At 42.2% G+C, this 144,179-nt stretch overlaps 3 protein-coding genes across 4 annotated transcripts in view; 2 read left to right on the top strand and 1 right to left on the bottom strand.

The window, feature by feature from the left end:
* Window positions 1–4,823, bottom strand: part of notum1b (notum, palmitoleoyl-protein carboxylesterase b) — a 34,036-nt gene extending 29,213 nt beyond the window's left edge. Inside the window, exon 1 of the mRNA XM_060941007.1 lies at window positions 4,107–4,823. Coding sequence (XP_060796990.1) covers window positions 4,107–4,429 — 323 coding nt within the window. The 5' untranslated portion in view covers window positions 4,430–4,823. The remainder of the gene's footprint in view (window positions 1–4,106) is intronic.
* A 26,416-nt stretch (window positions 4,824–31,239) lies between these two features.
* aspscr1 (ASPSCR1 tether for SLC2A4, UBX domain containing) lies at window positions 31,240–119,897 on the top strand. 2 transcript variants are annotated; one of them, XM_060941005.1, is made up of 17 exons: window positions 31,240–31,340; window positions 31,676–31,731; window positions 32,028–32,142; window positions 63,464–63,564; window positions 71,205–71,262; window positions 71,347–71,420; window positions 72,511–73,054; window positions 74,014–74,073; window positions 74,460–74,599; window positions 81,253–81,334; window positions 83,072–83,138; window positions 89,963–90,025; window positions 90,170–90,222; window positions 109,716–109,767; window positions 110,059–110,128; window positions 115,631–115,821; window positions 119,686–119,897. In XM_060941005.1, the coding sequence occupies exons 1-17, from the start codon at window positions 31,251–31,253 to the stop codon at window positions 119,694–119,696; spliced, it is 1,827 nt and encodes a 608-aa protein (XP_060796988.1). In that variant the 5' UTR covers window positions 31,240–31,250; the 3' UTR covers window positions 119,697–119,897. The 2 variants fall into 2 exon arrangements, with proteins under 2 accessions (XP_060796988.1, XP_060796989.1); XM_060941006.1 differs by lacking the exon at window positions 115,631–115,821.
* Window positions 119,898–138,717: 18,820 nt separating this feature from the next.
* LOC132898789 (myeloid-associated differentiation marker-like protein 2) lies at window positions 138,718–139,632 on the top strand. Its single transcript, XM_060940455.1, has one exon. It carries the CDS (start codon window positions 138,718–138,720, stop codon window positions 139,630–139,632), a length of 915 nt encoding a protein of 304 aa, XP_060796438.1.
* The last annotated feature ends 4,547 nt before the right edge of the window (window positions 139,633–144,179 follow it).

The raw sequence follows: 144,179 nt of genomic DNA, 5'->3' as shown, positions 1-144,179 counted from the left end.
AACTGGAAGTTCTTGAAGGGCTTTCAGTGTTGTTGTATTATGGTATTGGATTACAGAAACATATTCCTGACTTAGTGATCTAGCTCACCATGTCTGTGTGATGCCATGAACATCTTTGTATTTCAAAATTTGCATGCGTACTGATTTACATGCAGCTCATCACTTCACTAACAGGTTATGGGAGGTTGTTCTTCTGAATTCGATATTGAATTAAAAGATGTTGGGCTTCTTAAAGGAGTCAGATTACCCACAGTGTAACTGGGCGATGAAAATGAGGACGCACGTTTTTGTCCACACGTGCACACAAACAACCATAGCACATCTCTTACTGTCTCTATTAAAGGGCGAGTCCATGTGTTCCGTGTTAAAGGAGGGGAAAGTCCACCTTGGTGCCCAACAGCTGCTAAGGAACCACACTTGTTCACTCACTCAGTGTTCTCTCGCTCTCTTTCGTCCTCCCTTTCAACTGCTTTATCATGGAGATCAAGCAGAAGCGGAAAACCCACCAGAATAAAGCCATCAGACACACATTGCGCCAAAGATGAGAGAGTTGCGAATCGTTTCATCATGGGGATGAGAGAGATGGAGATGGATGGAGGGAGTGAAAGGCAAGGGAGGAGGGTGGGAGAAAGTGACCGTCTGTGTGCAAGGTTCAAACGCTGTGAACCTACATCCTTAGATATCCTCATGTATACACGCTCTGTCTTTGGGCGTGTGTGCGTGCGCGCACACACACACACACACCCGAAAGCCCTCTTTGATCACTGATTATGCTCAGCAGACAGCTGCGAGTGGGTGTGCGAGTGTGTGTTTAAGGAAATGAATGTAGATGTGGACAGAAAAAATGTGTTTGTATTTGTGTATGGGTGTGCGTGTTACACTCGCAGTATGGCAGCCAGATAGCACTGGATCTGGACTGCCGTGTTTCTGTGCGTGGAATCCCTTTGATGTGTCTCTGACCTTGGTGAATAAACTGTTGTGCTTTAACATGTAAGGGAGCAGTGTGCCTCGTGTTGTAGACCCTGGTCTTGATCAGTGTCGACGTTTGGGCTAATAACAGAAAACAGAGCCACTCTCCAAGAAGTGGAGCAATTTACACAAACCTCACACACTATTCCTTACTCAGAGATGCCCCGAATCAGGTGCATCCAACTACCATTCTCCTGGGAGAAAATACTGTACACACCGATCATTTAAGACTCAATACAATTACCTAAATAATACAAACAATGTGTAAATGGTATCCTATAAGTAAATAGATTGGAATGACTTTGCTTCTCTATGCAAAGCAGATTTTCCCCCCAGAACAAACCAATCTGATTACCTCTGCTGAAATACATTCGTAGAAAGAATCTCAACTCCCCCCGATCATGACTATGCTCCCAGAACACAAAGAGTCACACACAGTGAGGTGCCGCCATTAAGTGCAACACGTGCCATAGACACGTACAACCTGCTGTTTTAAATGCAGAGTGGGAAAACATGAACTATTTTTGTAAGGCCACAAATTGGCTCTGGCGTTTCCCAGTCAAACCGCAACCCAACGATCCTCTCTTGATGGCCTGCCAGGCATCTGCACGTTTAAGACGAGCATGGAGTTTTTTCTTTTCAGTGTTCACAGGGTGCTTATTAAACAAGTTTGTCTGGGAATGCAGGGAATTCTCCCCTGAATTTTATTCTTGAATTGAGAACCGATTCCTCAAGCCTTTTGTTAATAGTGTTTACGAGGTAAAGGAATAGATCTGGAGGGTCCTCAGGCATAGTGCGTTTTGGTAAACTGGGATGTATGGATGCTGTCAGTCCCCCACTCACTTGCTCACTCGAGTTTGTTGACAGTGTAGTGGCTGTCTGCTTTATGTCCCGGGACGCCCTCATGCTTGTGTTACCTTCTGGCTCTCCCCTTTTAGTTATGCTGTCATAGTTAGTTTTCCCAGAGTCCCTGCTTGCACTCAGTGCAAAATGTATACTGTTCCTACTCAAGGGACATTGGGCATACCTAACCTGTGTTTTCTTTTTTTTCTCTCAGAGTTACATGTCAATCCTGAGATCAAGATGCTGACCTCCTCTAGTCCTCGGACCTACCTGATCCATCCTGGTGCCCTATGTCTGGCTGGAGTCTCATCACATCGCTCCTGTGGAGGACGGCCCCATAAGGACAGTTGAAAGTCACACTTGGAAGACGCTCTGGACTCTTACAGTAATACTTTTATGGCTGAGGACTACAGGTGACTTGCGAACTTTAGGACTGCAGTTGTCATGAACAGTTTTGCACTCAAGTCTCCATCAATGAAGCGTTATACATCAACGAAACTGACTTCATGTTAAAACTGTTATATCACGTTGTCTGTTATCACCCAAATGAGGATGGGTTCCCTTTTGAATCTGGTTCTTCTCAAGGTTTCTTCCTCATGTTGTCTGGGGGAGTTTTTCCTTGCCACTGTCGCCACAGGCTTGCTCATTGGGGATAGATTAGGGATAAAATTAGCTTATATTTAAAGTCATTAAAATTCTGTGAAGTTGCTTTGCAACAATGTCTATTGTTAAAAACACGATAAAAAGAAACTTGACTTTGATTTGCTGTTGCCATATAATCAAGTGATTCACCTTTTCCTTCACCTTGGTATTTTAAATGTGCCTGTCAAGGTCTAGCCCTCGTGCAATAACAAACCAGACAGGAATGGGATTTAAGACAGCTTGGCATTACATGCTGGTAAATGCTCATGTGATGATTCTGAGGATTGTTTAACATAATCACGTATCATTTGGACAGTTTGCCACATACTTCATGCTGTCCTGTTTACCTTTATACTGTGATGTTCCTCTACGACATGTACACTGTGCATTTATTTAGACTGCTCTCTATGTTTATTGTGCTGTCCTGCACATATCCTGTTTATTCAAACTCTAGCATGTAGTCATGTTATATACACAGTGCGCACAGCCACTATCTTGTCTGGCATGCATGCCATTTCCTCATGCTGTATTCAGGGATATGGATGGAATTAATACCATTAATTAACCGAGAAAAAAAAAAGAAAAATCATAGTTTTGTGATTCAGTGTTACTTAGTAAAAAAGTTTTTACTAAACACACACATTACATGTGTATATATGTGTGTGTATATTATACATACACGCATTTTATATATGTGTGTGTGTATATGTGTATCTATTATACACACACTAATATATATGTGTGTGTGTGTAATATACACGTGTGGGTGTGTGTATTACACACACACAATATGTGTATTATACACACACACTATATTATACACACACAAACATACATTGTGTTTTATATATATATATATATATATATATATATATATATATATATATATATATATATATATAAAATACACACTGTGTGTGCGTATGTATATGTGTATATTACACACACACACACAATGTGTATTATACACACACACTGTGTATATTATATACACAAACATACATTATATATGTATATTATACACACATTATGTGTGTATTATATACATATATCACACATACAGAGTAATGAGAATGAGGATTATTACATGGCATCTTTGGCAATATCCCAAACCATGTGCGTTAAATAGTTTATAAATAATAAAACTAATAAAAACAGTTTGCTGGACTGTGTAATTGTGCCTGGTTAGTGTTGGCATGAGTGATGGTATTAGGACTTAATTTACCTCACTGATTCTTTTCAGTGAATCACATCAACCGATTCACATCCACATTAACTGAGCTTTGATTCATTTGACTCAGAATTGATTCAGCATACTCAATAAGCGAAAAGTATGAAATTCACACTCGTTTTGCCGACATAAAGATCTGTTTTATCTGCAAGAAATACTGTCTTTATTCACAGCCCACAGACTTACACGTTACAATTCAGGTTTGTTTGCAAACACCCGAACACCACATGGCTTAAACTCGAACTGCACCTATAGTGACACTTTTTTTAAATGCAAACTTGCAGAAAAATCATTGGGTTATTTACGAGTCGTTTCGTCAGATCCGACTCACTTAAAAGACTCGTTCTAGGAACCGAAGCATTCGGGACGAGCCCGTTCGCTGGGAGTTTAGGGTTCGGGGCCATCAGGGAGGGGAACCTACCCGGCAGGTGTTCCGTCGTTGCAGGTCACTGAGGAGTTCTCCAAAAAGTGAAGCTTCATGTCATCTTCCAGCTTTTGAGCCGAGCACGGGTACAGGGACTGAGCCAGGTTCTTCACCTGCTCCATGAACGTGTCCACGTTACCGTCCTGCACGGCTGTGAAGTCCAGCGGGAAGCTCTCGGTCGTCTCTGTCCGCTCCCGCTGGGGCTGGCGGCTCTGAGTCCGGCCACCGCGGCCCTTTCTGCCCTCGGAGCTCTCAGGGACAAGCTGAAGGACCATCACCATCACCAACACCAGGAACATTACCGGAGTCCGGCTTCCCATCTCCACACCCAACACTGCTGAAATGTTTGTTTGTTTGTTTGTTTGTTTGTTTATCCTGTAGCAACCCCAAGAGCTTCTTGCTGGGTAAGAGCCTGAGTGACAGCTGACTGTTGGCAGGAACTGTATAGTTTAATCACTTCATGAGTTTTCGTACCAATTCCAGTATAAACTACTTCTTGACTAGAAGTTGTCAAAGGTTCGAACTATCAAAGCTCAGACATCCTCACTTCTCCTGAAACACGCCTGATGGAGCGGCCATGCAGAATACTTTCCAATAATAATAATAATAATAATAATAATAATAAATAAATAAATGACCAAAACAACTGATTAATCTCGCTGGTTGTAATTGAAGCCCTTGAGAGAAAGACATCCCTTTCCACCGTCCAGGTCAGTTTGTGGATTCATAATTTCCACGCGACAAGCGGTGTGGGGATTTTATTCAAATATTTCGCCCTGCTCTCTCCTCTCAGCCAATCAGAGCGGTGGGCTGGTCGAGAGGGCGTGGCTCATCGGCACGCGCGTTTTCTCGTTGGTCGGATGCCCGAGTGGCTTGTTCCTCCCCCGCGTGTGAGTGAATGGAATGGGATTAGAAAGTCCTCCATTCTGGGCTGAAGGAAGCGCGTTATGTATCGAGCTGAGAGCGGTTTGGGATTCAGTCATGAGGTTTATTGAAAAAAAAAAGCGTTTTGTTGTTTTTTTTTCTGAAGATCCATGCAGATTCTAAAACGTTTAGAAAGATTAAAATGATCTTGACCAGTTTATACAAATTCTTGCACACGTTTGGGGGGAAAAAAGAGAACAAGTGGAATTTAAAGGTACTATATCAGGTGTGAAAACATATCTCATCTCATCTCATTATCTCTAGCCGCTTTATCCTGTTCTACAGGGTCGCAGGCAAACTGGAGCCTATCCCAGCTGACTACGGGCGAAAGGCGGGGTACACCCTGGACAAGTCGCCAGGTCATCACAGGGCTGACACATAGACACAGACAACCATTCACACTCACATTCACACCTACGGTCAATTTAGAGTCACCAGTTAACCTAACCTGCATGTCTTTGGACTGTGGGGGAAACCGGAGCACCCGGAGGAAACCCACGCGGACACGGAGTGAACATGCAAACTCCGCACAGAAAGGCCCTCACCGGCCCCGGGGCTCGAACCCGGACCTTCTTGCTGTGAGGCAACAGCGCTAACCACTACACCACCATGCTGTCCCTATATATATATATATATATATATATATATATATATATATATATATATATATATATATACACAGAGTATAGTACACTACTTTATTCTGACTGCATAGTACACAAATTTATTCTGATAGTACAGTACATTTTTCTGACAGTATAGTACACAAGTTTATTCTGATAATACAATACATTTTTCTTGCAGTATAGTACAGTAATTTATTTTTTCAGTATAGTACACTATCTTATTCTGACAGTATTATACACCAGCCTATTCTAATAGTAATATACAGTTCTTGCAGTATAGTACAACAGCCTATTTTAATAGTATAGTAAGTACACTTCCTTATTCTGACAGTAAAGTACACGAGTTTATTCTGATAGTACAGTACATTTTTCTGACAGTATAGTACACTAATTATATATGTGTGTGTCTATATATATATATATATATATATATATATATATATATATACATACACAGACATTTTTTTCAAGGCATACTGTGTGATTCTAGGTAGAACATTAATGTTTACAGTGTGTTAAAGGAGAACTGAAAAAAAAAATTAGCACCCTGGTATAATGATGACACTCGCACTTTAAAACAGACCACTCAAAAATTGGAACGTAAATGGCGTCAAACAAAATTGGTAGCGTTCAAATTAGCGTGGAAGGAGAGCTTCCTGAAGTATAGAAAAGCTCTTAGTGCTGCTAGATCAACATATCTCTCCTCCCTAATAGAAGATAACAAAAATAATCCTAGATTCCTTTTTAATACTGTAGCGAAATTAACCAGGAATAAGTCCACTAAAGATACATGCACACCTGTAGTATGTAGTAGCAACGACTTCATGAATTTTTTTAATAACAAAATTGAGAATATCCGACAAAAAATTCAAACTACTAATTTAGGGTCAGACAATGTAAGTGACCCTGTAGTTAACAATATAACTATCAGATCATCAACTAGAATGTTTTACTCCCCTTAGGGAAACTGAATTACTTTCATTAATCTCCGCATCAAAAGCCTCAACTTGTGTACTAGATCCCTTACCTACACGTCTATTCAAACAGATAATACCTGAAGTAATTGAACCGCTTCTAAAAATAATAAATTTTTCTCTTACGATTGGTTACGTACCCAAATCCTTTAAACTAGCAGTTATCAAACCCCTGATTAAAAAACCTGACCTTGATCCCTGTCAGCTGTCCAATTATCAGCCAATATCAAACCTCCCCTTTATCTCCAAGATCCTTGAAAAAGCTGTTGCACAGCAGTTATGCTCATATTTACATAGGAATAACATCCATGAAATGTATCAGTCAGGATTTAGACCTCATCATAGCACAGAGACAGCACTGGTTAAAGTAGTAAACGACCTACTGTTGGCGTCTGATCAGGGCTGTGTCTCGCTGCTTGTGTTGCTTGACCTTAGTGCAGCATTTGATACCATTGATCATTCAATTCTTCTGGATAGACTAGAAAATGTTGTGGGAGTTAAGGGAACAGCCCTCTCCTGGCTCAGCTCTTATTTATCTGATCGCTATCAGTATGTTGATGTAAATGGTGATTTTTCTAGACATACTGAGGTAACGTTTGGTGTTCCACAAGGTTCTGTCTTGGGTCCACTGCTTTTTTCTTTATATATGTTACCTCTGGGTGATATTATTCGTAAACATTGTATTAGTTTCCACTGTTATGCTGATGACACACAGTTGTATGTTTCTGCAAAACCTGATGAGAGACACCAGCTTAATAGAATTGAGGAATGTGTGAAGGACATTAGACACTGGATGCTTATTAACTTCCTTCTGCGTAACTCTGACAAGACTGAAGTACTTGTACTACGACCACATGCAGCTAGAAGTATAAGTTTTCTGATTACACAATAACTCTGGATGGCCTTTCTGTTTCTTCATGTGCAGCAGTAAAAGACCTCGGAGTGATTATTGACCCCAGTCTCTCATTCGAAACTCACATTGATAACATCACCCGGATAGCTTTCTTTCATCTCAGAAATATTGCTAAGATGAGAAATTTCTGGTCCTCTATGACCCGCCACGCCTACTTAGATCAAAAGGTGCAGGCTATCTGCTGGTACCTCGTATAGTGAAGGCTACATCAGGGGGCAGAGCCTTTTCTTACAAAGCCCCACAGTTATGGAACAGCCTTCCAAGTAATGTTCAGGAGTCAGACACAGTTTCAGTGTTTAAGTCTAGGCTGAAAACATATCTGTTTAGTCGAGCCTTTCGTTAATGGTGTTTATGAGGTAAAGGTGTAGATCTGGAGGGTCCTCAGACATCGAGTGTTTTGGTAAACTGGGATGTATGGATTCTGTCAGTCCCCACTCGCTTGCTCACTCGAGTTTGTTGACGGTGTAGTGGCTGGCTGCTTTATGTCCCGGGGCTCCCTCATGCCTGTGATACCTTCTGGCTCTCTCTTTTTAGTTATGCTGTCATAGTTAGTTGCCGGAGTCCCTGCTTGTACTCAGTGCAATATGTATACTGTTCCTACTTATTCAGGTGACATTGGGCATACCTAACAACCTGTGTTTTCTCTCTCTTCCCTTCCCCCCCCAGATCTGTCCCTCTGAGTTACATGTCGGTCCTGGGATCGAGATGCTGACCTCTTCTGCTCCTCGGACCTGCCTGATCCATCCTGGTTCCCTGTGTCTGGTTGGAGTCTCATCGCATCGCTCCTGTGGAGGACGGCCCCATTTGGACAGTTGAAAGTCACACCTGGAGGACGCTCTGGACACTTACAGTAATGCTTTTATGGCTGAGGACTGCAGTTGACTTGCTAACTTTAGGACTGCAGTTGTCATGAACAGTTTTGCACTCAAGTTTCCATCAATGAAGAGTTTATAACATCAACGAAACTGACTTCATGTTAAAACTGTTAATGTTATAGTCATGTTGTCTGTTGTTGCCCAAATGAGGATGGGTTCCCTTTTGGGTCTGGTTCCTCTTGAGATTTCTTCCTCATGTCGTTTGAGGGAGTTTTTCCTTGCCACCGTCACCACAGGCTTGCTCATTGGGGATAGATTAGGGATAAAATTAGCTCATGTTTTAAGTCGTTCAAATTCTGTAAAGCTGTTTTGTGACAATGTTTATTGTTAAAAGTGCTATACAAATAAACTTGACTTGCTTTATTTCTTAATTAACATGTTATTCAATTACATTTTCGGTTTTAGTAACCTTATATCGTGACTCATATTGGCAACCAATTGCAATTAAATATTATACTTATTGGCCTATACAGTTTTTAGCCATGTTGAATTTAGTTAGTTTGGTCCACGGCAGGCGTCGCTTATCCGCGCGATCTTAACGGGACTTGTGTGAGACTTCAAAACGTGAAGTGTCAGCCAGGTGTCAGTGCCGCCATTTTGAAAACTTTTTCCAAACGAAATATTGCACAAAAACGAATTTAAAATGACGATTACTGCCTACTTTTTTCAAACTTTCCTGATTGCTATAAAAAAAAAAACTTCCGGCTTGATTACATCAGCATTCGAAAGAGCGCGTCTTTTGACAACGTTGGCAGATGTCAGTCACTTTGATTTCCGCTGCGCATTTTACTTCCATCCTACGATGTCTTGCACAGGTCTCAACGAATCTCGTTTACAGCCATTGCTTTGACATATGGACTGATATATTACATGGCATATTTCAAACTCTCATATATTTGCTATAGCAGTGACAAAATAGCTGTCAGAAATGCATTCCTATATTTAATAAAATGAGAAATAGAATTTTGATAATAAAAAATTTGCCTTTAGTTCTCCTTTAATGTGTCACCTTTTTTCTGAGAGTTGAAGTGAAGGCAGTGGCTCTTAACATCTGTCCAGGGACCCCCAGGGGTTCATGAAGAATAGCCAGGGGGGTCAATGACTACTCATTATTATTATTAGTAGTAGTAGTAGTGGTGGAAATCACAACCCAATTTATCAACGTTACTATATATAGAGGTCCAAGGACCAAAGTCAACTCAGACCAGAAGTAACAGTATTGGTGGAAAGTTCAGGAATTGAAAGGTCTATGGTGCCGAAAAAATAATATTTAAAACATTTACATAATGTTCATGAAATAGCTAAATTCATACTGAGGGTGCCCATGGAGTTTATTTTACAAGTTTACAGTTAAAGAGGAACAACAAGACACTATTCCCATTGGATATTAGATTTCGTGTTTTAAGTGTACTGAGAAAGCTAAACATAGACAGTCTTAAAGGTTTAAATAATAACAAAATGTTTCCCATGTCAAAAGGGCAAAAAATGTGAGTGGTCTCTTCTGTAATAATTGCATTTATTTTTTTCGTGGTCCGGTTTCCATCAAATCGTGTGCTCTAATTGGCTCGCGAGCGGTCCGGTATCTTACGATACAGACCCCGGTTACGGACCTTTGGCGACTCGCTTGTTCACAACAACAACAAGCATAGTAGCAATTTTTTGTCAACATTTATTTTCGCATTTGTCAGTATAATAGCATTAATTTTACAGCATGGATAGCGATAACGACAGTGTTCACAGCGAAAGCAAGTTTTACTACCCTGATGAAGGCGAAAGAAAATAAAACATTTCAGGAGAAAGCTGAAAACAAGCTTGTAGCAGGTTTGTTCTAAATATGGTTTCCCTTTCAGGCGCTCTCATTTTCTGTTAGAATTTGGTAAAAAAAAAACATATTATTTACCAGCTTAAGGTCGGTCCGTATTGTGAAATACCGTGACCGAGGTCTTGAAAACAGTATTTTCAAGACCTCGGTCATGGTATTTCACGATACGGACCAACCTTAAGCTGGTAAATTATATATATATATATATATTTTTTTTTTTTTTTTTTTTGCGGTCCGGTTTCCATCAAATCGTGTGCTCTGATTGGCTTGCGAGCGGTCCGGTATCCTACGATACGGACCCCGGTTACGGACCTTTGGCAACTCGTTCGTTCACAACAACAACAACAAACATAGTAACAATTTTTGTCAACATTTATTTTCACAGGCGGCACGGTGGTGTAGTGGTTAGCGCTGTCGCCTCACAGCAAGAAGGTCCTGGGTTCGAGCCCCGGGGCCGGCGAGGGCCTTTCTGTGTGGAGTTTGCATGTTCTCCCCGTGTCCGCGTGGGTTTCCTCTGGGTGCTCCGGTTTCCCCCACAGTCCAAAGACATGCAGGTTAGGTTAACTGGTGACTCTAAATTGACCGTAGGTGTGAACGTGAGTGTGAATGGTTGTCTGTGTCTATGTGTCGGCCCTGTGATGACCTGGCGACTTGTCCAGGGTGTACCCCGCCTTTCGCCCGTAGTCAGCTGGGATAGGCTCCAGCTTGCCTGCGACCCTGTAGAACAGGATAAAGCGGCTAGAGATAATGAGATGAGATGAGATTTATTTTCACATTTCTCAGTATAATAGCATTAATAGTGATAATGACAGTGTTCACAGCGAAAACGAGTTTTACTACCCTGATGAAGACGAAATAAAAGAAAACATTCCAGGAGAAAGCCAAAAACCTGTAACTGTTGCTAATGCCGAGCAAAAACATGGCTGAATCCTGAATGACTCAATTTTGTATAAATAGAGGATTACATAGGCGGCAAAATGTAGTTTTTTTCCTGCCATGGAAGTGCACTTGTATACCGAGGAGGAAACCATTTGCATTACAGCCGTGAATGAGGATTCAAAATGCCGACTCGCCTTGGCTTTGTTTTCCCTTTCGGGCGCTCTCGTTTTCTGTTAGAATTTGGTAAAGAAAAAAATATATATATTACTTACCAGCTTAAGGTCGGTCCGCATCGTGAAATACCGTGACCTTGGCCTTAAATACTGACCTCGGTCCAGAGGCCTCGGTCAGTATTTTCAAGACCTCGGTCACAGTATTTCCCGATATGGACCTCCCAGCTGGTAAATAATATATATTTATTTACCTAGGGGAAAAGTACTGAATTAGCGCACTCTGAGGAAGAAAAAAAAAGGTATTAAATTTTACAATTGAAAGTTGTAACTTGGGTGATTCCTACTTTTTTTGGGGGGGGGATTGGGGGGGGATTGGGGTGGTTGGGGGCACTGTTGTACTTTTAAAGAACCACTGTTTTTGACTCTTAAGCCAGTATCTCACTGGGCTGCGACAGCTTGCGACAAATTGTGAACGTCATTCGCGGGAGAGTTTCAAAAGTGTCTTGAAACATTCGCGGGGCTTCTCAATTTCCTTGCATGAGTCGCAAAGTGTCGCTCCTTCGTCGCTGAAATTTTGAACATGTTCAAAAAATCGGTGCGACAAAATTTCTCTCAAAATAGCCGCAAATGCATCGCTGGTGTCGCAAAGCTGTCGCGAACCCTTCTCAAGTCAGTTTCCGTGAGGCTTCCTCTACTTCCCTGCCTGCCGAGGGAAAGCCGGGCTGCGACACCCTGCGACTAGTTGGAGACACAACAATTACGGTAAAATATGCGAATATCAATTGAGTGTGATTCCAAGTGAAAATTGTCACTAATTCGCATATTTTATCACAATTGTTGTGTCTCCAACTAGTCGCGGGCTGTCGCAGCCCAGTGAGATACTACCCTTAAGCCAGCATCTCACTGGGCTGCGACAGCTTGCGAACGTCATTCGCGAGAGAGTTTCAAAAGTGTCTTGAAACATTCGCGGGGCTTCTCAATTTCCTCGCATGAGTCGCAAAGTGTCGCTCCTTTGTCGCTGAAATTTTGAACATGTTCAAAAAATTCGTGCAACAAAATTTCTCTCAAAATAGCCGCAAATGCGTCGCTGGTGTCGCAAAGCCGTTGCGAACCCTTCTCAAGTCAGTTTCCGTGAGACAGGAAGTGCAAGTGTATCTCACTGGGCTGCGACAGCCTGCGACTAGTTGGAGACACAACAATTGCGATAAAATATGCGAATATCAATCCAAGTGAAAATTGTCGCTAATTTGCATATTTTATCGCAATTATTGTCTCCAACTAGTCGCAGCCCAGTGAGATACTACCCTTAGAAAAAGTGGCAAACATTTAACATGTATTTTCTACCTAGAATGATGCAGTGTGCCTTTAAAATATTACATTAAAATTTCTTTGTCATTTGAAGGAACACTATCCACATTTCCAGGTGAAAGATACATAACAAAGGAACAAAAGATGCAACACTGAGGGCTTTATCCCTGTCATGAGGTGCAGTTTAGTCCTGTTTTCTCTGAGAGTGTGAAGTTATAAACGTTTCAGTGAACTGCTGGAGACATGAGCACTGTAAATTAAAGACAGACAGAGCACCAGGGACATTAATTAAGGGTTGTTTTACAATCAGGGTACAAAGTTCAAATTGATTCAGACTGGTTCTTGTACCAGTTTTTAAGTGAAGGACAAGTTAAAGAACAGATTTCAGGTAATTTTTTGACATAATGTGTATGGTAGTTTTGTGTAATCTGCTATAAGATAAAGAAGATTAAGTGTAGCTTTAAGCAGGGCTGGGAGAAACAAATGACGTGATTCTCGGAGAGGACTTTTTTTTTGACAATTCAGAATCCACTCCTTCCATAGTGCTTTTAAATATAAGGCTGTAAGCTTTGTGTTAGTTGTCTCTAATGTTTATGTCCCAATATCTTGACCACATTTTAGGATGAAAATAATCATTTTAGATATGTTATTTTATATTGAAAAATTAGCTGTCTCGGAGAGGACATTTTTTTGACACAATTACATACTAATTTGATCAAAATAGTCTGAAAACTTACTGGCATTCAACATTAAAACTTAACTATGTTTCCAATGATATGGAACCAAATATGTGTTTTATGATATAAAGAATGATTTAAGTGCATCCCTTTTGGAGCTACCTGTGGTCAAAAAAGCACTTTTTCTAAATGACACGAGTAATTTTGCTAAATATGACATATATTGCCATACATTCACCAAAAATAACGTTATCACCAAATTTTTTTTGCATGGTAAATAGAGCTATCACAGGGCTACAATAAACAACCAAGTTTATTTAGTCAAGCCTTTTGATATTGAAGATAATAAGTGTTAAATGTGATTTTTTAGCTTGCGTACCCTGACTGTAAAACAACCCTTAAAGTGCCATTCCACCATTGGATGTATTCTCATCTCATCTCATTATCTCTAGCCGCTTTATCCTTCTACAGGGTCGCAGGCAAGCTGGAGCCTATCCCAGCTGACTACGGGCGAAAGGCGGGGTACACCCTGGACAAGTCGCCAGGTCATCACAGGGCTGACACATAGACACAGACAACCATTCACACTCACATTCACACCTACGGTCAATTTAGAGTCACCAGTTAACCTAACCTGCATGTCTTTGGACTGTGGGGGAAACCGGAGCACCCGGAGGAAACCCACGCGGACACGGGGAGAACATGCAAACTCCACACAGAAAGGCCCTCGCCGGCCCCGGGGCTCGAACCCAGGACCTTCTTGCTGTGAGGCGACAGCGCTAACCACTACACTACCGTGCCGCCCTGGATGTATTCTTTGGCATAAAATACAATATATTTTATGACAACATGACTAGACAGAGAAATCTTTTAGCTTCAAAATGATATATCAAACATAATTTTTTGACAACGACAAGTATATTAATTTTGCGACCAAAGTCACCTACCCTTTTAATTTCCGCGCGGTAGTGAAACGTGATGTCATCGGCAGGTTCCCCTTCTTGTGTACCACGTGTCAGTCTATTTTTAGACCAGGAAACCCCCAAAGTGAGAGAGTCATTTCTCCTCGTATATGGGGGCCAAAAAAATTGCGAAAAATTTTGAGTTAATCTTTCAGTTAGCTAGATTTATTGGTATTAGCTAGATTTATTGGTATTATTTTTATCGCGGGGCGGCACGGTGGTGTAGTGGTTAGCGCTGTCGCCTCACAGCAAGAAGGTCCTGGGTTCGAGCCCCGGGGCCGGCGAGGGCCTTTCTGTGTGGAGTTTGCATGTTCTCCTCGTGTCCGCGTGGGTTTCCTCCGGGTGCTCCGGTTTCCCCCACAGTCCAAAGACATGCAGGTTAGGTTAACTGGTGACTCTAAATTGACCGTAGGTGTGAATGTGAGTGTGAATGGTTGTCTGTGTCTATGTGTCAGCCCTGTGATGACCTGGCGACTTGTCCAGGGTGTACCCCGCCTTTCACCCGTAGTCAGCTGGGATAGGCTCCAGCTTGCCTGCGACCCTGTAGAAGGATAAAGCGGCTAGAGATGATGAGATGAGATGAGATGAGATTTTTATCGCATTCTATCCGCCATTGCTGATAATATGTGCCACGTCACGTGGTACACAAGAAGGGGAACCTGCCGATGACATCACGCGCGGAAATTAAAAGGGTAGGTGACTTTGGTCGCAAAATTAATATACTTGTCGTTGTCAAAAAATTATGTTTGATATATCATTTTGAAGCTAAAAGATTTCTCTATCTAGTGATACCATTTATATATGTTGTCAAAATATATTGTATTTTATGCCAAAGAATACATCCAATGGTGGAATGGCACTTTAAGTCACTCAGATCATTGCGTCAGACCTGACAGAAGTGTCTGGGTGAAAACGTGTGGTAATAGCTTCCGTTTTTAAATCAGCAGGGCTAATCAAACAAATCAAAACAAACTGAGATGGTTTAAATTGACTGGAAAAACCATGCCGACGTTCAAACGAGAGCTCGTTTCCCTTTTGCAGCACACTTCCTCTGCTCTCGGAGGTAGAGAGGCAAACCCCGGGCCTGAAGGCCGTTTAAGGGGAGCGTTTGAAGTTTTATTTCCTCACTGATCGTTTAGACGGATAAGAACGGCGCTGTTTGTTTATTCAGACGGCAGCCATTTCCCCCCCGGGGGGCTAAACCAGCCTGTCTGTCACCTGAATGCCCTTCAGTAAACATAATTATTACTTTACTATGAGTATCAACAGTAAACACGAAACATACACCGTTATACGACACTGTTCCATTTCCTTAGCAACACAAATCTAGCTAGCTTTCTCACAACAACGCTTTTCTCCTCAAGCTACTGAAGCAGCCTCCGTCCCTGAGGAAGCCGCAACGGTTAAGGAATGGTATGGCCCGCCGCGGGGGGGCTCGGAAGTCTACTGTTTTTCAGACTTGACAGAGGAAAATATTTTAGTGTTTATTGAAATTATCAGGTTAAAATATTTATTAAATTGTCATTTTAATTCCCCCGACTGTGGTGTTTACTTATGTGAACTTTATTACTTTCACTCTTAGTCTTAATCCGCACCCCTTAAAACCGGATGAAATAATCCTCTCGGCTGCCTCTTCCTCTGTCGCGCGCTTTCTGCCAAATCCACACCTGTTCGAGCGCGTGCGGCTCCAGTTAACAGTGCAGAACGCGCACGAGCCGCTCAGAGTCCTTCGGCTGAAGGTGTGATTTATAATGAGGCTATTTACACTATTTTTAGCCACCATGGAGGCCATTACACATATTCTGAGAGTATAGTGTTGATTTAACACAGTACCTTATTCTTACAGCATAGTACACCAGTTTACTCTAGTAGTGATATACAGTACCTGATTCTTACAGCATAGTACACCAGTTTACTCTAGTAGTGATATACAGTACCTTATTCTTACAGCATAGTACACCAGTTTACTCTAGTAGTGATATACAGTACCTTATTTTTACAGCATAGTACACTGATTTAACACAGTACCTTATTCTTACAGCATAGTACACCAGTTTACTCTAGTAGTGATATACAGTACCTTATTCTTACAGCATAGTACACCAGTTTACTCTAGTAGTGATATACAGTACCTTATTTTTACAGCATAGTACACTGATTTAACACAGTACCTTATTCTTACAGCATAGTACACCAGTTTACTCTAGTAGTGATATACAGTACCTTATTCTTACAGCATAGTACACCAGTTTACTCTAGTAGTGATATACAGCACCTTATTCTTACAGCATAGTACACCAGTTTACTCTAGTAGTGATATACAGTACCTTATTTTTACAGCATAGTACACTGATTTAACACAGTACGTTATTCTTACAGCATAGTACACCAGTTTACTCTAGTAGTGATATACAGTACCTTATTTTTACAGCATAGTACACTGATTTAACACAGTACCTTATTCTTACAGCATAGTACACCAGTTTACTCTAGTAGTGATATACAGTACCTTATTCTTACAGCATAGTACACCAGTTTACTCTAGTAGTGATATACAGTACCTTATTCTTACAGCATAGTACACCAGTTTACTCTAGTAGTGATATACAGTACCTTATTCTTACAGCATAGTACACCAGTTTACTCTTGTAGTGATATACAGTACCTTATTCTTACAGCATAGTACACTGATTTAACACAGTACCTTATTCTTACAGCATAGTACACCAGTTTACTCTAGTAGTGATATACAGTACCTTATTCTTACAGCATAGTACACCAGTTTACTCTAGTAGTGATATACAGTACCTTATTCTTACAGCATAGTACACCAGTTTACTCTTGTAGTGATATACAGTACCTTATTCTTACAGCATAGTACACTGATTTAACACAGTACCTTATTCTTACAGCATAGTACACCAGTTTACTCTAGTAGTGATATACAGTACCTTATTCTTACAGCATAGTACACCAGTTTACTCTTGTAGTGATATACAGTACCTTATTCTTACAGCATAGTACACTGATTTAACACAGTACCTTATTCTTACAGCATAGTACACCAGTTTACTCTAGTAGTGATATACAGTACCTTATTTTTACAGCATAGTACACTGATTTAACACAGTACCTTATTCTTACAGCATAGTACACCAGTTTACTCTAGTAGTGATATACAGTACCTTATTCTTACAGCATAGTACACTGATTTAACACAGTACCTTATTCTTACAGCATAGTACACCAGCTTACTCTAGTAGTGATATACAGTACCTTATTCTTACAGCATAGTACACCAGTTTACTCTAGTAGTGACAGTACCTTATTCTTACAACATAGTACACCAGTTTACTCTAGTAGTGATATACAGTACCTTATTCTTACAGCATAGTACACTGATTTAACACAGTACCTTATTCTTACAGCATAGTACACCAGCTTACTCTAGTAGTGATATACAGCACCTTATTCTTACAGCATAATACACTGATTTAACACAGTACCTTATTCTTACAGCATAGTACACCAGTTTACTCTAAGTGATATACAGTACCTTATTCTTACAGCATAGTACACCAGTTTACTCTAGTAGTGATATACAGTACCTTATTCTTACAGCATAGTACACTGATTTAACACAGTACCTTATTCTTACAGCATAGTACACCAGTTTACTCTAGTAGTGATATACAGTACCTTACTCTTACAGCATAGTACACTGATTTAACACAGTACCTTATTCTTACAGCATAGTACACCAGTTTACTCTAGTAGTGATATACAGTACCTTATTCTTACAGCATAGTACACCAGTTTACTCTTGTAGTGATATACAGTACCTTATTTTTACAGCATAGTACACTGATTTAACACAGTACCTTATTCTTACAGCATAGTACACCAGTTTACTCTAAGTGATATACAGTACCTTATTCTTACAGCATAGTACACCAGTTTACTCTTGTAGTGATATACAGTACCTTATTTTTACAGCATAGTACACTGATTTAACACAGTACCTTATTCTTACAGCATAGTACACCAGTTTACTCTAAGTGATATACAGTACCTTATTCTTACAGCATAGTACACCAGTTTACTCTAGTAGTGATATACAGTACCTTATTCTTACAGCATAGTACACTGATTTAACACAGTACCTTATTCTTACAGCATAGTACACCAGTTTACTCTAGTAGTGATATACAGCACCTTATTCTTACAGCATAGTACACTGATTTAACATGGTACCTTATTCTTACAGCATATTACACCAGTTTACTCTAGTAGTGATATACAGTACCTTATTCTTACAGCATAGTACACTGATTTAACATGGTACCTTATTCTTACACCATAGTACACCAGTTTACTCTAGTAGTGATATACAGCACCTTATTCTTACAGCATAGTACACTGATTTAACACGGTACCTTATTCTTACAGCATAGTACACCAGTATACTCTAGTAGTAATATACAGTACCTTATTCTTACAGCAAAGTACACCAGTTTACTCTAGTAGTGATATACAGTACCTTATTCTTACAGCATAGTTCACTGATTTAACACAGTACCTTATTCTTACAACATAGTACACCAGTTTACTCTAGTGGTGATATACAGTACCTTATTCTTACAGTATAGTACACCAGTTTATTCTAGTAGTAATATACAATACCTTTTTCTTACAGTATAGTACACAGATTTAACATGGTATATTATTCTGACAGTATAGTACACCAGTTTACTCGAGTAGTAATATACAGTACCTTATTCTTACAGTATAGTACACTTATTTAACACGTTATATTATTCTTACAGTATAGTACACTGATTTAACATGGTATATTATTCTGACAGTATAGTACACCAGTTTACTCTAGTAGTAATATGCAGCACCTTATTCTTACAGCATAGTACACTGATTTAACACGGTATATTATTCTGACAGTATAGTACACCAGTTTACTCTAGTAGTAATATATAGCATCTTATTCTTACAGTATTGTACACCAGTTTATTCTAGTAGTAATACACAGTACTTTATTCTTACAGTATAGTACACTGATTTTACATGGTACATTATTCTGACCATATAGTACACCAGTTTACTCTAGTAGTAATATACAGTACCTTATTCTTACAGTATAGTACACGGTATATTATTCTTACAGTATAGTGTGCCAGTTTATTCTAGTAGTAATATACAGTACCTTATTCTTACAGTATAGTACACTACCTTAAGCAACCTTAAGAAAGAAAACTTTATTTATTTGTCACATGCACACTCAAGCTCAGTGACATTCATCCTCTGCATTTAACCCATCTGAAGCAGTCAACAAATGCACACACAGATCCAGAGCAGTGGGCAGCCATACCACAGCGCCTGGGGGGCAGTTAGGGGTTAGGTGACTTGCTCAAGGACACCTCAGCCCAAGGCCGCCCCATGTTAACCGAACTGCATGTCTTTGAACTGTGGGGGAAACCGGAGCACCTGGAGGAAACCCATACAGACACGAGGGGGAACATGCAAACTCCACACACAAAAGCCCCTGTTGGCCGCTTATCTCGAACCCAGAACCTTCTTGCTGTGAGGCGACAGTGCTAACCACTACACCACCGTGCTGCCCATATTCTGACAGTATAGTACATTTCTAATAGTAATATACAGTACAGTACATTTTTCTTACAGTATAGTACAGTACCTTATTCTGACAGTACTTACACTAGTCTATTCTAGTAGTAATATACAGTACCTTATTTTTACAGGATAGTGCACCAGTCTATTCTAATAGTTATATACAGTACATTTTCTTACAGTATAGCACAGTACCTTGTTCTGACTGCATAGTACAGTACCTTATTCTGCCAGTATAGTACACCACCGTATTCTGACAATATAGTATACCAGACTATTCTAATAGTAATATACAGTACATTTTTGTTACAGTATAGTACAGTACATTATTTTGCAGTATAGTACAGTACCTTTTCCCAACAGTATAGAACACAGCCTATTCTAATAGTATAGTAAGTACAGTTCCTTATTCTGACAGTATAGTACACAAGTTTAGTCTGATAGTACAGTACATTCTTCTGACAGTATAGTACACCAGTATATTCTAATAGTGTAGTAAGTACACTTCCTTATTCTGATAATACAATACATTTTTCTTGCAGTATAGTACAGTAGTTTATTCTTACAGTATAGTACACTACCTTATTCTGACAGTATAGTACACCAGCCTATTCTAATAGTAATATACAGTTCTTGCAGTATAGTACAGCACCTTATTCTAACAGTGAAGTACACCAGCCTATTCTAATAGTATAGTAAGCACACTTCCTTATTCTGACAGTATAGTACACAAGTTTATTCTGATAATGCAGTACAGTACATTTTTGACAGTATAATACACCACTTTATTCTGACTACATAGTACACCAGCCTATTCTGATATTAATATACAGTTCTTACAGTATAGTACAGAACCTTATTCTTACAGTACTACCTTATTCTAACAGTACAGTGCACCAGCCTATTCTAATAGTATAGTAAGTACACAACCTTATTCTGACAGTATAGTACAAAAGTTTATTCTGATAATACATTTTTCTTGCAGCATAGTACAGTACCTTATTCTTACAGTATAGTACAATACCTTATTCTAACAGTGTAGTGCACCAGCCTATTCTAATTGTATAGTAAGTCCACTACCTTATTCTGACAGTATAGTACACAAGTTTATTCTGATAGTACAATACATTTTCTTGCAGTATAGTACAGTACTTTATTGTTACAGTATAATACACTACCTTATTCTGACAATATAGTACACTATCTTATTCTAACAGTATAGTACACCAGCCTATTCTAATAGTACAGTACCTTATTCTGACAACATAGTACACAAGTTTATTCTGATAGTATAAGACAGTACCTTATTCTAAGAGTAATATTTTTGATAGTACTGTGTAGTGTTTGTTTAACACCAGCAGCATTGGATTAACTTGTACAGTTTTTACGTTTGTGTCCAGCTGTTCTCTAACAGAGCTCTGTCTTCTTCACAACCAGGAATTCTGGGACATGCAGCTGAGCGAGCCTGTATGCCCACTATGTTGTGTTCCAGCTATATGTTTTGGAATAGCCTTGTGATCAAGGAATTCATTCCAGAGCTCTTCAAAGTCATGCCTGTGCTTGGGTGTGTGCATACTGTATGTGTTTGTAGCCCCCTTAACTCTCCCCAACACACACAAAACCCCTCCTGCCCTCATGGCAGAGAAATGGATCTGTCACTGATATCCACCCAGCCTCTTTGATTTATGCCTTTCTTTCTGTCACAATTCTTTTAGTTAAAGGGGAAAACATGCCATTTAAATCACTCGCATATGGAGCCACAGCAGCGCGACACAAGACGAAAAACATCAGGGGACTGAATCCAAAAACAAAGCTAGCCTATATTATAGCCTTCAACTTCAAGAGTTCTATTTAGTTGAAATCTCAGACCTGTGGGAGCTTCACCGAGTGGATACAAAAAGGTCTTCTCAGAGATGGGGTATGAGCTGGTGAAATCATGAGAGTCCATGAACCTTGTAGACTAATGGTGTGTGATACGGGTATCTCACAGTCAAATATTTTTCACTATGACTTGCTCATTAGGGATTACATTAAATTTTAAGTTTAGAACATGATCTCGATGTTTGATTTTTATGTTGTGTGTCCTAATTGTATCAGTGTTTTCACCCGTTCTGTTTACACTCTTTGTTGAAAACCTAATTTTCCGCTATGGGGCAATAAAGTTTGATTGATGTGCCATACTTGTCAGCAATTAATAGCTGGGCTTTGGCACAGTTGATGGCAAGATCCCCTTGCATTTCCCTTCATCCCCCTCTGTGTTCCTTTTGATTAGTGCACGCTCACAATCCACTTATCTGGAGCCTTTTGATCTCGTCACATCAAAGAGATTTAGTAAAGGATCACTTTCACCAAAGAGACAGGGAAGCAATGATCCAATCATTAGAAACAGGCAAAGGACCCGAGCCGATGACCTATGATCAGTCAGAGGGTTAAAACAATTAGCCAACTTAGATGCTTTTTAAAAACATCTGTCAAAGTAGCATCACCATCTTCTCAGCCAGTCAGGGTGAAAGGAGGAAGTGGATTTCCCTTTTATCCAGTCAACAATTCTTGTGTGAAATGACCACAGGAAGAAAAGAAAAACAAAACAAAAAACACAATTCCAGCTGCCTCAGTGTGTGACACGACACTCCATATTTCCTGCAATCTACAAAAGGTATTATAGTTGCTTGGCATCTGCTCTAATACATTGTTTGGATACTAATATACATGACTGCATTGTGGTATTTAACAAATGGGTTTACGATCTGCTTTCCCACGTGGTTATACATTGGCAAAACTCAGTAAATACTTCACTATGCAGGCCTAGAAATTCACATATTTTTTCACCAGCCAGCCGGACTAGTTACCTTCCAAAGTAACTCGCCAAACAGAAAATCAACTAGCCAAAATTTGTTCATGTATGAATTTTACTTCTGTCAAAAATAACACAAAAGAGAGTAGTTACCATTGTTTATGACTAATGTGCACTTATTTCAAGACCCGAGTATTTTGATACTGTTGTTAAATACATAAATGAGAACGACACAGAGCACCATAATATAATATCAACAAATAATAATATATTGGAAAACTTGGCAACTTGGTGTATGAGTATTGAAAACAAATATACTTACTATCATGACTATAGCACCCAAAATATGGCCAACATGCTTTCTGTATTTAACCATTTATGAGAGAGAAAGCATTAGGAGCTTCATATTGACTAGGAACCAACTTGAAAAAAAAAATTATTCCATAAAAATCGTATTGCAGCCAAGGCCTACCCTGCTCCCACGTTTGCTTATAAGTCCTTTGTCGTTTCTCCTTCTCGTACGCTTTATCGGCAGCCTTTTTTTTATTTTCAACTAGCCAGCCGGGCTGGCTAGTGACAGGAATTACCCGCCAAATGACAAATTAAGTCGTCTCAGGCAACTGGACCACTGCGAATTTCGAGCCGTGCTATGGTTCTGATACGCAACAAGAGTCAGGTTCATAAATATTGGACATTAACAAAGTTATTCTTATTTTAGCTGTCTAGTACAATATATTGGAGTTGAAATTAAATTAAATGATACATGTCTAGTGAGGGGAAATTAATATTCAGACACATTTGTTATTGTTGTTTAGGCATACAGTGGGGCAAAAAAGTATTTAGTCAGCCACCAATTGTGCAAGTTCTCCTACTTAAAAAGATGACAGAGGCCTGTAATTTTCATCATAGGTACACTTCAACTATGAGAGACAGAATGGGGAGAAAAAATCCAGGAAATCACATTGTAGGATTTTTAATGAATTAATTGGTAAATTCCTCGGTAAAATAAGTATTTGGTCACCTACAAACAAGCAAGATTTCTGGCTCTCACAGACCTGTAACAACTTCTTTAAGAGGCTCCTCTGTCCTCCACTCGTTACCTGCATTAATGGCACCTGTTTGAACTCGTTATCAGTATAAAAGACACCTGTCCACAACCTCAAACAGTCACACTCCAAACTCCACTATGGCCAAGACCAAAGAGCTGTCAAAGGACGCCAGAAACAAAATTGTCGACCTGCACCAGGCTGGGAAGACTGAATCTGCAATAGGTAAGCAGCTTGGTGTGAAGAAATCAACTGTGGGAGCAATTATTAGAAAATGGAAGACATACAAGACCACTGATAATCTCCCTCAATGTGGGGCTCCACGCAAGATCTCACCCCGTGGGGTCAAAATGATCACAAGAACGGTGAGCAAAAATCCCAGAACCACACGGGGGGACCTAGTGAATGACCTGCAGAGAGCTGGGACCAAAGTAACAAAGGCTACCATCAGTAACACACTACGCCGCCAGGGACTCAAATCCTGCAGTGCCAGACGTGTCCCCCTGCTTAAGCCAGTACATGTCCAGGCCTGTCTGAAGTTTGCTAGAGAGCATTTGGATGATCCAGAAGAGGATTGGGAGAATGTCATATGGTCAGATGAAACCAAAATAGAACTTTTTGGTAAAAACTCAACTTGTCGTGTTTGGAGGAGAAAGAATGCTGAGTTGCATCCAAAGAACACCATACCTACTGTGAAGCATGGGGGTGGAAACATCATGCTTTGGGGCTGTTTTTCTGGAAAGGGACCAGGACGACTGATCCGTGTAAAGGAAAGAATGAATGGGGCCATGTATCGTGAGATTTTGAGTGAAAACCTCCTTCCATCAGCAAGGGCATTGAAGATGAAACGTGGCTGGGTCTTTCAGCATGACAATGATCCCAAACACACCGCCCGGGCAACGAAGGAGTGGCTTCGTAAGAAGCATTTCAAGGTCCTGGAGTGGCCTAGCCAGTCTCCAGATCTCAACCCCATAGAAAATCTTTGGAGGGAGTTGAAAGTCCGTGTTGCCCAGCGACAGCCCCAAAACATCACTGCTCTAGAGGAGATCTGCATGGAGGAATGGGCCAAAATACCAGCAACAGTGTGTGAAAACCTCGTGAAGACTTACAGAAAACGTTTGACCTCTGTCATTGCCAACAAAGGTATAGTATTGAGATGAACTTTTGTTATTGACCAAATACTTATTTTCCACCATAATTTGCAAATAAATTATTTAAAAATCAGACAATGTGATTTTCTGGATTTTTTTTTCTCATTTTGTCTCTCATAGTTGAGGTATACCTATGATGAAAATTACAGGCTTCTCTCATCTTTTTAAGTGGGAGAACTTGCACAATTGGTGACTGACTAAATACTTTTTTGCCCCACTGTATATCCACTTCAAACTTACACAATGTATTATGACCTTGGGCTTATAATTATGAACAAAATATATATATATTCATAAGTATAAACAAATATATATTTAAAATGAAATTGATGGGGGGGAAATATTCAGACACCACAAATTGCCAACATTAGTACTATTGTGCACAGCCATCTTGGCAATTACAGCTTTGAATCATTCACAATAAGAAGTACTTAGCTTTTTGCAGAATTGCCTAGTTTTGGCCCATTCTTCTTGGCAACTCATGTTCAGTTCCTCCAAAGTTACACGGATCCCTCTGATGGACTTGCAATTTGAAAATCCTTCATAAATTTTCAATAGGATTCAAGTCAGGAGACTGGTTAGGCCATGCAAGGCCTTCTTGAGTTTATTTTGGCTGCATGTTTGGCGTCGTTGTCTTATTGAAACGTCCATCTTCTCCCCAGATTCAGTTTCTTGGCCCATGAGATTAAATTCTCCTCAGTATGTCCTAGGACATTCCTCTATTCATGTTTCCTTTGATAATGTATAATTCCCCAGTACCATTCACAGAGAAGCAGCCCCATATCCTGATGCTCCCACCTCTGTACTTCACTGTGGGTATAGTGTTCTCTGGATCATAAGTGCAATCTTTATTTCTTCAAATGTGATGAGCTGAATTATTTCCAAAGAGTTCTATTTTAGTTCTAAGTCATCTAAATGTTTGCACCACTGTGCTTCTTTTTTAATGGATGAGTTTTGTGTGGGGTGTAGAAATAGAGCTGATTGGAGAGTTCAGTTAATTGTTTATTGTTATCTGTGTAACGGTTGTTCCTGCGGCTTTCAGGTTGTCCTGCAACTCTCAGGGGCGGCACGGTGGCATAGTGGTTAGCACTGTCGCCTCACAGCAAGAAGGTTCTGGGTTCTCGGACAGGGGCCTTTCTGTGTGGAGTTTGCATGTTCTCCCCTTGTCTGCCTGGGTTTCCTCTGGGTGCTCCGGTTTCCCCCACAGTTCAAAGACATGCGGTTAGGTTAACATGGGACGGCCTTGGGCTGAGGTGCCCTTGAGCAAGGCACCTAACCCCCAACTGCTCCCCGGGTGCTGGAGCATAGCTGCCCACTGCTCTGTGTGTGTGTGTATATGTGTGTTCACTGCTTCAGATGGGTTAAATGCAGAGGAAAAATTTCACTGTGCTTGAGTGTGCATGTGACAAATAAAGGCTTCTTCTTCTTTTCATGTGACTGCTGATTTTTGTCATATTGTCCTTATCGTTATCATCTGAGAGTGTGTTCTCAGTAAAATCCTGCATGGCGCACATGTCCGAAGATGATTAGTTGTGGTTCCAAAAACTTTCTACCTGCATATTATCGAACCAATTATACAGACAGGGATGTTTTGTTTTTTCCATTTGAGTGTTGTTTACTAATGTTGTCTCTGAGAACTTCAGGAAGCTCCTTCACCTTTGCCATGATTGTTACTTTTTTGTGCAAAGTCTTCCCAACCAATGGCAACATGGGGGAAGCCATGGCCTAATGGTTAGAAAAGCAGCTTTGGGACCAAAAGGTCTATGGTTCAATTCCCTCAATCAGCAGGAATGGCTGAAGTGCCCTTGAGCAAGGTACCTAACCCCCAACTGCTCTCCAGGCTGCTCTGGGTATGCTGTACATTGCTTTGAATAAATGCCATTAATGTAATGTAACATCTTTTAGAGCTCAATGCTCTCAAGACACGGGGGCGGCATGGTGGTGTTGTGGTTAGCACTGTCGCCTCACAGCAAGAAGGTCTGGGTTCGAGCCCAGCAGCCGGCGAGGGCCTTTCTGTGTGGAGTTTGCATGTTCTCCCCGTGTCTGCGTGGGCTTCCTCCGGGTGCTCCGGTTTCCCCCACAGTCCAAAGACATCCAGGTTAGTTAATTGGTGGCTCTAAATTGACCGTATATGTGAATGTGAATGGTTGTTTGTCTCTGTGTCAGCCCTTGGCAGCTTGTCCAGGGTGTACCCTGCCTCTCGCCCATAGTCAGCTGGGCTAGGCTCCAACTTGCCTGCGACCTATAATATAAGGTTGAGATAAGCGGCTACAGATAATGGATGGATGGAAGGGCTCTCAAGACAGTGGAGATGATTGTAGACTTCAGGAGGAGCTCTGCCACACCCTCCCCCATCACTGTTTAATTCGCCAGTAATCACTGTGGAGTATTTCCACTTCCTGGGCACTATAATCGCAGGACCTTAAGTGGGAGACGTATACCTGCTCCCTCACCAAGAAAGCACAGCAGAGGATATACTTCCTGCGGCAGTTGAAGAAGTTTGATCTGCCAAAGACAATGATGGTGCACTTTTACACCACCGTCACTGAATCCATCCTCACCTTCTCCATCACCATTTGGTATGCTGCTGCCACTGCCAGGGACAAGGGCAGACTGCAGTGCATCATTCGTTCTGCTGAGAGGACCATTGGTTGCAACCTTCTGTCTCTTCAGGACCTGTACAAGTCCAAGACCCTGAAGAGAGCAGAATGGATTGTGACCAACCCCTCTCACCCTGGGCACAAACTTTTTGAACCACTCCCCTCTGGTAGGAGGTTGCAGTCCATTAGAACCAAAACCTCATGCCATAAGGCCAGGTTTTTCCCCACTCATCAATAAGATCAGAGATCCCACTGACTCAAAACTCTAACCTCACTCTCACTGCACAACTGAGAGACACAGGAAATCATTCCTACCTGTTGCAGTCAAGCTGTACAATGCCACTGTATAACTGTAGTACACTGTCTTACCATGTATACTGTATCCTTAACTCAGATGCAATATATGGATATAGGAATCATTGTATATAAAATCACTTCATTTTGCTTTTACCTAAGTTATTCATCTCATCTCATCATCTCTAGCCGCTTTATCCTTCTACAGGGTCGCAGGCAAGCTGGAGCCTATCCCAGCTGACTACGGGCGAAAGGCGGGGTACACCCTGGACAAGTCGCCAGGTCATCACAGGGCTGACACATAGACACAGACAACCATTCACACTCACATTCACACCTACGGTCAATTTAGAGTCACCAATTAACCTAACCTGCATGTCTTTGGACTGTGGGGGAAACCGGAGCACCCGGAGGAAATCCACGCGGACACGGGGAGAACATGCAAACTCCACACAGAAAGGCCCTCGCCGGCCCCGGGGCTCGAACCCAGGACCTTCTTGCTGTGAGGCGACAGCGCTAACCACTACACCACCGTGCCGCCTACCTAAGTTATTGAACTTCTCATTTCATCTCGTTATCTCTAGCTGCTTTATCCTGTTCTACAGGGTCGCAGGCAAGCTGGAGCCTATCCCAGCTGACTACGGGCGAAAGGCGGGGTACACTCTGAACAAGTCGCCAGGTCATCACAGGACTGACACATAGACACAGACAACCATTCACATTCACACCTACGATCAATTTAGAGTCACCAGTTAACCTAACCTGCATGTCTTTGGACTGTGGGGGAAACCGGAGCACCCGGAGGAAACCCACATGGACACAGGGAGAGCATGCAAACTCCACACAGAAAGGCCCTCGCCGGCCACGGGGCTCAAACCCGGACCTTCTTGCTGTGATGCGACAGCGCTAACCACTACACTACCGTGCCGCCCCCAGTTATTGAACTTATTTAAATTTATTTTATTTTTATTTATTCTTTTTTCAGAATAAATAAAAGATTTTATCTTCTATTTTTAGACGTTTACTTCTTCTTTGATTCAGCAGCTTGGTAGCAAATTTGAATTTCCCTCCAGGGATAATAAAGTAATTCTGATTCTGATTCTTATGTCTCTTCTCCATCTTCATCATGTGACCTATTTTTGCACATTCCGGACATACTGTACAGCTTGGACTTCAACAGCTCATACACATACCCCTTAAATTATGTCCACTTTTCAGATTTGTACATTCCAGGTTTTTCTGTTTCTTATTCTATGTATATAGCGACTTCTTGTCCTTGCTAAATTCTTCGATTTTGACTGTTCAACCACCAAAGCAAATGCCTTGTACGTGAGAACGGACTTGGCAATAAACTTGATTCTGATTCTAATTTACAATGACACCAGGTGCAGTTTGCACAAGAACACGTTTTGTGCAGCATTTATGTATATCTAGAACCTGATTGGTCTTTAGATAACCTTTATGCATATAGTGTCTGGATACTTTTCCCCCTCTCAGTTTTGTTTAAACGCATTTTATTTATGCTTATGAATGCATAATTTTTGTTTATAGTTACAATTGCAAAGTCAAAAGACATTCTTCTTCTTGCCTGTCCTGTTATGGGTCACCGCAGCAGATCATCACGATCTGCATATTTGATTTAGCATAGGTTTTACACCAGATGCCCTTCCTGACGCAACACTTCACAATCTATCCAGGCTTGGGATCAGCACTAAGTAAGCACTGGCTTGTGCAACCCCAGAGGCTAGGTATTTTTACCTAATCTGCATGTCTTTGAACTGTGGGAGGAAACCCATGCAGACATGGGGAGAACATGCAAAGTCCACACAGAAAGACCTCATTGGCTGTGAGGTTCGATCCCGGAACCTTCTTGCTGTGAAGTGACAGTGCTAACCACTGCACCACCGTACTGCCAAAAGACGTTGTGTGTGTCATTTTGAAGTGTATGCGTATATACACACACAGACTGGAAGTAACAAAAACAAAAGTGATTATTTTCAGAGGTGGACAAAGTACCCAACTTCATTACTTAAGTGAAAGTCCAGATCCCACTGATCAAATGTGACTCCGATAAAAGTGAAAGTTGTTCAGTCAAATTTTTCTTAAGTTAAAGTACTGAAGTAATTGCTTTTAAAAATACTTAAGTATTAAAAGCAAATTTTCTGTCAACGCATTGTTGTATTATTGCCACAACGCTTACAAAACCTAATGCCGTTACCAAAGACAGAAATGTGAATTCACAAAATGAACGCATGCTGTGCCATCATGGTGGTTTAACGTTAAGCTAGCTAGTCAGTGAAACTCCACCTGACATGCTAGCAAACTCTTTTCAAACTCGAAATCATACTGGGTAGCTAATGCTACTAGAAAGATTTCTACATTCTGTTTATTTGGCAAGATTATGCTAAAACATATTTCTGAAAGGACTTCAAATAAGGTAACGTAATTCATGTTAGTGTAACACCGTTTTTACATGCTAACTAACAGTGTCCAAGTTAACTAGCTATGTGTAAACATTAGCCGTGGACAAGGCGATGGCAACTTGGTGGGCAAATCCATAGAAAGTCATTTGACTAACCAGACTGCATAGCTATTGCAACGTTATCGCTAGCTCTAAAAGCACAGACAACTTTGTTGCAAGCTTTCTCTTGGAATAAAACATTTATATACCTCAATATTCTGCAGCAGGTTGGACGGCGAGTTTTTGTAGGCCGTGATGTGGTTTGTTTTCGGCAAACAAAGCAAACATTTAAAACGAATCGTTAATCCTTTCAGAAAACCGAAACACGGGTTCTAGGTATGACCATGGGTGCGTACATTCTCCAGAAGAACCGCCTCCTTCCATTCTACCATCGACTGATCGTGTTCAAATAATGCTGCGGAGAAATCATTAAACTTGATTTTATCCGGTCTATGGACGTGACGTGACCCTAGTGATTTACTGATCGGCTGTCTCGGTGTCACCTGCGGAAAAAACCAATCACGTTTTAGAAAAGAAAAGAAAAAAACATCCACTTTCAAAGCTGCTTCATAGTAACGAGCACCTTGATAGAAATGTAGTGGAGTAAAAAGTATGATATTTGTCTTTCAAATGTAGTGAAGTTAAAGTAATAAGTTTCCAAAAACAATAATACTCAAGTAAAGTACAGATACTCAAAAAGTGTACTTAAGTACAGTACTCAAGTAAATGTACTTCATTACTGTCCACCTCTGTTTATTCTTCGATACAGTATCTACCTATGAATGGTAAAGGCCTAAATGTTCTGAAATTTCCACTGGTTTCACCTCCTTAGATTCTTCTTTGTGTCAATCAATGATTAACTATTGACTCAGTTAAAACCACCACGTTAATCTTTAATCTTACAGACCTCCTGCCCTGAGGAACCCAACCCCACAAATTCCTGGGCACTTTTTTTTTTTTGTCTTTGTTTTATATGTCAATAAAGTTATTTCAAACAAACACGCTGACGTCATTTTGCAATGGCAGCCAGCAGTACAGCAGTGTCAGTTCTTGCTCCAAATGGACGAAGACAGACCGTAAAAGTCTCCCAAAATACACCACTGCTTCAGGTAAATATGGTCGATGAAATGTGTAGAATATTAAATATTAAGTTTACGTTTTATTTGTAACAGGAGTTGTTCCTTTTCCTGGAAAATATGTTGCTGCGAACGATAGTCGAGTCCCAAACAACTCCTAGTTGGCTATGTAGTGTGCTACAAAGGGCCTAGAAGCCTATTATTTGCACAGTGTGTTAAGTGCTCTTGGATGGGTAGTTGGGGGTAATTTGGGACGCGCCCTAATTGAGGAACCGTTTAGCTGCATTAGCTCTATTGGCATGAGTTAGCAAAAAAAATAAAAAATAAAAATAATATTTTTTCGACACGCGAATGTTTTAAACTTACAGGTTCTCGAGGAAGTGTGTAAGAAACAAGGATTTAATCCAGATGACCACGGACTGAAGTGAGTGAACAAAACAAATGATTTATGTGTATATACAGTGTGTATGCTTAGCTGCTAATGGATGGATATATATATATATATATATATATATATATATATATATATATATATAAAAGCTGCCATTTTTTCCTACCAACTTAATTGCATGAAAATAATTTCCTGTAAATATTAATAAAGCATCCATAGATAGATAGATAGATAGATGCACTGCTGGCAACAGATGTGCACTCAGTACTTTTGTATTAACTCCAGCCATCTTGTCTCTCTCTCTCTTCTTTTTTTTTTTCTGCTCACAGATTTCAGAGGAATGTGCTGGACCTGACACTGCAGTGGCGGTTTGCCAGCCTGCCAAACAATGCCAAGTTGGAGGTAGTACCAAGCACCCAGCAGCGTGGAGGGTCAGACAGTACGGTGCGTAACTGTAACATTTGGATATAGTTGGATAGAAAAAATATTTAAACTATACATATCACTGAATTATTGAAAACCGTAATAAGACCATGCTTAGATTAGATTAGATAGAACTTTATTGATCCCTTTGGGCGGGTTCCTTCAGGGAAATTAAGATTCCAGCAGCATCATTACAGATAAACAGAGAATAGAAAATAGAGAAAACATTTCTAGATAAATTAAATTAAGTATTTACATATACAGGGGCGGCACGGTGGTGTAGTGGTTAGCGCTGTCGCCTCACAGCAAGAAGGTCCGGGTTCGAGCCCAGTGGCCGGCGAGGGCCTTTCTGTGTGGAGTTTTCATGTTCTCCTCGTGTCCGCGTGGGTTTCCTCCGGGTGCTCTGGTTTCCCCCACAGTCCAAAGACATGCAGGTTAGGTTAACTGGTGACTCTAAATTGAGCGTAGGTGTGAATGTGAATGGTTGTCTGTGTCTATGTGTCAGCCCTGTGATGACCTGGCGACTTGTCCAGGGTGTACCCCACCTTTCGCCCGTAGTCAGCTGGGATAGGCTTCAGCTTGCCTGCGACCCTGTAGGACAGGATAAAGCGGCTACAGATAATGAGATGAGATTTACATATACAAATATAAAAGAATAAGATAAGGGGGAGGGGAAAAAAAGGGGCCAGCAGGAGAGGTATTGCACATTGTCCAGTGTTGCTTATTGTTAGGCTAGGCTACTGCTCCTTCCCGTCCTCTGTCCTCCTGTTACCCCTCCTCCCCCCCAGAGACGAGTTGTACAGTCTGATGGCGTGAGGGACAAGGGAGTTTTTAAGTCTGTTCGTCCTGCACTTGGGAAGGAGCATTCGGTTACTGAACAGGCTCCTCTGGTTGCTGATGACGGTGTGCAGAGGGTGACTGGCATCATCCATGATGTTCAGTAGTTTGTCCATAGTCCTCTTCTCTGCCACCATCACCAGAGAGTCCAGCTTCATGCCGACCACCGAGCCGGCCCGCCTGATCAGTTTGTCCAGCTTGGATCTGGTTATTGTTAATATTATTTCAGTCATGTCGGAATTTAGTTGAAATGTGTGGGTTTTTTTTTTTTTATTGAACTTGAGTCAAATGCCGTGATGTCTCCATGACCTAAAGGCACAGCTTATGTAACTGGCAGGCTGTTGAAGTGTATCATTTAGTGTATCTCTTTTACACAGCCTGTCATGGTGTTGTAGTGGTTAGCACCGTCGCCTCACAGCAAGACGGTTCTGGGTTCCCGACGAGGAACACCTTTCTGTGTGGAGTTTGCATGTTCTCTGTGTGGGTTTCCTCCCATATATGCAGGTTAGGTTAATTTGTGGCTCTAAATTGACCGTGAGTGTGGTTGTTTGTGTCTCTATGTGTGTCAGCCCTGCGATGAGCTGGAGACTTGTCCAGGGTGTACCCTGCCTTTCGCCCATGGTCAGCTGGGATAGGCTTCAGCTTGCCCCCCCCGCGACCCTGCATGGGATAAGCGGTTACAGATAAAAAAAACAACAAACGCAGCCTGTTCAAGGTGTGAGTCTTGCACCTTTATTCCACCTCGTGTTCCGTATAAAATGTCTGAATGTGAAACGGGGGTCTGTGTTGATTGGTAGTAAAAGCTGGAATAGAGGTCTTTGTAAAAGTGACAGCCAGAACGGTGGGACAGAGGTGTGACTTTTTTTTTTTTTTTAAACGTTGACTTTTTCGTTTTTGACTTTCTTCTTTCCGGGACCAGCGCAAATTCAGACGTCTCTGTCTAGGGTCTGTGCTCCTTTCTGCCTCAGATTGCTTTCTACTTCTCTTCACTTTCTCCTCCAAGATAATTCTGATCCCACAAATGTTGTTTGCACTAATCTCTCCACTCCTCTCTTCTTCTTTACTTTTCACTCTGATTTTTCTCTCTGTTTGGTTTGCAAGCACACTTTTCTGTGACACATCCTGAAAAGCTGGCTTGGCTAAAGGACACAAACGTGTGTGTGTATATGAGGCTATCACTTCCCTTATGTGTGAATTATTTAATGGAAGTGATTACATGTTCCATATGATGCTCAGCAACTTTGCTTGTGTTTGAAGAGTGGTATGAATGTGCACAGCTACCGTAATAAAAGCACCTCGACGCTCAGTTCACCTGCTGCTGTTTTGAAGGAAACACGGGGATGCTCGGAGTATTTGTATTTCTGACGTGTAGATTAGGGTGCATCAGTTCCCCCCTAAAAATGAAAAGTTCCTCCAATCATGATGCATTTTTGTTTTTATGTTCCTTTTGGTAAGAAAACACACTGGGTGAAATATTTTGACAAAATTCAAAAGTGTAATGGTGGCACCAGGAGCTCAAAGTTATGGAAAAAGCTGCTATTTTATGACAAAATTTCGATCACTTTTCATGAAACATTATGGCACCTTATAGAGCAGGGGTGGGCAATTATTTTTTCCATGGGGCCACATGAGAAACAGAAAATTTAGTGGAGGGCCAGACCAAAAGGCTGAACTAAATTCTGCATAATATTAATTGTCTTTCTTTATCTCATCTCATTATCTCTAGCCGCTTTATCCTTCTACAGGGTCGCAGGCAAGCTGGAGCCTATCCCAGCTGACTACGGGCGAAAGGCGGGGTACACCCTGGACAAGTCGCCAGGTCATCACAGGGCTGACACATAGACACAGACAACCATTCACACTCACATTCACACCTACGGTCAATTTAGTCACCAGTTAACCTAACCTGCATGTCTTTGGACTGGAAACCGGAGCACCCGGAGGAAACCCATGCGGACACGGGGAGAACATGCAAACTCCGCACAGAAAGGCCCTCGCCAGCCCCGGGGCTCGAACCCAGGACCTTCTTGCTGTGAGGCGACAGCGCTAACCACTACACCACCGTGCCGCCTGTCTTTCTTTATATAAAGCAGTAAATAATATTTTTACAAGCTGCTAAGACTGGTAAGAGTATGGAAAAAACGAGTTTGCCTTACAAAAAATGTCATTTATTCAATCAAATTTCCCAAAACAATGGTTAACAAAATGTGAACGTTTGTACCTTTTTTTTTTTCAGTCACATTCACCCCAAAACACAATAAAGACATCACAATATTGTCTTTCTACTCCAAATATCAAGCAAGATACATCATATTATAATAATGATGCCCACATTTGTAGTCTAATCACCTCATTTGGTGTTTTTCGGATCTGCTCTCCGCAAACTAAACACACGGCTTTATCTCTGACTTCAGTAAATAAATACTTAGCAGTCCATGTTTTGTTGAAAGCCCTGCATTCGGCATCTACCTTTTCTTCTTTTTGCGGACATTTTGGGGGCTAAAGTCTTCTTGTGACCTGCTCGCAACGACGTCGATTCGGTGTACGTATCAGATCTATAGATCGGCTCCGGCGCCTGCTGGTGACGTCACACGATGTGATTGGCTGGACCGTTTGAAGATGACGTACAAGTTTGTGGTTGGTCTGGACAAATTACGGAAGTAGTTATCGCGGGATTAGGTTTCGTGGGATTTCATGTCATGTTCATGTCGCGCGCATTGCGTTTTTGTTGAACACAACTTCAAAATAAAAGCAATGCGCATTCAGTCCATGCATGAGGTAAAATTAGAAAATACATTTATTTTGTAATTTCTAATTAACCTTACGCGGGCCGGTCAGAATGAACCAAAGGGCCGGATGCGGCCCGCGGGCCGTAAAATGCCCAGGTCTGTTATAGAGTATACCAAATATCTTAGATACACATTTTTAGTACATATTCTAAATATATTATCAAGCACAGTTTGAGTTTTAGCTGTTCATTGAATCATTGTTCAACTACTTTTAAACAATACAAATGTATTATGGATCACATTAATGCTTCTCAATCCCTTGCAAAGGTTCTTAACATGATCTCTGGGTCACAAGAAATCAATAAATGGAGTCCAACATTGTGATTCAAACCTTACGCGAAAACATAAAATAAGCGTTTTTTGGCAAAAAATGAACCTCATGGTGCCACCATTAGACTTTTGAATGTTGTCAAAAAAATTTTACAGCATGTCTTTATTGGTGAAAAGGAACACCCAAACAAAAATGCATCAGATTTTATGAAAGTGAGGGCAACTGATGCACCCTAGTGTAGATGCGTCACCCTAGACGCTGACACTCTGTCGTGACGTGTCACGACTCTGGTTGTGGAAAGCCGGCTCACGATGTAAAAACACGCTGATTCTTTGTTTGATTCAGTGTGAATCATTACAGCTGGAATATTGAGGCACCTTCCTTACGCCGATATTGCAGAATATCTGTGTAAAAAAAGGGCTGTTGTGATCATCTGTCCAATACAGTTGTGGCAAGAAAATGAGAGCAAGAGAAAGACAGCACAGTAAAACTAATTATGATTTATTCACTCACGTTCAGTAACTGCTTTATCCCGATCAAGGTGACAGTGGATCTGGAGCCTATCCCAGGAATATTGAGCGTGAGCATGAGGAATGCAGCACGCCATTTCATGTGCACGCACACTGAAGCACTCATTCCACCTAGGAGTACGAATGTGGGCTTCTGTTGTTGTAGCCCATCCACCTGAAGATTTAATGTGTTGTGCATTCTGAGATGCATTTCTGCTCACCACGGCAGTAAAGAATAGTTATTTGAGTTACGGTAACCTTCCTGTCGGCTCCAACCAGTCTGGCCGTTCTCCTCTGACCTCTTTTATCAGCAAGCTGTTTTCTCTCGCAGAACTGACGCTCACTGGGTGTTTTTGTGTAAACTCTAGATACTAATGTGCTCAAATCCCAGGAGATCACCAGGTACAGAAACGTCAATTGCATGAACGAGCAGGGTTACAGGTGTTCCTATTAAAGTCATTATTATTGTTGCTATCAGGAACATACTGTATCTGGTAACGGAGTTTTCAACAGGTTAATGGAAAGAGTTGTGACTGTAATCAAATTTATATGAAATGTGTAGTGGCTTAAAGAACATAATGGTCAGGGTTTGTCTATTGAAATAAAATGTACTGTTCTGACTCCGTGTGGTAAAAGGGCCAGTGGCAAGGCGCTCCCAAATCCTGCACGTCATACGTATTACCACTGAAAAGATGTCGGAGTTTATCGATGGATCTTTATTTACATGCATACAGTGGGGCAAAAAAGTATTTAGTCAGCTACCAATTGTGTAAGTTCTCCCACTTAAAAAGATGACAGAGGCCTGTAATTTTCATCATAGGTACACTTCAACTATGAGAGACAGAATGGGGGGAAAGAATCCAGGAAATCACATTGTAGGATTTTTAATGAATTAATTGGTAAATTCCTCAGTAAAATAAGTATTTGGTCACCTACAAACAAGCAAGATTTCTGGCTCTCACAGACCTGTAACAACTTCTTTAAGAGGCTCCTCTGTCCTCCACTCGTTAACTGTATTAATGGCACCTGTTTGAACTCGTTATCAGTATAAAAGACACCTGTCCAGGGGGCGTCGTGGCTCAGGTGGTTAGGGCGCCATACCATGAATGCGGGCGACCCGGGTTCGATTCCGGCCCGAGGTCATTTCCCGATCCCTTCCCGTCTCTCTCTCTCCTGCTCATTTCCTGTCTCTACACTGTCCTATCCAATAAAGGTGCAAAAAGCCCAAAAAAATATCTTTAAAAAAAAGACACCTGTCCACAACCTCAAACAGTCACACTCCAAACTCCACTATGGCCAAGACCAAAGAGCTGTCAAAGGACACCAGAAACAAAATTGTAGACCTGCACCAGGCTGGGAAGACTGAATCTGCAATAGGTAAGCAGCTTAGTGTGAAGAAATCAACTGTGGGAGCAATTATTAGAAAATGAAAGACATACAAGACCACTGATAATCTCCCTCGATCTGGGGCTCCACGCAAGATCTCACCCTGTGGGGTCAAAATGATCACAAGAACGGTGAGCAAAAATCCCAGAACCACACGGGGGGACCTAGTGAATGACCTGCAGAGAGCTGGGACCAAAGTAACAAAGGCTACCATCAGTAACACACTACGCCGCCAGGGACTCAAATCCTGCAGTGCCAGACGTGTCCCCCTGCTTAAGCCAGTACATGTCCAGGCCCATCTGAAGTTTGCTAGAGAGCATTTGGATGATCCAGAAGAGGATTGGGAGAATGTCATATGGTCAGATGAAACCAAAATAGAACTTTTTGGTAAAAACTCAACTCGTCGTGTTTGGAGGAGAAAGAATGCTGAGTTGCATCCAAAGAACACCATACCTACTGTGAAGCATGGGGGTGGAAACATCATGCTTTGGGGCTGTTTTTCTGCAAAGGGACCAGGACGACTGATCCGTGTAAAGGAAAGAATGAATGGGGCCATGTATCGTGAGATTTTGAGTGAAAACCTCCTTCTATCAGCAAGGGCATTGAAGATGAAACGTGGCTGGGTCTTTCAGCATGACAATGATCCCAAACACACCGCCCGGGCAACGAAGGAGTGGCTTCGTAAGAAGCATTTCAAGGTCCTGGAGTGGCCTAGCCAGTCTCCAGATCTCAACCCCACAGAAAATCTTTGGAGGGAGTTGAAAGTCCGTGTTGCCCAGCGACAGCCCCAAAACATCACTGCTCTAGAGGAGATCTGCATGGAGGAATGGGCCAAAATACCAGCAACAGTGTGTGAAAACCTTGTGAAGACTTACAGAAAACGTTTGACCTCTGTCATTGCCAACAAAGGGTATATAACAAAGTACTGAGATGAACTTTTGTTATTGACCAAATACTTATTTTCCACCATAATTTGCAAATAAATTCTTTAAAAATCAGACAATGTGATTTTCTGGATTTTTTTTTTCTCATTTTGTCTCTCATAGTTGAAGTGTATCTATGATGAAAATTACAGGCCTCTCTCATCTTTTTAATTGGGAGAACTTGCACAATTGGTGACTGACTAAATACTTTTTTGCCCCACTGTATGTGGAGTATTTTACTTTGATTTTAAGATGACTATCGTCACTGGGTGGAGCAGTGTCAGGAATATTTGGCAGCATTGGGGAGATTTTAGACACAATGATTTTAGACCCTCCTCCAAATGTAGTGTTTGGTGTCTGGCTTCTTTTAAGCCTAGGTCACAACTAGACGTACGATTTTTTTGGCCGTGCGATTTTTGGCATTTCCCAAATCGCTGCGGATTTTTTTTGTTTGTGGAGAAAGACGCACGTTGGCCGTAAGTTTGTCTTGCAACCTGAAAAAAACGTAAGCGCCCGTGGAGTTTGTTTGACATGACAAAGAACCTCTGCGGCCGGTCTGCAGCCAGTCTACGGCTTGAAAATCAGCACATCACACGCGCGCCCTCCATGCGTTTTTACGTTTTTTTGCACGTAGACCGGCCATAGGAGCATGTACTGCTGGTTGTGACCGAGGCATTAGTTTTACACTCGAGGTAAGAAGCTGTTGAACCTTGCAAGTAATTGAAGTCTAACTCACCTAATTTGTTTTCCGCAAATGCACACCCAAGTCTTTATATGCTTGCCTCAAATAACATTAAAGCTCATAGGCAAAGGTTTTCAATTTATGCACGTTTGAAACTTTACATGTTAAACCCTCTGTAATTTTCTTCTGGTCCCAAGAAGTATTGTTAATAAGTAATAATTAAAATAAGTTAGCGCGGATCGCGGCGAATTTCTGCTCGGCGATTTTCATGACCACTCGGCGCATGACGTCATTCAAGGCAAACAAACCGCTCGAGTTGAGTCCACTTCAGTTTATTTTCATTCACCGATTGCTTCGCAACGGCCATAGATTCATACACATATGGGTATGAATCTCGATATTCAATTTGGAGAGTTCATACTTCAAAATCGCTATACAACCTCTCACGACCAAAGTCCGTACACGTGTGCTCGGGTCGCAAGTAAATACAGAACTGTTCCCGGTCTGTTTGACATCATGACGACTGTCCCCTGGCGGTAAAAGTGCGCATAAGTGAGCTGTAAGCAAACCTTCGGAACTTGCGCAAACCAGTATACTTTAACTGTTTTATTAAATTTTAGGAGGGGCAGCACGGTGGTGTAGTGGTTAGCGCTGTCGCCTCACAGCAAGAAGGTCCGGGTTCGAGCCCCGTGGCTGGTGAGGGCCTTTCTGTGTGGAGTTTGCATGTTCTCCCCGTGTCCGCGTGGGTTTCCTCCGGGTGCTCCGGTTTCCCCCACAGTCCAAAGACATGCAGGTTAGGTTAACTGGTGACTCTAAATTGACCGTGAGTGTGAATGGTTGTCTGTGTCTATGTGTCAGCCCTGTGATGACCTGGCGACTTGTCCAGGGTGTACCCCGCCTTTCGCCCGTAGTCAGCTGGGATAGGCTCCAGCTTGCCTGCAACCCTGTAGGACAGGATAAAGCGGCTACAGATAATGAGATGAGATTAAATCTTAGGGTGCAAATTAGACACCAGGAAGATTGAATTTGGTTTGTGGGTTGTTGTTCTAGAAAATAAAGTTGATATTCTACGTTCCACCTCCGACCCTTGCCTATGACCTTTTAAGGCACTCTGTCTCATTAACAAACATCAAGTGTGGCCGAGATTATTCTATAAGTTTAAATTGTAACTATATTTTCATCCGTATAATGCTGAGATCACGCTATGTGACTTTGAGTCTCATAATCGCCAAGCCTTTTGCACAATTTGAATCTCTTTCGATCTGGTGTTTGATGTCGGGGTAAGCACACTACACAATCATTCACAGATGACGTGCACATTCTACACGAGCTTTACCTTGGAGAGATCCACGCTGGAGCATGCCTGAGCTCCAAATGTCCTGAAAATAAACTCGAGAGCTGTATATTCATGTGAGAAATAAGAGGAAAAGTGGAGGAAGTATAGGTTGGAGAGATGCAGGGAGCATGTAGTAAAAAGAAACGTAGCTATTTTTATACTGTGCTTTTGGATATCGAATAATTTCGTGTTTTGTGTTCATTTTTGATGTTCCTAGAAACTGTTTGGGTATGATGTGCCAAATAAGTTCCTACGGAAGGAATAATGGTTGCGCTTGTATTTTTGTCCCCATCCTAACACACAAATGAATATGAAATAAACTGAATTCAGGGATTAGCTGTGTATGAGAGCAGATGAATTTGATTTCCTCTCAGACCCTCACTGGCTGTTTCTCATCACTGTACTTGGAGCTAGGGGCCGAGGGGTTCACACTACATTATTCATCGACGAGAAACTCAAACACACTTGAAAGTATTTAGACTGGTACCAAAATCCAGAATTGTGACACCCAAAGGCATTTTTGAGACAAAGTCGGCAAACAGTCTTATTTTGTCAATTTGGGTGTGCCGAATTCAAATCTGCAATATGCCGAGCTCTATCTGACCTCTGTTGACCTCTAGAGGCCATTGAACTTTGGGCCTGTAAACGTCTCAGCTGAACCCAGTTTCTCAGCTTTCTAAGGAATGAAATGTACTAAAATGATTAATGAAGTTAGCAAATGGCCTTGTTTGTTAAATGTTTGGCTGCTGAATTCATTTTTCATTTGTAAAACGACATATGACCTCTGATAACCTCAAGGTCATTAAACTTGGCCTATGGAGCACTTGCATGTGATGTCACAGCCGATCCAGATTGTGACAGATGCCATTTTGTCGGTCAAACACCATATTTCCGTCTACTACTTCTGGTTCTACTTCTACCTTTTCTTCTGGAAAACCCTACTATATACAATTCTACTACAACGGCTGCGGCTACAAGCTCTCCCTACCTGTGCACGTTTTTTGTGTGTATTTTTGCGTGTTGTTCGTCTGTATCGGACTTCAATATCCACTACAACCGTATGGACTTACTGGACATTGGTTTCCAGCAGAAAATGATGGTTTGTAGCGATTTCCATCGCATGCACAACATTCCGGACGAGATAGCGAGACCAGCGGGGTCTCTGTGGATTGTTATCGGAAGCAAAGCGAAGGAGGCAGCATCGGGAGCGGAAGCAAAAGCGAGGCTGCAGGCAGAGCCGGCCTGTTGACCAAGCTCAGAAAACAGCCACTCAAACCTCCACTGCCAAGCCTCTACCTCTCCAATGCCAGATCCATGGTAAACAAGACGGACGATTTGGAATTACAGCTGGAATTACCCTATTCTATTCTATAATCGGCTGGTCAGTGCTATACTCAATACTTAAGTGACTTACCCATCCAATGAGGATTATTTTCTTGTTTACAAGATGCCACATCTGAGTCGCTGACAAATCCTGAATTTCTGTAAAGATAACTGTCCAGAGATTTATAAGCACGTAGTGCTTCACCACTGAACAGCGAGGGAAAGTTAATGAGGTAATTATACACGTCCGGGTATTCCGCTGGCAGTTCCATATCCACTGACACGGTCGTGAAAACTACGTCCGGTAAGCCATAAGGGTCACTAATCTGTAGATCGTTTATTTTAGACACGTATCTAGTTATCTGTTCATTAGAAAAATGAGCCGTGTAGTCCGTCGGTTGAAATTGATCCATTCTGTACACGAGTGCAGCAGTATTCAGCTGTGTGTTTTACTGACAAGATGGCGGCTGTTGACTTTCCGGTCACGTGACTGCAAGATCTCTATAGGCCTATGCATTTAATGGCATTTTTAAACTGACTTTACTCCCCCAAAAAGAATATGAACAGACAAAAAACAAATAGAAAGGAACAAATACAACATTAAATGCCAGTCCATGTACATGTGACTTACTTTTCACAATATGAGTGCCTAGGCGATCACCTTACATAACATTGCATTACATTTAGCGGTTATTGTTTATACAAAGCTACTGAAAAAAGGACAGATTCAGCAGCATACAAAATGTGGGGGCATACAGGGTATACAGGTTAATCAGGGTTAGTATATATATGAGTTTTTTTCTTTGTTGTTTTTTTGTTTTGTTTTAAACGGGGTAAAGCCTTTACAAAAAACAAACAACAAAGAAAAAAACTCTCATATATACTAACCCTGATTAACCTGTATACCCTGTATGCCCCCACATTTTGTATGCTGCTGAATCTGTCCTTTTTTCAGTAGCTTTGTATAAACAATAACCGCTAAATGTAATGCAATGTTATGTAAGGTGATCGCCGAGGCATTCTCATTGTGAAAAGTAAGTCACATGTACATGGACTGGCATTTAATGTTGTATTTGTTCCTTTCTATTTGTTTTTTGTCTGTTCATATTCTTTTTGGGGGAGTAAAGTCAGTTTAAAAATGCCGTTAAATGCATAGGCCTATAGGCCAAGTTTAATGACCTTGAGGTTATCAGAGGTCATATGTCGTTTTACAAATGAAAAATTAATTCAGCAGCCAAACATTTAACAAACAAGGCCCTTTGCTAACTTCATTAATCATTTTAGTACATTTCATTCCTTAGAAAGCTGAGAAACTGGGTTCAGCTGAGACGTTTACAGGCCCAAAGTTCAATGACCTCTAGAGGTCAGATAGAGCTCGGCATATTGCAGATTTGAATTTGGCACACCCAAATTGACAAAATAAGACTGTTTGCCGACTTTGTCTCAAAAATGCCTTTAACTGCTTAAATAAGCACTTTTTTGAATTTTGGTACCAGTCTAATTGGTGTCTAACTTAAAAAAAAAAAAAAAATCACATTGAACGTCGCACACGACATCGCCAGTCCCAGCAGGAGAGCACAGAAAGTAATGGCCACGCTGGAGTTTAGTCACTTAGTGCCGAAATGAGTGGATATGAAATCATGTAGATTAGTGTACTTTACGATGCAGAGCCTAGCAGGTAGTGATGCTCCATACTTGAAAGAATCTGGTAATGCATCGACCTGATTTTTGATGGCTTTTGCGACCGTACGAACGACGCATGTATATCACCACAGGGAACCTGATCATAAGTGCAAGGCAACATATCTCATAAACACTGAACCAGCAGACAACGAAATTTGTATCTTTATCACATAATACAAATGGGTTTTTATCCAGCACTTATTTTTACTTTGCTTTTTAAAATAACGTAGGATTGGGGGCGTCATGGCTCAGGTGGATAAGGCGCCATACCATAAATCCGGGGACCCGGGTTCAATTCCGACCTGAGGTCATTTCCTGATCCCTCCCCATCTCTCTCTCCTGCTCAGTTCCTGTCTCTACACTGTCCTATCCAATAAAGGTGAAAAAAGCCCAAAAAAAATCTTAAACAAAACGTGGGATTATTTGCTAACACATTTTGCACTCCTCGGGAACTCCGCTCTTATGCAATGCCTTAAAAAAGTAATAATTTTATATATATTACTAAATATGATGTGATTTAAGGTTGTCCAAGATGTCCTACATGATGAAATTTAATGCGTTTCTGCTACATTGAGTGTCGCCTTATTGGAAAACGGAGAGAGTAATGTCGTCTCTCCTGTTTAGAAAACGGGAACGGGTCTATACGTCAGAAGTGGGATCGTGCAGGACCCAAAAAAGTTGTCAGAGCTGGCAGATTTTACATTCATCGTGGGCAACACGGTGGTGTAGTGGTTAGCACTGTCGCCTCACAGCAAGAAGGTTCTGGGTTCGAGCCCAGCCGCCAGCGATGGCCTTTCTGTGTGGAGTTTGCATGTTCTCCCTGTGTCTGTGTGGGTTTCCTCCGGGTGCTCCAGTTTCCCCCACAGTCCAAAGACGTGCAGTTAGGTTAACATGGAGCGGCCTTGAGCACGGTACCGAACCCCTGACTGCTCCCCGGGCGCTGTGGTGTGGCTGCCCACTGCTCTGGGTGTGTGTGCGTGTGTTCACTGCTTCAGATGGGTTAAATGCAGAGGATGAATCTCACTGTGCTTGAAGTGTGCATGTGACAAAGGTTTCTTCTTCTTGGGAATGGGCATGAAAGTTCCTGGGATGAAGAAATGGGGCATATTTCACATTTCATTTATTCATCTTCAGTCAAAGCTTTATCCTGTTCGGAGTTGCTGTGGTTTCGTTAATTTACATACAATTTAATCAGAGAAATAAAATTACATTAAATAAGATGTTATTTAGGTTACCAAACAGTTCCGTGCACAGCATTAATCTCTGCCATCAGGACCAACTGGGCAGGGTGAAGGATAACACTCATGTCCACCAAGACATGTGAAGCCAGCTAACTGCTTTTTTTTTTTTTTAATTTAAATTATTATTATTTTTTAAACTGCTGCTATAACACACTTGGATAAATGCCATCTGCTCTCCTCTGCATACATGATCATGCACATGGCAGTGATTGGCGAGTGTCACTGTGATTGACAGGGAAAGTACCTGTGGCACTTTCAGGATTAGAATTCGAAATCGCAGTCTCTCAACCAAGAATCTGATCCGTTTCTGAATAGAAATATTTGAGACGTTCTTAATGATCCTTAAGTCGGTTGGTCGATTTGGCAGATACACTACCGTTCAAAAGTTTGGGGTCACTTTGAAATGTCCTTATTTTTGAAAGAAAAGCACTGTTCTTTTCAATGAAGATCACTTTAAACTAATCAGAAATCCACTCTATACATTGCTAATGTGGTAAATGACTATTCTAGCTGCAAATGTCTGGTTTTTGGTGCAATATCTCCATAGGTGTATAGAGGCCCATTTCCAGCAACTCTCACTCCAGTGTTCTAATGGTACAGTGTGTTTGCTCATTGCCTCAGAAGGCTAATGGATGATTTAGAAAACCCTTGTACAATCATGTTAGCACAGCTGACAACAGTTGAGCTCTTTAGAGAAGCTATAAAACTGACCTTCCTTTGAGCAGATTGAGTTTCTGGAGCATCACATTTGTGGGGTCGATTAAATGCTCAAAATAGCCAGAAAAACGTCTTGACTATATTTTCTATTCATTTTACAACTTATGGTGGTAAATAAAAGTGTGATTTTTCATGGAAAACACAAAGTTGTCTGGTGCCCCTTTTCCACTAAAGCAGTTCCAGGGCTGGTTCGGGGCCAGTGCTTAGTTTGGAACCGGGTTTTCTGTTTCCACTGACAAAGAACTGGCTCTGGGGCCAGAAAAACTGGTTCCAGGCTAGCACCGACTCTCTGCTGGGCCAGAGGAAAGAACCGCTTATGTCAGTGGGGGGGCGGAGTTGTTAAGACCAACAATAATAACAAGACCGCGAAAGATCGCCATTTTTAAGCGACGAGAAGCAGCAGCTGTACAAACACGAAGTCATTTATTATTATTGTTGTTGTTGCTGCTGCTGCTTCCGCATTGTTTTTGCTTTGATATTCGCGCCAAGGTTTATGTAAACGTAGTGCCGTAACTGACGTATACAGCGACGTAATGACGTGGCTCCGCTTAGCACCGCGAGCTATGGAAAAGCAAACTGGTTCTCAGCTGGCTCGCAAGTTGAGCGAGTTTTGAACCAGCACTGGCCCCGAACCAGCCCTGGAACTGATTTGGTGGAAAAGGGGTATGGGTGACCCCAAACTTTTGAACGGTAGTGTACTTTTATAAAGTGAGCCACAGTATGATATATCTTAATATCTGGCTGCTCAAGGCATTGGGATGATGCTTACTTTATATGGCGAATTGCGAGAAAGCTGTATTTAAATTTCCAAATTGTTCAGTGTGTGTGTGTTGTGGAGCAGCTAGAGTGTACTACGATTAGGATTGTAGTGTTGGCATAAATTTTATATGATTTAAGGAGAATGTTTGGTGTCCTGTATTGTGGGCTGATTCGTGAGAGAAAGTGCTTAAATCCCATGGTGCTGTGTGATTTGATTTACTCCGCTATCCCGGTGTCCAGAACATAATGTGTGCTCCTACTTTACTGCTGCAGCACAGGTCATAAAAGTAATCAGCGCCTTGTTTGAGTTTGTGTTCCAAAACCTTTATTTGTCTGCTTTGAACATTTACATGCATTTTTCCAAACCACATACCCTCATACACCTCTCCCTCCATTTCTGTTTGTGTGCTGGTATAATTTAGGCGTCCACATTACAGGGCCATGTGGCTGGGTCCTGTCGGGTGCGAGATGACCATGGCGTCCTTTTCAAGTCTTAAAGCAATTCATAAACAGCTTCTTCTGCCTCTGGCTTGTGTCACAGAATGCCATCTTAGAATTGGCCTGAAGTGGGCACATCTGCCGAGCAGCTTCCATGAACACCGCCCCGACAAGACCTCATATTGGTTATAGCTTATTGCTTGTTTGTAGAAGAAACTAATTACTTCAAGCCTTTTTGATTACGGGTGAGGGTTAATGGATATTTCCCAAGCACCAGTGTTTGAAAGAAGAGTTCTTCTGAGAACTGATTTTAATAACGCTCAGAACATGCAGTTTGGGATTGTTTACATAGATACTGCTTCTTACTACTAGGGAGATGATTCAGTAGAACACAGTGTGATGCCAGTGTTGGAGCTCTGAGAGTGTGCAGTACTTTCCTCATACTTCTCCCCCCACCCACCCATATTAACAGCTGTTTAGAAAGTGCTGCAGGGAGGATGCTATTCGTCACTTTCAGCTAATTATGAGGTTACGATGAAACAACCACTTTTTAATAAGTTTCTGGTGTCACATTTACAGCATGGGTAAAAATTCCAACAATGGATAGGAATGTGCTCAGGTCTGTGTGTGGTTTTTTTTTTTTTTTTTCCTTCTTCTTCAACCACTATCAGTCCAAGACAGATATTTAGGACTTGTTCCATACATCCAAAAACCAAACCGAAGTCGAAAGAAACTCTTATACCCCTTTTCCACCAAATCAGTTCCAGGGCTGGTTCGGGGCCAGTGCTGGTGCTGGTTCACAACTCGTTCAACTTGCGAGCCAGCTGAGAACCAATTTGCTTTTCCATAGCTCGCGGTGCTAAAGGAAGCCATGTCAGTTACGTCGTTGTATACAACGACGTAACTGACGTATACGTCGGTTATGTCGCTACGTTTGCATAAACCTTGGCGCGAATATCGAAGCAAAAACAACACGGAAGAAGCAGCAGCAACAACAACAATAATAATAACAATGGATGACTTCGCGTTTGTACAGCTGCTGCTTCTCGTCGCTTAAAAATGGCAATCTTTCGCGGTCTTGTTATTGTTGTTGGTCTTAACAACTCCGCCGCCCCCCGCCCGCTGACGTAAGCGGTTCTTTCTCTGGCCCAGCAGAGAGTTGGTGCTAGCCTGGAACCGGTTTTTCTGGCCCCAGAGCCAGTTCTTTGTCAGTGGAAACAGAAAACCCGGTTCCAAACTGAGCACTGGCCCCGAACCAGCCCTGGAACTGCTTTGGTGGAAAAGGGGCATTAGTAGCCCTCCACAATCCAATTACGTTGAGTGAGCGACAGATCCGGGCGACAGGTATAAACCTGTTCCTAAAGTTCCATCATTGTGAAATGATGTTTGGACACCCAGTACTCTTTCAAGAGCTGTTCAAACTCTGTAACCAGGCTAGAAGGGCCTTGGTCAGGAAGGTGACCAAGATCCTAATGGCTGCTCTAATAGAGTTTCAGAAATTCTCTGTAGAGATGTGAGAATCTACCAAAAAGAGAGCCATCCTCAAAAAACTCCGTCAATCAGGCAGTTGTGGTAGGTAGGCTAGCTAGACCAGAAGTGATTTCTGAGTAAAAGGCACATGGCAGGCATTTAAAGGAGCATGAGGAAAAAGATTCTCTGGTCTAGTGAGACAAAGGGTGTACTCACACTAGGGGCTATTGCTTTGTACCACTCCCGAGAGTGATCCCCCACCCCCCTGTCCAAGTGGACCACCCCCGAGCATGGTTTGCAGTGATCATGGCAGTCACATGAACTGAACTTTGGGGGTCAAACACGTTTGGGTGCAGTACAGATCACATACTGTGAGCACCCCAAAATGTAACTTTCTGGCTTGAATTCCAAGTGCTATGTCTGACGAAAACCAAACAGTGCTCATCAGCTTGCCACTGCCATCCCTATGGTAAAGCATGGTGTTGGCAGCATCATGCTATTGGGGTGCTTCTCAGCGGCAGAGATGGGTTGACTGATCAGAAATGAGGGAAGGATGAATGCGGCTAAATGCTGACCAGTCCTCGAAGAAAATCTGCACACCACTTCAGACTGGGGTGAAGGTTCATAGTTCAGCATGACAGTGACCCAAAGCTTACAGCTATGACAACACGGACATATCTTTGGGACAAGTCTCTGAATATCATTCAGTGGCCAAAGCCCAGACCTGAACCTCATAATTAAATAACTCTGGAGAGACCTGAAGACGGCAGTTCACAGATGTTCCAAATCTGATTGCACTTGAGAGGCTGTTCCAAGAAGAACGGCAGAAACGCCTGAAGAATGGGAGTGCTTATAGAGACTTTCCCAAGATGACTCGAAGCTATAATTGCTTTACAGTATGAAATAAAGGGTACCTAAACATGAGATTTAAAGTTTTGATTAATAAACTCCATTTATTAAAAACAGTTGTCATTTGGGGTTATTGTGTGTATATTCATGGCCAAAAAAAAAAGAGTGAATTCATTCAATTTGAAATAAAATCTGTGGTATAATAAAGTGTGCAAAAACCGAATGGGTTCTGAATGGCAAGCGTTCAAGGGATAAGCTCCGGATACACTGCGGCCCGGACCATGATAAAACACTTACTGAAGATGAATGAATGAATAAATTTAACCAGGCAAGTCATTAAGAACAAGATCTTATTTACTATAGTGGCCTGGCAAACAGCAAAGCCACTTGAAGGGTATTGAAACACAAAGTGGAAGGGGGGGGGGAATGGAGCAAAAGTTCAATAATGGACAAAGGCATTACAGTATCGCATAGAGACACGCTAATTTAAAGAATTTGTCAAAGTGATTATTTAGACAGAAAACAGTTGCACTGTTCAGTACTAATAGAATTCTTAAAACGTAAATAGGTACCGTATGCATGTATCTAGTTTTTGTAGTATATTTCAATTTTTTTTATTTTAAAACCATCTTTATAAATTTTCAGTGTAAGATGGGAACCGTTTGCCCACTGAAACTACACTATTACCCCTTTTCCACCAAATCAGTTCCAGGGCTGGTTCGGGGCCAGTGCTGGTGCTGGTTCACAACTCGTTCAACTTGCGAGCCAGCTGAGAACCAGTTTGCTTTTCCATAGCTCGCGGTGCTAAGGGGAGTCACGTCATTACGTCGCTGTATACGTCAGTTACGTCGTTGTATACGTCAGTTACGTCGCTACGTTTGCATAAACCTTGGCGTGAATATCGAAGCAAAAACAACATGGAAGCAGCAGCAACAACAATAATAATAATGGATGACTTCACGTTTGTACAGCTGCTGCTTCTCGTCGCTTAAAAATGACGATCTTTCGCGGTCTTGTTATTGTTGTTGGTTTTAACAACTCCGCCCACCCGCTGACGTAAGCGGTTCTTTCCTCTGGCCCAGCAGAGAGTTGGTGCTAGTAGGGATCGACCGATATGTTTTTTTTCAGGGCCGATACCGATTATTATGGAATTGGGATGCCGATAACCGATATGTGCAACCGATAAATGTAAACATTACAATTCACATGAAATTAAACATAGCACACACTGACACAGACCTTCATATCCATGAAATGTACGTTTAATTGTAAAATTGAACATGAAATTTTGTGCAGGGAGATGCCAGCAGCATTTGTACAATAAAGTCAAACATTAGTTAGAATAAAATAAATATTCACCAATAAAAAAATAAAATCACTCCCTACTATATTACAGCTCACCATTTTCAGTGGAAAATAAATGAAAATACACTCTGGATTCTTTTACACTAAGAACTAAGTAAGACTTACCAACTTCAAGTAGTTTTTAAATAACAAATCAAGTGTAGGGAGCTGCCTGCAGCATTTTTTAAAAAGTAAAATCAAACATAAAGTAGGCTATCACTCCCTATTAGGAGCGGCTGCTCCTTTAAGAGTATATCGCTTTCCGAATCAGAAGCGCTAGCGAGGAGAATCACTTGCGCAAGGATTATAAATACTAGTCACACCTGGCTTGTTTAAATGTTCAAATAGCGCTTTATAAAGTTACCTAACATATACAAGTGCAATGCGCTTTTTGAGCACGAGTCACGCCATGAAGTTTACTCATCACCATAACAAATAGCCAGTAGGCTTGCGCTAGCCTACAGAACACAAACACTACGTTTTATTTGGTCTTCCCTTGACCACCTCTCTGTATGGCTGTCATTCTACTGTTCGAGTAGAACTACTGACACATTCACAACGTTTCCAGACGGGGATTTTAAAAATGACTGCAGCCTACGTTATGCTGGGGACTGCTTACTATGGACAACATTACATGTGGTTTCAGCGAGACTAGTTGGTTGTAGGCTAATTCAAGTGCTTCCTTCCGTAAGCTAAGTTTGCCTGGCTACACAGATGCAAATGGACAATTTTAACGAGTAGTAGATGAAGAATGTAAACATGTTGTGCTTTTGCAACTTGTGTGTTTGTGACTTATTGCGGGAAAAGCAGCGTGTCCTTACCTTGAAGTGGGATCTGCTTCTGCCCGAGTGCCCATACGGCCGCCTTGAAACAGTTCACAGTGTCTAGCTGCGCGTGTCGATTGGCTAGATCTCTTGTGCCAAACAAATCAGATGTTGTGGTGGGCGGGACCGTGTTCTTGAACTCAGAGAGGCGAGTGCAGGAAAGGATGTGCAGTGACAGTCGCGTTAGGAACGAAATGGCTGCAAAAAGGCATGTTATCGGCATATCGGTGGAAGTTATGGCCGATACCGATAACCCTAAAAATGCAGAATATCGGCCTGATATATTGGCCAGGCTGATTATCGGTCGACCCCTAGGTGCGAGCCTGGAACTGGTTTTTCTGGCCTCAGAGCCAGTTCTTTGTCAGTGGAAACAGAAAACCCAGTTCCAAACTGGCCCCGAACCAGCCCTGGAACTGCTTTGGTGGAAAAGGGGCATATATGTAAGCTTCCCGGGGGAAAAAAAGTGATTGTTACTAATAGCAATACTTTGTTATACAGTATCAGTGGGTTGAACACGTGGATGAGTCTAATCTTCGTGATAGTGGATGGTCTTTTGTCCTTCACGTGTGAGCAGAAGATAACACTGACACTCCTGAGCTGCTTAATGATAAGTGTAGGATACATTGTGCCAAATCTGTGTGTGACTTGTTTAATGAATATGAAGGAACTCTGGGCTGCAAAAATCACCCAACATCAATTCTTAAAATTATTAAGGCAAGGGGAGGCGTCATCAAGTTTTCGGGAAGAAATGAGATCACTTTTGTCTGGGAAGCTTATGAAAGACAAAGTGATGATCTGCAGATTCTATGCATCATAGCATTTGATGTTCTAGTTGGACATTCATCCTTTTTTGCGTCTGCCGTTTTGAAGTTGATGTTTCGTTTTCCGTCACGGTCCCATCCGACTACATGCGAGACCGTTTTGTTTACAGTCACTCCGCTGCCATTAATCAATCTCTTATCTGTCCTTTTTCATCACTGTTTCATGTTTTCTGTTTGTTTATGGTGATGTTAAATAACTTGGACGAATAACTTGTGACTAAAACGGGTATAAAATGTTTATTCACATGCCTGAGGGCATGATGAGTGGCGCTGGCATGTTGGAAGAACTTTGTCTCCGTGCTCTATAGCTTCGGAAGGCCGGAAATTGAGGTCAAGACCAAGGACAAGGTTAATGACATCGTCAATCTGCGGTGGCTCTCCTTAGCCTCTGTCATCCATGTGTGCAGGCTGGGCCACCCACAGTTGAACACAAAACAACGACTGTTTAAAATGGTGGTTGGGTTCATGCTCCATGTCTGAAACATGTGTTTGGCGGGTCTGTGAAAGAACCGATGGACACGACTGTTGATGTGCTGCCTGCACGTGTACCTGCCATCAGGTCCGGTTTACTGATGCATACAAGTGTGTTTATAAGCAGAGGAGAGAGAAACAGACTGTGTACGCGCGCACGCTTGTTTAAGGAACAGAGGATGAAAGCAGACCAAAATCTGTCTCTTGCGCGCTCTCACTCCTAATTTGTGAGTGAAGGATCAAGGGGAAATGATTGCTGGCCAGGGTAACTGCGGCTGTTATAAAACACAGTGGGAATAGCGCTAACCACTAATGTTCAACACCACCCCTCTCACTCATGTTTACGGGATGTAAGACAGGGAAGAAATGCTCATTCATGTCCAAGTGTGGTTGTGGTGCATTTACCCAGCACTGAATCATTACATCAAGGCAATTCATGCTGTGCACAAACACTGGCTTTGTTCCGCTGACCAGGATCTGTATCTATCTGCTGCTTTTATGCAGTATTCTCTCTTAGGCATATTGCACATTTAGTCCAGAACTAAGGAAAGGAACCTATGTTACTTTAGGAATAAAACACAACAGCACACTGTTTGTTTATAGGAAAATAATCAATGTTATCGTACGATGAGTTCCAGCATGGCACGAAGTTCCTGTTACCACCCAGATGTTGATTTATTTTCTTTTAACAGAACTTCCTGAAGCTGTTTATTCCTTTTATACTGTAGTAATTTGCCAACAACAATCACCATTTTTATCAATTTACACTTATGATCAATATCGGGCAATGAGAGTTGGTTCCTGTTACCACTTATTTTACAACACCTTTTTTTATAAACAGTAATTCCTTTATCAGCCTCTCTCTATTTCCTCCACCATGAAGCTGATAAGGAAAAAAAATTTGTCACGTGACTAAGAAACCGGGCGGCACGGTGGTGTAGTGGTTAGCGCTGTCGCCTCACAGCAAGAAGGTCCTGGGTTCGAGCCCGGCGAGGGCCTTTCTGTGTGGAGTTTGCATGTTCTCCCCGTGTCTGCGTGGGTTTCCTCCGGGTGCTCCGGTTTCCCCCACAGTCCAAAGACATGCAGGTTAGGTTAACTGGTGACTCTAAATTGACCGTAGGTGTGAATGTGGGTGTGAATGATTGTCTGTGTCTATGTGTCAGCCCTGTGATGACCTGGCGACTTGTCCAGGGTGTACCCCGCCTTTCGCCCGTAGTCAGCTGGGATAGGCTCCAGCTTGCCTGCGACCCTGTAGAAGGATAAAGCGGCTAGAGATAATGAGATGAGATGAGACTAAGAAACCACAGTCCATGACCTGTGTCCGAAATCGCTCCCTACTCTCTATATAGTGAGGACCGCCTACCCGCCAAATGCGGGTAAAATTTGGCTTTGGCGGGTAATGACTTTAGTCCCACTAGCCACTTTGGCGGGTGGTTTATTCTGTGGTATGACACTATATTTTAATTGTAGTTTTCTGAAGGCATCTGATATAATAAACGCATTGCAATGTAATATTACGCACCTACAACTCCCATGAGCACCTGCATAAGCATTCTGACATGTTAGAATTGTTTAGAACGTTTGTTAACATCTCAGATAAAATCAATGATATGGTAACCTGCGGTTAATGAACGAAGCAACAAAGTTGCTGACGACTGACAAGCGCACTATGTGGCGGCATATAGCTGGAGTTTCAAACCCTGCTGCTCAGGGGAAAAGGAGCAGAGACGAGCAGGGCCGGAGGCAGCATTTTAAAATCACCGAGGTCCGTGATGCACAAAGCGCCCGCCGAAAAATGTTCGCCATATTTAAATGAGGGGGTGAATTACACGCCACACAAGAGATCTCATCTCATTATCTCTAGCCGCTTTATCCTTCTACAGGGTCGCAGGCAAGCTGGAGCCTATCCCAGCTGACTACGGGCGAAAGGCGGGGTACACCCTGGACAAGTCGCCAGGTCATCACAGGGCTGACACATAGACACAGACAACCATTCACACTCACATTCACACCTACGGTCAATTTAGAGTCACCAGTTAACCTAACCTGCATGTCTTTGGACTGTGGGGGAAACCGGAGCACCCGGAGGAAACCCACGCAGACACGGGGAGAACATGCAAACTCCACACAGAAAGGCCCTCGCCGGCCCCAGGGCTCGAACCCAGGACCTTCTTGCTGTGAGGCAACAGCGCTAACCACTACACCACCGTGCCGCCCCCACAAGAGATCTATTCCTGAAATTACTTTTAATGGTGTTTTGAACTGAATATCATCAGTTTTGAAAAACAATCATGTATGTGGCAAGAGTAAGAATAATTTAAGCTTGTTTAATGGTTTGATCTGGCCCAAGCAATGAGGACAAAAGATACCCCAACCATGTAGCCTGTGGAACTGAGATACATTAACAATCTGGCATCTGTTACACCTACACACAAAAGACATTCTGGGAAAAAAAAATCAGTATACACCACCATGTTTTAGGCAAAGTTATCCAAAGCAAACATAAGTTGAAACTTTCCACTCTATTGCTTTGGCTTATCGAATGATTTATTTTTAAAATCACAAACAAGGCAGGCTACAACTGCGCTGCTTCGAAAATGTAAATTTAACAGCTTGATGAAAGTGCGCTGATGGTTACCATGGAAACCCCGCGTCTCCTGCACTGCGTTCCTCCCCCGAGTCGCGTGCTCATTCGCTTTTGTATTCTTGGTCTCAGAGCCGCGCGCACCAAGCACACACAGAAGACAGAATCAGCGTTTAACATCATTAACATTGCACTTTTTATGGAGACGTTTTAATATTCTTTATTTTTTATCCAGTTGAATATTTAGCGTACAAATGTATTTTCAGCTTTTAAAAATGACCGAGGTCCGGACCACGGGGGCCTCAGAGCTGGTTACGGCCATGGAGATGAACAAGATGCTAATAGGAAGATAAAACAGTTCAATGGCAAATGGAAGTTCGGGCGAGATTGGCTAGTTCATAGCAAAAACAAAAATACCATGTACTGTGAAGACTGTAGAAAGTCTGGCAAAGACAGGCACCAGCAATTTTTAACTCGAAACTATAAAGGACCACGAAAAGTCAAATGCACACATTGGTACTATAACATCAAAGCAGGTGAAGACGGCTGGTTCACTCCAGGACAGCACTGCTTTCAGTCCCTGGCTGTCATGAAGTCGGCTGAGCTGGAGAGGATGGAGCTGCTGTTTAGAAACGTTCACGTGGTTGGAAAGAAGTTGATCCGCCCCAGCTATCAACTTGCGTCCTGCTGGAAGCCTCAGGTCACGAAGACCATTTTTCACGGACCATTCAGACTCCTCTGATGATGAATGTAATGAGGACATTTAATGTCTCTCTCTACACATGTTCTCTCTCTCTCTCTCTCTCTCTCACACACACACACACACACACACACACACACACACACACACTATTAATAGATAATACATAATAATATTTGATAATACACAATACTTGCATATCAAAACAAATGTTTTTCAATGATAAATGTTTTGAATTGGACTTTTAATATTAGAATCAGTTCAGTTGTACTGAATGTTGTTTTTCATATTACAGTATATGATATTTCATATTGTAAGGGGCTTGAATTTGAGTTCAATAAACAGAATACTCTGTTTATATTTTTGTCTGAATTGGTTGCATGTTTTCATATAGGGAGCTACCTTAACAGCACTGAATACTTGAGTGCTACTGTAGAGATACATTATACGCTGCCATTCATAATTATTTTCAAGATTTGTATTTGTCATATACACAATAACAGACACAGCGGTTTATTTATTGGGTAATGAAATTCTTATTTTGCAACTGCCCGACCAAACTACACTTACTAATATAAAAAGAAATGTGTATATATAAAATATAAAATGCATATGGAATGCAAAATATAAAGGTAGAGTGAAAAATGAAGATAAGATTTAAAAAAAAAAACCTAATTAAATCTAGATCTTCCGAACTTTAACGTATCACGGTGAAGATAAAACTTCAATTTCCTGGCAACAAAATTGTGGCTAGTGACTCGGGAAAACCACTAGCCACAGTGGCCGGTGAACAAAAAAGTTAATGTAAAGCCCTGGTGAGGACGCCATTTTGTAGTGCTGTCCGAAACCTTAGCGAGGATTATTTGCACCCTATATAGTGCAATCAAAGTATCCCACAATGCATTACGAAAAGTAGTGTACAACCAATGGTCACTAACTAAAGCAATATATCCCATCATGCATTGTGGTTGCGTGGAAAGAAATCAAATCAAGTGTCTCAAATTTGATTTAATAAAAGGCCGCGGCAAAGAAGAAAGTATTCAGCCTTGATTTAAAAAAAAAAACTGAAAGATGCAGGTATTTTTGTATTGATTAATGTGGGAAATACGCGCCGTATAATATGTCTCATCTCATCTCATTATCTGTAACTGCTTTATCCTGTTCTACAGGGTCACAGGCAAGCTGGAGCCTATCCCAGCTGACTACGGGCGAAAGGCGGGGTACACCCTGGACAAGTCGCCAGGTCATCACAGGGCTGACACATAGACACAGACAACCATTCACACTCACATTCACACCTACGCTCAATTTAGAGCCACCAGTTAACCTAACCTGCATGTCTTTGGACTGTGGGGGAAACCGGAGCACCCGGAGGAAACCCACGCGGACACGGGGACAACATGCAAACTCCACACAGAAGGGCCTTCGCCGGCCATGGGGCTCGAACCCGGACCTTCTTGCTGTGAGGCGACAGCGCTAACCACTACACCGCCGTGCCGCCCGCCATATAATATGTATTTATCACAAAAATACATGCATGTATTTATTATTTTGAAAACCCACCAGCCGACTGATCTGGCACGTTTTAATTGTGCGACGGACTAGTGTCCGAAAGCGTGTTTGTGGGTTTTTTTTTTTCTTTTCTCATTTTACCAATGAGCTCACTCTATATACCGTAGTAATTCCCTATATAGGGAGTAGTGAACGAGTGAGCGATTTCTGACACAGGGCATGTCAGAAAACTTAAAGGAACAGCTTTACCTTGCGACTGTTGCAAAACGCATCTCACAGAAAAATTCTTCTTATCAAGTCAAGTTTATTTGTATAGCGCTTTTAACAATAAACATTGTCGCAAAGCAGCTTTACAGAATTTGAATGACTTTAAAACATGAGCTAATTTTATCCCTAATCTATCAACGTGGCGGCACGGTGGTGTAGTGGTTAGCGCTGTCGCCTCACAGCAAGAAGGTCCTGGGTTCGAGCCCCGGGGCCGGCGAGGGCCTTTCTGTGTGGAGTTTGCATGTTCTCCCCGTGTCTGCGTGGGTTTCCTCCGGGTGCTCCGGTTTCCCCCACAGTCCAAAGACATGCAGGTTAGGTTAACTGGTGACTCTAAATTGACCGTAGGTGTGAATGTGAGTGTGAATGGTTGTCTGTGTCTATGTGTCAGCCCTGTGATGACCTGGCTGCTTGTCAGATGGGATAGGCTCCAGCTTGCCTGCGACCCTGTAGAAGGATAAAGCAGCTAGAGATAATGAGATGAGATGAGATCTATCAACGTTTGCTCATATTTATGCAACCATACAAGTCCTAGTGAATGCACTGTTACTATAGAAATGAAAACATTTCAGAACGAGCAGGCCAGTGATATCGATATCAAGTTTCTATCAGAATTTACTTCGCAGATGTCTTGGGTATATTCTGTAAAGGCCTGGAAATTATGACAATATAAATTATTTCAGAATACTTGGATGTATATTAAAAATTGCTGAATGGAGTCGGTACATTTTTGTAGACGTTTATATAAAATGAAAACTTACTGTTGCATTAAAAAGAGCCTGTCGGGGCTCCCGAGTGGCGCAACAGAAAAGCGAGTTTGAGTCCCGAAGAGGCCACACCCATCCGTGGCTGGGAGTCCAATGCTGTGTTCACACTTATACCGGTACGAAAGTGGTATAACTGTATCGATACAAAGTATACCGGTACAGTTTAGTGCATCTGTCCACACTAGCGAGAAATGTTTGCGGTTTTCTTTCACGGAAGTTGAAATGCGCGTGTGCGAAATGTTTCCGTGGTTACCGAGTAACTTCCTTCCGAGAATATGGCGGATGAAACAACGTGTGTGTGCTTTTTGTTGTCAGTGTACAGTCTGTATTTCTGGTGGTCATTTATTCAGTCGAATCATATAAAACACGCGAGGCAGTTGAGAAAGAAACATAGAAAACGAATCTCCCTTTCTCCCCCCTCACTTTCTCCTTCTTTCCTTCTCTTCCCCTCCCTTTCTCTCCCTTTTCCCCTCTTCCTCCTTTCTTCTTCCCTCTTTCCCCCTCCCTCTCCCTTTCTCCCCCTTTTCTTGGCTCCATGTAGCTCCACGGTCGTTTTGAGCCATTTTGACGTTTTATTTACAGCTGGAAAGCACGGGCGTATTGTATTGTATGAATAACCTGGAAGACGTAGGAATGGTTCATTGCGCTTGCGCATTATATTTGTATCGATACAGAGCTGCTTCATCTGTCCACACTACAGCGAAGCGCTACAGTACCGACACTGTACCGGTACGAAACCCATACATTTGTGGGTTTCGTACCGATAGTGTTATACCGCTACAGTACCGGTATAGTTGCTAGTATGGACAGGTGTTGCGGTACGAAAGTAGTATCGTATCGGTACAAAATCCCTAGTGTGGACAGGGTACAAGAGAGTAAAACTGGCCCTTCTGTTATGGAGATGTACTTTCTGTTGCCTATCAGTCGCATGCTTTAGGGATGCATGCTCCATCTCCCATCAATTACAGTGACACTAGGGTGGTGTTTACATTAGACCGTATCCGTATCGTTTTCATTGCAGATGCACTGTCCGTGCACATTAAAACGCCGGAAAACGACTCCACAGGCGGAACAGTTTGAATCCGCCAGGGCCCACGTATTCAACCCAGTACGTATCTGATCCGGTGCTGTGTAAACATTGAGGAACGAGGATACGCAGTGCTGAGCTCTAGCTGACGTCGTCATTGGACAACGTCACTGTGACATCCACCTTCCTGATTCGCTGGCGTTGGTCATGCCACGTTGGTCATGTGAATGAGCAATACAGGAAGTGTGTTGAGGAAGTCATTAAGTGAATGAGCAATACAGGAAGTGTGTTGGTTACCGTAGCACTAAATAGTCTTGTTGTAATCGCAAAAAACGGCCGTTCTGCGAGGTGAAGAGTGTACCAAACACTGTTAGATCCTTCTAGCATAAACACGAAGGCCATACATGGTGTAAAAAAGGCGTCATTGTAGTACCAGTACCGCCGATAACAGACTGGCATACTTCATTTTTTACAACGACATCCTTCCACTTGCAAGTGGTGAGTGACTTGCGCATGCCCGATATGCACTGGGATCATGCGACGTGCCGTCTAATTAGTCATGTGATTAGCGTATCCGTGTATCGGCGTTGCTGTGTGCACTGGGAACGGTTTTGTTGCGGGCACAGAAATTTTGTGTGTGTACACGAATCGTTTTAAAAACGTTAATCTGATGATCCACTGATTCGAAATAATGTAAACAGGGCCTAAGCAATCATGGTTGGCTGTCAGCTTATGCATGGGGATGTGGACAGATAGCACTTTGCTCCCAGCATGTTACACTGCCTCCTGACGTTGCGTGAGCAGCAGTGCGAAAAAATGTGGTAATTAATTCAGCACTTCCATATTACAAAGTGCAAAGACGCACATGATGTGATTCTGATTTCGGTAGCTCAGTTCAAATATACAGATACCACATGACAATGTCAAACTTTATCAGATTAAAGCTGTTTTCCGATTCGGCGAGGACACCTGGACTTTATCCCAATTACAGGATCATTCATTTCATGTGTAGCATGAATCTGAAACATCTGCCGATTGTTTGTTTGCAAATATAACCAGTTAAGACCTGCCCCATCGCGTGCCATTTGCAACTATTAGAAATTCCAAAGTGAGCCACAGGATGTTTGAATTTGATCTCATCTCCTCGTTCGCTCTGTTTGTTGGTAGCTTGCGAAGCAGCGACCGTGGCGGTGGATTAATTATATATTTATAAAGAAATCTGATTACTAAGTGACCCGTAGGCTTAGAGTTTGCTATTATCATATTTAATAAAGTACATTTAAAACCCACCGGCTGAATTCCTGTATTGCTGTATACATTCTTCCTCTCCACCTCCACCGTGACTTGTTGGTTCTAAACAGCTGATTGGATTTCTTTTAGTTTTTAACTGAAGCCATTGTCTGTGAAGATTCTCAGTCATCCAGGTCATAGTAAACTCTGGGTGGTAAAAGAGAGCAACTGGACTTGCTTGAAGATTCTCGAAGACGTTTCACTTCTCATCCGAAAGGCTTCTTCAGTTCTGTCTGACTATTACCCTGTCCACACTAGGGATTTTGTACCGATACGATACTACTTTCATACCGCAACACTTGTCCACACTAGCAACTATACCGGTACTGTAGCGGTATAACTGTATCGGTACGAAACCCACAAATGTATGGGTTTCGTACCGGTACAGTATCGGTACTGTAGCGCTTCGCTGTAGTGTGGACAGATGAAGTGGTTCTGTATCGATACAAATATAATGCGCAAAGTCACACACCTCAATCGATGTCTTCACTAAATAAAATAGTGAAGAACGTAGATTCGTTTTCTTTGTTTCTTTCTCAACTGCCTCGCACGTTTTATACGATTCGACTGAATAAATGACCACCAGAAATACAGACTGTACATCGACAACAAAAAGCGCACACGTTGTTTCATCCGCCATATTCTCGGAAGGAAGTTACTCGGTAACCACGGAAACATTTCGTGCACGCGCATTTCAACTACCGTGAAAGAAAACCGCAAACATTTCTCACTAGTGTGGACAGATGCACTAAACTGTACCGGTATACTTTGTATCGATACAGTTATACCACTTTCGAACCGTATATATGTGAAGACAGCTTAATAGGGAGTATCAATTATTTATCCTCTCATGGATGAAAAGCAATCCTAAGGTGTCGTTGAGTCATCCTGTTGGTGTGGGTCACTGGGGGCTGGGTGTGAATGGCCTAGAGAGTCGTTGGGGTGATCAGTGGATTGTTGGTTCTCTCTTACCCCTTTTCCACCAAATCAGTTCCAGGGCTGGTTCGGGGCCAGTGCTGGTTCACAACTCGTTCAACTTGCGAGCCAGCTGAGAACCAGTTTGCTTTTCCATAGCTCGCGGTGCTAAGGGGAGCCACGTCATTATGTCGCTGTATACCTCCGTTACGTCGCTGTATACGTCAGTCACATTGCTACGTTTGCATAAACCTTGGTGTGAATATTGAAGCAAAAACAACACGGAAGCAGCAGCAGCAGCAACAACAACAACAATAATAATGGATTACTTTGCGTTTGTACAGCTGCTGCTTCTCATCGCTTAAAAATGGCGATCTTTTGCGGTCTTGTTATTGTTGTTGGTCTTAACAACTCCGCCCCCCCCCCCCCCCCCCCCCCCCCCCCCCGCTGACGTAAGTGGTTCTTTCCTCTGGCCCAGCAGAGAGTTGGTGCTAGCCTGGAACCGGTTTTTCTGGCCCCTGAGCCAGTTCTTTGTCAGTGGAAACAGAAAACCCAGTTCCAAACTAAGCACTGGCCCCGAACCAGCCCTGGAACTGCTTTGGTGGAAAAGGGGCATCTGTCCTCCTGTGAGTCACTGAAAACAGCTGGGTTTTGGTGTGCATTCAGTTGTCTGGGAAGTGTGCCAAGGACTGCATCGTAGGTGGCTGATAAATGGTGTCTTAAGGCCAATTTATGCTAACAACCCAGTCCTTGCAGATGGCGTCGCAGATGGCGTCTACGAAGCCCCTCCCCTTCGCAGACAGTCTGCGCGCACCTCCCAAAAATTGTGACCACCGCAGACAGCCTCGCAGACAGCGTCGCAGACGAGGGCTCTGATTGGTCCACTCTACATCTGCTGTACACGCACTTCCGCTTCCCTACTTTCCTGGTTTGGCTTGTTTTCACGACCGCCATTTTTAAAAACACGAGCGAAAATGGAGCAGCACGAAGAGCGGTTGATCGAGGAAGTGAGGAAGTACGTACATCTATACGACTCCAGTTCTAGTCATTATAAGTAACCAGAGGGTAAACATTCCACTAACCACACCCACCAACTACTCCTAGCGATTTCGCGACTTCGCGCCCCCTTGCGTTGTGGCGGTGAATAACATCGCGCACGCCTATTACTCCCCGCTCAACGATAAATTACAACTGTCTGCGAAAAGCTATCTGCAAAAGCCTTGTCGCAAGAGCATGCAGAGGCCTTTAGACCCCCACCTCTGTTCAGTGATGGCCGTTCCAGGTTGACAAAAATGGCTTCTTTAACTCCTCGCTCATACCAACGATCCTCTCTGGCTAAAATGCGTATGTTGCAATCCTGAAATGAGTGTCCTTTGTTGTTAAGATGAAGATAGATAGCAGAGTCCTGGCCTAACTGAAGTAGTTGTAGGTAGTATTTCTGAGCTTTACAACCAAAACTGTACATGATGTGTCATTTATTGTGAAAATTTAATGATTGCAATATTCCCTCCCCAATAACTCACTCTTAACTCAGTGTGAACCTTTTCTTTGTTCTGATGAAGTCCAGGTTGGAGTTCTGATCCCGATTTGTTTGTGATTATCATGCACAGGTTCGGATTGCACTACAGTTAGAGGATGGAGCTCGTCTCCAGGGTTCTTTCCCATGCAGCCAAAGCCTATGGGATCTGCTCGGCCACTTCCCCCAAACCAGGTGCGTGAATTTTAGGGTGACAAAGTTAAAATCAGCATTCATTTGTGGCCTGTGTGTGTATAAAAAGTGCTTTTATAAGGTGGTGGATCACCACGGCTTATCAGAACATTTACAGTGTGCCTTGGCACAGGTTCTACAAGTCTGATGAAGTGATGAATACCGTTCTGCCAAAAATATATTCTCTCAGTGGGTGTTTTTTATGATGGTTATGAAAAGCACTAACAAGTTGCTCTAAAAATCTTTAATAGTTGTTGAAGTGGGTTGAGATCTGGTAAGTCTGAAAGTCATAGTGTAGGATTTAAATCTTTTTCTGTTGACTTCAAACCACTGCAAACGTGTTTTGCGTATGGTGGTCCTCATTTTAACGTCAGAGTTATCACTCAAAAACAGAGCAGAAAAGCAGTTTACTTTTCCAACATAATAAAAATGGTAGATGAGCTAATCGATATGTCTCTGGAATGATTGACCATTGTGTAGATGTTTTGAACTCTCTGATATTAATGATATTCTTCTTACCCCCCCCCTTTAAACCCCATATTAGTACTCTCATATTAGTTATCTAGTATTGGTGCTTTTATCTCAACTTGACTTTCCTGCTTGAAACTTGAGGCACCCTCATCAAGGGAAGTGGAAAATGTTTAGAGTTCATTAATATGAAAGAAAATCTAGCAGTGCATGTTTGGCTTACCCTAGGCTGACACTTGCACGACTTTTGGCCACGATTTTGTCGTGGCAAGTCGTGCCATTTTGGGGCACGAACTGGGAGGCTCCCGCACTGTTCACGACTAGTTCACGCATAGTTCACGACGAGTTCACGAATGCGTGCCCGTCCACATTCACGAACTGGCACGACGAGTTCACGCATAGTTTGCGCATAGTTTACGCACTTCCCGCATTGGCACGACGAGTTTGCGCAATTCGGACGGTGTCGTGCCGACTTGGGCACGCCTGTGTCATGCACAACCTCATCCTCGTCAGATACCCACACGCAATTTCAGAAGTGGACCGTGAAGATCCGGACACACATGATCTGATCCCTGGTGGATGGAGGACTGACCGACACCTGCAGGGGCTGCTGCCTCTAACCGGCCATCATACCCAGAAGGATGCAAAGGATCAGCGAGACTACCTGTCACATTACTACATGTCCCCTGCTGGTGCTGTCCCTTGGCAAGAAAGAATGGTAGTAGCTTCATGAGCTGCATCCACAGTTGTTCCATTTTTGAAATAAAAGAAACGAAACTCCCCCCCCCCCCCCCCCAAAAAAAAGTCATGAAGGAATAGAAAATAAAAGACATTTAAAGAAAAAAGCAAGAAAAAAAATTGCGAATGGCGAGAAGGGTCCGGGAAGCCCTATATATACCCCCGCACCGACGCGAGCGCCACTGTCGCGCAGTAGTCATGAACTGCTCGTGAACTCGTCGTGAACTGCTCGTGCCATGCGCAAACTGTTCGTGAAGTGCGTAAACTAGTCGTGAACTGCTTGTGCCATCAATGCGTGACCGTGTCAGTGGGAAGGCACGGCCACGCTGCGAAGCGCACCAATTCGTGAACATGTCGTGAACTACTCGTGAACTCGACGTGAGCTGTTCGTGAACTATTCGTGGCAGTTCGTGACAGTCGTGGCATGGCGCGCACTTCCACGCACTGGCCCACATCCTCCCGCATCGTCCCGACGAGTTCACGACGAGATCACGAACAGTTTGCGCATAGTTCACGACCCGGTCGCAAAATTTTGTCGTGACCAAAATTTTGAACATTTCAAAATTCTCGTCCCGACATGGCACGCAGTCACGACGGGTTTACGCACACTTCACGCCAGTTTACGACTAGTTTGCGCACTGGCACGACTCGAGTCGTGCCAATGCGTGCCACGGAATCGTGCAAGTGTCAGCCTAGCCTTAGTTAATATTAGACAAGTGTGTGTATATATAAAGTTATTATCAGATACCATCAAAGGTCTGGGTGAAAATAGTCAAAAATGATTAAAAAAAATTTAAAAGCGACGGGTTTTACACTTTAGTCTCAGTACACCACCACAGTGGATTTGAAATAAAGCAGTCAAGACATGATTGAAGTGTGGATTTTCAGCTTTAATTTAAAGTGCATATTCTGGACCAATTTTGGGTTTTTTTTTATATGAAAGTATGTCCCTTTACACACTCATCCAGAAGGGTAATTTTGCACAAGGCCATCTGTCTACAGCAGGAAAAAATAAAATAACAAAACGCGTCTGGAAAAATCCCAAGGGAGTCTGGAGCCAGATTCATGACGTTACCTGCGGAAGCGCCAGCAGGCTGCGCGAGCTTTGCGCGGTTTCAGTGCACAGCCTGTGTAGACCAAGCGCTCCCATTTCTCTCTCATTGTCCGGTCTTTTGGAAAACGACGAGTACTAATCCCATCATGATTGGTGTTGCTACACCCTTCTACGATACATCTGTTAACCATTTTAATAATTACGCGATAACGTTGAAGAAATTTGCAGAAAACCACCAGGTCGTTTTCTCATAAACAAACCAGCGCTGACGTAGGATTCAGAGGGAGGCGTCCCGCAGATGACGTCACGAAAATCAATGTTTCCTGGGAAATCCAAATGGCAAGTTTTTTCAGAGGCGGACCAATTCGCCTCAAATGGCTTGATTTCAACTGAATTTTTCTGGTATTGCGCAAGGTAAAAAAAATTTCACAAAATGCAAAATGTGACTAGCCTGGGAAATCCCATGCTGCTTTGCACAGTCATTCCGATCTGAAAAGACAGCATGGAAACTATGGTCTAAAGGCTCGCCTGAGTTAGGGAGCCAATCAGAGAGTGGGGAGGGATGGAAAGACGGTGACGCGTACTACTCGACAAACGGAAGCTTGTAGTTTATTTGGGACTGTTTACGGATCACATTTAACATGGCGGCGAGCAATACGAACCAAACTTTCGATCAAGCTTTGTCTTGCACAAATGGCAGTAATCGTTCGGTGCCATTGTTTTCCTATTTTTTGTTTTGCCTTCTCTTTCCTTCTCTTCTTCGCCTCTTTGTCTTCTTCGTCGCTCTAACTACGTCACCGGGTACAACTGCCATGATTGGCCATGGGCTACGTATACACCAAATGATAGACATTCGCAACGTCCAATAAACGGCCGTTGACAATCGTAAACCACACCTCCCCTACGAGAAATTCAATAGGCGGATTCCAGACCATTTTTCACTTGTGATGTGGTCTGGTGTTAACCAGACTAAAATGTGACAGATATTTGACCAAAGTTTAATATAAAATAGGAGAATTACATTGATCTTGCTCCTGAATTTACCTGTGATATGCACTTTAAGGTGTTTTTAACAAATACTGCGTTAACCATTTAGGAATTGGTCTTTTTTTTTTTTTTGGTCCCTCCATCTTCACAAGCTCAAAAGTATTTGGGCAATTAACTGAAAAGCTCTTTCATGATCAGTTATGTGCCGTTTCCTCATAATTTCATGACGAATTAAGGAGATAAAAGGTCCAGAGTTGTTTCCAAATGTTGAATTTGCATTTGGCAGCTGTTCATAGGAACTCTCAAAAGCCCCTTTTATACAGCCTGTTCAAGGCAGGAATCTTACGCCTTTATACGCCTCACATTCTGTATGAAACCTCCGAATGTGGAACAGGAGGTGTGTGTTATTCCACCTCTGAGCCGGAACGATTGGAAGTAACAGAGCTGGAATCGATGTCTGTGTAGAAGGGGCAGTTGGCATGGCAGGACAGGGGTGTCTAAAGTCTGCACACTTTTCTGCCTCAAAACGCTTCACACTTCTCTTCACTTTCTCCTCCAGCATATTTCTGGTCACACAAGCATGCTAGCATGGAGTCTCTCTACTCCTCTCTGAGTACAGATGGATAATGATCCAAAATGTACCATAAGCGCAGCCCAAGAGCTTCTTCAGGCAAAGAAAGGGATTTTCTTAAATGGCTGAGTCAGTCAACCAGTTCGAGCGTGCTTTTCATTTATTGAAGGCAGAAAGACCCAAAAACAAGCAGCAACTGAAGGCAGCCACAGTAAAAGACTGGCAAAGCATCTCAAGGGAGGAAAGGCAGCATTTGGTGATTTCCATGGGTTCCAGACTTCAGGCGATCATTGACTGCAAAGGATTTGCATCCAAGCATTAAAAATGATGCTTATATTTCTCATCTCATCTCATTATCTCTAGCTGCTTTATCCTGTTCTACAGGGTCGCAGGCAAGCTGGAGCCTATCCCAGCTGACTACGGGCGAAAGGCGGGGTACACCCTGGACAAGTTGCCAGGTCATCACAGGGCTGACACACAGACAACCATTCACACTCACATTCACACCTACGGTCAATTTAGAGTCACCAGTTAACCTAACCTGCATGTCTTTGGACTGTGGGGGAAACCGGAGCACCTGGAGGAAACCCACGCAGACACGGGGAGAACATGCAAACTCCGCACAGAAAAGCCCTCGCCGGCCACAGGGCTCGAACCCGGACCTTCTTGCTGTGAGGCGACAGCGCTAACCACTACACCACCGTGCCGCCATGCTTATATTTATAATTGCCAATTTATCCAGTTACTTTTGAGCCTGTAAAAATGGAGGGACTTTGTAAAAAATGGTTGTAATTCCTGAATGGTCAGTGCAATATTTTTGTTAAGCTGAAAGTCTACATTTCAATCACATCTTGATGGCGTCATTTCACATTAATCGTGTTGGTGTACAGAGGCAAAATTATGAAAATTGTCACTGTCCAAATTACTTGTATAATAAAAATAATTTCAATTTATATAGCACCTTTCTCAAAACCCAAGGTCGCGTTACAGTTATGGGGTGGGGTGGGGGGAAGTCCACCCAATAAAGGTCAGGTTGTCATTCCAGTGGTGTAGCAGCTACAGTCCCACCAAAAGGCGCACGTAAACAAGTCCCACACCGCCAGCACAGCCACCGCGACGGCACCAGGCAACATCACGCGGAACACCAAGCCATGGATCCACAAAGCGAGCACAGACGCAACGCCACGCGGAGCACTGGTATGTCCCAAACCGCCTGCACAGCCCCCGCAACGCCACCGAGCAACATCGCTCGGAACATCACGCCAAGCACTAAAGCACCGCTGCACAGAACGCTGGACAACCACGGTGTTAAAATGAACAACGAGCTCACTGCAGTCCATAGCGAGGAGCACAGGCATCACCCACGGCGAACCAAAGCCTGGAGGGAACCGACACCCAAAACTGGGTCCGGAGCTACACCACAACCGGCGGACAAAAACAAAAGAGAACATAAAACAAAAATAAAAAGCTCCGGTGAGAAGCGGACCTGACTGTGGCGCTTCTTAAAAATAATTGTAATGATGTTTCTAATTAGAAAGTTTAAAAAAAACCCAAAAACCTCCAGTTTCTCCTGAACCACTGAGCACAGATGTGTTCACAGTCCTGTTGCAAACTAAAATGCTATGTGGTTTTACAGTAACCACCAGGCTCTTGGTGGCGGGTGATTCTCGTCTGTTTTAGTTAAGATGTACACACTAGAAACGTTTACATGTACACTTTCTTATCAATTGCTGCAGGTAACAACTTTTTCCTAGAGTAGAAGGAACAAAAAGGTGCACGTTAACGTTTCCCATGCTCTCAGGTGGCGAGCGGACCCAAATCATACCAGCAAAATGGGCTCCACAGCAGCAGACCAGTACACCAGATAAACTGGAAACTGTGTGCATGTGTGAGTTTATTAGGTAAACAGATTTCGTAGCGAATAAACTGGAAACTGTGTGTAAGTCGGCATTTTTAGTGCGTTCTGTGCGTCTATATCTTCAAAGACTATGGAAAACGACCTTGTCATCAACAGCATCAACAACCACCTTGATGTGCCTTTGCTGTGGTTTTTTGATGTGTGCCATGTTGTGTGAACTGTGAATACTGCATACGCTTCTTTTCCAACAGCAGCCGAACCCTCTCCGAGCCCCCACCATTGATCTCACGCCACACCCTCTTTCTCAGCAGACCTCACCCATGCTGCTAAGGTTGCTTGGCACCTGTTCTGAAGTCTTGCTCTTGTTTGGCTGCAGTGGACTGGCTGCCGGCCAGTGTGTTCTCTCGTCTGTCTGCCTGCTTTTCATCACTGACATCATTACAACTTAATTCTCTCCTTTTTTTTTTTTTTTTCCACTGAAGCTTCCAGTCTTGGAATTGTGGAGGACAGCAATGAGAGGGGAACAAATTGAGTGTTTCTCTTGCTTTTTTTTTCTTTTCATGAAAAGTTATATTATGGCCCAGAGAACTTAAGCATGTAATCTCAATCATGCATGTTCTGTTTGAAGCTTTACTCGGAGTCAGAAATGGGCTAGACTATGACCCATGGTTCATTTTTCTTGCTCTCTGATTTGTAGATGATAAGCATTTTTCAGGGTGGCACGGTGGCGTAGTGGTTAGCGCTGTCGCCTCACAGCAAGAAGGTCCGGGTTCGAGCCCCGTGGCCGGCGAGGGCCTTTCTGTGCGGAGTTTGCATGTTCTCCCCGTGTCCGCGTGGGTTTCCTCCGGGTGCTCCGGTTTCCCCCACAGTCCACAGACATGCAGGTTAGGTTAACTGGCGACTCTAAATTGACCGTAGGTGTGAATGTGAGTGTGAATGGTTGTCTGTGGCCGAATCCCATTTCACCCCTTGGACCAACCCCTTGGCCCTTCCCCTCCATTTTGCGCGTTCACGTGAAGGAGTAGGGGTATCCCAATCCCAGTTAACGCGGAGGGGTAGGGGAAGGGGGAGGGCTTCTGTACCCCTCCAAACGGAGATTTTCCTGGAGCAGACTCCGAACGAAGGGGTTTGAGTGATTTCCCACAATGCCATGCGGATTTCAGCGAGATTTCATGCGGATTTCATAAAGATGGCGGTTCCCGCGGCGAAAGATTGTCATAAATGTATTTTCTCCATTATTTACGTGTTTTAAGTTGTTATCCAGAGGAAACACGCCGCTTGATTCGCTTTCGAGCTGAGAATGAGCAGCGATTTCTGAAATCCAAGCTGCTGCTAAAAAGCTTTGGGAGTGAGTATTGTTTTCGGTTGCTTTACTGCGTACGTTTTGTTCTGTTATTCTCGCTTTTATTGTTTACATGAGTGTTCTGACACCTCATTCTGTCGGATGTGGTGCACGAAGCGCCAAAGATATCCCATTCAGTGGTGTTAGTTAACAAATCACACCCTGCCAGCAGAGATCTCTGGCTCTGACTGTAGCGGCTGGTCGCAGCCAATGACGCATTTGGTTGCGTTTTGCTAACGTAAACGCTGACGGAGGTACGCGATGACGTATGCGATCGTTGAAGGGCTATCCCAATACGTAAGGGTTGAATTTCAAGCCCTATCCCTTGTAGCTCAGTTTCAAGGGGAAGGGCCAAGGGGAAGGCGGAGGGGAAGGGGGAGGGGTAGGGGTAGAAATTAGAATTGGGATTGGGCCTGTGTCTGTGTGTCAGCCCTGTGATGACCTGGCAACTTGTCCAGGGTGTACCCTGCCTTTCGCCCATAGTCAGCTGGGATAGGCTCCAGCTTGCCTGCGACCCTGTGGAACAGGATAAAGCGGCTACAGATGATGAGATGAGATGAAGCATTTGTCAATCTGAGAAAGTTATGCATATTAATGTGTCTTTGTGTTTGTCTGTTCCTAACAGAATATCTGATCTGGAAGTGCCAGGAACCACACCAGTCTGCGTTTACATGAGAGATGAAGTAGGATCCTTCACTTTGTCTTTTATCCCCTCTTTAATCCTTGTTGTTTTTATATTTGGTATTTATGCGTGTGGTCTTTTGCAGGTCAGTGGAGAGGAAGCTCTTAAGAGGACCACTCTGAGGTCTCTGGGCCTGACTGGAGGCAGTGCCATACTGAGGTCAGAACTCACTAGATGATTATAATGAGGTTATTAGTGTCATGTTCATTGGAAATGTTGGCATAACGTTTGTATTTTTAGCACAAGTCGCCATTTTAGATTGCTCATCCATCAGTAAACCCAGCAATGATTTTATACCACAGTGCTATTGAATTCCTGATGATAATTGGTCAGAAGGTGTGATTTTTGGATTTTTTTTAAAATGTAAATGAAAGCAGATCTGGCAGTAATTCTTGCTGTAAGTAAAATCGCAGGTTTATATTGTTTTGTCATGATTTTTGTACTAACCGCTCATTTACAGCGGATATGTGGGGTATGGCGGATACCCCACATAAGCTAAGGGTAATAGTAAACGGACTGCAAATGTTGTTTTCTACAATTTATCTTTGTTAATAATCGGTGATATAGAGAAATTTTCTCTAAGATGGTTCATTCAGATTTATAGAAGGAATCTCTGGTGTCAGTGCTTTGTAACACTCTCAAAGTTTTCCCCAATGAAAAGGCTTCAAGATGGTTTTGGGTTTCATGACGAGCTGTTTTTTTTAAACTTTGTAGAACTGGAGAAAACCAACTATGTGTAGCTGTTATAAGCGATAACAGAAACTTGTTTCACACCTGCTCTAAAACATTGTGTATCTATTAGTGGTTAAAATGTACAACCTTTCATTGTATTAATGTTGGGAAATTGCTGTGGTATAAGAAGAATAGAACAATTCAAGAGGACTGTTGTTTGAAAGAAGTCAACATCAGGGCCTCATCGCACCACCTCGTCAGCGATTATTTTCTTAAAACGGCATGCCTGTTTGGTAGTGCTATAGTTTTTATGAGTGAAAATTACCGTCCAATGGGGTTTGGGAACATATGGGGAGAGTGGCGTGGACTGCATTGTGCAAGATACCTATTTTGGGAATTGAAGATAATTGGGTAGAACAGTGCATCATACTTGGGGGCGTGAAATATGAAATGGCAAAAGTTAGAAGTTATTGGAGAAGTAGCTAACATCTCATACCTGGGAGAAATCTCTGTGTGTCACTTTTTGGATTAAGGATGCTGGAACTAACACGTCTCCTTTCTATACCTTTCATGTTAGGTATGTACTGAAAGGGAGTAGCACTCCAGGGAGCAAGGAGCCCATGGAGGCAGCTGCCACACCAAATGGCACGGCTGCCCCTGCATCCCAGCTGCCTCCTGCTGTTAACACCATGCCCTGTGATCTGCCAGGTGAGCCCACACCTGCTCCAGTGCCCATAGAAACCCCTCGTCCACCCTCCCAGACCCCTGAAGCTGCTGCTCAATCATGCCAAGCACTTCCTGTAGTACAGGAGCAGGCAGACCCATCTCGAGACCAAGAGCAAGTTGTGCGGCCCAGAATCAAGCAAGCTGCTATTCAGATGCCTCAGGAGGCCAGTTCCATGCCACAGGTGGATGAAGAGCAAGCAGGGCCGTCCCACAAATCTCATTCCCATTCAGCCACACCCAGCAACTTTGTGGCTTTCTCAGGTGACGGGCAGAGGCTTGGAGGAGCTGGCGGTGATGAACAGAGAGAATGCCCTTCATCAGTGTCATCCTCTTCCTCACCACTCTCCAGTGGATCTCCAAGAGCCAAGAAGGCCAAAGCGAGCCATGAAGTCCAGGTAAGAGGCAGAGGGGCAAAGTGCACAGATCCATCTTTATCAGCTCCAGGTTTATGGAGTTCATTTGTTGAACAGGGAACATAGTAACACCATCCGTTCCACCCACAGGGCACCATTTATACCGTCTGATGGTTGTGGCATAGTTGGGATTCGATAACTTGTGATCTCATGAAAATAGGTGGAGCACTTTTCTGTTCCACAACTCTGACTCCAAAAAAAAAAAGTTTTAAAACTAACTTGTCTAAATTCTTTTGTGTGTTTTTTTTTTTTTTTTTTAAATGGACGATTCCAGTTATAAAAAGATAACATTATCATGTTGTATCACCCACCCCCATTCTTAACTAACAGCTTTTTATCTTGTTTAGAAAACTAACTCCAACCACTTCTTCTTTGTTGAACAGATGTCTTTGTGCATAATTAAAGTCCTTTTTACAGAAGAGATGGATTTCTATCAGTTTGAGGACATTTTGACACTGTAGCTTATTGATTGTAGTGTCAGAAAGATTATCAGATCATATTGTCATCCTATTCGCCCTTTTTCTTTTTTTTTTTTTTTTGCTTGCTTGCTTGATCGCCAGTGGGGCCCCCCCACCAAAACTCCTGTGATCACCAGTGATGGCTTTGAAGTAGCGCTGTGATGGAAAATCCATTTGTGGCTGTTTTTCAGACATGCCTTAGTAGAAACAAGATATTGTCGCACATAAGTAAACATGCACATGATCCTACATGCACAGGCACCTAGACAAATCTTGGTGAACGATCAGAATCTCCAAGTCACATGGGTTGTTCATATCTTCTTTCTTTCAAACTCGTCGTAAATAATGGTTCTGTCATTTCTCTATCTAGAACAGAAAGCTGCAAGCCAGTGTTGGAAAGCATTTGAGTTTTTCCTCATTCTTTTTATTTTCCCCGTTTTTTTGCTGATCATCGATCATCTTTTTCTCTTTTTGGTTTTGCAGCGTTCTTCTAGTGCCATATGCAGAGTAAAGGATTCAGAGGATGCTGAGGAATATCTGGAGGTAGAACCTGGATATCTGGCAGGCATAACAACTTGGAACTTGGTGACATTACAGTTGTCAGGAGTGTCCATGCTCTTAGACAGACGCATGCACACACCCTTTCGTACAAGGGTTCCAAATAATGCAGCACTTGCATTCCAGCGACCTGTTCCTGCATGGTTTTCATTTGCGTATATTACAACATGATCGGCTCTTGAATTTTGACAAAATAACACTTCCTTGTCACATTTTCAGTACTAAGATTTTGTAATAACTTTTTACTGTAGCTTCCGCCAAAAGAATTTAATCATAAAAGACATATTTGCTCTGTCAAGGATGAATTTAATGAATTCTTGTTGAACGGATAATTAAGTGTGCTGACCCTCTGTACCCGTTTAATACTGTAGCCAGTGGACAGGGAACCACTTGTCTTCCACCTGGACACAGCAGCACAGCGGCAGCATGATGACATGGAGCTGCCAGACGAGTTCTTTGAGGTGACGGTGGACGATGTGAGGAAGAGACTCTCGCAGTTGAAGAGTGAGAGGTGTGTGTTCAGGGAGATGATGGGTTATTAAACACGCCACATTTTATTATGGTATTATAATGTTCATAATTTTGACATGATCATTTCAGTTAATTGTGTTTCAAGCTTTTATGGAACTCCAGTGGGTAGAATTATGGGATTGCCATCTCAAGTAGTACACATATTCGGTGTTGCATACAAGTTTGCGAAAAAAATGTGATACATGTAAGCGCGCCCCCCCCCCCCCCCCCCCCCCCCCTTCTGTTTAGTTTTTGTATCATTCTGTCCAGGCATGGAGTTGCTCAACTCTGTGATGAGATCAATACATTTGCTGCATTTTTTGGGGCTGTAGCATTGCTGGATTTTTTTTTTTTCTCCAGCAGAAAGATAGCATCATTCCTTTTCAAATCAATTAGCTTGTCAGGAATTAAACTCTTTTACTGGATGAATGCAAAGTAGAAAAATGCTGCATTATAATAAGCCGTAATAAACATGCCATATACACTGCCTGGCCAAAAAAGCAAATACTTAAGAGCCTTTGATTGGATAATTACTGCAGTGATTTTAATACGTTTCAGCTGGCAACGGTTCTTTTAACCCTAACTGATGCAGTGAGTAGCTTCTCATTTCTTAAACTACAACGTCAGAAGATGTATCCCGTGGTCCTAGAAAAGATGCTAAGGAACTAAGGAAATTGATTAAATTACTGGAATTGGGTTAAGAACTGTCCAACGCATTATTAAAACCTGGAAGGATAGTGGAGAACCATCAGCTTAACAGAAGAAATGCGGCCAGAAAAAACTCTCGACTGACCGTGATCAGAGATCACTTAAACACTTAAGTGTAATTGACAGTAGAACTCACAGCTGTGTTTAATAGTAAACATAAGATCGTTTCCACATGCATAATGTGACGAGAGCTCACAGAATTGGGACTAAAGACCTGCGTGTCCATAAGAAAGCCACTTGTTAGTGAGGCTAATCGGAAGGAAAGGCTTCAATTTGCTAGGGAATTGTAACACCTTTCATGTTCAGGCAATGAAGAACTGGGAGACAGGCATGACGGTTCATGGTGCATTTTATTTTTCGTTACTGTTCACTTTTTCAGTGACTTTAGCTGTAGGTTGCGTGCACACACACAGACAACATGCTGGGTTGACACTTGGCTCTCTTGTTCTGACTCCTGAAAGACACCGGCGACACACATTAGTAGGCAGCCAGTAATCGACAACAGGTATAACTTATCGTGTTACCTGCTGATTCACCGGACTCCTTGCAGTTCACAGCTGATGCTTGACCACACCCCTGACTCGAACTGGAGACCTGTCCGGCCTGCAGCTGACTCCCCCATCAGCGGGAGAGATAATCCACCACCACCATCTGTGCCCCTGGCCTGTGGACCACTTCGAACTTAAAGGGCTGAAGAGCTAGATACCAACGAATGATCTGTGTGTTGGCATCCTTCATGCGGTGGAACCACTGGAGTGGGGCATGGTCAGAACAAAGAGTGAAAGGGTGTCCTAGCAGGTACTACTGGAGAGTGAGGACTGCCTACTTGATGGCCAGACACTCCTTGTTGACGGTGCTGTATTTAGAGAGCTTATGGCTGATGTACAGCACTGGACACTCCTCCCCCTCTACCACCTGGGACAAAACTGCCCCCACTTCTCTGTCTGACTTGTTGGTCTGCAAAACAAAAGGGAGAGAAGTCAGACGAATGCAACAGCAGGTTCCCACACAAAATGGCTTCAACTTGTGCAAAAGCCCGTTTGCATGGCTCCATCCATCAGACTGGATCTGGTGCCCTCTTTTTAGTGAGGTCAGTCAGCGGGCTGGTGACGTCTGAAAACTTAAGCATGAGCTGCCTATAATAGCCATCCAAGATTATGATGGAATAAAAGTTCCCTGCAGCTCTTTTGGACCAAAAACTGTCATCTCTTCTTTACTCTGAGTGTCCTGCATCACTCAGTATAGCCAGTCCTTAATAACAGAGAAATATGGGTAGGACAGCGCAACATTAGGCTGGAGGTTCTGACCATCTATTACTCTCACTTGGTCAAAAGCATGTCTCAGAGTCTCATCTTGTGTCTGCTCCAGCAAGAAGTCCCCAAGAGGATTCCCCAGAGGGTGAGGAGGGGCCTCATGACACAGAGCTAACATAGATGGCCCGGGGACCACCTCCCCAGCCAGTGTTGCAGTGGAATTCCCCTGTAACATGCTATTGTAGGACCCATCCACTATTAGCTGCTTTATTAGTTTTCTAAACCCTGGCCAATCTGTCCCCAGGATTAGTGGATGGGTGATGCTTGGGCTAACCGCCACCTCCACACTATGCTTTTCTCCCTGGCAATGAATACTGACAGGCATTAGTGGATATTTCTAAACATCCCCGTGCACCAACCGTGCATTTCCCAGTGCCCCGCATTGAATCGGGCTTTGATACATGGAGGTCTGGTTACAACCAGAATCTACCAAGGCCTAATGTATACCTCCTTGAATACTCACAGATACCTGGTACTTTCCTGCTCGATTGAGGAAAGCAGAACATGCATCGCTCATGGTGGACCAAGGCCTGGGGAAACCGATGCTCAAAACTGGGTCTGGAGCTATGCCACAATCAGCAGACAAAGAGACAAAATCGGTAAAACATTCAAACAGAGAACAAACATGAAAGACTTTGGGATGTGCTGGAGAAGATTCTACAGAGTGGTTCGACTCGCCTGTCAAGACCAGATCTCTGTGGAAAAATTAATTCAATTCTCGATGGAAATAAATGTTATGTTGCATAAGGTTAAACCATGCCACTGCAAATGTGTGCCATAATCAAAGCTAAAGGCAGCTCAAAGAAATGTTAGTGTGCGCAACTTTTTCTGGCCAGGCATTGTATGTGCACCTTTTAGGTGGTGGACAAAGCATATATTCCTTAGTCCACCCAATAGGCAAATAAAGCTCTTATGTGCCTTCAAGGCCCAATTTCTTTTTACCTGGAAACCTGACAACCCACACAAAGTTTTTGCAAGTTTTCACCCTTGGCAAAGAGTCAGCAAGGCTTGTGTTTGGCTATGAGTTATGTTTTCCACTTCATATCGGTCTTAAAAGATATTATTAAGTCTGCAGAGCGTCTTCGTTTTTCTCTTTTTGACTTGTTTAACCATGAAGTGTCTGTATGTATAGTAAGCTGGAGTGTTATATGGCAACTTTGCATTGCACGCACTAATTAATTCAAGGAGTAAATGGTGAAGTGTATAGTGGAATTCAGATTGAGTAGTGTGCGCTATAGTTACATCAACGTATATTGCATTTCTGTGTGCATTTTATTTAATAAGAAAATGTTTGGTTTGTGTAAGTCAGTAGCAAGAAGGGATTTTTTTTTTTGGGGGGGTGTTATTGAGTGAGAGAACAACACTGGTGTTTGCTAGCCTCATTAATCTACTTGTCCTTCAGGCAACTGTGAATAAAAATTAATACACTGGACATCTTGTACCCAGCTTCCAGGATAGTAATTTGTCTAACGCTGATGCTCTCGGGTATTCAAAAGTCAAAGTCCTTCCCATGCCATGTGGCACATAGGGCGGCGCCAATCTCCGTTTCTGTAGCCCTCGGCTTCTCGCCTATTACGTAGCTAGGGTTACAGTGGAGGGCTAGTCTTCTGGTAATCGCGAGAGTTTGACTCCCCACTCGCATCTGTATTCCAGCGTGCCTTGCCAGACGGCAGTAGGTACCATTTTTATGATGGTCTTTGGTATGACCCGACCGTGAATAGAACTCGCGATCTCCCGATCGAGAGGCGGACATGCTTATCGCTAGGCCAACTCGCGGTTCTTGGGTATTAACTGTAGCTTATTTATTGCAGTGCACAATTTCCCATCCATTAATAGAGAGGAGTCACCACAAGACCACCACTAATCAGATATTCTCAACAAAGCAGTGTCACTGCCATGGTAGTGGCCTCTTATGCCCCTTTTCCACCAAAGCAGTTCCAGGGCTGGTTCGGGGCCAGTGCTTAGTTTGGAACCGGGTTTTCTGTTTCCACTGACAAAGAACTGGCTCTGGGGCCAGCAAAACCGGTTCCAGGCTAGCACCAACTCTCTGCTGGGCCAGAGGAAAGAACCGCTTACGTCAGCGGGGGGGCGGAGTTGTTAAGACCAACAACAATAACAAGACCGCGAAAGATCGCCATTTTTAAGCGGCGAGAAGCAGCAGCTGTACAAACGCGAAGTCATTCATTATTATTGTTGTTGTTGTTGTTGCTGCTTCTTCCGTGTTGTTTTTGCTTCGATATTTGCACCAAGGTTTATGCAAACGTAGCGACGTAATGACGTATACAACGACGTAACTGACATATACAGCGACGTAATGACGTGGCTTCGCTTAGCACCGCGAGCTATGGAAAAGCAAACTGGTTCTCAGCTGGCTCGCAAGTTGAACGAGTTGTGAACCAGCACCAGCACTGGCCCCGAACCAGCCCTGGAACTGATTTGGTGGAAAAGGGGTATTAGTGGTTTTTTTTTTTTATTTTTATTTTTTTTATTATTTATTTATTTAGGCGGCACGGTGGTGTAGTGGTTAGCGCTGTCACCTCACAGCAAGAAGGTCCTGGGTTCGAGCCCCGTGGCCGGCGAGGGCCTTTCTGTGCGGAGTTTGCATGTTCTCCCCGTGTCCGCGTGGGTTTCCTCCGGGTGCTCCGGTTTCCCCCACAGTCCAAAGACATGCAGGTTAGGTTAACTGGTGACTCTAAATTGACCGTAGGCGTGAATGTGAGTGTGAATGGTTGTCTGTGTCTATGTGTCAGCCCTGTGATGACCTGGCGACTTGTCCAGGGTGTACCCCGCCTTTCGCCCGTAGTCAGCTGGGATAGGCTCCAGCTTGCCTGCGACCCTGTAGAACAGGATAAAGCGGCTAGAGATAATGAGATGAGATGAGATTTATTTATTTATTTATTTATTTTTTTTAAAGATTTTTTTTTGGGCTTTTTGCACCTTTATTGGATAGGACAGTGTAGAGACAGGAAATGAGCGGGAGAGAGAGAGACGGGAAGGGATCGGGAAATGACCTCGGGCCGGAATCGAACCCAGGTCGCCCGCATTCATGGTATGGCGCCTTAACCACCTGAGCCACAACGCCCCCGATTTATTTATTTTTTAACATTTACTTGTCACTACTTTGTATAAGGGTTGTGACGATATCCTATCAGGTTCATGATGTTAATACTATAACTGCTTTGTGGTTGTGAATGATTGAAAGAAATACACATTCGGGAGACTGAGGCAAAGGGAGGCGTGCGCTCTAGTGGTTTGGTGACCTTTGCCCTCCTACCCATGCATGCTGTACTCTTCAGACAGGCCTTCATTTGGAAGCAGGAGAGTTATTCTGGCTCTAAATTACTGCCTTCCAACCCCACTCATACACAGACAGTGGTGCACTACAAAAACATCATTCTGCGTCTCTTTCTTAATCTTTAGGGGGGTTTTTTTTCCTTTTTTTTTTTTTTATGAGCATGTCTCCATGCAGGCTGTAGGCTGTGTGGGGAGACTATCAGAAATATGTGTGTGTGTTGCATGTTTTTTGTTTGCTATGCGTGCATAATACCATTTTGAGTGTTACCGCAGCAGACATGCTTCTGTGACCAAAGGCCTCATCTCTGTCTCGGCTCTTTGATCTGCTCAGTGTGTGTGTTTGTCTGTCTTTGTATTGTGCATGTCTGTGTCTGCTCTATGTTTTTGCGGTGGTATTTGTTGTTTTGCCTTAGCTTGCATCCATGTGTGTATGCGTGGATGGTCGTGCTTGTGCTAATTAAAGTTTTGATTTTGTTTTAATGTATTAATATAGTACCTTACTTCGACGGTCTGGAGAGAATTTTTATTTGACGGCAATTTTCATTTGCCACAAATGGTCTGGTGTCTGACATTCGCCTGTTTAGTTTTGCACTGAAGCTACTGTCGCTAACAAGTAAAAAGTCTCACTTTAAAATATTTTGTGTAAATACACACCTAAATCTTCCTCAATTATAAATATTATTTATATATATTATTATTTCAATTAAAAACCCATCATGGTCCATGTTCACAAGCTCAAAATGGAACTTTTGAATTATTCGCATAACTTCCACATCAGAATTGGTCTAGTACCCATGGAGTAAATGTTACAAAGGGCCCGGAGCAGCTAGCATATTTTATACACCCTAATTTACATAGACCTACATCTTTACATGCGTCTCCGAGGACACGTACAGAATGAATGCTAAATGTTGAGTTTGAAATCACGTGTAGAGCTCTCCAGCCCTGAGCAGGGAACTCTTCATTCTAATTGAATTATTTGTAATGATATTTACTCTGGGTAGGATCCAGGCGCTCAAAGGTATTCCGCGCACTTCACTTAATTAGTGGAGGGTTTGCTATTGCTCCATTGGAGGAACAGACAGGCTGATGATATGGTTTCTGCCATTTAATTGGTTATAATTATGAGCCATAAAATCAAGGAGCCACAAGGTTCTGTCTGTCGCAGTCTTTCTTTCATGTCCGCCCACACGCTGGCCTGTAATTCTCAGAATATTATTAACGATCTCTGGATCAGTACTCAGATGTTTTTATTCGTAATTGTTTTTATGGGTATTTTTCTGTCTTCCAGTACGTACGCTTTTTTTATTTTAGTGTTGGCTTTCACTCTGTCTCTCAGGAGGGTGTTGGAGGAGGCCCCTCTGATGACTCAGTCTTTGAGGGAAGCTCAAAAGAAAGAGAAGATTGATAAATATCCCAAGGTGAGCCTATTTCATGTCCAGTATTTTGCTCCTGGCCCTCCTGTTCATGTAGCTAACTCCTCTTGAGGCTCCTGGAAGTTGTTGTGTAATAGTCTTCACTTAAGCCTGGGTTCGTATGTCACCTTTGAGTTATCCGCCTGTTCTTATACACTACCATTCAAAAGTTTGGGGTCACCCAGACAATTTTGTGTTTTCCATGAAAAGTCACACTTTTATTTACCACCATAAGTTGTAAAATGAATAGAAAATATCGTCAAGACATTTTTCTGGCCATTTTGAGCATTTAATTGACCCCACAAATGTGATGCTCCAGAAACTCAGGCCCTGTCCACACGGCAACGGATTCAGGTGAATCTGATAAAATTGTTTATCGTTTCGGCCTGGCGTCCACACGGCACCGGCGTTTTGGGTGCCCCAAAACGAAATCTTTTGAGAACGGGTTCCAGAGTGGAAAGATCTGGCAACGGCGCCGTTGCGAAGTCGTCTGGATGAGTAGAACGGATTTGTTTACGATGACGTCACAACCACATGTGCTTCACGCTGGGTAGAAGTGTAACGAACTCGATGCGAGTTGTCAACAAATCCTATAACTTGGTTCATGAAACGCGCTTACAAAATATTTTCACTGTGAATATTTATTGTGTAATGGTGCAGAGAGAGAGAGAGAGAGAGAGAGAGAGAATCAATCCCGCCAGCAAAAATAGGGAAAAAAAGGAGCGATCTCACCTCTTCAGATGTTGGTTCAAGTCCTACAATACATTCCTCAAAAAGGGCGTAGAAGAACAAATTAATCCATCAACGTGTAGCATTCAATTTATTCCGGACCATTAAAGACGCCGCCTTCCGTGTAGAATCATGCGTCATCCTCGCCGCCATATTGGATGGGGCAAAGCGGAGAATAAAGATGCCTCATTCATGTGCTGCGTTTAACTGTACCAACAGGTTTGCCGTCCAAACGAGATCACATGGGATTACCTTTCACAGGTGAGACTGGAAAAATACTTTTCATTGTATTTGGTCATTATAACGTAATTTTACGAACAGATTTTTCTGACTTTGTGGCTAATATGAAGTCTCGCGCATAACAGTTTATGCGCATGCGTCCTTACTTCTATTGTTCTGTGTCTCTGATGGGACCGTCTTACAGCGCACCTAGAGGTGTGGCATGTGTATTGCATCGTTTTCAGCAAGCGTTGCGTTGCCATATGTACCTGATATTTTACTGATCCGTTGCCCATGTGGATGCGATTTTTTTTTTTTTTTTTTTTTTTTTTAAATCTCGTTGCCGTTGTCGTGTGGATGTAGCCTCAATCTGCTCAAAGGAAGGTCAGTTTTATAGCTTCTCTAAAGAGCTAAACTGTTTTCAGCTGTGCTAACATGATTGTACAAGGGTTTTCTAATCATCCATTAGCCTTCTGAGGCAATGAGCAAACACATTGTACCATTAGAACACTGGAGTGAGAGTTGCTGGAAATGGGCCTCTATACACCTATGGAGATATTGCACCAAAAACCAGACATTTGCAGCTAGAATAGTCATTTACCACATTAGCAATGTATAGAGTGGATTTCTGATTAGTTTAAAGTGATCTTCATTGAAAAGAACAGTGCTTTTCTTTCAAAAATAAGGACATTTCAAAGTGACCCCAAACTTTTGAACGGTAGTGTATGACTGCTGTTATTACATTTACATGATCATATAACATTTTAATGCTCTTTTAATCCTCCTGTATTGTAGGTGGTACTGAGAGTTCAGTTTCCTGACCGACGAGTCCTCCAGGGCTTTTTTAGACCACTAGAAACAGGTTAGATTGTTATCCACAATTTTTATTTAAGCCTTGACCAAAAAGGAAAACGCTAAATGAGCGACATGCTGGTCACTTTACTGCAATCTCAACAGCAAGAGACAAAGAAAAAGGCAGCCATTCGTTTCCTGTGTAAAATTGTGACGAGAAGCCGTGAGTGCAGTGACCTTTGAATTGAGATTCTTAATTTTATGCAGGCTAGTTATGGCACATTAACCCTCTGGGGTCTGAGGGTATTTTCTGGCACTCTAATGATTTTGGCATGCTCTGATTTTGTTGTCAATTTCAACAAATCTAAGCAGCATTTTCAAAGTCATATGACCTTTTTTTGTATTCAGCACAAGTTCAGCTACAATAATATCTATGGAGTATGTATGTCATGATTTGTACTTTTAAAAAATAATACACAAATGAAGATGCTGTATTGAGGTATTTCACCTGACGTCACAGGGTCACGTGACGCCCCGGTGTCCGCCATTTTGAACGTCAAGCTACATACTAACGCTGCAGACAGAGAGGGAGAACCAGCTTGAAAAAAAAAACGTGTTACAGACACCTAGAATAGATTAATTTGTCAGTAAGCACTCTATAAATAACCATGGTGTTTGCTTGTTGTGCTGTGGGCTGCCACAACAGACAGGGACAGCGTGCAGGACGCTCCTTTTACCGGTTTCTAGTGATGGGAATTTCAGCTCTTTTTCGGGAGCCGGCTCTTTTGGCTCTTCTTACCATAAGGAGCCGGCTCTTTCGGCTCCCAAACGGCTCCTGAGATTTTATTTTTGATTTAATTGCTGCAATTAACTAGTTAATTAATTACATTATTATTTGTATTTTATCAATAGGATGTTTTCCATTTTATTTTTTAGTTTTTGTAGCCATTGTAAAGCTTTGTAAAGTATAGCAGTGTAACAATGTTCTAGCTATAGAAATAAAACAAACTTACCAATTAATAAATTATTTTCTCACAAACATAATGCAAAACTGTGTTATATTACCAATATACAATGCACAGCTGATTTTCCCCTCCTCAGGTGCCTCACAGACTCCTCTCCCCTGCGCTCCACAGCTTTAAGCATTACACCAATTTTCGTATTTTCGCAGCTGTGAATGACATCAACCCCCCCCAACCAAAAAAAGTAGGCGTACACCATGCTACTTTTTTTCCTTTGAATGGTAATAGACAACACAAAGACGCAATCGGACAGCAACTTTTTTTGTGAAAGTCTCTTTTTCTGAGGCACCTAAGGACAAAAAACTAATTCGGCTCCCACCGAAGAGCCGGCTCCCGTCGTTCACTTCAAAGAGACGGCTCTTTGAACCGGATCGTTCGCGACCGACACATCACTACCGGTTTCCTACTGACCCAGACAAGAGGGCCAAACGGATTGCAGCTGTGAAGAGACAGGATTAGGAGCCAACAGAGTACTCCAGACTTTGCAGTGATCATTTCATTTCAGGTTAGTTTATCAGTTAACGCAATTTTGATAAAATATATAGCAAAAAGTAAATGGGTCAGTGTTTGTTAACCCATCTGAGCAGTGAAACAAGGCAGTGTTAATTTGTCTAGGGTTGCATGTAGCAGACATCAGACATAAAACACAATAACAGAGGCTAGAAAGAAACGGGACACAGGAATAAATAAACAGGGCTCCATACCAAGGCTGGGTACAGTGTTTGTGATAAAAGACAGATCCAATTTAACACGAATCACAGCTTACTTTCTTGTTAAAATGTGCAAAGGTCTCCACCATCTCATACCGCCTTGCACTGAAGGACTTAAGCGTGCCGTCCAAAATGGCTGCGTCACGTGACTTGGTCACGTGGGTGAAATACCTCAATAAAGCAGTTTTAGAACTGTGTTGGAATGTGTGAAAACAAAACATGACCTTACCCATTGTGTCGAACCGTTTTGGTCCCTCGAGGTGATTCTGTTCAGTCTTAGGAATGGCTCAAGCACAAAAACTTAAATCTGCTCCATTGATTTGGACAATTAACTGGCCATCAAAAATGTACGTCCTATTGTTTTGGGATAAAGGGTTGGCAGTGGGACGGGTATTCAACGAGAAGTGTAAAAAATTTCCATTCAATGAGAAGAGTGACAACCCTCCCACTGCCATCTCTTAATCCCATCAGATTAACTCTTAATCCCATCAGGTCAAGTCCCAATGGGTAAGGTCATGGTTTTTCACACATTCTAACAGTTCTCAAACTGCTTTTTACAACAGCTTCATTTATCTGGTATTTGACTTTATTTTGGTATTTGACTCTATTCAGTGTGTCTTGAAATTAACTCTTGTACTGTTTTACTTAGTTCAGAGCCACAACCTACTCTGTTACTGTTACACAATTACTCTGTAATTCTGCTCCCACTTCAACTCCAAATTTTTTTTTTTTAAGATATTGGGCTTTTTTTCACCTTTATTACTGGATAGGACAGTGTAGAGACAGGAAACGAGCGGGAGAGAGAGACGGGGAGGGACCGGGAAACAACCCCGGGCCGGAATCGAACCCGGGTCCCCGGACTCACGGCACGGCACCCCATCCACCTGAGCCACGACGCCCCCCAACTCCAAATTTTACTCTCTAAACTCGAAATAGAGCAAAATTAACTGGTTTTGAGGAAAATACTTTTAACTCTGGAAAAATTGCTTAGTCATTTTTCCTGTGTATGCACTACAGCGCACGCACATCAACTGATCTGCTGGTTGCGTTCAAAAAGCTGGTTCAAAATGCAGCGGCTAGGGTTCTCACACGAACAAAAAGAACAGAGCACATTACTCCAATTCTAAGGTCCCTTCACTGGCTTCCAGTAAGCTACAGAATTGACTTTAAAGCATTGCTGCTGGTGTACAAATCTCTAAATGGTACAGGGCCCAATTACCTCTCTGATATGTTGCAGCGGCCTAACCCAATCAGATCTACCAGATCGCAGCAGCAAAATGTACTGGCAAAACCTGTTGTTAAAACAAAGTGTGGTGAAGCAGCTTTTAGCTACTATGCAGTACAGCTATGGAACCAACTCCCAGAGGACATCAAAAATGCTCCTGCTGTTGGCAGCTTCAAATCTAGACTAAAGACCAAGCTGTTCTCAGATACTTTCTGCTAACTGATAAATATCATCATCTTTACGTTTTAAACTTTACTTAACTTTTATTCTATTTTATTCTGCTGTTTTTTACTGAACTTTTACTTCATTTTATTATTGTATTTCTGCTATTGTTTAATTCTTATTTTTTTCTCTCTTCTTCCCCCTTTATTTTATGTAATTTTATTTTCTATTGTTTACTGTTTTGCCTTTACCTCTGTAAAGCACATTGAACTGCCACTGCGTATGAAATGCGCTATATAAATAAACTTGCCTTGCCTTGCTCATCATAAATGGAAGAAATATTTACACTTACTCGAGTTGATCTTTGGCTGGATCTAGTCGAGATTAAAAAAAAAAAGCGCCGCTCATCATCAGTGTCGCAGTTCTCAAGATTGAATTGAATTGCTGTCCTGGAATTTAATTGCTGTCCTGAATCATCCGAAGCACATAAAATCCGTCTGCCATCTCGCAACAAGTTTTACCTCCAAATAGCTTAAACTATGTCTGACAGATTTTATCCTGTTTACGGTGGGCGTTCCCACCACGAAAGAGAAACCAGTCAAAACCAAAAGAGTGAAAGTGATGATCATTCCGTTACCATGTGAATAGTTTTTGAATGCGTAAATGGGCGCTCAGCACTCCAACTCCGGTGTGACTGAGTAAGGTGACGTTTTATGTTTCATTTAATTTAGGTAATTTAAAAACTAATATTATTTGGCACTGGGCACATAGGAAAGAGTAAAATATATAAAGTTTCTGCCAGTATGTTTATCATGCTTGTATGATGAAAAAACTTATGATTTACCTTAGGCAGGGCGCATAGCGTACTCGTGTACAGAGTTTGCCCAGCTGCCATGTGCACGACACGGTGATTGAGCCTATGCACTGCGTCTCTTTGCTCTGCAATTACTTCATGTTGTTTGTGAAAGTCAGGCAAACATCATCTCTGCATGAAGTATGCCGAGGCCTTAACAACTAACAACCACAGTTACATCTGTACATCTGGGTTTTATTTCAGTATCAGAATGCATTTTAATGTAGCATCCACTATATATTGGATGCACCTGCTCATAGAAGGCTTTTCATTTTTCCTACTATTTCTACTCCTACATTTTTTCCTAATAATCTACTTTTTTTTTGTTAATTTGAGAAGAATAATAATGAAGACATTTAACATTGCGAATTTACACATTTAACAGTTATTTCACAAAATTGAGTCGTACATGAGCTGATAGCTGATGAGGCGCATACCGCCAAATTGGCTATAAGCCATGTACAACATGACTGAATGGAATAATTGTTGTATTATATCCACATTCACTGGATTTTGAAAAAACATTATTTTTTGCAAATTCGATAAATAAAAACCTTTATACAAAACGTCCGACAAAATCTTTCCGCTTGGAATGTAAACAAACCAGTGAAATGACAGGAGCGATTTGTGAAAAATACTGTAATATAATAAAATAATTCTTGAAAAATAAAAAAAAAAGATGCGTTCTTACCATCAAATACTTTTCATTCCATATTTTGTTGCCTTTTATATTTTTTGGAGTTTTTACGGTATTTCATCCTCGGTTAGTTCAGCAACATGCTCCGCCATTTTGTTTTTCTCTACTCATGGTATATGAGCTGATAGCCAAGTAGTAGCGGAGCCAATCGGAGCGCGCAACTGCTCATATCCAGTGAATGTGGATAGAATAAATGGAATTATGCGGTGACCAAGAAAAGTGCTAAATAAAAAGTATTTTAGATTCTTAACAGTATTCCTGATGAACCTTTGTACATTCTTGGCATCTTGTCAACCAGCTTCATGAACGAGCTTCAACCAAGAAGTTTTTCTTAAAGTGCACATCTTGGGTATATTTAGGAGCAAAATCAATGTAATTCTCTTATTTTATATTAAACTTTGGTCAAATATCTGACACATTTTGTGCAATTTTTTTTTTACCTTGCGCAATACCAGAAAAATTCAGTTGAAATCAAAGCCATTCGAGGTGAATTCGTCTGCCTCTGAAAAAAATTGGCATTTGGATTTCCCGGCAAACATTGATTTTCGTGACGTCACGTGCGGGACGCCTCCCTCTGAATCCTACGTCAGCGTTGGTTTGTTTATGAGAAAACGACCTGGTGGTTTTCTGCAAATTTCTTCAACGTCATCACGTAATTTATTAAAATGGTTAACAGATGTATCGTAGGAGGGTGTAGCAACACCAGTCATGATGGGATTAGTACTCATCGTTTTCCAAAAGACCGGACAACGAGAGAGAAATGGGAGCGCTTCGTGCGAGGCACCCGGAAAAAGCCGAGGACCAAGCAGAGCCGAGAAAAAGACCAAGAAAATCGGCAATTCACAAGTTGACTGTTGCCAGGGTAAGAAATAAGAGAGACTATATTCTAAATTAGGCGTTCCTGTGTTTGTGTGGTACACGGATAATGTTATTTATTGACACAAAAGTAAACAACACGAAAGCGCTGGGCGATAATACACTTCACATGTATCAAGGGATATGAGTGTCAGGGCTTGAGATCTTGGGACCTGTCAAACACATTCAATGTATATACAACCCTGCTTAGCCGATTCCATGTGTGTAGCTTATGAAATCTTTCTCCTACAGTACTCTTCTAAATGAAGAAATATATAAATACATAATAGTAATTAGAAAAAATATGATTTATGTAACAATAGATAGATGAGCATTGATAACATGAATCCATGGGTTTAGAAGCTCAGGTGACAATTCCATATTTCAATGCAAAATCGCTAGCTGCTAAACTTGGTCTACACAGGCTGTGCACTGAATCCATGCAAGCTCTCTCAGCCTGCTGGCGGACCCGCACGTGACGTCACGAATCTGGCTCCAGACTCCCTTGGGATTTTTCCAGACGCGTTTTGTTATTTTATTTTTTTCTGCTGTAGACAGATGGCCTTGTGCAAAATTACCCTTCTGGATGAGTGTGTAAAGGGACATACTTTCATATAAAAAAAAAAAAAACACTAAATTGGTCCAGAATATGCACTTTAAGGTTCCCAAACAGTCCAAGCTCCTCACTGTTGCTCCTTTTCCACCAAAGCAGTTCCAGGGCTGGTTCAGGGCCAGTGCTTAGTTTTGAACCAGGTTTTCTGTTTCCACTGACAAAGAACTGGCTCTGGGGCCAGAAAAACCGGTTCCAGGCTAGCACCAACTCTCTGCTGGGCCAGAGGAAAGAAACCCTTACGTCAGCGGGGGGGCGGAGTTGTTAAGACCGACAACAATAACAAGACCGCGAAAGATCGCCATTTTTAAGCGACGAGAAGCAGCAGCTGTACAAACGCGAAGTCATCCATTATTATTGTTGTTGTTGTTGTTGCTGCTGCTGCTTCTTCCGTGTTGTTTTTGCTTCGATATTCGCGCCAAGGTTTATGCAAACGTAGCGACGTAACTGACGTATACAGCGATGTAATGACGTATACAGCGACGTAATGACATGGCTTCCCTTAGCACCGCGAACTATGGAAAAGCAAACTGGTTCTTAGCTGGCTCGCAAGTTGAACGAGTTGTGAACCAGCACCAGCACTGGCCCCGAACCAGCCCTGGAACTGATTTGGTGGAAAAGGCGTACGTGTCTCCTAAATTATAAATGAAATCTACAGTGAACTGTATATACATTTTCTAGTGTATCCAGACCTTTTCACCGGTAGTCTTGTAAATGTACATCCTATGATGTGAAATTTAAAAGTGAGTTCTCTTTGTAGTCACTGTTCTGAAGCAGTTTGTAAGGACTCATCTACGGGATCCTGATCTCCCCTTCTATCTGTGTGAGTTACTTTGTGTTTATATTATAATGCTATTATATTGTTATAATAGACACTATTATACGCAAACGTGAGACAGTGGTGTATTTCTGATGGTATCTGTGTGAGCTGAGGTGAGTGTGTGATCATGTTCTTGTGTCTTGTCAGTCATTGCCCCTCCTAAAACCGAGCTGGACAACCCCAGCGCTACTCTGTTTCAGGTGAGCCACAGATTGTGTTTGTGTGTTGATGTGTGTTGAGCTTTGTGTAGCGCTATCATGCAGGCCTACACCGGTTTGAGTGTATTAACAGTTACACATTTACATGTCTGTGGTTTGGTTTCCATTATGAATAACACATTTTACTCCCAAGCCTCCCTCAGTAACTCCCACTGCTCATGCTAGAGTTCATTTCAGGTTCAGACATTATTTCTTTTGTCACCTTTTAACAGATTTTGAGTTGGATTTCCACCGGGTTGTGAAATGTCTAATAGCACAGAGCTCACAATTTGGGGTTTTCGCTACGTTCACACTGCAAGGCTTAATGCTCAATTCCTATTTTTTTGTGAAATCCGATTTTTTTGTGAGGTCGTTCACATTAACAAATATATGTGACTTGTATGTGATCCTCAGTATGAACGAAAAGCGACCTAAAAGTGTTCTGCATGCGCATTGCAGGATACGACGACGTCACACGCAGTGAGCATGGCCAGTGTTTACGAAAGTAAAACCGCCCGGTTGCAGTATGACCCATCCAATCTAGCTTGAATAGCTGCATCCCCCCAAATGGAAATCAGCTCCCTAACCTCTGCGTCCTTCCATTGAGAAGATTCAGAACCTTCACAGCCCGAAGCGTCCCTCGCATTGATGTCATGTGCAGGGGCGCAGATACATTTTTTGAACTGGGGGGGGACAAAGCTACCAGCAAACCAACCCCAACCCCGATATGCCTGTCAAACTTCTTGTGGGTTACCATAGCAACCAAGCTCGAGCTCGCAACCTGTGCAGTCTGCGCAGCTCAACCAACCGAATATCAGTCTTTGTTTTGTTTTATGTGAGTTGTTGCAACTATGTATACACTGCCGTGCACCTCAATAAACCGAATGGTAATTAGTCTTTTGATTTTTCCGTGAGGTTTGCCTTATGCAAAGAAAGACAGCATAGACGTTTTTATCTCCCTATAAGTGGGGGGGACCGAACGAGGTGAATTTAAATCTGGGTGGGACGAGTCCCACCCTCTATCTGCGCCCGTGACTATGCGCCATGTTGTTGTAACTTTTTTTGAGAGACCCGCCGCCTACTTCAACGCAGAATAGTGATGTTTGTGGCTTGTTGATGACGTGTAAGTCGGATGAATGCGACCTGGCGGTTCAGACTGAAGTCGCATATGAAAAGAGCGGATAAGAATCGGAATTAGGACCACATATCCAAACGGCCTGGGTCAGATTTGAAAAAATCGGATCTGTGTCGTTCATATTGTCAATAAAAGATCGGATACAGGTCACATATGGGCGAAAAGATCGGATTTGAGTCACTTCAGCCTGCAGTGTGAACGTAGCCTTAGTTTGCATTTCTCGGCATCACTGAACCAGTGGAAGCTTGGTTTGTGGTCAGTTGTAATTACAATGTGACTTTTTAGTAATTCTGGAACATAATGTTAATTTTCTTTATGGCTTTGTCTTGCTTCCGCTGTTACATTATCCACATAAGAGACAGCTAAACCTGTTCAAGTGGTTATGAGATCACTGTTGGGTATTTCTTGGTGACAGCCATTAACTAATTTATGCTTGGTGTCCATATTTTTGTGGTACTTGAGTTTCAGGCATGTTGTGTGTTGTAAAGTTACTGTAACACTCTTGTATAGATGAAAGTCTTCCGGATTTACCCGGAAATCCGGATATTTGACAACTCTTGAAAATCTCTGGTTTTCCGAACGGAGAAATTGATTTTTCGTGTTCCTAGATGCAGCGTAATACTTCACATCGTCCTTGCATGGGCGCAGTCCTTAAATAGCCCAAACATAGTTCATTGATTTAAAGACAGGTGTTCTTTGTTAACGGCGCGCGTGCCGGAGCTCGTTAGGCGCGCCTTCAGATGCACGTGCTAAGGCGCGCAGGACTGACACCGTTCTGCGCAACACAATCGCACTAGAAAGCATGTTCAAGCTGCCAGTGTAGCTGCAGTCTTTTTAGTTGCGAATTACAAGTATTTCCTCGTGTTAATAATTCGCCATGTCAAAACAAGCTAAACTTTCCTCCTTCTTTTGACGTGAAGAGGGGTAAACAATTTATTATACAACCCCGATTCCAAAAAAGTTGGGACAAAGTACAAATTGTAAATAAAAATGGAATGCAATAATTTACAAATCTCAAAAACTGATATTGTATTCACAATAGAACATAGACAACATATCAAATGTCAAAAGTGAGACATTTTGAAATTTCATGCCAAATATTGGCTCATTTGAAATTTCATGACAGCAACACATCTCAAAAAAGTTGGGACAGGGGCAATAAGAGGCTGGAAAAGTTAAAGGTACAAAAAAGGAATAGCTGGAGGACCAAATTGCAACTCATTAGGTCAATTGGCAATAGGTCATTAACATGACTGGGTATAAAAAGAACATCTTGGAGTGGCAGCGGCTCTCAGAAGTAAAGATGGGAAGAGGATCACTAATCCCCCTAATTCTGCGCCGACAAATAGTGGAGCAATATCAGAAAGGAGTTCGACAGTGTAAAATTGCAAAGAGTTTGAACATATCATCATCTTCAGTGCATAATATCATCAAAAGATTCAGAGAATCTAGAAGAATCTCTGTGTGTAAGGGTCAAGGCCGGAAAACCATACTGGGTGCCCGTGATCTTCGGGCCCTTAGATGGCACTGCATCACATACAGGCATGCTTCTGTATTGGAAATCACAAAATGGGCTCAGGAATATTTCCAGAGAACATTATCTGTGAACACAATTCACCGTGCCATCCGCCATTGCCAGCTAAAACTCTATAGTTCAAAGAAGAAGCCGTATCTAAACATGATCCAGAAGCGCAGATGTCTTCTCTGGGCCAAGGCTCATTTAAAATGGACTGTGGCAAAGTGGAAAACTGTTCTGTGGTCAGACGAATCAAAATTTGAAGTTCTTTATGGAAATCAGGGACGCCGTGTCATTCGGACTAAAGAGGAGAAGGACGACCCAAGTTGTTATCAGCGTTCAGTTCAGAAGCCTGCATCTCTGATGCTATGGGGTTGCATTAGTGCGTGTGGCATGGGCAGCTTACACATCTGGAAAGACACCATCAATGCTGAAAGATATATCCAGGTTTTAGAGCAACATATGCTCCCATCCAGACGACGTCTCTTTCAGGGAAGACCTTGCATTTTCCAACAGGACAATGCCAAACCACATACTGCATCAATTACAGCATCATGGCTGCGTAGAAGAAGGGTCCGGGTACTGAACTGGCCAGCCTGCAGTCCAGATCTTTCACCCATAGAAAACATTTGGAGCATCATAAGACGGAAGATATGACAAAAAAGACCTAAGACAGTTGAGCAACGAGAATCCTGCATTAGACAAGAATGGGTTAACATTCCTATCCCTAAACTTGAGCAACTTGTCTCCTCAGTCCCCAGACGTTTACAGACTGTTGTAAAGAGAAAAGGGGATGTCTCACAGTGGTAAACATGGCCTTGTCCCAACTTTTTTGAGATGTGTTGTTGTCATGAAATTTAAAATCACCTAATTTTTCTCTTTAAATGATACATTTTCTCAGTTTAAACATTTGATATGTCATCTATGTTCTATTCTGAATAAAATATGGAATTTTGAAACTTCCACGTAATTGCATTCCGTTTTTATTTACAATTTGTACTTTGTCCCAACTTTTTTGGGATCGGGGTTGTATATTTTTTCCATCAAAGTTGCATTTTGTGGCTTCGAAGCTAAGTTTTAGTGCCGTTTCTAGAACACAACATCAGGAAAACGTGGAAGAAACAGCAATGATGGAAGATCCGGTTTCTAAGCTGCCTAAAACTAGCAATGGTAATTATTTTTTGTTACATAATGTACTCAGGCTGCCAGTCAGTGTGTGACACCCCCCCCCCCCCCCCCCCCCCCCCCCCCGAAAATCCTAGTTACGCCCCTGATTTACATGAGAAATTTGGTATTCATTGGTGTGTTTAAATTTACAGACAATACGAGCTAATGTAAACAATTGGCTTCAACTCGCATAAATATGAATATAAATATAAATATTGGAAATTTTTAGTTCACTTTAACTTATGCAAACGCACAACTCTACTAAAAGATTGATAAACGAGGCTCAATGTCCCCAACATTGAAACCTGAAAGCTTTAGAAACTCTAACAGACCTTTACTTTTTAACAGGACTGTTTTGGGATTTTGCGGAGTTTAAGTAATGAACTGTGTAGCCAGGAAAATCACCGCGTTTTCTAAATGCACTCCTGAAAATTACTCATTAACTAGGGGAATTAAATTTGATATTTTTGACATGTTAATCATTAATGTACATGAAAGAAAAAGGCTTAAAAATTATAACTCGTTTTAGTGAAAATAAGTACTTGAATGCACTAGAATGCAGGGGTTTGCGTGTTATGTTATTAAAATTTTTTCAGGGGACGTTGCCCCCCCCCCCCCCAATCTTAGTTTGACTTTCAAAAGTTCAGGATTTTTTTCTTTGCTCCACTTTCATCTCTACTCTTGTAACAGCCCTAAACGAGACCATGAGAATCATCAGTGGATGCATCCAGCCTACACCAGCCGAGTTTCTGCCAGTCCTCTCAGGCATAGCACCTCCAGCTCTCCATAGGGAACAACACCCAAACAAGCTGGTCAATAAGGCCCAAAAGGAGAAGACACATCTGCTGCACAATACAGTAGAAGGATCGCGACACATTGGTCAACGGCGCCTACGCTCACGCCACCCATTTTCCCGCCATGCGGCCACCCTTCTTAACAAGTCAAGTCAGGTTTATTTGTATAGCTCTTTTAACAATAAGCATTGTCGCAAAGCAGCTTTACAGAATTTGAACGACTTAAAACATGAGCTAATTTTATCCCTAATCTATCCCCAATGAGCAAGCCTGTGGCGACGGTGGCAAGGAAAAACTCCCTCAGACGACATGAGGAAGAAACCTCGAGAGGAACCAGACTCAAAAGGGAACCCATCCTCATTTGGGCAACAACAGACAACATGACTATAACAGTTTTAACATGAAGTCAGTTTCGTTGATGTTATAACTCTTCATTGATGGAAACTTGAGTGCAAAACTTTTCATGACAACTGCAGTCCTAAAGTTAGCAAGTCAACTGTAGTCCTCAGCCATAAAAGCATTACTGTAAGAGTCCAGAGCGTCCTCCAGGTGTGACTTTCAGCTGTCCATATGGGGCCGTCCTCCACAGGAGCGATGTGATGAGACTCCAACCAGACACAGGGTACCAGGATGGATCAGGGAGGTACGATGAACAGAAGAGGTCAGCATCTCAATCCCAGGACCGACATGTAACTCAGAGGGACAGATCTGGGGGGAGAGAAAACACAGGTTGTTAGGTATGCCCAATGTCACCTGAATAAGTAGGAACAGTATACATATTGCACTGAGTACAAGCAGGGACTCCGGCAACTAACTATGACAGCATAACTAAAAGGGGAGAGCCAGAAGGTAACACAGGCATGAGGGAGCCCCGGGACATAAAGCAGCCAGCCACTACACCGTCAACAAACTCGAGTGAGCAAGCGAGTGGGGGACTGACAGCATCCATACATCCCAGTTTACCCAAACACTCTGTCTGAGGACCCTCCAGATCTACACCTTTACCTCATAAACGCCATTAACGCAAGGCTTGACTAAACAAGGCTTGTTATCAGCCTAGACGTAAACGCTGAGACTGTGTCCGATTCCCGACACACCTTTCAACACCTGACAAGCACCTGGCAACAGACCACACACCCTGCCCAAATCAGTGTCATCCCGAATACAGCACAACCCCAGGTGGCGACCTCCCAAGGAAAGAGTGGGTCACCTTGAACTGGATACGAACCGGGTTAGGCTGCTTCAATGCCAACATGCACCGATGGGGTCTGCACCCATCTGCAGCCTGCCCCTGTGGGTCACCTGAGCAGACCGTAGAGCACATCCTCAGTGAAAAGCCCGCTTGTGGATGTCAGCCTCATGATGCCCAAGCAGTCCACAGTGAACTGGCTGCAGCACCTTTCTTATATCTAATATAGCTGTCTTCTCATACACAAGAAGAACACTCTTGTGCTTAGTGGGAAATGAGGAGATAGGAGGCAGGCTTGTGACAACTCAGAGGTGCATTTTATTGTCACTTTTAGCAATTTTGTTAAGCTTAGCACATACTAGTGCATCTCAAAAACTTAGAATACCATGAAAAAGTTCCCTTTTTTTCGTAATTTAATTCAAAAAGGTAATTTTTCATATATTCTATATTCATTACATGTAAAGTGAAATACTTGAAGCCTTTTTTGTTTTAATTTTGATGATTATGGCTTGTAGCTCATGAAAATCAGAAATCCAGTATCTCAAATTATTAGAATATTCCCCAAGATCAATCAAAAAAAGGATTTACAATCCAGAAATGTCCAACTTCTGAAAAGTATATTCATTTATACATTCAATACTTGGTTGGGGCTCCTTTACCATGAATTACTGTATCAGTGCGGTGTGGCATGGAGGTGATCAGTCTGTGGCACTGCTGAGGTGTTATTGAAGCCCAGGTTGCTTTGATGGTGGCCTTCAGCGTATCTGTATTTTTGGGTCGGGTGTTTCTCGTCTTCCTCTTGACAATACCCCATAGATTCTCTATGGGGTTCAGGTCAGGCAAGTTGGCTGGCCAATCAAACACAGTAATATCATGGTCAGCAAACCATTTGGTAGTAGTTTTGGCACTGTGGGTAGGTGCTAAGTCCTGCTGGAAAAGGAAATCAGCATCTCCAAAAAGCTCGTCAGCAGATGGAAGCATGAAGTGCTCTAAAATCTCCTGGTAGATGGCTGTGTTGACTTTGGACTTGATAAACTACAGTGGACCAACACCAGCAGATGACATGGCATCCCAAATCATCACAGACTGTGCAAACTTCACACTGGGCTTCGAACACCTTGGATTCTGTGCCTCTCCACTCTTCCTCCAGACTCTAGAACCGTGATTTCCAAATTAAATGCAAAATGTACTTTCATCTGAAAAGAGGACTTTGGACCACTGAGCAACAGTCCGTTTCTTTCTCTCCTTAGCCCAAATAAGACACTTCTGACATTGTCTCTGGCTCAGGAGTAGCTTGATATTAGGAATGCGAAAGTTGTATCCCCTTTCTTGAAGATGTCTGTCCGTGATGGGTCTTGATACACTGACACCAGCATCAGTCCACTCCTTGAGAAGCTCTCCCAAGTTCTTGAATCAACTTTTCTTGACAATCCTCTCAAGACTGCGGCCATCCCTGTTGCTTGTGCACCTTTTCCAGCCACCCTTTTCAGCAATTACCTTTTGTGGCTTACCCTCCTTGTGGAGGGCATCAGTGATCTTCTTCTGGACAACAGTCAAGTCAGCAGTCTTCCCCATGATTGTGGTTGTGTGTACTGAACTAGACCAAGAGATGCACTGTGTTCATACTGTTTTACTCAAACTCGAAATGAAATATTCTAATATTTTGAGATGGGTTTTTTTTGTTTTTGTACTGTATGCCATACTGATTAAAATTAAAATAGAAAAATGCTTGAAACATTTTAGTTTGTGTAATGAGTCTATAATATATAACATTTTCACTTTCTTAAATAACTGATGGAAAATATTGAACTTTTTCACAATATTCTAATTTTTTGAGATGCACTAGTACATGCGTACACACACACACACACACACACACACACACACACACACACAGATCTGTGCTGCTCAGCTCTCTCTCTGGTTACCAGCTGCAAACACACAAACCGCCAGTAATTAGACACAGGTGAGAATCATCCCGCATTAAATAGTGGTTTGACCTGCCTCCCCTCAGTCCATAGCTGATATTCAACCATGCCCTTGCTGCCACATTTACTTTTAATGTAATGTAATTCTGGTTCATAGGACTTATGGAACCTTCATACAAACAAATTGCATGTAAGGGTTTTGTAGGCCAAAAAAAAAAAGCACCAGATTTAGAAAAGTTTCAGTAAAGCTGTATCGTCGTCGCCTCGTCCCCCCACCCCAAAAATGTAAATACAAACATGGACAAATTTATTGGCACCCTTCCACAAAAAAAATAAAAAGAAGAACCCGCAACTATCTCTGAATTAACTTGAAACTGACAAAAGTTGATCAATCAAAGTCCTTTCCACGCCATGTGGCGCATAGGGCGGCGCCGATCTCCGTTTCCGTAGCTCTCGGCCTCTCGCCTATTGCATAGCTAGGATTACAGTGGGGGGGCTAATCCTCTGATAACCACGAGAGTTTGACTCCCCACTCGCATCTGTATTGCAGCGTGCCTTGACAGACGGCAGTAGGTACCATTTTTATGATGGTCTTTGGTATGACCCGACCGTGAGTAGAACTCACGATCTCCCAATCGAGATGCGGACACGCTAACTACTAGGCCAACTCGCCGGTGACGAAAGTTGATGCCATCCATCATTGTTTATTCCATGTTTAACACAAATCGGACTTTGCTTTTGATTTTTGATTCCAAACCAAATATTCAGCTGAATATTTCACAGAACAAAACAAATGAAAATGGCATGGACAGAAATGATGGTACCTTTTAACTTTTGTTGCACAACCATTAGCAGCAATCGATCGATAGCAAACGATCTCTGTAGCTCTCAGTGAGACTTCTGCATCCGCCAACAGGTACTTTGGCCCACTCTTCCTGAGCAAACTGCTCTATCTGTCTCAGGTTTGAAGGGTGACTTCTCCATACTGCATGTTTCAGCTCCTTCCAGAGATGTTCGATAGGATTCATATCAGGGCTCACAGAAGGCCACTTCAGAATAGTCCAATGTTTTGTTCTTCGCCGTTCTTGGGTGCTTTCAACTGTGTGTTTTGGGTCTTTATCCCGTTGGCGGACCTTTGACCTGTGACTGAGACAGAGCTTTCTGACACTAGGTAGTACATTTTGCTCCAGAATGCCTTGATGGTCTTGAGATTTCATTGTGCCTTGCACAGATTCAAGGCACCCTGTGTCAGACATAGCAAAGCAGCTCCAAATTATAACCAAGCCTCCTCAGTGTTTCACATTAGGTACTTGTATGGTATTCTTTTCTTTGAAAGCTTCATTTTTTCCTTCTGTGGATACAGAGCTGATGTGACTTGTCAATAAGCTTGAGTTTTGTCTCATCTGTCCAAAGGACATGCTCCCAGAAGCATTGTGGCTTGTCAGTATGCATTTTAGTAAATTCCAATCTGGCTCTACTTTTTCTTTCTACAACGGAGTCCTCCTGGGTCGTCTTCCATTGAGCCCACTGTCACTCGAAAAGTGCAATCAGACATCGATGTATCTTGACCTTGGCGTTCAAATTTTATCTCTTTGGAAGTTGTCTTTGGCTCTTTGACTACCATTGGCACCATCCTTCTGTTCAATCTGTGGTGGATTTTCCTCTTACGGTCACGTCCAGGAAGGTTGGCTACAGTCCCATGGAACTTAAACTTCTTAATAATATTTGCAGCTGTCATCACAGGAACATCAAGCTGCTTGGAGATGGTCTTATAGCCTTTGCCTTTAACATGCTTGTCTATAATTTTCTTTCTGATCTCCTCAAACAACTCTCTCTTTTGCTTTTTCTGGTCCACGCTCAATGTGGCGCAGACAGCGGTACCAAACAACAGAGTGACGACTTTTCTCCATTTAAATAGACTGAATGACTGATTACAAGATTGAATGAATATACCTGTGATACTAATTAAGGTTTCACAATTAGTTTGAAATATCACTATAATCCAATAATTTATAATATTTTCTCGGGGTACCAACAAATCTGTCCAGGCTATTTTAGAATATTTTGTAAAATAAACAATAAGTAATTTCTTTTCACACTTTTTTTTTTTTTTGGGGGGGGGGGGCTTTACTCTATGACGTGTCAAAGGCATGCACGTAAACATGAGAAAATTGCTTTTAATTTCATGACTTTTCAGGAGGAATAAAGCATTGTTTTCAACGAGCTGCAAGGGTACTACCAAATTTGTCCACATCTGTAAATGCCGATTGCCCATAAATGACCACGCGTGTTTGCGGCATAGCTAATTTACATTTAGCGATGCCCACAAAATTCCATTGTTCAAAGAGAGCTGAAAGTACAAAATGATGACTAAATGGTGATGGAGCATCTCCTAAGAGCAGCGAACCCCAAATCCAGTAATGCAGCTCAGCCATTGCAGCAAGTTGGCTGTAACTCCTTTTATGAGGCAGTATTTGTCACCTTTATCCTAACTGAATAGCTAATTAGAAGAAGAAACTTCTATTTGTCACATGCACACTTCAAGCACTAGCGCTGTCGCCTCACAGCAAGAAGGTCTGGGTTTGAGCCCAGCGGCTGGCGAGGGCCTTTCTGTGTGGAATTTGCATGTTCTCCCCGTGTCCGCGTGGGTTTCCTCCAGGTGCTCCGGTTTCCCCCACAGTCCAAAGACATGCAGGTTAGGTTAACTGGTGACTCTAAATTGACCGTAGGTGTGAATGTGAGTGTGAATGGTTGTCTGTGTCTGTGTCAGCCCTGTGATGACCTGACGACTTGTCCAGGGTGTACCCCGCCTTTCGCCCGTAGTCAGCTGGGATAGGCTCCAGCTTGCCTGCGACCCTGTAGAACAGGATAAAGTGGCTAGAGATAATGAGATGAGATGAGACACTTCAAGCAAAGTGAGTTTCATCCTCTGCATTTAACCCATCTAAAGCGGTGAACACACATGCGCGTGCGCACACACCCAGAGCAGTGGGCAGCCACACTACAGCGCCCGGGCAGCAGTCAGGGGTTAGGTACCTTGCTCAAGGGCACTTCAGCCCAAGGCCGCCCCATGTTAACCTAACTGCATGTCTTTGAACTGTGAGGGAAACCGGAGCAGATATGGGGAGAACATGCAAAAAAAAAGGCCCCTGCTGGCAGCTGGGCTCGAACCCAGAACCTGTGAGGCAACAGTGCTAACCACTACACCACCGTGCCACCCACGTTCTACAGTATGTTTTAATTTGTTGATTTGTTTTGGATTGCTTTCTTTAAGTCATTTAAAATGAAATTCGTTTCACAAAATGTTGAAATAAATAAGCAATTTAAATTTCACAGCATAAACACGATATAAATTTGCAGTAATTCGTAGTAATTGTTCAAAGAAGCCAAATTCGTGTGTAGTTTACACAAACTCTGCTGATCTTATAGGATATAAAAGTTTTTCCATAGCAACCAAATTTTCATGGATACCAAATTTTTTTGTGTTAATGCAAAGGATTTATGAGTAAAGTCATTCGTATCCAGCTTGCTACATGAGGCTCATTACAAGTTAATTTGGTTACAAATGTTTTGATGCGGGTGGCACGGTGATGTAGTGGTTAGCGCTGTCGCCTCACAGCAGGAAGGTCCGGGTTTGAGCCCCGTGGCCGGCGAGGGCCTTTCTGTGTGGAGTTTGCATGTTCTCCCCGTGTCCGCGTGGGTTTCCTCTGGGTGCTCCGGTTTCCCCCACAGTCCAAAGACATGCAGGTTAGGTTAACTGGTGACTCAAATGGCCCTTTTCCACTACCCTTTTTCAGCTCACTTCAGCCCGACACGGCTCGCGTTTCGACTACCTCAGAGCAGCACAACTCGGCTCGCTTCAGACCCACTCAGCACCCAAAACTCGCACGGTTTTGGAGTGGGGCTGAAGCGAGCCAAACCGAGCTGAGTGGGGCTAGGGGCGTGAGGAGACACTCCCCTGTGCACTGATTGGTGAGGAGGAGTGTCTTATGCGCCTCGCCTCATCTATACGCTCTTGCCAGTATCTGTTGGCGTTGTCGGTGACAACAAGCCACAGCACCAAGACCAGCAACACTAACGACTCCATGTCCTCCATGTTTATTGTTTACTATCCGGGTCGTGAGACTACCCCTTAAAAGGTCACTGATGTCACTGTTTGCGCCGCCTAACGACATCACGTGACGTCTACCCACTTTCGCTAACTCCACCCAATGTGTCCACCCACTTCCAGCCAGCACGGTTCAGCGCGGTTGTAGTCGAAATGCAACTCCAGCAGCCCCACTCAGCTCGACTCAGCCCAACTCAGCCGCGTTGGTAGTGGAAAAGCGGCATAAATTGACCGTAGGTGTGAATGTGAGTGTGAATGGTTGTCTGTGTCTATGTGTCAGCCCTGTGATGACCTGGCGACTTGTCCAGGGTGTACCCCGCCTTTCGCCCGTAGTCAGCTGGGATAGGCTCCAGCTTGCCTGCGACCCTGTAGAACAGGATAAAGCGGCTAGAGATGATGAGATGAGATGAGATGTTTTGATGCTTAAGGTTGGCTTCTTCTACCTTTTGAAACTGCTAGAATATAAATGAAGAAAAGAACTTAGTTTTGTACAGCATCTGGTTGGTTTGATTCATGTTTTCGACGGGATTTTACCTGGTTTTATTAGGAATCGGATTCAACACTTGATGTGTGACAGGTAGTCCCAGTTTAGGTCCAGTTAATGCTCTGTAACACGCACATAAATCTTCTCTACTCTTTTCCTAGGATGCACTTCTTTTTTTTCTGGATACAATCCTAAGAGCTCTGGGTTTCATCCTTTCACAAAGCAAGCCAACATTCTGCGAGCTGTTGCCAAGTTACACAAAACATCAAAGAGGCAATGGCGACAGACTTTAAGAACACAGATCTGGGACATAAACACACGACACAAACTGACTGTCATTCAGCATCACACGGATTCACGGAATATAAAATGCGTTAGTGATGGGATATTATGGCAAATCTGATACAGACCAGTGTTTCAGGGCCTGGCATTGGCCTCTGTTAATGCTCTGTATTAGATCAGTGTATACCCACTGCTCTTCTCTCTCATGCTCTACTCCAGACTGTGAGTCAAGGCCAGGCTTTCAGTGGACTTATGGATTAGGTTAGCATCAGAGGCTTAGTGGACCAGGAATGAAGGACTGGTGGATAGGGTAAAAAAAAAAACAAGTATGTGGATAGAAGAGGACAGGCTGGCTTGAGGCACCTCTCTTCTCTGTTCAAAGGGAAAGGGCCGGAATGTTCTCCGTATTTGCCCTGACCTCAGCTGGCTTTCATTTAGCCAGGTGGAAACTGGCATATGGGGGGGTGCTTTGATCCCAACCCTCCTCTCTCTCTCTCTCTCTCTCTCTCCATGAGTCTGGGTTTGGGACAGTTGTATATAAAGTAGCTGTCTGGAAATCATGATGCAAAGAACGGTTTTAGTTACCCGTTTTTAGTAGTGACGCTATTTGTCACTCCTCTCTTGTCCAGAATCTTCATCTCCGTCTCCGGCTATCTCTCTCGCCCGCTGACCAGATTCATGCATTCGAAGTACATGCTCGAGATTTCGTTTTCGTTTTTTAAGGGCCTTTTGATAAGCTCAAACTTTCAATTTTCCTAAACTTTTCACTTTCCTAAAATAAACGTTCTGCTTTTGTAACCGAGTAGTGTGTGTAAGCCTGCGCATGGCTCTGCGGCCACTTGCTTCCCAGAAACCAGCACTGTAATGGCTTATGGCTTTTGAGACCCAGGAATGATCAGAACTCACCACTTATCCGTCTCTACACTCAGCTATAAATACACACACACACACACACACACACACACACACACGTATTCCTAATGTAGAACCTCATGTTTTTAAATAACATCCGTAAACTAAGGATTGCCTCAGGAGCCACTTACTCCATTTTTGACCACTACAAGTGCATCCCACAGAGCTTCCCCCACAAACACGCGCGCTCGGAGAACCATCAAAACCAAGCCGAGAACCAAAACAGCCATGGCACGAGAGATCGTGGCAACCACAGGACATTTCACATTCCCTCTTTTTTTCCTCTCTGTTTTTCTGTGTGTATCCAGATGGTATATAGACTTACTCCTTTGGTGTTCTTCTCTTGTTGTTTAATTACAGGGCATAGGGAAGGAAATTCTTTCCCTTTATTGTGTATTTTCTGTGTCTTGTTTTCGTCTTTTGGAAGAGCGGAGGCTCCTTTGTAGTATCCCAGAGCGTTTGATTGGCTGCGTCTGTGTGTGTATACATATGTCTCTTCACACACACATACCTTCATCATTTTTTCCCCTCTATTCTCACTTTCTTGTTCCCCCCCCTTTTTTTTCCTGCTCTCTTACTTCCTTTACCTACTTGTTGCTCCCTCTCTCCCTCCACCATACCCTGTGCCCCTCTCTCAATTTTTGTCTCTTTTTCTTCTGTCTCTATCTCTGTCACCCTCTATTAGGACTTAAAAGCATTAAAGGAACACAACAGAATCTTTAATCACTCTGTGTCATGTCACGGAAGGAATGTTTCCCATCACAGGCAGCCTTTGATACAACCCCCCACACACACCAGCCCCTCTCTCCCCTCCACCGCTCAAACAGGAGGCATTCGTGGCTTTGTGGGGACAGAATGCTTGGTAGCCCATTTAAACACATTGTTTTCCCCCTCAAAGAGCCCTAATAATAGCAATTAGGACACAACTCTACCCATTATAGTGCCGGGGCAGGGTGCAGAGCGCTACAGCCATCATCCTTGCGCCTGTGTGTGAGAGAGAAAGCATGAAGAAATTAAAGCCACCTTAAAATTTTTAGAAAATGATTTTTCATGATTAAAGCCTCGGTCAACTTGCTTTCCTAATTAGCTTCTGTCTGTAGTGAATTTATTGTTGAGTACTGTTGAGGAAAAAAAAAAAGAATTGCGAGAAGAAAAAAGAAATGGAGAGATTTTCTATATATATATATTTTTTTTTCTGCTTGGTTTAAGTTTAACGGGTCTATATTAGAAATAACCTGATTAGCAAAGTGACTTCTTTCTTGTTTGCTCAGCCTTAAGCAAACGGCATCTATCGTTTTTATCTTGAAACTAGCATTTTATTCTAATCACAGTATTAAAGTGCCATTCCACCATTGGATGTATTCTTTGGCATAAAATACAATATCTTTTATGACATGACTAGACAGAGAAATCTTTTAGCTTCAAAATGATATAATTTTTTGACAACGACAAGTATATTAATTTTGCGACCAAAGTCACCTACCCTTTTAATTTCCGCGCGGTAGTGAAACGTGATGTCATCGGCAGGTTCCCCTTCTTGTGTACCACGTCACGTGTGACGTGGCACAGATTATCAGCAATGGCGGATAGAACGCGATTTCCACTTGTCGATTGCTGTGCCGATATTCACCATCGACCATCTCCTTTGGGCATCACTTGCTATTTTCCTTCGCTTCTTTTCCGAAGCTGACAATCGCGTTCTATCCGCCATTGCTGATAATCTGTGCCACGTCACACGTGACGTGGTACACAAGAAGGGGAACCTGCCGATGACATCACGTTTCACTACCGCGCGGAAATTAAAAGGGTAGGTGACTTTGGTCGCAAAATTAATATACTTGTCGTTGTCAAAAAAATTGTTTGATACATCATTTTGAAGCTAAAAGATTTCTCTGTCTAGTCATGTTGTCATAAAATATATTGTATTTTATGCCAAAAAAATACATCCAATGGTGGAATGGCACTTTAAACTATGGCCCTGGACGTCTACACCTAGCACTGGAAAAGGTCACTTTAATTAGTTTAAAACCACAGCACAATGCTGTGCCACCAGGTACCATTACAGTATGATACTATGCTACTCTGTGTAGGTTTTTTTTTAATTTTTTTTTTAGAAAAGCTAGATGTGACAAAGCAGAAGTTTGGGTGGTGTCACTACCAATCGTTATGTGATCTGACACAGATGCTTGATTAACGCTTTTTCACTTGGCAGATATTTAGTATCACAAACATTTTTTATAACATGATAACAGATGCTTTAATTCTGTCTGGAGGAATTAAGTGTGAGATTGATCACTGCAGGAATTTCTTATCCTCTTTAAGAAATTCGGCCAAACATTCCTTAATCTACTTACCCCATTTCCAGAAAAGTTGGGATATTTTCCAAAATGCAATAATAAAAAAAAAAAAAAAAAAACAATCTGTGATTTTGTTAATTCACGTGAGCCTTTATTTAACTGACAAAAGTACAAAGAAAAGATTTGCAATCGTTTTACTGACTAACTTAATTGTGTTTTGCAGAGGTGGACAAAGTACCCGATTTTATGACTTAAGTGAAAGTACAGATCCCACTGGTCAAATGTTACTCCGATACAAGTGAAAGTTGTCCAGTCAAATTTCTACTTAAGTTAAAGTACTGAAGTACTTGCTTTTAAAAATACTTAAGTATTAAAAGTACATTTTCTGTCAACGCTTTGTTGTATTATTGCCTCAACGCTTACAAAACCTAATGCCGTTACCAAAGACAGAAATGTGAATTCACAAAATGAACGCATGCTGTGCCATCATGGTGGTTTAACGTTAAGCTAGCTAGTCAGTGAAACTCCACCTGACATGCTAGCAAACGCTTTTCAAACTCGAAATCATATTGGGTAGCTAACGCAACTAGAAAAGAGAGATTTGTACATTGTTTATTTGACAAGATTATGCTAAAACATATTCCTGAAAGGACTTCAGATAAGTTAACCTTATTCATGTTAGTGTAACTCCATTTTTACATGCTAACTAACAGTGTCCAAGTTAACTAGCTATGTGTAAACGTTAGCCGTGGACGAGGCGATGGCAACTCGGCGGGCAAATCCATAGAAAGTCATTTGACTAACAAGACTGCATAGCGATTATAACGTTATTGCTAGCTCTAAAAGCACAGACAACTTTGTTGCAAGCTTTCTCTTGGAATAAAACATTTACATACCTCAATATTCTTCCGCAGGTTGGACGACGAGTTTTTGTAGGCCGTGATGTGGTTTGTTTTCGGCAAACAAAGCAAACATTTAAAACGAATCGTTAATCCTTTCAAAAAACTGAAACATGGGTTCTAGGTATGGCCATGGGTGTGTACATTCTCCAGAAGAACCGCCTCCTTCCATTCTGCCATCAACTGATCGTATTCAAATAATGCTGCGGAGAAATCATTAAACTTGATTTTATCCAGTCTATGAATGTGACGTGACCCTAGTGATTACTGATCGGCTGTCTCGGTGTCACCTGCGAAAAAAAATCAATCGTATTTTAGAAAAGAAAAGAAAAAACATCAACTTTCAAAGCTGCTTCGTAGTAACGAGCACCTTGATAGAAATGTAGTGGAGTGAAAAGTACGATATTTGTCTTTCAAATATAGTGAAGTTAAAGTCGTAAGTTTCCCCCCCAAAAAAATACTCAAGTTAAAGTACAGATACTCAAAGTGTACTTAAGTACAGTACTGAAGTAAATGGTACTTTGTTACTGTCCACCTCTGGTGTTTTGTAAATATAAACGAAATTAGAATTTGATGCCTGCAACACATCAAAAAAAAAAAAGTTGGGACAGAGGGCAAAATATGACTGTAAAGTTTTTGATGTTCAAGTAACACCATTTTGGAAGATTCCACAATTAGCAGGTTAATTGGTAACGTAATTGGGTATAAAAGGAGCAGCACCAAAGGCTCAGTCTTTGCAAGCAAGGATGGGTCGTGGCTCATCCCTTTGTGCCAAAATTCATGAGAGAATTGTTAGTCAAATGGTCTCAAAGGTTTTTCAAAATCTAAAGTACATAATATTGTGAAAAGATTCAGGGAGTTCAGAGATATGTTGGTGCTAAAGGGCAAGATCGGAAACCACCGTTGAAGAAACCGTCACTGCCTGAGAAACAGTCATGCTAATGTGACAAATATAGCTACATGGGCTCGGGAGTACTTCGGAAAACTGTCACTTAACAGTCCGCCGCTGCATCCAGAAATGCAATCTGAAACTGTATTATGCAAGGAGAAGCCATTCATCAAATCTATACAAAAATGCTGCTGATTTCTCTGGGCCTGAACTCATCTCAGGTGAACTGAAAGACAGTGGAAGCATGTGCTGTGGTCAGATGAATCCACATTTCAGCTTGTTTTCAGGAAAAAACGGATGTCGAGTTCTCCGTGCTAAAGGTGAACATGACTATCTAGTTTGTTATCAGAGAAAAGTGCAAAAACCAGCATCTGTGATGGTATGGGAATGCATCGGTGCCCACAACATGGGCGAGTTGCATCTGTGTGAAGGTACCATTGATATATTGGGGCATATATTGGGATTTTAGAGAGACATGTTCTTCAAGGCAGCATCTCTTCCCAGGAAGTCCATGCTTATTTGAACAGGACAATGCCATGCTTCATTCTGCACTGGCTACAACAACGTGACTTCGTAGACACAGAGTAGAGTGTGTGTGCTTGACTGGCCTGCTGCCAGTCCAGATTTGTCTCCTACTGAGAATGTATGGCACATCATTAACAGGAGAATCAGACAACAGCGTCCACGGACTGTTGAGCAGCCGAAGTCTAGTATCAAATAAGAATGGACATAAATTCCAGTTGCAAAACTGCAACAAGTTAGTATCCTCAGATTCCATATGATTTAAAAAGCATTATTAAAAGGAATGGTGATGTAATACAATGGTAATAATGCCTCTGTCCCATCTTTTTTGAGTGTGTTGCAGGCCTCAAATTCTAATTAAATTTACAAAATACAGTTAAGTTGGTCAGTAAAACTACTGAAAATCTTTTCTTTGTACTTTTGTCAATTAAATAAAGGTTCACGTGAATTAACAAATCACAGATTTTTGTTCTTATTGCATTTTGGAAAATATCCCAGCTTTTCTGGAAACAGGGTTACTATAATATGTGTCATCAAAACATTATACTCTGAAACAACTTGTAAATACGACTTTGTAGGCCAAGTAAATGCGTGTGATGCATTCATTTCAGTTTTCACATCGCATAATTTTCTGTTAAGATGAGGATACCTAGACATATTCACTAATTTCTCTGGATTGGCAACACCAATTTATTGGCTGCACCAATAAATAGAATTTATTCTAAATATTTCTTCTGTAACTGTAGATTTTGAATTATTCCCACCCACCAGACAGGTCTCCCCGTCGCATGATAGCTACCAACCAGGGTGGGCAAAGGTCATCATGTTCTTCCTTCCACATCCTTTCGAACTGCTGCTTATGCAACGTTACACACACCCCAAATCGGAAGCTGCAAATTTTTACCAGAGTTACAATTGATCATGTGACAGGCAAGTGTCATGGTCAGATATGCCAAATGTACGCAGTGCAGCTTCCATTGGCGCACAGATTGGGAAGTGGGTGTGTCTTATTAGGTGTGTGTCAGGTTGGGGACATCTCTTAATTGCATATTCCTAAAAATCAATATTTGGCGTATGTGTAGAATTGCCAAGCATATTATTATCTAATACACAAAAAATGACTTCTAGCTGGATACAGATGCACATTAGATTTTCAAACAAACAAGGTTTGTATAATGTTTTTTAAATGCATTTTGCTGTGTGTTTGCTCACTCTGTGTCTTTCTGTGTTGGAGTTTAGTTTTTACCCAGATCACGCCTGCGGCTTCTTCTGTTACCTTGCTTTAGTCCTGTAATTGTTGCATTTATTGGAGACCGTGTGGAGTACATGCTTATAGTGACATTGTGTTTTCCTGTCTGCCCTCTCCTCTCTCAGGCCAACCTCTTCCCTGCTGCTCTCGTGTACTTTGGCTCGGACGTGAAGACAGGTTTGTTCACAGCGACTTCCATTTTTGTCCGTCTCTCTTATCTTCTGTTCAAAAGCAATGACCTCAAATTAATCCTGTTTACTGAAAGCACCCTCTCCCCAGAGGGCATCCTGGGTAACTGTAGAGCCGACACCGGATACGGCATAATGTAGTGGATGCTTTAGCCTGCTATGATTCTAGCAGTTAGTCAGTAATATCACTCTTATCATTTACACAGAAGAATAGAAGCCAAGGTCAGTGAAAAGCATGTAATGGTGTTGGGTGTGTGGTTTTTTTTTTTTTTTTTAACAGGGTGCTATTTGCGCAGTGATCTTGTGGATGACAGTGTCTCTGCCCTGCAGGCTGATGAGCTCATCGCTGGGTATGATATTCTTCACACTTTAATAGGCAGTAATTTTCCTAAACATTAATCAGTAGTGTTACATTAAAGGTGGAACAGCAGCAACACACATCTTGCTTCACTATCTTGAGGTCTAGATGCCTGAAGAAACATTTCATCCAAAAATGCATGGATGAATTTTCTCCACACTCCAAATATACTCAGTCAGGGAGGCATCCAATATTTGCTGCCCCCCCCCCTTTTTTTTTTTTTAAGTTTTCTACCAGAGCTACGAGGCTGTAGCTGGTAACTAGGGTGGCATGCCTAAAATTACATTTCCACAAATCGGAACCATATTATTATCCAAATCATCTCTAACATACAATTCTAGCTTCAAACTTTGGCCGACTTCACAAAACTGGTTCTTGTACGTACTGATACCAAACTTTGTACTGAAGAAAAAAAATGATTCAGCCTCAAGATACCTCGCTTTCCCCCACCCCCTTTAAATAGATAACATCATACGCCACACATTTAAGTCTTTCTGAGATATTGAACAAGTTGGCTCAGTGCAGTTCCCACCAATCAACATATTCTAGCTATTCAAATAATAGCCTCCTTTGATGATTCATTGGAGCCATATAGCCTTTTTATTTTTATTTAAAGAGCTGCTTGGTTGGCAGCACGGTGGTGTAGTGGTTAGCGCTGTCGCCTCACAGCAAGAAGGTCCGGGTTCGAGTCCCGTGGCCGGCGAGGGCCTTTCTGTGCGGAGTTTGCATGTTCTCCCTGTGTCCGCGTGGGTTTCCTCCGGGTGCTCCGGTTTCCCCCACAGTCCAAAGACATGCAGGTTAGGTTAACTGGTGACTCTAAATTGACTGTAGGTGTGAATGTGAGTATGAATGGTTGTCTGTGTGTCAGCCCTGTGATGACCTGGCGACTTGTCCAGGGTGTACCCCGCCTTTCACCCGTAGTCAGCTGGGATAGGCTCCAGCTTGCCTGCGACCCTGTAGAACAGGATAAAGCGGCTAGAGATAATGAGATGAGCTGCTTGGTTTTAAGTTATTGAGGTTTTCATTAAACTCGTTCAATTCAAGTATTAAATAAATATAATATAATAATTGATTAAGATTTCCCCTGCTGTAACCAAATGTAAAAATCCTGGACCTCTGGCTGTGCTTCACAGACCCCTGGGAGGCCTTGGACCCCAGTTGGAGAAACATGGTTTTAGACAGCCAGTTTGCACAGTGCTAAACTAGTTAGCTGTAAGCTTCCTTTGCTTGTCAACAACATTAGCCACAAAGCTCAAGTGCAATATTACAGAAGCAAACTTTGGACTAATGTGAGGAAGTTTTGTTAAAAAAAAGAAAGAAAAAGTGTGAAAATAGCAGAGAGGTGTAACTGTGGATGTGGTCTAGTCGATTATCGACTTTAGTGGATCATGCCGGCATTAGTCGCTACAGTTTCAGAATGAACTTTTGCAATCGCTTCAGTGACTCTCTCTCTTTCCATCACTATACGGTGGCTGTTTTTCTGCGGGGATAGTCATTGGCCTGGCTGGAATGCCTTTGAGGTTCAATCCAAATAGGAGTGTTGCACCGAAACCACAGGTGCCCCCCTTCCTCACACACACCTTCATGACCCTCATTCCGCCCTCATTTCCTTGAAACTCTTTCCCCCCACCCCACACCTCTCATACAAATACATTTTCCCTCGTCCTCTCCTGTCTAAAGATAGAAGCTCATTTCCTAGTATCGCTGCTCCATCACACACACACACACACACACACACGATTTCCTCCCACCTGTCTTATTCACTCCATCAGGGTGCGCGCGCACACGTACACCCTTCTCTAGGATTCACTTCAAAGCAGATGCCATTTCCTGCTGCTTGGCATGACATGTCAGTATGATGACTTAATGTAACAATCAGATGTACTCGCTGTCACGCATTTAGTTCAACATATTACGCTGTTAGAACACAATTTAGATTTTAATAGCATTTATATCACAGTTCTTGAATCCGATTGATCAGAAGGTGTAGATTTAATTTTCCGTAACAGCAGCTCTGACAGTAGTTGTTTCTATAGTAACAGCACGTTCTTAGGGACCTGTATAGTGGATACTTGCACATAAAAACACGTAATTGTTGATACGGTGAAGTTCTCAGTGGCTGTCAGAGGTAAAGTTTTCAGAACTCTTCAGGACAGAGGACTTTGCGGTTACTCTGTCACACGACAAGCCAAAATAAGACGTTTTGTCTTAAGTCAAGAGGTAAGAAAAACAAAGCTGGTGAGGGAACGTTTGTATGTACCGGTCACCGTTGTTAATGTAAACATAAATGTGGTGGTGTTTTAATAAAAAATAAATAAAAAAACACCCCATGACTGATTATTTTCCTATAATAGCATGCTCTACTGTGATTCATTCTATATTTATGTAATTGTATTGTACTTTTAGACACCTAACATTTGTCAAACCATTCAGGTTATAATCTTTATGACTAAATGCCACTCTTTGCTTGATGTTGGGGAAGGGCTTTGAAATAATCAGTTGTCTGATTTTCTCATTATTTCTAGTGAACCGTTTCAACAGGGATTTTTTTTTTTTGTGCTTTCTCTGTGTCTGAATTTCAAATGACCTTTAGTTGTGCACATAGTGCAGTACAATCTAATATCTAGGGACAGTAGGATTCTTTGGTTTGTGCTTCAGAGGAAGCTCATAAAAGAACCCTAAGCTTTTCTTTCAGAAAAGTAAAACCTCTTCAAGAAGCTTAAATCCTTAACGATACAAAAAACCTTGACAAACTTTTTTTTTTGTAAGATACAGTGGTGCTTGAAAGTTTGTGAACCCTTTAGAATTTTCTATATTTCTGTATAAATATGACCGAAAACAACATCAGATTTTCACACAAGTCCTAAAAGTAGATAAAGAGAACCCAGTTAAACAAATGAGACAAAAATATTATACTTGGTCATTTATTTATTGAGGAAAATGATCCAATATTACATATCTGTGAGTGGCAAAAGTATGTGAACCTTTGCTTTCGGTATCTGGTGTGACCGCCTTGTGCAGCAATAACTGCAACTAAACGTTTCCGGTAACTGTTGATCAGTCCTGCACACCGGCTTGGAGGAATTTTAGCCCGTTCCTCCATACAGAACAGCTTCAACTCTGGGATGTTGGTGGGTTTCCTCACATGAACTGCTCGCTTTAGGTCCTTCCACAACATTTCGATTGGATTAAGGTGAGGACTTTGATTTGGCCATTCCAAACCATTCACTTTATTCTTCTTTAACCATTCTTTGGTAGAATGACGTGTGTGCTTAGGGTTGTTGTCTTGCTGCATGACCCACCTTCTCTTGAGATTCAGTTCATGGACAGATGTCCTGACATTTTCCTTTAGAATCCGCTGGTATAATTCAGAATTCATTGTTCCATCAATGATGGCAAGCCGTCCTGGCCCAGATGCAGCAAAACGGGCCCAAACCATGATACTACCACCACCATGTTTCACAGATGGGATAAGGTTCTGGTGCTGGGATGCAGTGTTTTCCTTTCTCTAAACAGAACACTTCTCATTTAAACCAAAAAGTACTATTTTGGTCTCATTCGTCCACAGAACATTTTTCCAATAGCCTTCTGGCTTGTCCATGTGATCTTTAGCAAACTGCAGACGAGCAGCAATGTTCTTTTTGGATAGCAGTGGCTTTCTCCTTGCAACCCTGCCATGCACACCATTATTGTTCAGTGTTCTCCTGATGGTGGACTCATGAACATTAGCCAATGTGAGAGAGGCCTTCAGTTGCTTAGAAGTTACCCTGGGGTCCTTTGTGACCTTGCCGACTATTACCCGCCTTGCTCTTGGAGTGATCTTTGTTGGTCAACCACTCCTGGAGAGGGTAACAATGGTCTTGAATTTCCTCCATTTGTACACAATCTGTCTGACTGTGGATTGGTGGAGTCCAAACTCTTTAGAGATGGTTTTGTAACCTTTTCCAGCCTGATGAGTATCAGCAACGCTTTTTCTGAGGTCCTCAGAAATCTCCTTCGTTCGTGCCATGATGGACTTCCACAAACATGTGTTGTGAAGATCAGACTTTGATAGATCCCTGTTCTTTAAATAAAACAGGGTGCCCACTCACACCTGATTGTCATCCCATTGATTGAGAACACCTGACTCTAATTTCACCTTCAAATTAACTGCTAATCCTAGAGGTGCACATACTTTTGCCACTCACAGATATGTAATATTGGATCATTTTCCTCAATAAATAAATGACCAAGTATAATATTTTTGTCTCATTTGTTTAACTGGGTTCTCTTTATCTACTTTTCGGACATCTGATGATGCTTTAGGTCATATTTATGCAGAAATATAGAAAATTCTAAAGGGTTCACAAACTTTCAAGCACCACTGTTTACACCACCATTATATTAGACCCTGTGTAATGAACATGTATAGTAACTAGGAAGCCATTTAGGAGAAAACGTCACAGAGTAGAAAGCATTACTGTGTATTAATATATAAAGTGAAGTTTATGATAAAAGTATATTTTCTAAACTTCCAAAAGTGTTCAATTTTCAAATATTTTTTACAAAATTACAGGCTAACCAATCATGTAAGGAGTTAAAATGTAAATTTTTGATGGTGTATATTTATTTTGTGTCGAAGCTTTTTGATAAACATTGGACTGTTTACAAGTTTTAATGAAGTGTATAATTGAAAGCATCCTAAAGCTTTTCAGAGAATAAAAAAGATAGAGTTACAAATTGACAAAGGACAAGGTTGGGCATACAAGTAATCTGAAAATGAAATAATGATGAACATAAATGAGACCTATTTAAAATAAACAGTGCAAAAAATAATTAAATAAAAAGTAAGGCTTTCATTTGAGTCACACTTGTATTTTACTATAATTTGATATACGCAGCTGGAAGCATGCTGGATTGCCCCGATATGGAGTGGTATGTGAAAAGATCCCTCTCTCCTAACCAATTTTATAGACTGTATCAACTGTTCCGGTCAACATGGACTTAAGAGATGTGCATGATTATTAGTCCGTATGAGGCATGACCTCGGAGGTATTCTGCGCTCGGTGCAGCGTGAGGCTTCTCTCTGTAGGAGGTGATGGATGTTGGTACAGGAGCAGCAGGTGGCTGGTGTCCCACTCTGTGGAAATACTTGTAGCCGGAAAGATTAAGATGTTTGCGCTGAAGTGGCTCTACAAAGGAAGCTTCTAATAACAGCAGCCTCTCAGGAGGTCACGCCCTTTCACCTCTTTACTCTCTTCACCTTCACATGAAAGCAGTCAGCGAGGCAGGGTTAACCCTCCAAAACACACACACAAAATGCATCCTACAGCCTAAGAGCACTTTTCTGGGAAGCAAAGGATCGGAACTTATCTCGTTAAGCCCCTTTCTTTTTCTTCTCTCTCTTCCTTCCTATTGCTCTCCAAATGTTTGATATCCTCCCCTTTAATCTCTTTCTCCCCCCTCCTTTTTAATCTCCTGTCTTTCCATTATCCCCCCCTCCCCTCTTTCTCAGCTGTATGCCCAGGTCTCCAGCTCCATCCTTCAGTTCACTGCCCCCTGAGGACTCTCTCCCTCTACAAACCGAGTCTAATGGAGCTCCCAGGAGCCAGGAGAACCCTGAGGACCTCAGTGATGAACAAAGTCAAGCACCCAAACCGGTTCGCACAGACCCTGCAAAAGTGCCCAAATGGCTCAAGCTGCCAGGTGTGTCCAGGTCCACATCACACTTTTAGGTTGTCTGTGATAGTACATGCTCTGGGTAACATTAAAGTACGATGCATTTGTGGTGACTCAACCATGACTGAATCGCGTTTCAAATGCATACTGTTTGGAATTTGATTGCATCATGCAGAGCGACTCCGGAGATCATCCGAGTCACACTGCGATAGGATCTCGGGCAGGTGTAAACTAGAAATGAGCTAGAGTACTCCCAAGAGATGGCTAGGCCTGTCACATGATCACATCTCCTAAGCTCAGTTATTTGCGCTGATCAGTTATGTCATTGTGTTCTTTCTCGTGCAGTCCGATAAAATGCATTTGCGCAAACAGAATTCAATGATTACGATCAGTTTTCTGTGCCATTGTTTTACTCATTTTTCTTGGTCCAATAGGATTTTTGTATTGTACCAAAGCGCCATAGTAAGTTATTTGTCCGTGAACATTATTTTGTATTGCATCTTGTATTTTCAGTAGGCCATTTCATTTCAGTGATTAGATTTTACATGTTTATGTACATGTTGTTATTTCATTCATGACTAACCCCAGTTTACAAGAAAATCTCTAATTTGCTGACATGCTCATTGTCAAAGTTTGCTCTTCATATTTATGCTTACAAGAGGTCTAAAATCAACCGAAATAACACCGGAATTGCTAGAAATGATTGTATTTCGTAATGTAATTAAAAAGCCTAATGACAGCAGTAACTGAACGTGACAGAAACGTACATAAAACATTCATTCCTTCATTCATATAGATGGTTAGCAAGCAACATTTTACATCAACTGAACTTAAAGGAGAACTGAAGGCAATTTATAATTTTTTTTTTTAAATTATCAAAATTCTCTCTCATTTTATTAAATATACGAATGTATTTTTGATAGCTATTTTGTCACTGCTATAGCAAGTTATGAGTGTTTGAAATATGCTACGTAATACATCAGTGCATATGTCAAAGCAACGGCCGTAAACGAGATTCATTGAGACCTGTCCAAGACTTCGTAGGACGGAAGTAAAACGTACAGCAAAAATCAAAGTGGCAAACGTTGTCAAAAGACGCGCGCGCCCTCTTTCGAATGCTGACGTAATCAAGCCGGAAGTTTTGTTTGTTTTGATAGCAATCAGGAAAGTTTGAAAAAAGTAGGCAGTAATCGTCATTTAAACTTGTTTTTGTGCGATATTTGCGTTTGGAAAACAGTTTTCAAAATGGCGGCAATGACACCTGGCTGACAATTGACGTTTCGAAGTCTCGCACAAGTCTCGTGAAGATCGCATGGATAAGCGACGCCTGCCGTAGACCAAACGGACTAAATTCAACATGGCTAAAAAACGAATAGGTCGATTAAGTATAATATTTAATTGCAATTAGTTGCCAATACAAGTCACAATGTAAGGTTACTAAAATTGAAAACGTAATTGAATAACACGTTCATTAAGAAATAAAGCAAGTTTAAAAATGACTTCAGTTCTCCTTTAAAGACTGACAACATAATAACATATATATATATATATATATATATATATATATATATATATATATATATATATAAAATAGAAATTCTTCCCTTATCTTCATCTTGAATTTTGTGATTAGGTGCTGTGGCATTTTGGTCCAGGACCAGTGATGATGGATGGACTGCACACGTGGCTGCTAAATATGGTTCAATAACACCTTGCTGAAAAATCCTCCACAATTCTCGGCACAGAAAATTTAATTTGCAGTAATAACGATAACAGTGGCCTTTCTGTGCGGAGTTTGCATGTTCTCCCCGTGTCCGCGTGGGTTTCCTCCGGGTGCTCCGGTTTCCCCCACAGTCCAAAGACATGCAGGTTAGGTTAACTGGTGGCTCTAAATTGACCGTAGGTGTGAATGTGACTGTGAATGGTTGTCTGTGTCTATGCCTATGTTTACATTAGACCGTATCAGCGGATCATCAGATTAACGTTTTTAAAACGATTAGTGTGCACACAGCAACACCAATACACAATTTGCATGCACACAGCAACACCAATACACGGATACGCTCGGCTCCGCAGGCATCCTGCGCTCCAAATCACTCCGCCCTGAACAGCGAGTGCCCTCTGGAGGGTGCGCACTCCGGCCCTGCGCAGCTCACAGAGCGCGCGAGTGAAGTGCACGAGCAGTGATTCGGGACTGAGCCGCTGTGTGTGTGATCCCAGCGCATATCACTTACCACTTGCAAGTGGAAGGATGGCAAGCCTAAAGACAATCATAACTACACAATGGGCAGTATTTGCATCAGTATTTGCAGTATTTTCATACTTTTATACTCTTTAATGAAAGGTGATACAAGGCGGAAGTCCGCGCCGTTTTTCAGCAGTCGCATCACATGACCAACGCCAGCGAATCAGGAAGGTGGATGTCACAGTGACGTTGTCCAATGACAACGCCAGCTAGAGCTCAGCACAACGTATCCGCGTATTCTCAGTGTTTACACAGCACCGGAGCTGACACGATCTGGATTGAATACGTGGACCCTGGCGGATTCGCGTTTCCTGGCGTTTCCAGGAGGTTTAATGTAAATGGACAGTGCATCCACGAAGAAAACGAGACAGATACGGTCTAATGTAAACTTGGCCTATGTGTCAGCCCTGTGATGACCTGGCGACTTGTCCAGGGTGTACCCCGCCTTTCGCCCGTAGTCAGCTGGGATAGACTCCAGCTTGCCTGCGACCCTGTAGAACAGGATGAAGCGGCTAGAGATAATGAGATGAGATAACAGTCTCCTGCCATTGTATCATCTGCCAGACAGTCGACTCGGTTAGCTTATTTGTGTAGGTTGCTGGAGAAACAAGACCGAGTATAGAATAAAGATGACCAAATCTCATATCAGATGTAAGATATTAATGTGTTAAAGGTGCAAGGGGCCTGAGATTTTGTATTTATTTTGCTTTGTTACTTTTTGTAACTTGACAGGTCAAGCACTCGAAAGCTTAAATTGTCCTGTAGTACTTATTTATACCAGACCTATTGACCCTCTTATTCATCTGTCCAAGCCACAAGGACTCAAACTGCTCACTTGACTGCCTGAGATAAGACTTTCACAGTACAATGCCTGCCTTCCTTCCTTCCATCCGATCGTCTGTCCTTCCTTCCTTTCTCTCTCTCTCACGCTTCCTCCTCCAACACCCCATCGCTACACAGTCCATGAGAGTCTGGGCCACATGAAGCAACTCAGGGCCTCCTCCCCATCTGTTGTGTGCTATGCTGTGGTCACGGTGGCGCTCCGTCAATGATCCGTTTTTGTTCTTGTGTCTTTTATTTTCCTTTATTGTGTTTTTCTGGATGATTCTCACATGCAGTGCTGCCCTTTCGTCTTCAGGGATGGGGGAAAAAAAACAAAGAGAAGGAAGAATGTCTTGGAAGTTCAAAAAGTTTAACAGTTGTATTGGCATAACCATTTCACCATATGTTTTCAAACACTATGCACCGGCACCAGGTTTTATAAGAGGTTATTTGGGTGTCTGTTCCAGTAGAGTGGACGTGTCCGAGTAAAAGTTTATTGCACTGTTGAAAATTGTCTTGAAATTTGTTGTCATTGTCGAATCCAAAAATGGAGACTGTGGTGGATTGTCTGAAAGTGCATCTGTTTTGTTAGTTTTGTGTTTATTTGGTAGTGACCAGCTTTGAAATGATGGTTTAGTCTTTTTTTTTTTTAATCCATGTTGACGAGAACAGTGTTTTAATAAACATGCTTAATTTAGCATTTCATATAAAAATCGCTTTTAAGAAAGTTCCTCCTGACGTTTAAAAAAAAATTATTTTTTTTAACACTGATTGTTGATCTGTCTTCTAATATATTTAACCCTGGATTTTTTTTTCTTTTTTAGGAAAGAAGTAATGACTATGGAGTCACTAGATGTTTAAGAAGAGGACTACAGACTGGCTTCCTCAGTAGGCGAATCCTCCGAGGACTCTTGATGATGTCAATAACAAAACCAAGATGTTGAAAGCACATAGCTGCCAATGCAAATAGAGCCAGCCCGATAGTTCTGTGGTGATTAACTTTGTTCATTAAAGCTGAGATGTCGGTTGCCAATGATTACCACTGTTGTTTCCATTCTTGAAAGCAGTTTTCTCAAATGTATCTGGATCAATTACGTCCAGAGCAGGCTTCAGATAGAACAGAGCAGTATATTTCCTAAATTCAGTGCACTGTTCAGAGTCTGAGTCTTATTTCATTACGTTTTAGGGAGGAGATTTCTTGGTCTGTATGGCATCTGTGATTGTTTCACCAGGTGAGCTGTGGCTGCGTCTGTATCCACATAGAAAAGGTGAATTGCTTGTGACAGAAGTTTAACAAGCCCCTTAAATGTGTCCGTCACTGGATTCTGCAGCACTGAAAATGTATGTTGGTATACACTAGGCTTGTGCAGTATAATGATTTAATTATTTCTATACTACCATGGGATTGCATCAGTACAACATGGACATCTTTAGAACCAACTTGGGGAGGCCTTTGCCGTGCAGTCTGCTGCCGCTGCTGATACTGCCATGATATCTAGTGACATGTTCACTACCGTTCAAAAGTTTGGGGTCACTTTGAAATGTCCTTATTTTTGAAAGAAAAGCACTGTTCTTTTCAATGAAGATCACTTTAAACTAATCAGAAATGCACTCTATACATTGCTAATGTGGTAAATGACTATTCTAGCTGCAAATGTCTGGTTTTTGGTGCAATATCTCCATAGGTGTATAGAGGCCCATTTCCAGCAACTCTCACTCCAGTGTTCTAATGGTACAATGTGTTTGCTCATTGCCTCAGAAGGCTAATGGATGATTAGAAAACCCTTGTACAATCATGTTAGCACAGCTGAAAACAGTTGAGCTCTTTAGAGAAGCTATAAAACTGACCTTCCTTTGAGCAGATTGAGTTTCTGGAGCATCACATTTGTGGGGTCGATTAAATGCTCAAAATGGCCAGGAAAACGTCTTGACTATATTTTCTATTCATTTTACAACGTATGGTGGTAAATAAAAGTGTGACTTTTCATGGAAAACACAAAATTGTCTGGGTGACCCCAAACTTTTGAACGGTAGTGTATACTGATTATATTTTGTGATCTGTGAACCGTTACTTTTTTTTTTTTTTGTAAGAGCACCTTAATTTACAATACAGTAATACGAATCACCGCATTTTTTCCTCTTCTCCAGTAAAATGTGGAGATGAACAAATTGCCATGTGAATCTGGAATGATTTGAACATGTGTTTTGAACTCTTGATATTAACCAAGACAACCTGGAAGCCCCAACCCATTTCCCCCACCTTACACGCCCTAGACTGTGTTGCCGCGTTTTTGGGTTTTCACAATTTTAGTTATCGACAAGCTGTTTCCGAATTCACAGCTTGTATTCTGGTCTCTGCTCCTTTTTTAAATCTGAAATGGTGGAAATTTTCAGTCAGTTTTGAACAATTAAATTATATCAGTGGAAAACCGTTACTTTTAGGGTGTATTCAGACCAGGATAGTTCGATAGTCACTTGCTTTGGTCCGAACCGAATGTTTTTTTTTATTTTTTCATTTTGGTGCGGTTTGCTTTCACACTGTACATTTTAGTAAGCGGACCAAAATCTGTCAACAAAGCCACGCGCCCTGAGGTCGTTCAGCTATTGGTCAGAGACGACACGCGCACAAAGCGTTAAGTTCAAAAGTAGTCACGGAGGATAGCGCTGATGAGCGCACATCATGTTGTGACACTTCTGGCTCTTCACGCAAGTCGCTAGTACCGCCACTTTTTGAAAGAATGGCCCTGATTTTAATGTAGGTCTGACGGAGTTTCTTCACTTTTAGCCAACATTGTTCTGGGGAGCGCGTGAACCCCTTCTCCTTCATTTTCTCACCGAATACAGCAAACACGTTGGCATTTTTGTGTGTTCTCTCCAAAAGCTCAGATATGTGGACATCTGCCCATATATCCACAAGGGTACGCGTTTCTTCCTCGGCCCACGTTTGCCCCTACTCATTTTTTGTGCTCTGTAGTCTAGCCTGAATGACTGAACGACTGTTGTAAGGTTCCCTTGACAACCGAAACAGTGTTTGCGCTTTGCGGTGGAGTGTCAAGACTCTGTTTCCCATAATGCTCGACAAACAACAGAAGCTCCCGAGGTACAAAAAAGCAAAATTGTCGGATTAGGTCCGGTCTGCTTTCACACCTCCAAAAGATCCGCACCAGGGTTCCTTTGGTCCGGACCGAGTCCGACCTAGCAGCTCGGTCTCGGTCCGCTTGTTTGGTCCGGACCAGAGTTCGGTGGTTTGTATTCAGACCAACCCAAAAGGTCCGGACCAAGGGAAATTTGGTTCGTTTGGTCATTTGGTCCGGACCAAACAACGTAGGTGTGAATACGCCCTTAGAGCTGGGACTTGAGCTCAGCCAAAACTTAGCCAGACACACCAAAAAAGCAACAGGGCAAAGGATTTTGCAAGGGATTAGCAGCAGGCTGCCAGGTCGTTCCGTTGTGGGTAGTTGTTCATGTTGATTTTAAAAGTAACTAAGTAAATTACACAGGGAAATGAATACTTGAGTGAAAAATACTGGGGTGAGTGTGTGCGGAAGAAGAGTCTGGAGACGGAAAGCTTAGTTTCTTGGTCGTTAGCCCGTGCTACTTGCTCCCGATAGCACTGGCTTGACCGCTTTATTACCATTCGCTAACACTACTGATGAACGCTACACCGGCTGGAAGGTGACTTCACTGCTGCACTGAATGCACCGAGGCACGGTTAAGCTCACGTTGGCCTTCGAGGAGGCCGAGCGCGATACATTTTTGGTCCCTCCCACTATAAATCAAAATTAGACTGGTTAATTCATCTTTCACTTCCGACATAAACATACACTGCCATGGCCTTCTGTCTTGGCAATGAAGTCCTAACCAATGAGTGAGCCGGCTGTAAACTCTTCTTAGCCTAGAGACAGCAAACAAAAAAATCTCACTGGATAACTCAATTTTAATGTTTTCAGGACCGTAGCCCTTTCATTTCTGAAGCAAATCTGATTTTTAAAAAAAGAGGTCAAATTAGAAGAGAATAATTATAATGAAATTACAAAAGATTGAAAGAAATTTAAGAATGAAAGAAATTAAATATAACATTTGAAATGCGGACATGTCCGGGCCTTCTCTGAAGGCCTAGGAGGCCCTGATGGTTCCCCTCTGAATCATCTATTACGATTTATTTTTAAGTTGCGAGCAGGGAAAAATTGATATCGCACAAGTCTAGTGCACACTATAAATTAGCAGCAAACAGTTTAGACTACTATGAGTAGTGCTTGAGTATCCTGATATCGGTGTTGATATTATTTTATTGCTCTAGTCAAGGAGCAAGTGTAGTAAGGAAAAACACAGGGTGCTGAAAACGCCAGATGAGATGGATGCTGTACTTCAGAGATGTTCCCTTTTGGCCACTCCGCTCTTTAAACGTATTATTCACGTAGCTTTGATGTTCACAGCCCCACTGCTTCTAAAACCACACACACACACACACACACAGAGACAAACACTCTCGCTCTCTTCTTTCCTTTTTAGAAACTAAACTACTCTGCTGCCCATCTGAGAGAACTTCAAAGTGTCCAGAGGGGGTAGCCTGGTGCTCCTGGCACTTGTCATTCCTTAACTAGCTGACCGCCCCTTTCATGCCCTACTCTTCCCACCCTCCTTTCCCATCCAGCCCCCTAATTACTTCCAGCTGTGCTTGGCTCTTTGAAGAGCCGGTGGGAGTGGTAGAGAAAGGGCACATGCTGCACGCACCTGCTGGGTGAACTCGAGGCCCATGTGCAGGTGACCGTGGAAGAGGCTACGGATGAGCGCTCTTGATAAAACCCCCTAAAAACCATTATTTGCTTTTTTTAGCTTCTCAAAGCATTTTACCCAGACAGACTTAATATAATAATCATTGTTATTTAACCATGCTTAACTCCAGGCAGCAAGTTTGAGTGACACTCAGTGAGGGCCTCATTAAGCATCACAGCACTATGATCGTCATAACAGTAACACCGGCGCAGTCACTTCAGAATGATCATTGCTGTTCTAAGAGGAAGTTTGAAGCAGGCAGAGTTTATTCAAGCATGACGATGTAGGCTGCTGTTCCAGGTGTCAAACTCGAGGCACACAGGCCCATTTATTTCAAAATCAAAAATCTATAAACAGCCCATAGTACAGTACTACCCAGAGCAGTAATAGTGACACATGAGTGACGTTAAATCCCAAAATGCATTCCCAGTTCCATCAATTGCACATGTGCAACAGCACTGACACCTAGCTGATGGTGAGTGAAGAGAGCTTGGAGACTGACAACATTTATTCTTAGCACAGAGAAGCTAATGTGATGTCTTTCTAAAGAAGCTGGTAATACGGTATCCTGACAGCTTAGAACTGGAGAATTTAAAAATGGCCTTGTTACACCGCAGGATGTGTTTCGAATAGCAGCAGCTAAAAAGACACCGGTGTGATCAAGTTGTATTTTTCCCCAAAGAAATTTTCTTTGCCACTGCCAAACAGAAAAAAAAGATATTTTTTCACTTTTGTTATTGGGTGAACTTCATTTATAATGGTATGCAAGTCGAATAGGACATACACTTCAATAGACCATCTCCTGGTCGTCTTTTTCCTAGATAGGTCCTACAATATACTTTAAACCAGGAGTGTCAAATAAACAGGCTGGGACAGACCCAATAAAGGTTCTAATCTGGGCCAGCAGATGAAATTTGTAACTGTTGTAAATTAAAATCATTCTGTGGGTTGTAATTGATCTGAGAGATTAAAAAGAGGGGGCGGCACGGTGGTGTAGTGGTTAGCGCTGTCGCCTCATAGCAAGAAGGTCCGGGTTCGAGCCCCGTGGCCGGGGAGGGCCTTTCTGTGCGGAGTTTGCATGTTCTCCCCGTGTCCGCGTGGGTTTCCTCCGGGTGCTCCGGTTTCCCCCACAGTCCAAAGACATGCAGGTTAGGTTAACTGGTGACTCTAAATTGACCGTAGGTGTGAATGTGAGTGTGAATGGTTGTCTGTGTCTATGTGTCAGCCCTGTGATGACCTGGCGACTTGTCCAGGGTGTACCCCGCCTTTCGCCCGTAGTCAGCTGGGGTAGGCTCCAGCTTGCCTGCGACCCTGTAGAACAGGATAAAGCGGCTAGAGATAATGAGATGAGATGAGATTAAAAAGTCACTGTTATTCCACTAGGGGGCAAAATAGACCAACTAACTTAATATCATTAGCAAACTGAAAATTTTATGTTTTGACCGGGTCGCTTTCCAAATAACTAATTTAGAGTTTTCACAGCAAGGGAGATTAGTATTTATGCAATCACAAATTGTACATTTTTTTTCTTTGTTTATATATAATATACACACAGGAAACTATTGATATTTTTTTCTTGTCACTTCAATATTAAGGGGTATTTTGTGCTGATCTCTGACATTACCCCAATTAAGTCTGTTTCATTTCCAGGTTGTAACACAACAAACTGTGAAAAGGGAGGTGAATACTTATGCACTGTATACATACAGTCACCAAATAGTTTCTTAGGAACACGTGCACATGCTCATCATGTGGCAGCAGCACATAATACAGATTAAAAAATGTTTGGCCATTCCCCCCCCCCGTCTTCAACTGTCTTGGAGTTTCTGCCCTCAGAACTGCTTTCAAGGAACTACTGAGGAACATTTCTTTTCTAAGAGTGTAGAATGGACTTTCTTAGCATCTTTAGAGCGAATAATTTTTATTGTAACTTGAATGTGTCAAAGTAAACGGATGGTGACTCATATACAGTATACAGTACTAGTCAAAAGCTTGGATACACCGAGTTCAATGATTTTTCTTTACTTTTATTAAATAAAACGCACTCCATGTCTTAAAGTAACGATGGATAAGGATATTCAACAAGAATTATATCAGTGATCTGGGCACAGCAAAATATTTAAGTAGCCCAAACCAAGCACTTTCAAAAATACAGTAGCATTTTTACTCCCAGTCTAGTTTTCTAAACATTAACCAGCTTGGTTTCTGGAGCAGATCCTCCATTGTGGCCAAGCTCACACATTTATCGAAATTATTTACAGTACCAGTTAAAAGATTGGACACCATATGATTCAATGGTTTTTCTTTATTTTTATTAATTAAAAGACACTTTGTCTTTAAGTAATGATGGATGTCATTTCTTTTTACTTAGTTGAGTGGTTCTTGGCATAATATGGATTACTACAATTGTGGAATAGAGCTATTTACTGTATTGCTATTACAACCCCGATTCCAAAAAAGTTGGGACAAAGTACAAATTGTAAATAAAAATGGAATGCAATAATTTACAAATCTCAAAAACTGATATTGTATTCACAATAGAACATAGACAAGATATCAAATGTCGAAAGTGAGACATATTGAAATTTCATGCCAATCATTTGAAATTTCATGACAGCAACACATCTCAAAAAAGTTGGGACAGGGGCAAACTTACACAATGTATTATGACCTTGCGCTTATAATTATGAACAAAAAATATATTCATAAGTATAAACAAATATATATTTAAAATGAAATTGATGGGGGGAAAATATTCAGACACCACAAATTGCCAACATTAGTACTATTGTGCACAGCCATCTTGGCAATTACAGCTTTGAATCATTCACGATAAGAAGTACTTAGCTTTTTGCAGAATTGCCTAGTTTTGGCCCATTCTTCTTGGCAACTCATGTTCAGTTCCTCCAAAGTTACACGGATCCCTCTGATAGACTTGCAATTTGAAAATCCTTCATAAATTTTCAATAGGATTCAAGTCAGGAGACTGGTTAGGCCATGCAAGGCCTTCTTGAGTTTATTTTGGCTGCATGTTTGGCGTCGTTGTCTTATTGAAACGTCCATCTTCTCCCCAGATTCAGTTTCTTGGCCCATGAGATTAAATTCTCCTCAGTATGTCCTAGGACATTCCTCTATTCATGTTTCCTTTGATAATGTACAACCCCGATTCCAAAAAAGTTGGGACAAAGTACAAATTGTAAATAAAAACAGAATGCAATAATTTACAAAGCTCAAAAACATATTGTATTCACAATAGAACATAGACAACATATCAAATGTCGAAAGTGAGACATTTTGAAATTTCATGCCAAATATTGGCTCATTTGAAATTTCATGACAGCAACACATCTCGAAAAAGTTGGGACAGGGGCAATAAGAGGCTGGAAAAGTTAAAGGTACAAAAAAGGAACAGCTGGAGGACCAAATTGCAACTCATTAGGTCAATTGGCAATAGGTCATTAACATGACTGGGTATAAAAAGAGCATCTTGGAGTGGCAGCGGCTCTCAGAAGTAAAGATGGGAAGAGGATCACCAATCCCCCTAATTCTGCGCCAACAAATGGTGGAGCAATATCAGAAAGGAGTTTGACAGTGTAAAATTGCAAAGAGTTTGAACATCTCATCATCTACAGTGCATAATATCATCAAAAGATTCAGAGAATCTGGAAGAATCTCTGTGCGTAAGGGTCAAGGCCGGAAAACCATACTGGGTGCCCATGATCTTCGGGCCCTTAAACGGCACCACATCACATACAGGCATGCTTCTGTATTGGAAATCACAAAATGGGCTCAGGAATATTTCCAGAGAACATTATCTGTGAACACAATTCACTGTGCCATCCGCCGTTGCCAGCTAAAACTCTATAGTTCAAAGAAGAAGCCGTATCTAAACATGATCCAGAAGCGCAGACGTCTTCTCTGGGCCAAGGCTCATTTAAAATGGACTGTGGCAAAGTGGAAAACTGTTCTGTGGTCAGACGAATCAAAATTTGAAGTTCTTTATGGAAATCGGGGACGCCGTGTCATTCGGACTAAAGAGGAGAAGGACGACCCAAGTTGTTATTAGCGCTCAGTTCAGAAGCCTGCATCTCTGATGGTATGGGGTTGCATTAGTGCGTGTGGCATGGGCAGCTTACACATCTGGAAAGACACCATCAATGCTGAAAGGTATATCCAGGTTCTAGAGCAATATATGCTCCCATCCAGATGACGTCTCTTTCAGGGAAGACCTTGCATTTTCCAACATAACAATGCCAAACCACATACTGCATCAATTACAGCATCATGGCTGCGTAGAAGAAAGGTCCGGGTACTGAACTGGCCAGCCTGCAGTCCAGATCTTTCACCCATAGAAAACATTTGGCGCATCATAAAACGGAAGATACGACAAAAAAAAGACCCAAGACAGTTGAGCAACTAGAATCCTACATTAGACAAGAATGGGTTAACATTCCTATCCCTAAACTTGAGCAACTTGTCTCCTCAGTCCCCAGATGTTTACAGATTGTTGTAAAGAGAAAAGGGGATGTCTCACAGTGGTAAACATGGCCTTGTCCCAACTTTTTTGAGATGTGTTGTTGTCATGAAATTTAAAATCACCTAATTTTTCTCTTTAAATGATACATTTTCTCAGTTTAAACATTTGATATGTCATCTATGTTCTATTCTGAATAAAATATGGAATTTTGAAACTTCCACATCATTGCATTCCGTTTTTATTTACAATTTGTACTTTGTCCCAACTTTTTTGGAATCAGGGTTGTATTTACTATTTACTGTTTGATCACAAACACATTAAGAAGGCAAGAAATTGCACTAATTAACTTTTGACTTGGCGCACTTGTTAATTGAAAAGCACTCCAGGTGACTATCTCATGAAGCTGGTTAAGATAATACCAAGTGTGGTATCAAGGTAAATGAATGACACTTCTACTTTTTTAAGAATCTAAAATATAAAACTTTTATTTTAACCACATAATCCCCTATATGTTCCACATGTTAATTCATAGTTTTGATGTTTTCAGTATTGTTCTACAATGTAGAAAATAATCAGAAAACAGAAAAACATATTATTTGAATAGGGGTGTACAAACTTTTAACTGGTACTGTATATGTACAAAATGTGAATGTGACCCAGGCAAAAATGGAAATGTATACGTTATTACAAAGACTAGGCATCATCTGATCCCGTAAGACATGCATCAGCATTTTTATGGATTCTCTGTGGATACAGTGGTGCTTGAAAGTTTGTGAAACTTTTAGAAAATTGTCTACATTTCTGCATAAATATGACTTAAAACATCAGATTTTCACACAAGCCCTAAAAGTAGATAAAGAGAACCCAGTTAAACAAGTGAGACAAACATATTATACTCTGTCATCTATTTATTGAGGAAAATGATCCAATATTACATATCTGTGAGTGGCAAAAGTATGTGAACCTTTAGGATTAGCAGTTAATTTGAAGGTGAAATTAGAGTCAGGTGTTTTCAATCAATGGGATGACAATCAGGTGTGAGTGGGCACCCTGTTTTATTTAAAGAACAGGGATCTATCGAAGTCTGATCTTCACAACACGTTTGTGGAAGTGTATCATGGCATGAACGAAGGAGATTTCTGAGGACCTCAGAAAAAGCGTTGTTGATGCTCATCAGGCTGGAAAAGGTTACAAAACCATCTCTAAAGAGTTTGGACTCCACCAATCCACAATCAGACAGATTGTGTACAAATGGAGGAAATTCAAGACCATTGTTATCCTCCCCAGGAGTGGTCGACCAACAAAGTTCACTCCAAGAGCAAGGCATGTAATAGTCGGCGAGGTCACAAAGGACCCCAGGGTAACTTCTAAGCAACTGAAGGCCTCTCTCACACTGGCTAATGTTCATGAGTCCACCATCAGGAGAACACTGAACAACAATGGTGTGCATGGCAGGGTTGCAAGGAGAAAGCCACTGCTCTCCAAAAAGAACATTGCTGCTCGTTTGCAGTTTGCTAAGGATCATGTGGACAAGCCAGAAGGCTATTGGAAAAATGTTTTATGGACAAATGAGACCAAAATAGAACTTTTTGGTTTAAATGAGAAGCATTAAACCAAAAAGAGGGAAACGCAATTTCAATTCTCTGTATGTCCTGCACATATGGCATTATTGACAATAAAGTGAACTTGAACTTATGTTTGGAGAAAGGAAAACACTGCATTCCAGCATAAGAACCTTATCCCATCTGTGAAACATGGTAGTAGTATTATTATGGTTTGGGCCTGTTTTGCTGCATCTGGGCCAGGACGGCTTGCCATCATTGATAGAACAATGAATTCTGAATTACACCAGCGAATTCTAAAGGAAAATGTCAGGACATCTGTCCATGAACTGAATCTCAAGAGAAGGTGGGTCATGCAGCAAGACAGCGACCCTAAGCACACAAGTCGTTCTACCAAAGAATGGTTAAAGAAGAATAAAGTTAATGTTTTGGAATGGCCAAGTCAAAGTACTGACCTTAATCCAATCGTAATGTTGTGGAAGGACCTGAAGCAAGCAGTTCATGTGAGGAAACCCACCAACATCCCAGAGTTGAAGCTGTTCTGTACGGAGGAACGGGCTAAAATTCCTCCAAGCCGGTGTGCAGGACTGATCAACAGTTACCACAAACGTTTAGTTGCAGTTATTGCTGCACAAGGGAGGCACACTAGATACCGAAAGCAAAGGTTCACATACAGTACTTTTTGCCACTCACAGATATGTAATATTGGATCATTTTCCTCAATGAATAAATGACCAAGTATAATATTTTTGTCTCATTTGTTTAACTGGGTTCTCTTTATCTACTTTTAGGACTTGTGTGAAACTCTGCTGATGTTTTCGGTCATATTTATGCAGAAATATAGAAAATTCTAAAGGGTTCACAAACTTTCAAGCACTGTAACTTGTAGTCATCACCTACCCACTTCTACCATGCTGTCTTAATGGGAGGATATCATCATCAAGTTCAGGCAAAGAATAGAAATATTCAGAACATTTAAAATGTTATAAAACGATATTATGATATCCCAGACAAGTGTATAGTGAGGTAACATGCATCATTATCTCAATATTGCATAAGGAATAAAAAAGGTCTGGATGTTGTGAGGCGGCCAAATGCGGCGTGGAGTTACTGTCACCATCCTGAAGTTGATTATTTTCCTATAACCGCATGTCCAGAAGTGTTTTATTCCACTTACACCACTGCAATTTGCCAGCTGTCCCAATTTTTTTTTTAATTAAAGATGAATGACGAGTCATAGTTTTTATCAGTATTCATGACATTTCATGCTGTAGAATGTCCACAAACTAGTTAGTTCCTATTATTCCTTATGCTTTAGTAGCTATATTGTGCCGTTCCATTGCCAGCCTCTTTTGTTTTTCGGTCTTTCTTGGAGTTAATAAGACAAATAAGACAAAAATAAATGCAACTCATCACCTTACTGAAGAAACAGAAAGTTCTGACACTGGAGATTCCTTCCATGAATGTTTTCCTGACATAAAGATTTGTCACCTTATCAAACTTTTTTTTTTTTTATTGTTTCATCATGGCAAGTTTGGTAGTCCATTTAACAGTTACTCCACAAAATCGAGCCGTATATACATGAGCTGATAGCCAATGAGGCGCGTAGTGAGTCTGCTATAGGCAAGGCAAGTTTATTTATATAGCGCATTTCATACACAGTGGCAGTTCAATGTGCTTTACAGAGGTAAAGGCAAAACAGTAAACAACAGAAAATCATCTCATCTCATTATCTCTAGCCGCTTTATCCTGTTCTACAGGGTCGCAGGCAAGCTGGAGCCTATCCCAGCTGACTACAGGCGAAAGGCGGGGTACACCCTGGACAAGTCGCCAGGTCATCACAGGGCTGACACATAGACACAGACAACCATTCACACTCACATTCACACCTACAGTCAATTTAGAGTCACCAGTTAACCTAACCTGCATGTCTTTGGACTGTGGGGGAAACCGGAGCACCCAGAGGAAACCCACGCGGACACGGGGAGAACATGCAAACTCCACACAGAAAGGCCCTCTCCGGCCACGGGGCTCGAACCCGGACCTTCTTGCTGTGAGGCGACAGCGCTAACCACTACACCACCGTGCCGCCCCACAATAGAAAATAAAATTACATAAAATAAAGGGGGAAGAAGAGAGAAAGTTCAGTAAAAACAGAATAAAATGGAATAAAAGTTAAGTAAAGTTTAAAACGTAAAGATGATGATATTTATCAGTTAGCAGAAAGTATCTGAGAACAGCTTGGTCTTTAGTCTAGATTTGAAGCTGCCAACAGCAGGAGCATTTTTGATGTCCTCTGAGAGTTGGTTCCATAGCTGTACTGCATAGTAGCTAAAAGCTGCTTCACCACACTTTGTTTTAACAACAGGTTTTGCCAGTACATTTTGCTGCTGCGATCTGGTAGATCTGATTGGGTTAGGCCGCTGCAACATATCAGAGAGGTAACTGGGCCCTGTACCATTTAGAGATTTGTACACCAGCAGCAATGCTTTAAAGTCAATTCTGTAGCTTACTGGAAGCCAATGAAGGGACCTTAGAATTGGAGTAATGTGCTCTGTTCTTTTTGTTCGTGTGAGAACCCTCGCCGCTGCATTTTGAACCAGCTGAAGTCGTTTGATGGTCTTTTTTGGCAGGCCTGTGAAAAGGCCATTGCAGTAATCAACCCTACTAGAGATGAAGGCATGTATAAGTTTTTCCAGATCATTTTTTGATAGCCTAGTAAACTAGACCCACCCGCCTAGTGGCCAAAAATATTTTTGCCTACGAGTGGGTCTAGCCTCGCACCATATCAACAAAACACCCCGGGCATCAAATCGTGCCCACCAATCACAACGCAAGGTTTTTGTTTGGATTCTTTGGGCGGGCTTTTGCAGGAGTGACGACAAGGCTGCGCGACGCTGGAGAAAGCGCAACAGGAAAGATGGCTACGGCTATTGAACAGCGCTCGTTTGACTCCGCTTTGGAATCAGTTTTAGAAGAATTAGACTTGGAGTTTTCGTTGAAACATGAGCAGGGAGAGGCTCTCCGCTCATTCCTTTTCAAGAAAGACGTTTTTGCTGTTTTGCCGACCGGCTATGGCAAAAGTCTGATTTACCAGCTGGCTCCGCTTGTAGCCAAAAGGATGGGCTAGTTTGTGCAGTAGTCTACGAAGAATTAATAAACAGCTTTGAAACATTACTTTTTGATTGTTTCTTATTTTCCCGTTATTTTAAATTTAAGGGAAATTATTTCACCAAACACCACTAAATAAAAATAAAAACTCTCAAAAATAGTTTAAGCAAACCCTTGAAAAACACTTGAAAAAAAATGAGTGTATGTTAAGTATGTGGTACAGACTCCAAACTTGTGGTCATTATCTCCAAACTTCTTAATATCTAGAACCTGTTTATTAATTAATACGCATTTTGAAAAATTATTTATTTCAAGGCCTCCCCCACTGCTTTCTGTCGCTCTGACTACATCACAGTCACTGTTGCGCTGATTGGTCAGAGCGTTGGCCTATACGCACAGAGACAGTTTGAAAGACAGCGGGTTGTTCCTCCCACACCCTTCGGAAATGTCTACGACCGAGGCCAGACTAAATATTCACATTTAGTCTGGCTTGCCAGGCTAATTTTTTGACACAAGTCCTCTTAGTTTGGAAATGTATAAGCCATGTACGATTAGATTGAGTGGAATAACTGTTATTCTATCCACATTCACTGGATTTTGAGAAACAGGACATTTTTATTTTTTGCAAATTCGATAAATAAAAACAAAACGTCTGACAAAATAATTTCCACTTAGAATGTAAACAAACCGGCAAAATGACAGTAGCAATTTGTGAAAAATGCTATAACAATTCTTGGAAGGAAAAAAAAAAACCACATTCTTACCATCAAATACTTTCATTCCATATTTTGTTGCTTTTTTTTTTGTATTTTTGGTTTTTGAGTAGAGTTTTTATTTCATCCTCAGTTGGTTCAGCAACATGCTCCGCCATTTTGTTTTTCTCTACTCCCAGTATATGTGTTGATAGCTTAGCAGTAGAGTAGCCAATCAGAGCATGTGATTGCTCATATCCAGTGACTGTGAATGGAATCATTTATTACTAGTCTTTATAGTTTTATTGGGATTTATTATTCGTTAATCAACACCTTCTAACCAACCAGATTCAAGAATCCAATAGCACTGTGGTATAAGTTGTCATGTTGTTCAGTTCTAAAATCAATAAATGTTTTTAATGGTTGTATACAGACAGCTTACTGCATTGATGTGCACCCCTGCATAAGAATGATGAACTGTCAGTGTAGAAAATGACCTCTGAGTTCGGAAATAGACCGCCAGAAAGATCAACATAGGGAATTTGGGTAAAGGTTAATCTTAACAGCAGTGGGGAATGCCATCATCTTCAGTAGGAAGGGAAGAAGGTTGGCAGGGTTCAGCGAGTGATTGAAATGCCTTCAGACATGAGCATCCTTTCTCGGTGAGTCATTCTGGAGGAAGTAATTAGCTGGGTTCTCTGTCCAGCAATCAGACTCTGAACAACTGCAGGGGGAACACTGCTTCTTAAATGGTGATAAATTCCAAATGAGAAATCCGAAGCAAAATCAGACAGAGAACTACTCCTGGGTATAATTTACTTCAGTAGTAAAGGTCAAAATTTCCATTGTAGCCTGTGAGACCTTGAGCAGAACCTGTATTAGGTAGCTCAAGGAAGCAAGGTTTTCTGAGGGCAGAGGGGAAAAGGTTTAGGGTTGTTGAGTGAGTGTTACGCTCAAGAGACGCAGGGAGGACAATGAAGGAGGGAATCCACTGCTCATAAAATCCTGTCATGAATAGGAATGCTCTCATTTGTTTCTGTCTGATAGGAACACAGGCCTTTTGGATGACAGCCAGATGTTCAGCTGTGAGAGAAAAAGAGCCGAGAGAGAGAGAGAGAGAGAGAGAGCAAAGAGAGAAGGTGGCCTAAATAAGTAACAGACTGTAAAAGTGTATGGAGTTTCTTTTCACAGGGCTTGTGATCCATTTCAGTGACCGCAAGACAGAGATGTTCTCAGAACAGAAATGATAGCATCTTATGAGAGAGTCATTATCATCTAGGACAGGGGAACATTCTGCTACAAAAACCGTAACTGAATCGTGATGAGTTGACTTTTAATGATAAGCTCTTGGCTGTAAATAAGACGATTTGAAGTGGTTTTGTTTTATGGGGCATTTCATGCTACCACATCTGACTAACACCACAGACTCTGAACTGATGAGATGCTCGGAGAATAACCTTGCATCTCTGTCCATTCTTCTTTGAATGTTCTGTTCGACTTTTTTATTAAACAAGCCATGTCGTTGGTTTGATAATTAAATCAGACAGGTAACTAAAATGAAAAGTCCATGAAAGTCGGTCAAAATGTTTTTAGCCCTGTAATAAGTCTCTGGTCTGATGAGCTGCCGGTGCAAATACAGTACCAATCACGTACTCATTTATAGGTTTTTCTGTATTTTTACTATTTTCTACATTAGAAAACAATGCTGAAAACATCATCTCATCTCATCTCATTATCTGTAGCCGCTTTATCCTGTTCTACAGGGTCGCAGGCAAGCTGGAGCCTATCCCAGCTGACTACGGGCGAAAGGCAGGGTACACCCTGGACAAGTCGCCAGGTCATCACAGGGCTGACACATAGACACAGACAACCATTCACACTCACATTCACACCTACGGTCAATTTAGAGTCACCAGTTAACCTAACCTGCATGTGGGGGAAACCGGAGCACCCGGAGGAAACCCACGCGGACAACATGCAAAGTCCACACAGAAAGGCCCTCGTCGGCCACGGGGCTCGAACCTGGACCTTCTTGCTGTGAGGCAACAGCGCTAACCACTACACCACCGTGCCGTCCCCTGAAAACATCAAAACTATGAAATATGTGCTAAACATTTGTTAAAAAAAAATCACATTTTAGATTCTTCAAAGTAGCCAGCGTTTACTTTATGTGGTAACTTGATGACGCTTTGCACGCTATTAGCATGATCTTAACCAGCTTCATGAGGAAGTCACCTGGAATGCTTTTCAATTAACAGGTATGCCTCGTCAAAAGTTAGTTAATGCCATTTCTTGCCTTCTTAACGTGTTTGAGATCAAACAGTAAATAATAACAATACAGTAAATAGCCCTATTCCACACAGTGGTGTAGTGGTTAGCGCTGTCGCCTCACAGCAAGAAGGTCCTGGGTTCGAGCCCTGTGGCCGGCAAGGACCTTTCTGTGTGGAGTTTGCATGTTCTCCCCGTGTCCGCGTGGGTTTCCTCCGGGTGCTCCGGTTTCCCCCACAGTCCAAAGACATGCAGGTTAGGTTAACTGGTGACTCTTGGTCACTATAGCTGGTAGCTATTTGTTTATTATCTTTTAGTTTTTTTTTTTTTTACTTTTTTGTGAGCCACATATGCTGTCTGACCACCACCACAAAACTCAAACCCACTATGAGAAGCCACAAATGACTGTATATGCAAAATTGGAAAAGATTTTCAAGAAAGTGAATACATTTCCATTTCTTAAAGTAATTATTTACAACGCCATAGTAAAATAAATTAAATATGGTCACATTTGAAGAAATAACTGGATGACCATCTTCTGCAAACAAAACCCTGAATTTTTGTATTGAAGAATTTGACCACTCTCAAGATCAATGGCTCTAAAAACAGTACCCTCCAGAATTATTGGCACCCTTCATGAAATTAAGCAAAAATTACTATTTAAAAAAAATGTAACTGTGCAATAATTGATCAGTAGAGCTCAAACATACAGGGGCACAAAAGGTTTAACTTAAGTAGATCTATTTCCTGCAAAACCCCTGATCAAATTATTGGTACCCTTACAATTAATGTCTGGTGACACCTGTAAAGTCTAACAAGGTTGGAGAGGATCTTGGACGCTTCAAGCAGCAGTGATTTGCCATCATACTTTACAATGAATGTGCACTTTTTACCCTTGTGTGGAGCCAGTAGGGATAAGAGTCCAACAGTGGCAGCACTGGGGCTCAAACCCCTAACCCACTAGACAGTAACTCAGAGCCTTAACCTATTGAACCATTGCCACACGTTTGTTTATTCCCTTTGATCATTTTTATGCCAGTAATTATTCAGGATATTATACATGCTTTATTTAAAAAAGGCATGTGCACCTAGAAGGTAAACCAGATAATTCTGTCTGTAAAAGGCTCACAGACAGTGAAAATGTGTACGATATGTTGGATGCTACAGGTGCTGACAGGATCTCAAGAACTGTTGCGTCTGTCGCAGTGAAGGCGTTTGTCCACAAGATGGAAGCAGGCCCCAAAATGTATGTTAAGGGGGGGAAACAATGCCTTGCGGCGGCACGGTGGTGTAGTGGTTAGTGCTGTCGCCTCACAGCAAGAAGGTCCGGGTTCGAGCCCCGTGGCCGGCGAGGGCCTTTCTGTGCGGAGTTTGCATGTTCTCCCCGTGTCCGCGTGGGTTTCCTCCGGGTGCTCCGGTTTCCCCCACAGTCCAAAGACATGCAGGTTAGGTTAACTGGTGACTCTAAATTGACCGTAGGTGTGAATGTGAGTGTGAATGGTTGTCTGTGTCTATGTGTCAGCCCTGTGATGACCTGGCGACTTGTTCAGGGTGTACCCCGCCTCTCGCCCGTAGTCAGCTGGGATAGGCTCCAGCTTGCCTGCGACCCTGTAGAACAGGATAAAGCGGCTAGAGATAATGAGATGAGATGAGACAATGCCTTGTGATTAACTTATCTTCAACATCACCTGATTTGAGCTCCAAATAAAAATCCAAATTGAATGATTTATTAATCTTTAGGATGTGAGCTTTGATATAATGTGTTCCTACACTTCCTTCTGCTAGTGGTGTCAGTGGGATTTAGCCTTCACTTGATCACTACATAAAGACAGCAGTGCAGCAGAGCTTTAGTCCTTTAGTCTGTTCCAGCTCTCTCCCCTCTTCATCTGTAAAATCTGATCAAACAGATCAGCTTCCAAAGTTTCAACTTACATGCTATCGTCATGTCAGAGTAGCTCTGTTGGTTTACATCTAATAAACCAAAGGCCTTTATATGAAACGGATGGGTATGGAGACAACACCATACGTTTATTCATTCAGCAAAATTATATCCACAAACATGGAATATCTAGTTATACACTATTTTTGTCTTTGCAAAAGCCACCTGTCTGGATTCTAGACCGTCCAGACAGTTGTGTCAAAACTGCATAACTTCCGATATCTTCACATCCTACACTGATCATTTGTGCAGACTTCCATTGCTATTTATAGATGAACTCTGGTCATTTTCCCCCCCAACAATGTCAGGGTCAGGTGCCTGTTGCCTTCATCCTACTATCCAGACGCACATACCGACCCTCAGGCATCCACACCCTGCCGCACCCCAGCTTAAATAACTTTCTCCTGCCTTCTATGTATCTTCAGTTTCGGTGCTGTCCAGCACATGGTTACTTCGGTACGGAGTTCTACAGCCCAGCGTGACTCGTCTTGTTTCTTTTGTACTCTTGTCGGACAAAGATACATTTCCAGATTTGTAAAGACGCTTGGGGTTTTTCATATCCTGATGCTGATTTACTGGAGATTTTGAAAATCACCGAACTGTATCGAGAAACCCACATCTTCCTTTCAGACCTTGGACCCTCCGAAGGAATTCATTTGGTAAATATTCCGTATGCTTCCACATGATTTGATCGGAGACAGTCAATGTAGTGGATTTTGACGAAGTGAACTCTTTCAGACGACGGTCTGAATCAACTAAAATTAGAGGCACAGTGCTCAGCCCTTTTGAAGGGTTTTGTTTGTGACAGTTTCTGAGTCACGTACTCCAAAATAGAGACGGAAATACTTTACATGCCCAAGAGGAAAAAGCAACAGACAACAGGAAGCCAGAGGTCACCATCACTGGAAGTGCCCACTATCACCTGGACAACCTGGCATAACTCGTACGCACTGGTCTAAAATAATCAAAGTCACAATAGAGTTTGAACTCTCCAGAATCCGGGTGGCAGCTGAAGAAAGAGTAACTCCAGTATGAACCCCCAGGGTGGCCATTATTTAAACAAGACAGCCGTGCTGTCCCCTCTAGGCGCTGTCCGTTTGACTGAGCTTGTTCTTGGTTGTACCGTGATCTCTTTAGTGGTTCACGGTGCAGGATACAGTGCTGTCTACGGGATCTTCTGCATGGCAGCGTGGAGCATTTGCTTTGCCCTCTCGGCATCCATCTTCACTCTGGACGTGACGCGTCTCAACTCATGTCTTCCTGTGTCCTGGGAGAACCTGACTGTGACCCTGGCAGCACTGTCTGCTCTGCTCTACCTCACAGCTTCCATTGTGTACCCAGTTTACTTTGTGCGTAATGAGTGCCCATATAACGATTGTGAGGTTAGAAATTTCCGAATAGCTGTAACCATCTGTTCGTGGGCAGCCTTTGTGGCATACATCATTGAAGTTTCTGTGTCCCGGGCCAAACCGACCCGAGCGGCCAGCTACATGTCTACTCCATCTGGCCTCCTGAAGGTGGTGCAGGCTTACGTCGGCTGCGCCATTTTCATCACTCTTGCTAATGGTAGTGAGTTCTGGCGTCACCCGGCGACCGTGTACTGCGTGGCAGTATTCGTGTTGTGTTTTGCCGTGACAGCGCTGGTGGTGACGCTGAGTGTGCTCGGACGCACAACCTTCTTGAGTCTGCCTCTCGACCGTTTTGTAGTGCTCTACACATTTGCAGCAGTGCTGCTATACATGAGCGCTGCAGTGACCTGGCCCGTGTTCTGCTTCGACAGGAAGTACGGCACGCCAATCAGACCTCAAGGCTGTCCAGGCGGGAAGTGCTCATGGGACAGCCAGCTTGTTGTGACAGTGTTCTGCTTTCTCAACCTGGCGTTTTATGTCGCAGATCTCTGCTGTTCCCAGAGAGCACGATTTGTGACACGGCAGCCACGTGTGTAACACCTACACTGTACTTGGGCTCTCTACGTTCCTATTTATTTCTGGATCCGAGACTGTGCCTCAAATCACATGCTTATATTCTATTCTGTTGTTCACAAAACAATACGAGCAAACGGACAGTAGAAGCGTCTCAAATTGGACACTTTTTGTACACTGAACTTTAAATTGAAAAGCTCTTTCTTGTTTCAAGAAATATTTAGGTGAGAAATTTATTTTACACAACTTTCCACTTCACTTCCACAAATGGAATCGATCAGCTCAGAGACGTTCCCATCTCATCTCATCTCATTATCTCTAGCCGCTTTATCCTTCTACAGGGTCGCAGGCAAGCTGGAGCCTATCCCAGCTGACTACGGGCGAAAGGCGGGGTACACCCTGGACAAGTCGCCAGGTCATCACAGGGCTGACACATAGACACAGACAACCATTCACACTCACATTCACACCTATGGTCAATTTAGAGTCACCAGTTAACCTAACCTGCATGTCTTTGGACTGTGGGGGAAACCGGAGCACCCGGAGGAAACCCACGCGGACACGGGGAGAACATGCAAACTCCACACAGAAAGGCCCTCGCCGGACCCGGGGTTCGAACCCAGGACCTTCTTGCTGTGAGGCGACAGCGCTAACCACTACACCACCGTGCCGCCCTCAGAGACGTTCCATATTTGATATTTACTTAATGGAAGTTCATATTTACATAAGCGACATCATTTCTTTTTTAAATAGGGAAGTGACTTGGTAATATAATTAGGCCTGGAAGTTAAAAATTTACATAACTATATTATCACACATTACATTGTCTGGTTGGCTATGAAGGCTGAGTCCATGACATTATAGCACCAGCTTGACAGTAAAGATTTTATAGATTACAGTAAGTCTTGAGGAAAGACAAATATTTGTTCGCTGAAATATTTCTTTAAATTAGCTAGCTAATTTACAACCAGCTAGCTGGTTTACATCCATGGTGCTCAAAGTGGGGTCCGGGATCCCCAGAGGTCCATGAAAGCACAACTTTATTCATCACACATTTGTGAAATTTCCTCTCTGCATTTAACCCATCTGAAGCAGTTAACACACACATGCGCAATGAGCACACACACATAGCAGTGGGCAGCCATGCTAACAGCGCCCGGGGAGCAGTTGGGAGTGAGGTGCCTCGCTCCAGGGCACCTCAGCCCAAGGCCGTCCCATATTAACCTAACCGCATGTCTTTGGACTGTGAGGGAAACCGGAGCACCCGAAGGAGACCCACACAGACACGGGGAGCACATGCAAACTCCACACAGAAAGGCCCTCACCGGCCGTTGGGTTCGAACCCAGAACCTTCTTGCTGTGAGGCGACCGTGCTAACCACTACACCACCGTGCCGCCCGTATAGCCAAGTAGTCTCATTATCATTCATTATCTCTAGCCGCTTTATCCTGTTCTACAGGGTCGCAGGCAAGCTGGAGCCTATCCTAGCTGACTACGGGCGAAAGGCGGGGTACACCCTGGACAAGTCGCCAGGTCATCACAGGGCTGACACATAGACACAGACAACCATTCACACTCACATTCACACCTACGGTCAATTTAGAGTCACCAGTTAACCTAACCTGCATGTCTTTGGACTGTGGGGGAAACCGGAGCACCCGGAGGAAACCCACACGGACACGGGGAGAACATGCAAACTCCACACAGAAAGGCCCTCGCCGGCCACGGGGCTCGAACCCGGACCTTCTTGCTGTGAGGCGACAGCGCTAACCACTACACCACCGTGCCGCCGCCAAGTAGTCTATGTTTTTTTAAATAAATGTAGTGGGAAATCACAGTTCATTATTATTCAAGTTTTATTTTAATCGTTATGATTATTATCATTGAGTAATTTATAGTTATTTACCTTTTTGACTTGTCACCTGAATTGGGTTTAATCCAAACCAAATTTTAATAACGTGTGTCGTGTTTTATGTGTGGAACTTTCAGGAGTTAAAAAAACAAAACAAAAAACCTCTATACCTCCAACAAATAGCTAGAATATTGTACACATTCAAGCATACTAATCTTTGAAGTGGTAGATAATTAGTGCATAAAATTAATCTGTTCTTATGGGGGGGGGTGTTTTTACATTCTTGTTCGGCTTGTTATTCTTGTGTTTTTTTTCGAAAACGTTTTCATTACATGCATTTTTAACATCGTTTCTCTTGAGGACACCATTGTTAGCATTCAAATTGAACAAATTTTCCATATTGTTCACAATATATTGGGACTATGTTATTAATAAAGACGTATAATTCTGAGCTAATAAGCTGCACAAACTTAGACATGACCCAGTTCTGCCATTACTGCTGACATTGTTGATATGTCTTTCTTTATGACCCAATATAGTGTTCACTGACCCTGAAACATGATCCACACACACTCCATCACACACATTCTCTTAAACAAAGAGTGTTAGTCCTGATACACCTTTGAAAGCCGATGGTAGCACGACCACTATAATTCTCCTCATAGCCCTCTTCTGTAGGCAGGTCCTAAAGGTCTTCTCCTCCGTCAGCCAGCTGGTTAGTCTATCTGTCTGTCTGTCTGTCTGTCTGTCTGTCTCTCTCTCTCTCTCTCTGTCTGTCAGCATGTTCTGCTCTCCTAGAGGACACGGTGAACAATCCAGCCAGCTCAGCATCACACCATTAGGATCGGCAGATTTTTCACTCAACTTTTCATTTTCTCCAGCCAGTGCTCTAGCGTTCTCGATCAATCACACTCTCTCTTATATCTCATATTGCTGATCTGTTCATCCACGGCTGCTTTTCTTCTCTTTTGTCATCCAGACATGGCTATTTGTTATCCTTTCTCTTCTTTCCTTTGTTGTTCTGTGTTTATTTTATTTTATTTTTAAAATTTTCCCTCCATTATGTAGATGGCCATGAAAGAGAGTCGACTCGAAGGCATTTTTTCACTTAATCTCTATCCATTGCATCATATGAGCGATTACAGTGGACCAGAATTTGAAAAAGGAAAGAACAGAAGAAATTCAAAACTCCATTCTAAAGGATATTACCTGACCATATAACATGAATTCAAGCATATCACCTGAGGATAAAAGAGACATGCGAGAAAGCTTTAACAATTTTCCAACAGTGCAGTAAAAAGCAATTCCATAGCACTTTATGTTATTCGTTCACCATCAAGCAGCAAATTTTTTCCTTTTAATTCATAAGTAGGGGAAGCCATGGCCCAGTGGTTAGAGAAGCAGCTTTGGGACCAAAAGGTTGCTGGTTTGATTTCCTAGACCAGCAGGAATGGCTGAAGTGCCCTTAAAGTGCCATTCCACCATTGGATGTATTCTTTGGCATAAAATACAATATATTTTATGACAACATGACCAAACAGAGAAATCTTTTAGCTTCAAAATGATATATCAAACATAATTTTTTGACAACGACAAGTATATTAATTTTGCGACCAAAGTCACCTACCCTTTTAATTTCCGCGCGGTAGTGAAACGTGATGTCATCGGCAGGTTCCCCTTCTTGTGTACCACGTCACGTGTGACGTGGCACAGATTATCAGCAATGGCGGATAGAACGCGATTTCCACTTGTCGATTGCTGTGCCGATATTCACCATCGACTGTCTCCTTCGGGCATCACTTGCTATTTTCTTTCGCTTCTTTTCCGAAGCTGACAATCGCGTTCTATCCGCCATTGCTGATAATCTGTGCCACGTCACACGTGACGTGGTACACAAGAAGGGGAACCTGCCGATGACATCACGTTTCACTACCACGCGGAAATTAAAAGGGTAGGTGACTTTGGTCGCAAAATTAATATACTTGTCGTTGTCAGAAAATTATGTTTGATATATCATTTTGAAGCTAAAAGATTTCTCTGTCTAGTCATGTTGTCATAAAATATATTGTATTTTATGCCAAAAAAATACATCCAATGGTGGAATGGCACTTTAAGCAAGGCACCTAACCCCCCAACTGCACTCCAGGCTGCTCTGGGTCTGTTGTACGTTGCTCCGGAGAAGAGTGTCTGCTAAATGTCTGTAAGGTAATAAGTACACTGCAAAAAAATGATATCTTAGCAAGTGAAAATAGTCGAAACGGTCTAGCATTTCCTATTAGAAGAATCCAAAACGCCAATCTGAGATTATTAAACCTAGTTCTAGATTGCAACCAACTTATTCTAAGATGTCTTATCAAGTAAAAATATCTGTCCATGCAGCAAGATAATTTCACTAGTGTTAACAAATTCAGTTTTCAATTTTTTTGCAGTGTGGACGATTTCACAAAGAAATTATTCAGCTTAAGTGAGTTTTCAGTCACCAGGGTTTCCTTTATTTCTCACAAAAAAAAGCTCCTATTTCTGTTTTTTTCTTTATAATTTTTGCTGTTTGTATTTTATATGTTTCTAACCAACACAGCCATGTTGTTTTTGTATACACTAGGAAATGCAAATTTAGAAGTGATGCTGCTGTAAAATAAAGTGGCAATAACAGCACATACCCCCTGGAGTGTGTTATAAAGCATGCACGAGCATAATTAGAGAATAAGCACACGCATGA

This window comes from Neoarius graeffei, chromosome 15 (assembly GCF_027579695.1).
Source record: "Neoarius graeffei isolate fNeoGra1 chromosome 15, fNeoGra1.pri, whole genome shotgun sequence".
NCBI lineage: Eukaryota > Metazoa > Chordata > Actinopteri > Siluriformes > Ariidae > Neoarius > Neoarius graeffei.
Note: the sequence above shows the minus strand (reverse complement) of the source record. Positions and strands in the feature narration are given on the sequence as shown.

Excerpts from the sequence above, each read along its gene's own strand:
- LOC132898789 (XM_060940455.1), top strand. The coding sequence starts at position 138,718 with ATGAACCCCCAGGGTGGCCATTATTTAAACAAGACAGCCGTGCTGTCC.
- aspscr1 (XM_060941005.1), top strand. The coding sequence starts at position 31,251 with ATGGCAGCCAGCAGTACAGCAGTGTCAGTTCTTGCTCCAAATGGACGA. Across the intron at positions 32,143-63,463 it reads GTGGAGGGTCAGACAGTACG|GTTCGGATTGCACTACAGTT; the intron begins GTGCGTAACTGT and ends TATCATGCACAG. Across the intron at positions 109,768-110,058 it reads TGGCTCGGACGTGAAGACAG|GGTGCTATTTGCGCAGTGAT; the intron begins GTTTGTTCACAG and ends TTTTTTTAACAG.